At 36.6% G+C, this 144,179-nt stretch overlaps 4 protein-coding genes, 1 long non-coding RNA gene and 1 other non-coding gene across 6 annotated transcripts; 5 read left to right on the top strand and 1 right to left on the bottom strand.

The window, feature by feature from the left end:
* Nucleotides 1-1,015: 1,015 nt before the first annotated feature.
* Nucleotides 1,016-8,897, top strand: LOC108223649 (long chain acyl-CoA synthetase 9, chloroplastic). Its single transcript, XM_017398003.2, has 12 exons — nt 1,016-1,268; nt 2,048-2,536; nt 2,797-2,877; nt 4,381-4,650; nt 4,827-4,958; nt 5,086-5,259; nt 5,372-5,601; nt 6,233-6,350; nt 6,725-6,856; nt 6,931-7,065; nt 7,152-7,358; nt 8,367-8,897. Exons 2-12 carry the CDS (start codon nt 2,090-2,092, stop codon nt 8,529-8,531), a joined length of 2,091 nt encoding a protein of 696 aa, XP_017253492.1. The 5' UTR covers nt 1,016-1,268; nt 2,048-2,089; the 3' UTR covers nt 8,532-8,897.
* Nucleotides 8,898-12,311: 3,414 nt separating this feature from the next.
* Nucleotides 12,312-14,081, top strand: LOC108222290 (uncharacterized). The gene is made up of 2 exons (XR_010292316.1): nt 12,312-12,669; nt 13,549-14,081. It is a non-coding gene; the product is annotated as an uncharacterized LOC108222290 (long non-coding RNA).
* Nucleotides 14,082-32,783: 18,702 nt separating this feature from the next.
* On the top strand, nt 32,784-34,819 carry LOC108203649 (GDSL esterase/lipase At3g26430-like). Its single transcript, XM_064094668.1, has 5 exons — nt 32,784-33,186; nt 33,269-33,490; nt 33,574-33,743; nt 33,830-34,100; nt 34,367-34,819. Exons 1-5 carry the CDS (start codon nt 32,937-32,939, stop codon nt 34,648-34,650), a joined length of 1,197 nt encoding a protein of 398 aa, XP_063950738.1. The 5' UTR covers nt 32,784-32,936; the 3' UTR covers nt 34,651-34,819.
* Nucleotides 34,820-65,719: 30,900 nt separating this feature from the next.
* Nucleotides 65,720-65,826, top strand: LOC135146924 (small nucleolar RNA R71). The gene has a single exon (XR_010284017.1). It is a non-coding gene; the product is annotated as a small nucleolar RNA R71 (small nucleolar RNA).
* Nucleotides 65,827-83,082: 17,256 nt separating this feature from the next.
* LOC108220320 (uncharacterized) lies at nt 83,083-85,441 on the top strand. Its single transcript, XM_017394061.2, has 2 exons — nt 83,083-83,266; nt 83,467-85,441. Exon 2 carries the CDS (start codon nt 83,521-83,523, stop codon nt 85,306-85,308), a length of 1,788 nt encoding a protein of 595 aa, XP_017249550.1. The 5' UTR covers nt 83,083-83,266; nt 83,467-83,520; the 3' UTR covers nt 85,309-85,441.
* Nucleotides 85,442-86,338: 897 nt separating this feature from the next.
* On the bottom strand, nt 86,339-109,181 carry LOC108223778 (DNA mismatch repair protein MLH1). The gene is made up of 16 exons (XM_017398197.2): nt 108,762-109,181; nt 108,087-108,259; nt 107,834-107,906; nt 107,066-107,200; nt 106,711-106,921; nt 106,225-106,373; nt 102,320-102,418; nt 99,087-99,162; nt 98,868-99,000; nt 96,482-96,576; nt 96,290-96,398; nt 94,711-94,876; nt 90,574-90,735; nt 89,317-89,482; nt 88,064-88,227; nt 86,339-86,592 (listed from the first exon to the last, which is right to left on the bottom strand). Exons 1-16 carry the CDS (start codon nt 109,026-109,028, stop codon nt 86,548-86,550), a joined length of 2,223 nt encoding a protein of 740 aa, XP_017253686.1. The 5' UTR covers nt 109,029-109,181; the 3' UTR covers nt 86,339-86,547.
* Between the last annotated feature and the right edge of the window lie 34,998 nt (nt 109,182-144,179).

The raw sequence follows: 144,179 nt of genomic DNA, 5'->3' as shown, positions 1-144,179 counted from the left end.
GTGGAAGGCGTAGCCCTGATGACGAGAGCCCAAAGGACTTAGTAGAATAAAGCACGTGACATCTCCGATGAGGCCACCTTGTAGTTGAGAGGACGAGGCCTAGAGGCTTAGCTGGAGAGTGAGCCACGGGATGGGGACCCCCCAGAGTGGCAACTTTCATCTATAATGACCCCCAAGGATAATGAGGCCATGAGATAGTAAGACCCTAGGCTCACTGTTCTACCTTCATGATGACCTTTAGGGATGATGACCCCTATAGAGTCCTTCTTAAGTCTTCATAAATCTTCTAAGTAGCGGGAGCTCACCAATGTGATGGCATATTAGAATGATGAGCCCAAGGAACTCCGTCTTGAACAATCATTAAGTCCAGAATCCGCGGGCCAATCCTTCCTCCCGGCAGGAGAACCAGATAATCTTTATAAATAGAGGTGGACAGGCCCACCTCGGTGATCCATATCTGACTATGGGCCTGCCGAGGCCTATGCCGATTTTTGGGCATAACACTGCGTAGAAAATATTATTCTCTTTTCGTTCATTTCCTATTCGATTCCGTTTTTCAAAATTGAGCCATACGGCTCCTAAATTTATTGAAGTGAGATAAAATTGTAAAATTTGTGCCTCACATGTTCACAAACAGTTGAATGTATACAGTGAAGCAGTACATATGGACCTCATGCTCTTAATCCACAGCTCGCCGCACGCTCATTTTCTGCGATGACCTCATCTGCTCACATGTTGCTTTTCTTTTTATTTCTGAAAATCTCTGATTGAATTCTAGAATTGGATTGCATAACTGTTAGTATAAAAGAATATACTTATTTGACATATTAAATATTATTATTTATAGAATATGATTGGATACCCAAGTGATGAGTTATTGTCACGCGAAATCCGAGTTCGAATCTGACTGATCCAAAAAATATTAGAACGGATACTAATTTGTAAGGCAAATAAGCTTATCTCGCCAAATAATATTATTATTTATATATATACCCGATTAATTAATAGTCTAATTACCCATGACTGGCTTCAACTATTGAGAATGAGCAGCGATAGTAACAAATACTCAAAAATGTAAGAGAGAAAAGAGCAACAAGTAGAATCCAGAGTTTCAAGTCATACCAATTTCTTTCTCGTACTACAACTCTGTAGCAACAAGTACCCTCGGTTTGTTCGCCGGACTCAGCCACCGATACCATATATATATCTTCATTGATCTCTCAGAAGAGAAGCCCAAATCAGAACAAGGGCTATTGTCAATTTCAAAGGTACCTTCCTCCTCCTCCTCCTCTGTTTTCTCAACTTCCTCTCTTCTTACCTGTGCATTGCCATTGCCATTGTTTTGTTTTAATCATAATCAATATGTCATTTCTTGCTAGTATATTATTCTGTGTTTCTTCTCATTTCTAGTTTCTCTATGCTTCTTTTTCTGTAAGTATTTCCCAATTGAGCTTCCTGTCTTTCTTTCTGCACTAAAGTTTATAACTTGAATTCAAATACCCTGTTGGGCTTTTCTTGGAAAGGGATGGATGGTTAATTAATAAAATGTGATTCTCATCTTTATTCACTCTCATTGACTTTCATGTTAATCTATTCAATTAAGAGGTCTCGCATATTACAAGATTTTTATAATTACTTCTACTTGAACACATGTTGTTGTCATGATTGTATGAAAGATAAAAGCATATGAAGGTTTGGTATGTTTTACAAATTTTAATATATCGATAAATTTCTGCCACACTGAAAGCTTCAAATACAGTGAAGCACAAAATATTATAGAAGCTTTGCTCCTCCTTATTCGTGGAATTTAACTGCTCTTTTGCCTGAATCTGTTGATATGTATCTAGACTGCTGTTTTTCTACCATGTATTGTTCATTACTTGTTTTAATCATTCACCAACTTATGGTTTTTTACAAATTTTCGCGCTACTTTTTGTTTGGTATGTCCATTATTTGAGCATGGGGTTTGTCAGGAATCTCATGAATAAACCAGATCTCAGTTATTTATAAATGTAACCACCCAACTGGGTATTGGTTTTCTTTATAGGACCTGATTTGGTGGTTGGCTTCAGCTTGTATTTCATAAAAGATGGGTCCCTACCTTGTCGGAGTCATTGTTCCCTTTGTATTGACTCTTCTCCTCCGGACTTCAAATAATGGGAAGAAGCGCGGTGTGCCTGCTGATGTTGGTGGTGAACCTGGGTTTGCAGTTAGAAATAAAAAATTTACTTCCCCTATTGTCTCAGCTTGGACAGGCATTTCAACACTTGCTGAGCTTTTTGAGGATTCGTGCAACAAGTACCATGAGAAGAGGTTTCTTGGAACCCGGAGATTGATATCCAGTGAACTAGAATTTTCTGGAGATGGACGCTCATTTGAAAAGCTTCATTTGGGTGACTATGAGTGGTTGACATATGGCAAAGCATTTGAAATTGTCTGCAATTTTGCTTCTGGTTTAGCGAATCTTGGTCATAAAAAAGACGAACGTGTTGCTATATTTGCTGATACACGAGAAGAGTGGTTCCTTGCTCTGCAGGTTAATATCTTTAGTATCTATTTTCTATTTCTCATGAAGTAAAATCATTTTCCCGCAATAAGTGTGAATGCATTGAGCTAGTAATCCCTAGTTATGACTTTTCTCCTGCATCCTTTTCTTTAAGCTCGCATGCATATATGCCTGAATCGGGTCATTAAGACAGTGCACGTCTTTCTTCATCCTAATTTTACATTTCTTGTCATGTTTATATATTAACATCTTTCATAAGTATATGACACAAGGTTGTGGTCTTGTAACAGGCTTGTTTCCGACGCAATGTCACCGTTGTGACAATCTATTCATCTTTGGGGGAGGAAGCTTTATGTCACTCCTTAAATGAGGTATTTTAACTCTTTCTTTCTTATAGTCAATTACAGAAAAGCCTTTGGTTCTTCATGTGTAGGCTTCACATTATTACATGGTTCTAATTGTTTTCTGCTTGCTAAAGGCAGCACCACATATTCCTTTGCACGCACTCTTTACAATTCTCTCTCTGTACAGACTGATGGGACTTAAAAACCAGATTTTAATGCTAACATTTCACTATGTTTGAGTTAAGGGACTGCAAATTCTATGAGTATGTGTGAATATGAAATCACAATTATATTTGGGAGGGGGGGAGGGCGGGCCAGGGGGGGGGGGGCTTTTAAGGTACTACCTTTGTCCTCTTTCCTGTCTCTTTGACTTCTTGAACATATTATAAGGTGCATGAAACATCACTTTTAAATTCCTTAAATTGTTATAGTTGAATAAAATTTTATACCTGTGTTTTTATTTTAAAAAAACAAGAAAATTTAAAACATAAGTTTTGAAGTATCATTTAATGCACCTTAACATCCATGCAAAAAGTGAAAGGGACAACTAAAGAGGGACGGAGGGGGTATATGTTATTAGTTTAACGCAGCTGACCTTTTTTACTTTAAGAAGTAAATATTTTCCCCTTCGAAATTTTAATATGGTTTCTTTGATTCTTAACTATTCTATGATTTGGAACTGATAGCATCTTACACGATTATCTCAATATTTATTGTTGTATCTTGAACAAAAGAAAAAAAAAAGGGATTAGTTTCAAAACTGAAAACATGTATTGCTGAATCTCGAATGTCAAAATTCCATTTTGATGGAATGAATGATAAAATGATCAGTATTGGTATTGGTATGTGGTCCACTACATCCAAAGAACATCAATTATTGTAGTGGGTTTTAAATGAAGGTGTACAGATTCAATTTTATTTATATGGTTGTTTGTAGGATCGAGATGATATGAAGTATAAAGGGTTCTGAATCTGTTGTAAGTGTATAACAAGTGTCATTGAAGAGTTCAGTTACTCAATGCTTCATACATATGGAGATAATTTAGTATATTTGATGTCAAAAAACATTTAATAGTTTAAACATATAAAATATAGATATATGTAACTAAAAGGTTTGGCTAGTCAATATTAGAGTTTTTTGGTGCATGACAACCATACTTGACAATGAAGGTAGTGGAGTCGCTGTTTTAGACTGCAGAAATATCTTGGAAGCAAGCATGTTGAGCTTATGCCATTACAATTTTCTACACCAATAGTTGGTTGTTGAGTAGATATTAAAGTTGAATAGATGTAGATTTACATCTGGTAATAATATGGTTTATCAGGCAAATATTATTTCCAGTTGTTTCTGGTGTCAATATCAACTTCTAAATTACTATATATGCTTGTAGTATGCTAGATGATACAATATGTTCCTGCAACTCCAAACGGAATATAAAAATATATTATTAAAGTTATTGCTCATAAGGTTTTATCTATTTTACCCTTTTGGTCATTACCATGATAAAATATTATTTTTTTCATCTTCAGACAGAAGTTACAACTGTAATTTGTGGAAAGCGAGAGTTAAAGAAGCTGTTAGATATAAGTGGACAACTGGACACCGTAAAGCATGTAATATGTATGGATGATGATATCCCATCCCATTCCTCGTTAATTCAAGCGAGTAGCAGTTGGACAATTTCATCCTTTACGGAGATTGAACAACTTGGCAGAGAGAATCCAGTTGATGCTGATTTACCTGTTTCAGCTGATATTGCTGTTATAATGTATACAAGTGGAAGTACTGGCTTGCCCAAGGTTTGTAAATTAGCTTCTTGGTCCAGATACATTTTAGTTGTTCTGGATTGTTCTTGCAGGATTTCTAATCTAACCAGGGTGATAGCAACAACTTGTCATATATATTTTTACTTCGGAACTTATGTATACTATGTTACATTACTCCGAGGCAATAATGGATTTTCCTCTTCATACAGGGGGTAATGATGACCCATAGCAATATTTTAGCTACAGTTTCTGCTGTCATGACAATTATTCCTCGCCTTGGACACAAGGATGTTTATTTAGCATACCTGCCCCTGGCACACGTTCTTGAACTAGCAGCTGAGGTACATGTTTTATCTCGGGGGTTATGGTTTACGATGTTGGAGCAGTTTGATTGTTTATACTTTATACTTCTCTTGCTAAAGACTTGACTGTGCTGATTAGTCTCTCTTGTTCATGTTTATGTTGTAGAATATAGTTGTCTCCGTAGGAATGTCAATAGGTTATGGGTCCCCTTTGACACTAACTGATACATCTAACAAGATTAAGAGGGGAACAAAGGGGGATGCTTCTATGCTGGGACCAACAATTATGGCTGCTGTACCAGCAATTCTTGATCGAGTGAGGGACGGTGTGCGCAAAAAGGTGCTAATATAACCTCTTCTTAAGCAGACAATATCCTTTAGTTTTTTTATAATTACATAGGCAGGTTTGATACTAGGCAACTCATGAAATTAGAGAACTTCCTAATATGCAGGTTGATGCAACGGGTGGGTTATCAAAACAATTGTTTGATTTGGCATATGCTCGTCGATTATCTGCAATAAATGGCAGCTGGTTTGGGGCATGGGGCTTTGAAAGGCTTTTCTGGAACTTTTTAGTATTTCGAAAGATTCGGGCAATACTGGGTGGTCGTGTTCGTTTTTTGCTGTCTGGGGGTGCACCGCTTTCTGGAAATACTCAAAGATTCATCAACATTTGTATTGGGTAAGTAGTTTAAAGTTCAAACTCTGTGGTACCACTATAACATCAGCACTCCAATTTATGTGTTCTGACTTTTTTCTAAAGCTCCTAATTTTCATTTAACCCTTTCTCTTAATTATACATGCTTTCGTCATGAGCACATAAGGTCTGGTTGCAGTGTATGTCACTAGACATATATAAGAGAACCACAGACATCGATTAAAAGGTTAATAACCAAATAATGAAGTACATGTGTCATCCTCAAGATCTTAGTAAATGTGTCGTATATATGACCTTCCTGTGTAAATGCAACTCCTCTACCCTCTCAGCATCACAGAATCTTTCCCCATGGTATGTTGGATTGAGGGGTATCTAGCCAAGTAATCTTGGCATTTCTTTCTTGCAAATGAATTTTACAACCAGATTAGCTTCCTATTCGATTTGCTAGCCGCCAATACTTCTAATAACTTCTAATGCTTCACCGTCCGGAGCCGCCAATACTTCTAATACCTTCTAATGCTTCACCGTCCGGAGGTCGTTATTTGCTATTCATATTTATCTATTAGTTAAACTGGTTGTCTTGTCTCTGTTTGCAGTGTTGTCAGTGCAGGCTTTTGTTTATCTTTCCATCGTTTTTATATTATTATGTTTTTAGTGCTCAAATAGGTCAAGGTTACGGTCTCACTGAAACTTGTGCTGGAGCGACATTCACGGAGTATGATGATACATCTGTGGGGCGTGTTGGGCCTCCAATACCTTGCTCCATTGTCAAGGTATAACTGAATATAATTTTGCTTGAGATTCTTATTACTAGCAAGTTTCACAGACTGTTGTCTTTTTTTGATAATTAGACCGTTCAAATTTGTTCCCAGTTTTAACTTATAAGTATTGCAGTCAAACTTAATGCACTTTTAATATCTACATGTTAATTTATGCCTATATTATGACTTGGTTTTTTTATTGGTGAAGTCATCAGTGCATAAATGATAAACACTGGTGTTTAAATATAGTATGATTATCACTGGTCATGCATATATATTCATTGTGTAACAGTCATAAAAAACGATGAAAGAAAAGAGGGACTTCATGACTTGCAATTTCCACATATATGGTTTTGTATTATGTTGTGACATATAGTTTGTTTCAGTTGATAGATTGGGCTGAAGGTGGCTATTCGGCAAATGATTCTCCTATGCCTCGTGGGGAAATAGTTATTGGTGGGCCTCATGTGACTCTTGGATATTATAACAATGACGAGAAGACAAAAGAAGTGTACAAGGTAACAATATTTTGACCAACTCTAAATTAATCGAGGAAGATGTTTCCATAATGACCTGTAATTGTTGCCAAAAGGTTGATGAGAGAGGAATGAGGTGGTTCTACACAGGTGACATAGGGAGATTTCATGCTGATGGTTGCCTAGAGATAATTGATCGTAAGAAGGATATAGTAAAACTTCAGCATGGAGAATATGTATCTCTAGGAAAGGTACATTTATAAATTTTTATCTCTTTTACCTTATTTCCATTGTATGTTAACCAGAACTATTTGAATGACTACTAATTCATTTGTAGGTTGAGGCTGTTCTGGTTAGCAGCCCTTACGTTGACATCATAGTGCTTCATGCCGATTCTTTCTACAGTTATTGTGTGGCTTTAGTGGTGGCTTCACAGTCTGCATTGGAGGAATGGGCCCACAATCAAGGTATCAAATATGCAGATTTTTCGGACTTGTGCCAGAAGGAAGAAACTGTGAAGGAAGTGCTTGGTTCACTTGTGAAGGTAATTTCTCTACTTTTTTGCCAATAAATATTGGGGCAATACTCTCTTCCTTAACTAATAATAAAAAGAGAAAATTTCTTGATTTTGTTATGATGATTATGAGCCTCTAGTATGATATTCCCCTCTTCTCTGTTTTGATGTTTCAGATATAGAGCCCATTTGTATATGTAAGGCACATAATATTACATAAATGATAAATATGATCTTAGAGAACCGTCAAACAAAGTTCATTATATAGTACGTGGAAAACACTTATTGACTTTCGTGATGAATTTCGAACTTTGTTGAAAGTTTTCCCCATCTACTTGTGTGCAGAATTCTCTGTTAAGCAACTGATATGATTTATTACCTCTTTTTAAAAGTAGATATGACTTTTCTTGTATAAGAACGGTAGATATCAAAAACTAATCTTACCAAACATCTTGTTCCCATGCCCTTCTTGTTATTTCATTTTCATATTCTCTAATCTCTAACACCCTATGCTATTTTAATATGTCACTATCATCTTAGAACTACTATACTATGCAGGCAAATAATCATCCCAAAAAAGTCCTTTGAATTTATTTGGTTGATCTATCTTGTAACAGTAGAAAAGTCCGTTCGATCGATTTGATGGTAAATTGTTAAAAGCTATAACTGCTTTTGAGTAAAAATCCATTGCTGCTAGTGACAAATATAATTTTAAGGTAAGCCATGCGGACCCCTACAACTTTGTCATGGGGGTATTATAAACATTTAATATTACAAGATTTAAAACATAAGGACCTACTGAATTCTAACTTCACAATTTAGACCCTTGGACATGGGCACTTCTAATTACTTATCCCAACTTGTGAGCACCATTGGTAGCTGGTGTCCAGAATTAGGGCATATACTTATTTTATTTCCCTTACTTGGCTCCATTAGCTGGATCTGCATATTAAACGAAAATAAATGTCCAAATAAATCTTCCATGTTTATTAATTTATAAACTTTGTTTATATACACCTTGAACTCTAATTTTGACAGGTGGGGAAAGCAGCACGTCTGGAAAAATTTGAGTTGCCCGCAAAGATTAAGTTGCTTTCTGAACCCTGGACACCTGAAACTGGTTTAGTAACTGCAGCTCTCAAGATAAAACGAGATGCAATCAGGAAGGCGTTTTCTGTGGACCTTGCTCAGCTATATTCATAGAAATGCAATATAGGCGGTTGACAGATTGTGGAATAATGTTTAGACAACCCAACCTACATCCGAGCTGTTCTTTATTTGTATTCAACTTCCGGTATTTTTTTTCCTTTTCATTGTTTTCTGTATGTGTACCTTTTGTTAGTTAGTTTTTGGTCGCCATTACTTTTTGAGTTTTTGTGGATTCGGGAAAGTGAATTCAGCAGAGTAAGTAGCAGGTCTAAATTGTTGATGTTATGCAATGGTCTAACTTGAAATCTAGTTGAGTTTAGTCTGTTAAGTAGTGAACCTGTTGGGAAAGTCTGCTACTGTAATTCGTGTTTTGGTGAAAAAGTTTGTATTTCGATGCCTATTAAATTGTGATTGCTTGAACCTTGGCTTTAATAGTCCATTTTAATCTTGACTCTTTCTTGTAACTAAAAGGCACTCCGCTTTTACAGTACTTGGTTTTGCTGCTGGTAGTGATAGAAGGTGAATGATAGTAAAATATATGCAGGCAAGTGAATGAAGGATTTGGGTCATTGGGTGTGGATTTGCTCTAGTTTGGACATGAAAATTGGAAAAACTAAATTGACTTAATAGCATTTGTAACAAATTTGAGTGTATGATTTAGATAGATGAAAAATAAGCTGAGCCAATGGGTCTGATGAATAGACAATTGACATGATACAAATCAATTATCATCATGTTGGAGAAAAGTGAAAGGGTACTTAAGAAGAAGTGTTGAAAGTCCTGGAAAAGGGGAAACTGTGGGTGGGGTGAAGGATGTTGTGGGTTGTGGGGAAGAAAAGAGTAGGGAAACGACTGGACTATAATAATAAAGGTGAACTAATGTTGAGAAATGAAAAGAGAGGCACAACCAGAACTTGGTCTTGGGTCCTCCATGCTTTCATCAACATCACTGCAATCTACCAACATGGAAACACACTCTCTTTTCTTTCCATGTGACCCTTTATTTCCTTCTTTTTATCACCTTTTAACCTTTTTCCTTCTCCTTCAATGCATCTATCTACCATAAACATGACCTACTTGAGTTCATGATAAACATGTCAGTTTCGGGTAATTCAAGTGCTTATAAGATTGGATTCGTGTCATAATTTCTTAACCCTTTTCAGATTTCTGTCGGGTTCGGGTTGGGATAAAAAAAATTAGGCACGTCCGGTTTTACTCGAAATTGCCACCCCTTTGCCACATAGAACCTATGCTTATCTAACGAGAAAATTAGTGTGGGATAACACACACAGTTTAGTGTCCGGACTTGTAAAATTTGAAAATCAGAGCCATTGATATGTCGTGTTGTTTTTTTAACATGGATGCGCAAACACAGACAAACAGTGATATACTAGCTTACTTCACAAAAATTAATAATCAAATTCAGATTAAACATAATATTATAATTTTTTTGTAAATTAGAAGTTTTCTTTTATAATTTTCTTTTTACTTATTTCTTTTCGCTGATAATTTTTATTTATATTACATATTCAACTTATATGTGATCTTAAAGTTTATGTCAACATTTCAATCAAAAAATAATTCTTATATAATTTTCCCTCAACTAATCCTTATTTGTATCATATGGTACATGCATGTAATTTACAGCCTAACGATTTTCCAATACTAATCATATACTTGATTCACAAACAATTATCATATTCTTTTATTTGATAAAACTTTTGTAAAATATAATTACATTCCTCATTTCATCTTTTCATTCAAGTTTTTAATGAGAATGACTTTAAATTTATTTTAAAATAATATTTCAAGTTTTGAAATATTTATAAATCTTATCTAGATCGGGTCGAGTTGGACAAATTCAAGTCAAATTACCAAACTGAGTTCGAATAGAACATAAAAAAAAAACCTAGAATTGAATTTGTTTACTCACTGAACCGATTTTTCATGTTAAAGAATAAAGATCCAAATCTTTAATAGATAACAAAATTGAGATCACTTAGAGAGCCTTGTTTGAATTTTATTTACAAAGGTTCCTGTTGATTTTGCGCCCTACTTCCTTCTAAACCACTTGTACCTATTTTCATCTACGTTTTCAATTATATCAACAATGACATTACATATCTGCTCCGCAAATTATTTATTCGGTTTTTTTACTCATGAGCACATGCTAAGCGCGGAATTTTATAAATTTATTTTATTTTTATTAGCTCTCATATCTTATGGACCCTTCATAACCAGTCAACCACCACGCTGTTATAACTTGAACGGTAAGTGTTGTTTTCGTTTAGAGGCAAAATGATGAAGGCTTGAGTTATACAACTGAAACAGTAAAACCATCTGACCAATAAACATATTCAACCAATTATTTATGGGGCTTTTAATATCTTAGACCAAGTGGCAGATCATTTAACAAAAACGAATTTTCTACAATAGACCCTAACTCCCATGAAAATACTAGCTTTTGATTGGTGGATGGATAATAAATGTTGATGCCCCCCGCATTTACACCAATTCCACCAATCAAATGAAGCCATTTTCATGAGAGTTGGTGCTTATTGTGTGCCCTTATTGTGTGCCCACACACAGAGGCGGATCTTAGAAGGGGCAAGAGGGGGCAACTGACCCCCTTAAATTTTTTTTAATTTAATATTATACATATTTTTAGGTTGTAAAATTGAAATTGACCCCCTTAATTTTTTTGTGACCCTTCTTGATTTTCTTTTTAAAAAAATTGACCTCCCTAACTTCATAGTCAGATTCGCCACTGCCCACACATTAGAAAGACAGTAACAAAAAACACTCTTTTTGCAACTTGCAAGCTTGAGGATAAAACGCAAATGAAGCAGAAGTATGTTAGTTGAAAAACAGACCCATTTAAGTAGAACTATGAAATTATTTACTGTCAGTCAAAAGCTTAGCTTGAAAACCTATCTCATACTTTATCGGAAGTGGTAGCCATCAAGTAGTCAATCGACTCAATCCCAATAAATATGTGAAAGACGTTTCTTACACTATAAACAACAGGCCTCCCCACTGTGTCATTCTTACCACTAATAGAAATGTAGGTCACCCTTTATCGGAAACGGTCTACAACTTGACTACATGCACTTTAATCTTTCCCTTGTCAAAGGAACCACTTTATATCACACAGACCCACTGTCGGGGCATGCTAATATACGGCAATGAGCACGTACTGAGCGCGGAAATTTTTGCATATAAATTATTTTGACCGGTGTGGTTGATATATTTGCAGGGGGTCTATCATCATTAAGAAGCAGAGCCAATCAAAATGATCTAAATACAAAAACTTTTGCGCTTAGCATGTGCCCGTGGGCACACCATAGAAAAACCGTACATTAAATTATTGGTTTTTCTAGACACATGTCAAGCGTGGAATTTTATAAATTTTGGTTCTTATATGTTAATAATGATGGACTCCCGTCATATAAAATTATGACACCAATCAAAACTTCTCAAACATATAAAATTTCGCGATTAGCATGTGCTCATGAGCACACACTAGAACCCTTAAATCATACTCTCTCTGTCCCAGTCAATTGTATACGTTTGTTTTTCACGTTGCGACACGCATTTTAATACTCCTATAAAACATTGTTTAATAACTTATTTTTAAAAATTTCTTTTTCTATATAAAGATATAAACGTTGTATTTTTATACAGAAAAAAATCATCGTAAAAATAAGTTGCGGAACTATGTTTTATTAAAATATTAAAGTCCGTGCCACGCCCCCATACCCCAATGTAAACTATTGACCGGGACGGAGGGAGTATATACGTAGACAAACACAAACACATGGTTTGGTGCATGGTTATAATCTCATCTTTCTCTGCCTTGTGTTACTCCGATCTTTAACATTACTAGCAGCTAGTATGAATATTAATTGTGAGTACAGAGATGAAAATGCTTGTTATTTTCATCCCACAGAAGTTGTTACGGGGGTGTGTCATATGTGCCTCAACGAAAAGCTTCTAGTCTTGGCTTCAAAGCAGAGTCATCTCCGTAGCAGGAGTCTTTTCAGAAACTACAGTTTCAGTCATGACCAGAAGCGTCCGGCCGTGGCTACCAGTTTACCAAAATTGTTTGCTATATCTTCGTTGCTCAGCCGGTTCGAATTTCGCCACCGGAAATCTGATCATCTGGACTTTAGTGATGCTTCTAGTCTTGAAGGTTGGTTTGCCTTCATTATCAATTTTCACTTATGTTGTTTCTAATGGGCATGTTTGCCTTGTTAAATGATGGAAACAGGACGTTCGTGATTTTTTTTTTCATATTTGTATAATATTCTTTCGGTATTAAATATGTAATAGGTGTTTAACGTTCTATATATCTAAGAAATATGGACTTATATATAATTTTTTCAAAATATAGTAAAAATTTAAATATCTTTTTCCAAAATTAGTGACTTATAACGTTTAAGCACACAAGTAATGTTTAAAATAACAGAAGTGAAAAAATATCCCAAATATTATTTCTTAATACGGGATAATCTAGTGTTTTCAATTTTAGAAAAAACGTTAGATTGTGTAGAGTTTGGTTTTCTTAATCCAGCAAAACGCTATACGAAGTAGCTTTATGTTTTTCTAATCACAACCAAACGCTATATCGTGTAGCTTTTTGTTCTTTTAACGTCAACAAAATGTTACACGAAATAGCATGCTATATTTTAACCCCAACAAATGTTATATGAAGTATAGTTTTTGATATTATCAAAAACGCTGTACAATATAGCGTTAATAAGTAATAATATTGACTATCATTTTTTCAAATCGTGATATTTGAGACATTAATATTTCAAAATTGTGATAATGGACACCAAAGGGTCCTTGTAAGGTCTTGTTACTGCTATCTTATACAATTGAAAACAGGAAATATACTGTTTAACCAATGATTAAGACCATCATTTGCATGAATTGCAATTGTTTGGTCTTGTGATGATAAGCTTATACAGAAATCGTAAAGTAAATTAGGTAACTGAAAGATTTCTTTGTTTTTTTTTTTTTTTGTCACAAGGTAACTGAAAGATTTCTTAATAAAATTTGTGTGCAGATTCATTCATATCAATCAAGTTCGAAAACAACGGGGTAGGCTCATGGGAGAAGAATCCAAACACAGTTTCAAAAGTGTGTTTAGAGCAGTGCAACTCGCCATCAGATCAGAAGCATAAGTTAGCGAGCAATGAAGGCAAGGAGTACTCAACAGAGAGCACTAGTGTGGTGGAGCATGTAAAGCCAAGAGGGTCGGCGTTGAGGTGGGGGAAGCGGATCGGCCACATTTTCAAGTGGAGGAGGAGGTCCAATAAAGCAAGTGTAGTATGCCATGTGGGTGGGAGGCTGGAGGGAGCCAAGGGGAGGAATAGTGGTTGGATAATAAGTCTGACCAAGACAAGGACCACAGAATGATTATAGAAAAAGACATGCAAATTCACTCTCTTAAACCTGAGATATACTGTATCTGCTACTGCTATACATGTAGCTAGCTAGATAGCTTCCACCATATATACAAACACATGACTATTGTTGAAGATTAAGATGGTATGCAGGCCAGATTTTACTTTATAATCAATAAAAATATATCTGTTATTTGCTGGTTCCTGGTGTCCTAGTTAATTTGTCTGGGTCGGCTCTTAAATATAATATAAACAATAATTTTTTATACTTGTTCTCAGTTTTATAGGTTGCAGCCAGAAGGTGTGCAAGTGCAACACCTCTTTTCATTTATATATTTCAATCAGGAAATTGTAGAAATATGATTGCTTTCAGTTAGACATGAGAAATAAACATAAAATGATCCCGTTGGAAAATATTCTGCAAATTTTCTTGTAGTTGTGTTCCGGAGATCTAGATTATTTTACTGCAGCTCATCACATGAAACTTTTTAGATGATCAAATAAATTGATATACATGTGCTGATGCAAGGTTTTGATGCATGAATTGGGTAATTAATAAAAATGAGATTGTTGCCTGAACAAAGATTTATCGTGGTGGTTGTATGACACAAATTCGTCGGTGTATGGTGTTTGAGTGTGTTTATAAGGGCTAAGATCAAATATATTATACTTGCTTCCTCTCAACTTAAATCCCTCCGATGTGCCTACAGTATTTATAGAAATCAAGTTATACGTAGTTCTTAAAGGCCAAGAAACCCAAGTCGATTAGAATTAGATTTCTTGTGAATGAGCCCATAGTCAAGACGGTGGCCCATGGCTTGGACAAAAGTCTTGTGTTGATGGAGAGCCCATTCCATTAAGACCTAGTCGTGGGACCCAATACCTCGCTCCAAATCCGAGTACGCCAGAGATTCGACATTACCCATACCCATAATTACTACATAATTACTACAAGAAGATGGTCTTTCTATTACCACATATCAACGATCGCGATCGGTAGCTAAAAGGTTATCAAAGACCGCTATCGGTCACTAAAAATGGTTGCACAAATTCTAGTCGCTAATGTGCATTTTACGACAAATTTCGACGACCAACAAATTAACGAAAGCTTCCGGCGAGCGACTCGGTCACTCAGCTAAGTCAGCATCGCTTGCCACCAATCTACGTGTCCGCAACTACACATTATATGTAACACACAAAAAAATAGCCCAAACTCATTAAATGTAATATATTTATTTTTTTGAAATTATTTTAAATTCATATAATATATATTATATATTAAATTTATTTATTTAAACAATCGGTTCGGTTCAGTTTTTCTCGATTCGGTTTTAACCAATAAGCGAAACCGAACCCATAATATCGGTTCGGTTTTTTATTTTTCGGTTTTGGTTTCGGATCGGTTTTTTTTGGGCTCGGTTTTCACTGGTTTTTACCGGTTTCGGTTCGGTTCCGGGTTTGTTTCAGTTTTTTGCTCAGCCATAACTACAACAACGATCGACAGTCATTGCAAAGATTTCTGACCAACATTAGCTACCTGTTAGGTCCAGATACGATTGTAGAAGGGGGGGGGGGGGTTGAAAACAATCGTCACAAAATAATCGCGGCGGAATAATCTGATCGGAGTTTAACTTGTTAATCAGATTTAAATTAATTAATATAACAATTTTTAAGTCGTTATATAATTAATATGGTTCGTTTTAATGTTCACTAAATTTCGTAGAATAAATTCGACAGGATGTATTCTAGTTTAGTGAATAAAACAACCGAGTGATCAAAGCACAGAAAACTGTGGATATAACGAATAGCAAGTTACAAACAACTTGAAAGTTTACAAAGCTTTGAACATTTACAAATGAAGAGGTGAAGGCCTATTTATAGGCAAATCACTTGAACTAGTATGACAAAGTTGGTATGACCATGCTACAAAGAACAGTATGACAATGTGAGCTAATGTCATGCTACAATTGAAATCAGTATGACAATGTGAGCTCATGTCATGCTGCAATTGGAATCGGTATGACAATGTCAGCTAATGTCATACTACAATTTTCGGTATGACAAACCATAGTATGACATATGACTTGGAGGTTAAGTTTGGATCAGTATGACAATGCAAAGTAATGTCATACTACTTAACTTCGGTATGACAATACATAACATTGTCATGCTAAGCCAACTCGGTATGACAAAGTGTAACATTGTCATGCTACACAATTCGGTATGACAATGTGCATGTCATGCCACTGACACGGTATGACAAACCAGGTGCGGTATGACAATCTATATGATTGTCATACCATGCCCAAAATCAGTTTTAAATAGATTTTCTTTAATATAATTAATTCAATAATTATTCACTTAATTATATTAATCATATAAATTCATAAATTAAATTAATTCAAGTGTGAATCAATTTAATAAATAAATTACATAACTTATATAATTAATTTGAGATGTGAATAAATTAAAAGAATAATTATATTGAGCACAGCCTTCAGCAGCAGGTCTTCTGACTTCCTTTAAAAGATCTGATTCTTGTCTTGATTGAACGACCACCTATTGTTGATGCAGAATATTTAATCTGAGTAGCTGACACACAAATGTACTGTCTGGTTCATCTGTATCTAGCTGAATCAAATATTCCTTATCAATTAAACATTTGAGAAGTGGCTTGTTCGTCGAGTCTTTGTCTTCGTAGTTCTTCTTCATAAGTAGAAATAGTTTGGAATCTTCTGAATAAATAAAGTATTAAAACTCTATACCTTCTGGACTTCTGGACGTGCTACAAAATATTATTTGTACACTGAGGCTTGAACATATTAATGAACTTCTTTCAGTGGTGTGCAGCAGCATCCTGAAATTCTTCAGACATATGATTTTGATAAATCACTTGACGTTCTTCGTACGGATTCCTTCAATAGTGCTTGCTAATTTACTTTCTTTCTTATCAGAGTTGAGTTAATACTCTTAAATACAAATAGGCTTAACATATGCCTTTCAATCTCCCCCTATTTGTTTGTTAACATAACATGCAAATTATCGAGAGGATAACTCAACTAACTGATAAGACAAAGGATTAAACATGAATTGTAAATAGCAAAAAGTTTCTGGTATTTCATTAAACATTCACCAGAATTCAAACAAGTACATTAGATTACATAAGGATGTTCTTACTGAACATATATTACAAATTCCTTAACAAATCTAAAGATCAACTTCTCCTTCTTCGATATCTGAACTGTGAAGGACAGGAGTTGACGGTTCTTCTCTGGTTGGCACTTCTGATGTAGTGGACTCACCACGCTTCTTACGTTCCCGTGCCAGAGCCAGTTGATGTAACACTTCCAACTCTACAGGGTCTTCCTGGAAATCCGATGGCTGAGCCTTTGTAACATTCTTCATCCTCCGGAAATATTGAGAAATATTCCTTCGGGTGCAGTAAGCTAGAATCACATCATCAGCATCAGACTTGGCTTTAGAAGCGAAGCCCTTGGTTCGAAGTAGAGTGGATGCTAGAGCCAGTTGCTTAGCAGGATACTTTGATAAAGCCTCTTCATTCAGATAGACAGTGCTTAATAGCTCCTTGTGAACGAACTTTACACAATATGGATTCTTGACAACCTGTGGACTGTTGAAGACAGCACAATCCAACAGCTTATCACGAAGGAGTTCGTTCAGGTTGGAGCATCGCTTTACCTTATTGCGAAGTACCCAGAGCTCAGACACAGAGAATGATTTAAGAAATTCAACAGATAACCTAAATGAACCATTTCTCCGTGTATATACAATCAGCTCCCACTGTTCTAGCAAGTTATTGACTCCAACAGTCAAATAATCAATTTCTAAAGTGAGGGCATGCATAAAGATATCCTCGTCAGGGTTTACCTCTCGAAGATCGTAGATCAGAGATAAAAACTTTCTGTCATTGAAAGGCTCCCTTTGAGGTCCATTGAAAATCCTTTTTGCAATGTCCCAGCTTTTTCCAACTTTCCTTTTGACATCAAGATTCTTCTGCTTGCACGCAGCATCATAGATTTTCTGCTTCTCTATCTTGATTTGCTCTTCAGTTATCAATTTGTCCTCTAGAAGTTTCTGGTAATCACGAAGCTTACGCTTCCTAGCTTCATTCTCAGCTTTAAACTTCCGGACATTTTCTTCGTGTTCAGGATCAACAGGTTCTTCATCTTGGAATAAATAGCTCTCCTCAAATTTACCTTCTTCCTCTGCTTGACGGTAAGTAGCATCGAAGACGTCATCATCATCCATGTCTTGTGGAAAATCATCATAATTATCAGAATTGAAGACATCCTCAGATTGATGTAACGGCTCCTTGCCTTTTGACTTTCCAGAAGTGTCAGGGGCAGATTCAGAAGTATTCCCTTTATTGCTTTGATTTGAACTATTTCCCTTGTCATCTTTGTCTCCATCTCCTCTTCTATTCTCCCCCTTAGTTGAGGGATCCTCTCTGGAGGTATCAGCATCTGACTTTGAGTTCCTGAGGAGTTGATCCAGTTTCCTGTCGATATCATCAAATTTTGACATATACAGTGCATGATTAGATCTCATCTCGACAGTCAACTCATGAATTTCTCCTTTAAGCTCATCCCTGGAAGAACTGGATGGCCTTTCATCAGCTTTCTTCTCTAGGGTCACCAACTGTGCACCCTTTAGTTTCTCATTTTCTGCAATCATTCGGGCTAATTCAGCTTTCAGCTTAGCCATTTGTTCCTCCAACAGAGCTGTGTTAGTGTGTGCACTCACCTCACGTACACTCAAAGCTGTTTCACTAGCCTCACGTGCATGTGTATCGCTCGGTGTTTGCCTTTCTTCACTCATAGTATTCACTCTTCCAGCTGTACATGTGTAAACTACCAATGTCCCTGAGATGGGTTCAAAGGTAGTGGAGGAACAAATTGTCCTCCGAATGCCTGCGAGGGCAGATTTACTTGCACGCTGCCAAGTTCCTCCTGATCATTAAAGAAAGTGCGATCAGTAAAGTTTTCAAACATATTAATTGGATTTTGAAAATCTGTGCAATCAGTAAACATAGCAACCTGTGTATCTGTTTGGTCTTGCACTAGCGTGAGTGCTAGCGCAGTGCTTGACTCTGTACAGGGTACCGTGGCAGGACGGTCAACTTCAATGGCATCATTCTGTTGAGAGAATGAGTCCAGAGACTGTTTCATTGCCTGTTCCAAGTCCAAGCCTTTTTGGGAAGGCAGGGATGAGGCTGCAGTTGTCTCCAGGGCTTCCAACCTTGGCTTCTTTATGGAAGACAGAGCTGCGGGTTGACTCGAAAAACTGCTTGTACTCCTCTTTCTGGCAATCTTACGAATAGGTTGAGTAGTAGTGATGATTGTTGTGTTTGCAGAAGAAGGAGTAGGTTGAGCAATGTCATCAGCTGGGATATGAACCTGTGTGTTGTCAGGTTCATTGCTGGTAATCTGGAAAACAAAATCAAGGTCACAAACATAATCTGACATATCAATATTAAAGTTAGAAGAGAAGTCAGAAAGTACCTGAGCTACCTGTAGGTCCTTTCGAAAGGACTGCAACTCTGGATTTGAGGTAGAGTCAGCAGGTAGTGGTTGTGAGGTTGATTGTGTTTGTGGGAAAAAGTGGGTGTGTTGTTGTTGTGGTAGTGGTTCAGATGAAGACGGTTGGGTTTCGAAGAAGTTGTATTCCTGACGTTCGTCTTCAACTGTGTGTGTTTGATGCAGAGGAGAATGATGTGGTGATTGGTGTGGTGACTGATGTGGAGATTGATGTGGTGATTGGTTGTTGGTGTTCTGGTTGTGGTTGAGGTTGTTGCTGTTGCTGTTCTTGAGCCACTTGAAACTGATGCAGTTGTTGTTGAGCATTGAACTGTTCCAACAAGTATGGAGTTACGACAAGGGGAACATTTTCATGTTTTCTCTTGTTGGTCAGAGATTTCATCAGTTTTGTACAGACACGCGGAGTTGGTGCAATTGGAGAATTGAAGTATGAATTCTTCTCCGCGTCTGTCATCTTGTCATTCAGAAAGAGCATTAAGAACCGAGGGAAAAAACATATCACTTTGGCATTCTGTGCAACTGATCGGCTGCTGAGTGGTCCCAACTTCTTTAAAATCGACTGAAGAAGCAACTTGCCAAAGTTGATTCGTCGATTGTAAACAATACAGAATCCAATGATCTGAAGAAGCGAAGATATGATGTTGTAGTTGCTTCGAGTGGTAGGTGAAAAGACTTTTGCCAGCGTGTCGAAGAACAAGTCCCACTCAGGTTTAAGATTCCCTTTCAGCATCCTCGGTAAATGAATCTCTCCTTGATAGTGAATGGTCTGAAAGAACTGGACAATCTCAGCATCTGTAGGAATCTCAGCAAAGTTGTCGCGTGGAAATCCAAGAATCCTATTTACATCATCCACAGATATAGTGATACTTCGTCCACCACCAATATTTCCCGAGACTCTGAAGCTTTCCAGCAATGTAGTGTTGATGGCAGAGGAGTAAAAGTCTTGGAGTGGTCGAATCTGTAAATCAGCATGAGCGGTGATCGCCGTGCTGACTAAACTTTGACTATTCAGGAATCTCACCCACGGTCGGAATCTCACTAAACTGATATCAGGGTCCAAGTACCCATTGTAGTTTGTCTCCCCGATCACAAATTGGCCAGCCATTTTTATAATTAAGAATTGAATTAAGCGAGAATTTTTCAAATAAAAAGTTAATTCTCAAATATCTCGCAAATTTCAATTAATAATTAATTAACAATTAATCAATTAATTAATAATTCGAATTAAAAGGTTAAACTCGAATTAAAAATTAATTAAATTGAAAATGGTCCAATTAAGTTCCACTAAATCCAACTAAGTCCCAACTAACTTCCAATTATCCAAACGAGCCCTTAACTTTACTAAAAACCCCAAAATTCGAACTCAAGGTTAGGGTTTCAAAATCAGGTGAATTCAAACAAGTGCAAATCGATCTGTACTGGTATTCCACAGCCAAATAATCACAGAACCGGTAACAAAACGCTTAAACTCGGTCAAACTCGTCCTGACACGGTCGACTCGGTTGAACTCGGTGAAAACAAAGCAAAATCGGGCAGAGTAACAGCTTAAATCGTGATTAAATAGTAACCAGCAAGCAAAATCGTGCTTGAAAATGAGTAACCAGCAAGTTTTTATGGAAGAAACTTGAAAACCGAGTGGAGTATGAGTGTGTGTATGCAACAGTGTGTATAGGTGAAGAAGATGAAGTGAAGAAGTGAGTATGACATTGTATAGTTATGTCATACGGGTTTTGAACTTCGGTATGACAATCGATTCAATTGTCATACCGAGGTTTAAACAGGCGGTAGGTGAAAGAGTTTAGTATGACAATGGTTGATAATGTCATACGAGTTTTGAACTTCGGTATGACAATGTAAAGAATTGTCATACCGAGGTTTAAACGAATCTTGTATGACAAACTTCACATTGTCATACGGGAGTCAAAAACCGGTACATAAACTCGGTATGACAATCTATCAGATTGTCATGCCGAGTTAAATAAGATTAACAACACAGAAATATATATAAATATTATGATTTTTGATTTTCTTTTGAAATAAAACCTTTTACACATAAAATCAAAAATCTAATACAAATAATATATAATATATTACACATATGATTTGTAAAATTCAACTTTAATTAAATATAAATATTTATGAATTTAACTTTAATTCATTAAAATGAATTAACTTAAAATCTAATATTTATGCTTAATTAATTTTGAAAAATTCAAAATAGACACAAATAATTATCTAAATGCTTGAGAAATGATACAGGGGAGTATATAGCACTTAGAAAATTACAGAGACATGCATAATTACACAGAAAATTATCAGATAATTTACAAACAATTATATAAAATCTAATAAAATATATATATTACACAGAAAATTCACAAAAATATATAATAATATATAGAACAAATATATAATATATACAAAGAGAATCATGGCATATTTAACATCCCTAACTCACAAACCAACTTAGAGAAAGTGGATTCATCAAGTGGTTTAGTGAAGATGTCTGCAATCTGATCAGCTGTGGGTACGAAATGTAACACCACAGTACCATTCATGACATGTTCTCGAATGAAATGATACCTGATATCTATGTGCTTGGTTCTGGAGTGTTGCACTGGATTGTTTGAAATGGCTATGGCACTGGTGTTGTCACAAAATATAGGAATTTTGTCGACAGAAATACCATAATCATTTAATTGATTCCTGATCCAGAGAATCTGAGCACAGCAACTGCCAGCAGCAATGTACTCAGCTTCAGCAGTAGAAGTGGACACTGAGTGTTGCTTCTTGCTGTACCAGGAAACCAACCGACGTCCTAGAAATTGACAGCTTCCAGACGTACTCTTTCTATCAATCCTGCAACCTGCATAATCAGAATCTGTATAGCCGGTTAAGTCAAAACCAGTATTCTTAGGGTACCAAATACCTAAACCAGGTGTACCCTTAAGATATCTAAAGATTCTTTTGACTGCTATAAGATGTGATTCCTTAGGATCAGCCTGAAACCTAGCACATAAACATGTTGCAAACATGATATCTGGTCTACTTGCAGTAAGATAAAGTAAAGAGCCAATCATACCTCGATAGCTTGTGATATCAACTTTCTTACCAGATTTATCCTGGTCAAGCTTTGTGGCAGTGGCCATGGGTGTCTTTGCCGGAGAAGAGTCTTCTAGATTGTACTTTCTTAGAAGATCTCTGACATACTTTGATTGGCAAATGAATATTCCATCTTCCTTTTGGCTTACTTGAAGACCAAGAAAGTAGGACAGTTCACCCATCATACTCATCTCATAATTACTCTGCATTAACTTAGCAAACTTCTTGCACAAGTTATCGTTAGTAGAACCAAATATAATATCATCAACATATATTTGAACAAATATCATATCATTATCATGCAATTTGTAAAAGAGAGTTTTGTCTATGACACCTCTAGTAAATTTATTTTCAATTAAAAATTCAGAGAGGGTGTCATACCATGTTCTTGGTGACTGCTTAAGCCCATAGACAGCTTTGAATAGGAAGTACACAAAATCAGCAAACTCTGGATTTTCAAAGCCAGGGGGCTGTTCCAGATATACTTCTTCTTCTAGCTTTCCATTCAGAAAAGCACTTTTCACATCCATCTGATAAACTTTGAAGTTGGAATGTGCAGCAAATGCAAGAAATATTCTGATGGCTTCAAGACGAGCAACTGGAGCATAGGTTTCATCATAATCAATTCCTTCTTCCTGAGAATAACCTTTTGCAACCAGTCTGGCTTTGTTTCTTACAACAATGCCATCACCATCTAACTTGTTACGGAAGACCCATCTAGATCCAATTGTAGACTTTCCTTTTGGTCTTGGAACCAGGGCCCAGACTTCTTGTCTCTCAAATTGATTGAGTTCTTCTTGCATGGCAAGAACCCAATCAGTATCAGCAAGTGCTTCATCAACTTTCTTTGGTTCTAATTGTGAAAGAAAACCAGAGAATAGACATTCATTTGTCGTAGCACTTCTAGTCCTTACACCAACATCAGGATCACCAATAATCAGATCAAAGGGATGATCTCTGCTCCAAATCCTTTCCCTTGGAAGTTGTGTCCTTGATGATTCAGCTGTATTATCATTAGGCTGATGTGTATGACTAGTTGATCCATCAGCTCCCCCTGAGTTGTTGCCAGGTTGACTTGATGATCCACCACTAGCATCAGTAGAATCTCCAGCATTAATGCCATTTCCTCCACCATTGCCTGGATCATTATCATTGTTGTCATCACCTGTTGCAACCTCAGGTGGCACATCATCATCTGAATCAGAATCTGGATAGTTATCAAACTTCAGAGATTCAGATGGATCAGCAGATTGTATACTTGGAAGTTTAGTGTCATCAAATGTAACATTGACACTAACTTTCACTGACAGAGTATCAATTACAAAAACTCTATAAGCATTATTAGTATAACCAACAAAAATTGCTTCAGATGCCTTTGGTTCAAACTTGTTCAAGTTCTCTTCTCCATCCTTGAGAACATAACACTTGGCTCCAAAGACATGAAGATGTTTGACATAAGGTTTCTTGTTGTTATACAGATGAAATGGAGTTTTCATATGATCCTTATTGATCAAAGTTCTATTCTGGGTATAGCAGGCAGTAGACACAGCTTCAGCCCAAAAGTACAGTGGAAGCTTCGCTTCAGCAATCATAGTCCTTGCAGCTTCAATCAATGTACGATTCTTTCTTTCGACGACTCCATTCTGCTGAGGAGTCCTTGGTGCTGAATACTGCCTTCTAATTCCCTTTTCAGAGTAAAAGTTGATTAAAGTTTGATTCTTGAATTCTGTGCCATTGTCTGACCTTACAGCTTTGACTGGCACACCTTTATCCAATTCAACTAACTTTATATGATCAATCACTGTCAACGGGGTTTCATCCTTAGAGACCAGGAAGTAAACCCAAGTAAATTTTGAGAAGTCATCCACAATAACCAAGGCATATCTTCCTCCATCAATGGATGCAACATTCACAGGGCCAAACAAATCCATATGCAACAAATGAAGTGGATCTGTAATGGTATTGATGGTTTTGCCTTTGTGAGATGCTCTCTTCGCTTTTCCTTTCTGACAAGCTTCACAGAGATCATCAGTTGAGAATTCCAGGGAAGGCAACCCTCTCACTAGATCTCTCTTGACTAGAGAGTTCATGGTTTTGAAGTTGAGATGTGAGAGCTTCTTATGCCATAACCAACTATCTTCAGCAGATGCTTTGGCGTAGAAACAGTGAACTTCGTTTCCTGGTCCTGAAGATAAATCAGCTACGAATATATTGCCCTTCCTTATGCCACATAGTGAAGGACGCTTATCCTTGATATGTTTAATGATACATATCTCCTTTTCAAAATGAACATAATATCCTTTGTCACAGAACTGACTGACACTCAGGAGATTATGTTGAAGTCCTTCAACTATAGCAATATCTTCTATGATGATCCTTCCAATTTTGTACTTGCCATATCCCACAGTACGACCTTTGCTATTATCAGCAAAACTGACTGTAGGGCCAGCTCCTTCTCTTATGTCTTCCAGCAGCGATTTATTGCCAGTCATGTGCATTGACGCTCCACTGTCAAGCACCCAGGTAACACGAACAATTCCACTAGCACCCTGAAAGCTTCCAGCAGGAGGAGGTGAAGATGATCCAGTATTAGTCATGAAAGCAACATTCCCTAGCTGCTCCTCTTCATCACTATCTGTATCATCCCAGCTTTTGCCTTCTGCCAGATAAGATTTGCTTTTGAAACTTTGACTTCCAGAAGTACCATGATGCTTTCTAACCAGTGCATCATACTTCTGCTTCAGCTCATCATACGAATCTTTTCTTTTTCCTTGAACCTTGGGCTGTTTGCATTCAGTTGCAAAGTGTCCAGGTTCACCACAATTGAAGCATTTGAACTTGCTTCTGTCCACCATCCCAGTCTTGTATCCCCCTTTGCTTGTAGAAGATGAATAGCCTCCCTTCTGAAACTTACTAACAGTAGGTTTGTATTTATAGGAAGGGTTCTTCCGGAATCTCATGTTTCCAAACTTCTTGGCAAACAGGGATAGAGATTGATCTTCTAACAGTTCCAGCTCTTCCATTGTATAGAACTCATCATCACCACTGGAAGAAGCAGTCTGACCCATCTCAGGTACAACAAACTCCTGAGTGGTTTTAGAAGGAACAACAACATCCTTCTTCTTTTCTTCCAGTACAGGTGACTCAACAACTAGAGCTCTCGAATGGTTCTGTGTTTTACCCCAGCCATATCTCTGTTTACTCTGAACTTGCTCTAGTTCATAAGTTTTCAAAACTCCGTAGAGTCTTTCCAGAGAAATCTCATTCAGATCTCTGCTTTCCCTGATGGCAGTGATTCTGTGTTCCAGATGTTCGGGAAGGGTTAAGAGAAACTTCATGTTGACCTCTTTCTTGTCGTAGAATTTCCCATTCAGATTTAAATTATTTATCAAATTATTAAGTCTGATAAATACTTCTGAAATCCCTTCACCGGGATGAGAACCAAACTGTTCATACTGAGCCATCAGTATCTCTTTCTTGTTTTCCCTAACTTCCTCTGAGCCTTCATTGATAATCTCTAACGTATCCCAGATTTGCTTGGCGTTCGTACAATTAACAACAGCATTGTACATTACTGGATCTAGAGATTCCACCAATATTAGTTGAAGAGCATCATCTAAGTTCATCTGTTCACTCTCTTCATCTGTGTACTCAGAAAGTTCTTTCGGAATGACCTGATGAGGTATTAACACACCATCCTCTTCGTGTGCTAATATGACATTCATGGGAGTAGTAACACCTTTGTCCAGAATCCCAATGTATTTTCTGTTCGCGGTGCGGAGGAATAGGAACATGTGCCTTTTCCATAGGCCAAAGTGTTCTTTGCTGAACGGTGGGATTTTAATGCTACTGATCTTTTGCGTACTCATTTTTAAAGATTTAAGATGAATAGTGTTTGGATGAGATTTGGATTACTGAAAGAAAAATATTTTAAATCAAAATTAATTTTTAAAAAAAAATTAATTCGAATTAAAAATATTTGAATGTTACAGAGTGTGTATAGGATCTGATACGGAAAATGGTATCAACTGCTCTGATGCCAATTGTTAGGTCCAGATACGATTGTAGAAGGGGGGGGGGTTGAAAACAATCGTCACAAAATAATCGCGGCGGAATAATCTGATCGGAGTTTAACTTGTTAATCAGATTTAAATTAATTAATATAACAATTTTTAAGTCGTTATATAATTAATATGGTTCGTTTTAATGTTCACTAAATTTCGTAGAATAAATTCGACAGGATGTATTCTAGTTTAGTGAATAAAACAACCGAGTGATCAAAGCACAGAAAACTGTGGATATAACGAATAGCAAGTTACAAACAACTTGAAAGTTTACAAAGCTTTGAACATTTACAAATGAAGAGGTGAAGGCCTATTTATAGGCAAATCACTTGAACTAGTATGACAAAGTTGGTATGACCATGCTACAAAGAACAGTATGACAATGTGAGCTAATGTCATGCTACAATTGAAATCAGTATGACAATGTGAGCTCATGTCATGCTGCAATTGGAATCGGTATGACAATGTCAGCTAATGTCATACTACAATTTTCGGTATGACAAACCATAGTATGACATATGACTTGGAGGTTAAGTTTGGATCAGTATGACAATGCAAAGTAATGTCATACTACTTAACTTCAGTATGACAATACATAACATTGTCATGCTAAGCCAACTCGGTATGACAAAGTGTAACATTGTCATGCTACACAATTCGGTATGACAATGTGCATGTCATGCCACTGACACGGTATGACAAACCAGGTGCGGTATGACAATCTATATGATTGTCATACCGTGCCCAAAATCAGTTTTAAATAGATTTTCTTTAATATAATTAATTCAATAATTATTCACTTAATTATATTAATCATATAAATTCATAAATTAAATTAATTCAAGTGTGAATCAATTTAATAAATAAATTACATAACTTATATAATTAATTTGAGATGTGAATAAATTAAAAGAATAATTATATTGAGCACAGCCTTCAGCAGCAGGTCTTCTGACTTCCTTTAAAAGATCTGATTCTTGTCTTGATTGAACGACCATCTATTGTTGATGCAGAATATTTAATCTGAGTAGCTGACACACAAATGTACTGTCTGGTTCATCTGTATCTAGCTGAATCAAATATTCCTTATCAATTAAACATTTGAGAAGTGGCTTGTTCGTCGAGTCTTTGTCTTCGTAGTTCTTCTTCATAAGTAGAAATAGTTTGGAATCTTCTGAATAAATAAAGTATTAAAACTCTATACCTTCTGGACTTCTGGACGTGCTACAAAATATTATTTGTACACTGAGGCTTGAACATATTAATGAACTTCTTTCAGTGGTGTGCAGCAGCATCCTGAAATTCTTCAGACATATGATTTTAATAAATCACTTGACGTTCTTCGTACGGATTCCTTCAATAGTGCTTGCTAATTTACTTTCTTTCTTATCAGAGTTGAGTTAATACTCTTAAATACAAATAGGCTTAACATATGCCTTTCACTACCGCAAATCATCGGTGAGTTGGTAACTATGTTCAGCATTAGATTTTCGTCGTTGTCGTTTGCAACTAGTATTGGCGATCGATAGCTATTCCGGCACACTGCGACCAATTTTAGCCACTAATTGCTCCGTCGCTAATTTGCAGCCACTATTAGTGGTTGTAAGTTGTTTCCATTTTTCGACATATTTTAGTGACAATTTTATTCCTTTGCGATGGATTGCTAGCTCTGATACTTAATTTTAAAATTTTAATATTTTTTATTTTATAGAAATACCAGCTTTGTACCTATATTTCCCAACACAATACAAACATCTGCTTTTACACACAAGTATATAAACTTTTTGCTCACTTTATATAGTTAAAACGAATATATATAAAATCCACATAATAGTGTAAAAAGTAATACCCGCTAGACAACCATATGATCAAGTATCACCAAATTCAAAAGTAATACATAAAAATATAATTATGATGAACCATATAAAATCCACATAAAAGTGTAAAATATTATATTCACTAGACAAGCATATGATTGAGTATCACCAAAGCCAAAATATACAAACATAAACAAGATGTAACTACCTTAAGATCTGCCGAACTCATCATCTCGATCATCATGACCATCATATTGTGATCCCTGAAATTATTAATAAAATAATAAAGCAAGTTTCAGTATAACACGTACAACAAACTAACTCCTACATCCATGAATATAGGTAGTTTTACTAGACATTATATATATCTCATCATCATGTTGATGCTGCCCCTGCACCTGTGATGCTTCTACTTCTACTGTATGGGCTAACTTCTCAGGATCCATTGTTCTTAATGCGCTCCTATTATAAGAAGATTCTCTTGATCCCTGCATGCTCAATTTCTCTCTCTCTCTCTCTCTTTGAAAATGAGAATGAATCTCAACAGATATGATTCGACGATTCACCGAGATAATTCTTTCATTCAAGAAAACTTATCATTTAACCATCGAACATGCAAGATGACCGGAGAAATTTAGATGATAAAACTTTAATGTCCGAAAAGAAAACCCGTCTTCTTTCAAGCATCCTGAAAATATAAACAAATGAAACAGGGAGAATATAAGTCCATATATATAACTGATTATATATTATTAAAAAAAAGGATAATATATCCAATAAATAAATTATTAAAATCATGTTTATATCATTACGAGTAGTGAAAAAGAAAAATAAATAAAGTCCCAACCAAAGATGGATCTTTGGTGAGACACAAAGGAAAATGATGATATACCAAAAATATAACATAACAATTATTAACAAGCCGACAAAATGGCAGGTAATTGTAGCCAACAAAGTGGCACATAATTGCTTCTTACAAGCCAATAATATGCCATCAATCATGACCACCTATAAATGGTACAAAATTAGCCAGAGGCATAATTAACATACTAACTGATTAAATGAGAATCAAGACATTTTCAAAAAAATTCAAATAATTTCCATTTGTACAAAAGAATCAACTTTAACATGATAAATTAAATTCTAATTAAAGAAACTTGAATTTTTATACAATGTCCTTAGAATCAAAGCATCAATCAATAAATCTATTATAGCAATTTAATAAAAAAGTTAATATAAAAATTTCAAATATAAACAAATGAGTCAATCACTGTAAAAGGAAATAATATTGCATGATAAAATTTGCCGCTATTTCAACAAAATAATTAAAAATTTAATGCAAACGACTAAAAACCGAAAATTAAATATTCTATAAAACTAAAATCATAAATCATGCCAAAAAATTAGTCAAAAATAATACAATTGCAATCACCACCGCAAACCACCACCGCAGACCACCATCTTCTACCCGGAATCTAATATCTCAAAAATACAACATATAAACACTAAATCAAAAAACTATATTTGGTCGAGATTGCAAAGAGTTTATTCTTACGCAAGCAAATATCAAAATGCAAAAGATATATTTTATGAATAATATTAAGATTTGATGAACATATCTACATATCAACGGATCACATAAACAATTAAGATAGTGAATTAGAAAAAGTACACCTTAATTTTGTGGAGTAAATTCACCCAAAATGAGTCGTTTTCGAATATGATCAGTTCTTTAAAGATGTTCTTGCAGGTGCCGATGAGTAGATCGAGATCCTTTGGAGAGAGCCCATGAGTTTAATCGAAAACTATGACCAGAGAATAATGGGACAGTGATGAGTCACTTCCTAGTACACGGCAAGACACTTATAATTGTGTTGTTTGTGTGTATGTGTTTGTAATGTGGGTTGGAGGAAGAGGAGGGGGAGGAAGGGGAGGGAGAGAGGAGAGACTTTTCCTTATTTTACACTCTCTCTCTCTCTAACTCTCACCTTAATTATGTTTTTCCTTTATTTGTCTTTGTTTATCATTTTGATAATTCTTTTTACATTTTATTCTATTAATCCTCTCTAGATCTTTCTTTAGAAAAATCTAAAGCTTTGAAAATATCTATCCAAATATATCTCCTACTTGGCCAAAATATCTTCTCTTTTTATATTATTAGTCATTTACCTCTTTTATACACTTACCAATGTGTTTTAAAGAATTTTTATTTTACGATTATTTTTAGATATTATTTTATATGGTAACAAAGTTATGATTAAAATATTTTTTTATATTGATCCTCTACTTTTTATTATTGCTTTGTCTCTAATTATTATTATTCATATAATCTCGCTTTCACATAAAACAATAAAAATTTTCGTGTACTATTAATATAATTTCTAGAGTGTTACTAAAAATCCGGTCTCTATTATTTAATTATTAATTATAATTTTCTCTCAAACCGCAAATCAAACCGTATATGCGGTTTGGTACGTTGCGGCTTGTGCGGTTTGAATACTTAAGAATAAATATTTTTAGATGAAATTAAGAATAATCACACATCCTCCCCCTTCGGGAGTCGAACCTGTGACCAAGAGGATACAAGTCCCCCTTTAACCAGCTGAATCAGCCCTTGCGGGCAATAACAATTATTTTTTATAATGCATTTATATGATATTTATCATTTTAGAGGTACAACAACTACTAAAATAATACAAACAAAAGTATAAATATAATAATAATAATAATAATAAGTACTAAGAGACATATTATAATAATATAATCATTTCATAAAAATTTGGTATAATAATCATGCGAGTTTATAAATTAATAATTTACTATTATTTGAAGAGATTTAGCATATACCTAACATAATTATAAATAATATGCATACATACGTATATAATATAATTTTGTTTGATGATTATTAATATATTTATATATTTCATAATATTGTGATGCAGTGTTGTTTGAACCGTCCAAGTAATATGTCATAATGCAACCCGCACCGCACCGCGCGGTTTGTGAAAAATTTAAATCGCAACAGCTGCACATCTTATGATGCGGTTTGGTGCGAACGGTTTATATGGGTTAAACTGTTTTTTGATCACTTCTTATAACTCTAATAAGAGGATTAAAATATGTGCAATACGTGTCATGCGGTCCGTTTCAAACATATACAATGTGGTGGGACGAGAGAGTTTTCTTTTTTTAAGTTACTATTCGTTTTAGTTGATTATAAAAAAATCATAATATTTTTATTAAAGTGAAATGTGTAATATTTTAATATAATTAAAATGATTATAATTATAATGCTTATATTAACTACGGTCCACCACCGCTAACAATTTTTTTCCCTGTTTGATGAATATCCCGGTCTTCCCTCCTGAAGCCGAAGTATGCATTTATCTACAGAAGTACAGCGTCACTGATATTGTTGAACTATGCGTTCAAAATTAAAAATAGGAAAAACCCAACAAACGAACCCATGAAATTAAACCATCATGCAGGCTGCGCAGCACTCTTGGACTCAGATGACATCCATAGTCAAGTTCTTACTATAATTTGTCACCTGATTCTAGATTTTAGCCTCATGATATCTACGGTTAGTTATATTAGTTCATATATACTGCGGCACTTAATTTAAACGGCCAATATTATTTTTTGTTCGAAATACTTCTGTGAACAGTTTTAAAGTGGAAAGAGTGTATTATTATTCCCTTCTTCCATTTTATTGGAATCACTTTCCTTTTTAGATATTTCAAAAAAAATTAAACTTCCATTTGTAGTGTTTTTTTTAAGATTTTTTTTTTTTTGTTAAACCGGTGTCCGGGCCAGCTTGCGCGCACCTCGACTAATCCGGTTAGGCTACTTGCGCACTCATATCCCCGAGCATGGTAGCCCACTTACTTCCGGAGTACTCAGGGAATCGAACTTGTGACCTCAAGGGAGCATTTTTTTTTCTAAAGATTATTACAATCACATGTTCATAAACTGCATTCATTTAATATCCACCAATTCTCTTTATATGATTGAAAATGAGTTGAACATTTATTTCTTAAAAGCCGCCCTAATCAAATAAGCTCAGACAAAATGGCAGAAGGAAGTATTGTATAACATTTTTGTTAACTCTTTTTTTCGAGTGATATGAGTCCCAAAATAACTTTTATTCACGTCCCTGAGCGGCCAGTGATCTGAAATAAGTCTAAAACCTTAAAGGACTTTATTTTTCTGCCCCTCCAGATCGATTTCTGTTTTTTTGGGTGTCCCAGCTGACCCTATAACAGATTCCACGCTCTTTGAACCATATTTCTGCATGCATGCATCAGTACGAATCACCTGAATACATGGAGTTGGGCGAGCTTGAGTCTATTTTGTTTTTCCTTGAACAAAGACCTTGTTACAAAATGTGCTCAGCAACGGTTGGCTTCTCCTACGCTTGGAATACTATTTAAACCCTGCACCTATTGCTTGTTTAAATCATACCTACTCAACTCAATCTCATATATTTGATCCTTCAACAACAATGAAGTCTCTCAACATAAACATAGCTGCTTATTTTCTGCCCCTGTTTTGCGCCTTTGCTTTTCTTTCGAGCCCTGTTTTCACAGCAGAGACTTGTGAATATCCGGCTCTATTCAACTTCGGCGACTCAAACTCGGATACGGGTTCAATGTCGGCCGCATTCGCCTCCAAGTTGCCGCCTAATGGAGATGCTTTCTTTGGCAGACCAAGTGGACGAGTGTCCAATGGGCGTCTCGTGATTGATTTCTTAGGTACTCGTCGCGTATTGGCCTTTTCAATTTTTAGCTTAATGTTCTGAAATAAAATTTACACCTGAGAATTGTGTTGTTTCAGCTGAAAGCTTGGGAAAGCCATTTCTCCACTCTTACCTTGATTCAATGGCTGCAAACTTCAGTCACGGCGCAAGTTTTTCAACCTCAGGATCAACAATTACGCCACCAAAATACCTCATACCAGTCTACTTTGTTCCACATGGATGGAGTCCTTTTCCGCTTTATGTCCAGTTCGTACAATTCACACAATTTAAAGACAGATCAGAGATGATCTATAATCAAGGTAATTCAGTTACGCTCCTCTTGAATTTCCCAAATTTCACTTTTGGTGTATTCTATGTGTGATAATCTGTTTTGGTGCATTAGACCCGAATTTCAAGTACACGGTGCCGAAGAAGGAACATTTTTCCAAAGCTCTGTATACTATTGACATCGGCCAAAATGACATTGGCATGGGACTATTTACAAACAACTCCATAGAAGCCGTAAAAGCATCAGTACCCAATATGATGGAAGGACTCAAATCTCATATAAAGGTAATAACAAGATTTCTACGTACTCTCGACCCAAAAATGGACTTTCGAGTGAGACTGACAATATTATGCAATGCTTTGGTATTTAGGGTATATACTCCTTGGGGGCCAGAACATTCTGGATACACAACACCGGACCTATCGGATGCCTGCCTTATATTCTAACAAACTTCCCGGTCTCGGACAAGGATACCGATAGTGCTGGTTGCTCAATCCCTCATAATGAGATCTCAAAGCACTACAATTACAAGTTGAAGGAGGCTGTCTATGAGCTCCGGAGAGAGCTCCCTTCATCTGCAATCACACTTGTGGATATCTACTCTGTTAAATACTCCATATACAAGGAAGCCAAAAGTCTTGGTATGGCCATGCACTTATCATACGCTATTAAATGTAATATAAAATATAGAATTAATCACACTGCGCTATGAACACGATCGGATAGACCAAGTGGCGGGTTTATTCTCTGTTGTCCCCGGACATCCGGGTTTGACTCTGGCTCACCCGAGAAGTATTAGAACAAATGCTAATTTACAAGGCGTATAAGTCAAAATTGTCAAAAATAAATAAATTACACTGCGCTATAAAATCATACTCACTAGATTTTATCCATGGATTTGCTGCAGGCTTCAAGGAACCTCTAAAGGCATGTTGTGGTTACGGAGGAAAATACAATTACGGGGACAACTTTACATGTTTCGGTATCGAGACTAGTAAAACGATAAATGGGAAGAAAATAGCTCTGAAATCATGCGAAAATCCGCGGGAAAGAATAAGCTGGGATGGCATTCATTACTCAGAAGCTGCTGATAAGATTGTATTCGACCGAATTTCGACGGGAGCTTTTTCTGATCCACCCAACACACCACCAAGTATGGCATGCCACCAGCGCTCATCCTCAAAAAACTAATCAATATTTAGCAGAGCTTTTTAAGAATAAATGCACCAGATCAAGATGTTGTCAGGATTTTTACTCCCAGGATAGAGTTATTGCAATAGGAATTTTATATTATCATCTTGTGCAATTGGCGTCATAATTATATATTTTTCAAGGAATAAGATTCTGAATTCAATATCAAGATGTAAACGTCCCATTTTATCTCCTTAAATTTTCCAACTCACTCAAAAACAGGAAAAATATTGAGTATGTTTGGCGGGGCTTAGAGCATCCACGGTACTCGGAAGTCTGGAACCCATTTTTAGGGGCCGTTTGGCTGAGCTTAAAATAAGTGTTTTTTGCTTAAAATAAAAAAGTGGAGTAGAAGTCAGAAGCAAGTTAAGACTTATAAGTGATTAAACTGTTTGGGAAATAAGCAGAAATCCTGAAACAAAAGCTAGGAATCCTAACTTCTTTTAAGTGCTTCTTGACTTTTTACACAAACGGTACAAATAAGTGTTTATATTATAAATGTCCCGCCAAACACCACCTTAATATTTTAGAGATTTTGTGCCAACTAATCAAAAATTGGGTTGAAAATAAAAAGTGTCTGATGGTGAGCCACTTTTGCATTTAATATGTGATTACATATCTTACGATTAATGGGACAAACCTAATCTGTATTTTTTTTTGTTTGAATTTCAAGTTCTATTTATTGAAGTTAATTTTATATCCCACAGGTTTTTTGTTATATAAATTCGCAGCACGAGCCGCTAGTTGGTGGCTAGTTTAAGTAAAACTAGCTGCAAATCATAAAATTCAAAAATTATTATCCACGTTACAATGTTACTATCATCCTAAATGATTGAATACACTATGAGTATCTTTGTGTTAGGCTGTTAGCAAAATTAGAAGACAAGATGTAAAATACGAGTGACCACTGTTTCTTACTACTTTCTTTCTTATGATATGCTGCAGTACACTGCACTTGTAAACTCAATACCCCTACCTGTAATAACCGGACATTTTAAATTTTGTTTTTTATTATAAAAAATGATTTTGTTTTAAAAGGAAGGAATAGAATTTAATATCTTATCCTAGTTTGATGAGTTTTCAAGATTTTATTTAATTATTTTTGCGATATTGGGTTATCGAAATATTATCAGTTGTTCAAGTTCAAATCCGTATATTTGTTCCTAAAAATTTGATAGTTGTTATATGATTATAGTTGTTACGCGACTAAGTGATACTTGTGAAACTATCCATGTTATTAATTTGGCAAATTATGAATATTATATGAATTTTCTGTGAAACTATGTGTTTAATGATTCTCCAGAAGTTCTGTTTGTATGTGCTAGAAATGAGATTTTTGTTTTTTAATATTCTTTAAACAAGTTATATGTTATTTGGATATTTTTCAAAAGATTTATTGAGTACCTTGTGATTTTATAAATAATTTAAGGATTTATCTGGTAATTTTTCAAATTAATTATCAATTATTTTGATTATTAGAAAACTCGTTAACCGTAACGATTTTAGCTTTTCTGATATCCAAAAATTATAATTAAAATTATTTCTAGACTAATTTGATCATTCCAAGGACTTTTCATGTTTTGACCTTTTCGATCCGGAGTACAGATTTATATATAAGATTTTTGTTCGGTTTTACGATCGTTAAAATTTATTTTATTATTTCTATATATGTGAAATTTAGATATTATGATTAACGTAATATTTTTTTTATTAAAGTACGTGAATCTAGGGGGCTCAGAACCTCAATCTTTATTAAAGTGTTCAGTTTTCGTTCATCTATAAACCGCGTACAATTGGATCAATTTTTAGTTATACTTAATGATTAAGTATTGAATTTTATAACTGACATGCAAATAAATTGTCTTTTCTTTATTTTATTTCTATATAATATTGTAATTAGTAAAATTCCGTTATTATCGAGAAAAACGAGCGGTGTTCTTCGTGTTATTTGCAATCAAACTAGGACTTACAATATATTAGTTTCCATAGAGATCTATGCCCCTGAATCCCATAGCTTTATAAAATTTGTCAAAGTTTTTCTGAATCATGGTCTCCAAGCAGTTCATCCCAACAATAAAATTAATATGATCGAACGCGAAGGTATCATAATCGGAGGAGAATAAATTCAAATTTGATTCAAAAACTTTCATTTTGGAAGTAGGTTATAATTTAAAATCACCATATTCGTTCTTTGAAATTCTTTAGATAGAAGTGGAATGGAGGCTGATTGGTGTTCGCACAAAATCACGCAAGTGTACGTGGTCACAAGTAATATAGAATATAATTAAAGTTCGTTCCCACAGAGACTGGTGTATTCAGAAATATGCACTTATTGAAATTACACACCTAGAGGGGGGGTGAATAGGTGTTATGGCTAATATGACCGATTTTTAATGTTACCGAATATTTATACTGTCACAGACAGCTTGCTGTTAATTTCAGAGTAAACAGTCAGCTAGCTAACAATGCAGATGCAATGCAAAACAGATATAATCAGTAAGCTAGCAACACAGAGAATTTTAGCCAGGTTCGACCCCTAACCCTAATGGTCTACGTCCTGGTCCCCTACCAACTGGTAAGAGATTATATTATTAATCAATAATGTTAACAATTACAATGATTCAATAATATAACTCCCTTTAACCCTTGTTCCTGTTATCAGCTTGCTGAAACCCCTGAACCACGAACCAAAAGCTCTCCAAGACCTATACTTCCCAAGTATACTCTTCTAGCTAACTAGTCCCCTTGTTCCCTTGTTTCACAAGCTCGATACACAGCAACAAACCTTTACACTTTGAACAATACAATGTATGAGTGTAATACAACCGAAACTATGAACTCAATATAGATATATAATCGAATATAAGTACTAGAGCTCAAGTAAAGATTTTGCAATGAAAGTGTGTTGTATTTCAGAAGCTTGAAGTGTGTTCTTGTTCTCTACCAAAACGGAAACCACACTCAAGTTTATATACCATCATTCCAAACGGTCATAACTCAACAAACTATCCAACGTTCTTGGCCCAACAACCTCACGTTTAATTTGCTTGAATAATGAACGTTTGAACAATGTATTTTTACTGAGTAAAAGGTGTAAAGACGTTGTAAATATCTCAGTAAAACGTTTATGTATAAAACCATAATTTGAAATCAAATAGGAGTAGTTTTAGATAAGATCAAGTATGAGATAAAACCTCCTATAAGTTAGGAAATCGTTTTTGTTTGAAATTCTGATTTAAAACTGAGCTCTAATATTTATATAAGTCATATATAAATATTAAAGTCCTTACAAATCGATTCCTAATAAATCTCCTTGCTTTTCGACTTTGATCCTTATCCATTTGTTATTCTGTTCACGCTGTAAGCTCGCTGATAAGCCTGAATGATAACCTGTAAGCTTGCTGACAGTTGAACATAATACTGAAACTTATCAAGCTGTTAGCACATGCATATATCATTGATAGCTCGCTAACAAGCACCAGTTTTATGCTATTAGCTTGCTGGCAGTGTGATCATCAAAACCTTGAGAGTATCAATCTCCCCCTTTTTGATGATTACACCATATTTAGGAAAAGTAATAATACTCCCCCTGAATACAGCAATCTAATATCATTAAACCTTAACAAATATACCAATACAGCACATACATCAGATATAACAAATATTTTATGCAAAGCAGAATATATTATGCAATCAGATATCAACCAAATCAAGTACTTGCATAAATAGATAGATAAACTAATAATCTGACCAGGATAAACCACCTGGATACAGATAAGCATCCCAAAACAACCAACTTAAACAAATTTAACTCAGGATAAACCACCTGAGAACCAAATTCAAATCCAACCAAACAACTTAGTACTTAGTCTGAATCAAAACACATAGGGCCATAAAGTTTGCACTTAAACACATAAGCACACCAGGTTTTATTATTAAAGTTCCTAAATTTCTCCCCCTTAATCATCCAAAAGGTGAAAAATTTAAGCCTCGTCATCGTCCACAGTTTTGTCCTTCTCAGAATCCAACTTCTTTGCAAGCGCCACAGCAATGCGATTCTGTTCCAGCAGTAGATTTCCAGCAGCAGCCAACTCAGAATCAGTACCGGCAGCCTCCTTAAGAGCATCCATGGCAGTACGTGGCCTAGGACTATCACTACCATCCTCAGTAGAAGTAAAAGTGAACTTGACATCAGAAGACCCGCAAGACCCAAACATCCTCTTGCGTAACTCATACCCAAAACTTCCAGAACTACACTTCTCTGGAGAGTTTCCAGTCTTACCAGCAAACATAAATTCTTTCCAAAATTGAAACTCAGTAGCAATGTTATCCAGCTGTTCTGACAACTGCTTTTGTCCATCCACTAGCTGCTTGTGATTTTCACGGAGCTCATTCATAAAATCAAGAATATCTTGGGCAGGAATACCAAGATCAACAGAACTACCAGAAATAGGCTGAACTGGAGGTGGAGGTGGAACTTCAACAACAGATAAATTTCCATCTTTCTCAAGCTTCAGATTGGACTGAGTGAGACACTTACCATCGAGAAACTCTTTGGCCTGTACACTCTCAACTCCATCCAGACCAACACCAAACCACTCGAAAATTCGAGTCAACAACAAACCATAGGGCAGTCCAGTGTTCGACTTACCCTCAATAGCCCCAATCATATTTTTCAGTATCAACTCCCCAATGTCAAAAGACTTGCCAGATAATAACATAGAAACAACAATCACATCCTGAGCAGAGAAATTAGACCTAGTTCCCAATCTAGGACACACATTATCAATAGATACCCTAAACAGAGCATGAGCCAAGGGAAGGATTTGAGTAGTAGAGGGAAATGTTTCAGTAGGTCCATCAGCCCCAAACAACACATGAAACTGATCCTTAACACTAAAATCATCCAACTGCTTAAAACCTCTTTTAGTGTAAATTGAAACTGGTGAGGGAGGGGTTTTCAGAATAGCATTCAAAAATAGTGGAGACAGAGTGATTTTAGTGTCAGCAACAAAAGACACATACTGACCAGAAGCATTTTCAGATAGTTGTGAATAAAATTCACGAACAAGCGATGGGTAACAGAGTTTAGGCATATCAACCAAGAAAGATTCAAAGCCTAAATTACTAAACAACTTAACCACACCACAGTTGAAGAAAGCCTTACCAGACAATGGCTTTCCCAAAATAATGATAATGATCTCGGGAGAGGATTTAGGGATTAAATTGTTAACACTAATTTTGGTGAGAAACGACATGATATTTTAGATAAAATATTCTAACAAAATCTAAGATAACTAGTCTCAGCAGATTTCCACTTAAATAGTAACTCTTAAAATTTGAACTCTAAGCTTATCTTAAATTCACATAAATTATCACATAATCACGTAACAACATTCAACATATAAATTCATGTAAATCAGCACATAACGGATAGTTTATTAATTAACCTAAACTGCACATAAACTCTTGAACTGACCCGCATGCAAAAATAATTTAAAATATGGAAAGGACTAAAAGTAAGCTGATAGTACCCGGACCAAGCTTATTAGCTTGCTGACTGCACATCACACATACCCAATTCCCTTCTCAGCACGATATATCGTTCTTCAGGAAGAGGTTTTGTGAAGATGTCAGCTAGCTGATCTGCTGTAGCCACAAAAATCAACTTGACAGCACCTTTTGCAACATTGTCTCTCAGAAAATGATGTCGAACATCAATGTGCTTTGTCCTTGAGTGATTGACTGGATTTTCTGAAATGTTGATTGTACTTGTGTTGTCACAAAAAATAGGAGTTTGCTTGCATTTGATTCCAAAATCCTTCAATTGTTGTCTCATCCATAGCATTTGAGAGCAACAGCTACCAGCTGCTAAATACTCCCCCTCAGCCGTAGATAGAGCAACTGAAGTTTGCTTCTTGCTTAACCAAGAAACTAAGCTTTGACCCAAAAATGCACAAACACCACTTGTACTTTTTCTATCAGTTTGACTACCTGCATAATCTGCATCACTATACCCAACAAGATCAAAAGCATTTGTGATAGGATAGAATAAGCCCAAAGTAATGGTTCCACTTAAATATTTAAATATTCTTTTAACAGCTTGTAAGTGAGAATCCTTTGGTTTTGCTTGAAATCTAGCACAAACACAAACACTATACATAATATCAGGTCTAGAGGCTGTAAGATAAAGTAAACTTCCAATCATACCTCTATACATCCGAATATCAACATCTTTACCATTTTCATCTGCTGTCAGCTTGCTGACAACGCTCATCGGTGTTGATTTCGCCTTAATATTCTCATATCCAAATCTTTTGAGTAAATTCTTGATATACTTGGATTGATGCACATAAATTCCTTCTGGAGTTTGCTTAATTTGGAGCCCCAAGAAATAATTGAGCTCTCCCATCATGCTCATGTCAAACTCACTATGCATGCACTTTGAAAACCACTTACACAAAGAATCATTAGTAGATCCAAATATAATATCATCTACATATATTTGAACAACTAATATATCTTGACCTTTAATAATGGTAAACAAAGTAGGATCAATTTTACCTCTAATAAAACCATTTTTGATCAAAAATTCACTTAACCTTTCATACCATGATCGAGGTGCTTGCCTTAATCCATAAAGTGCCTTCTTGAGCTTGTAGACACGGTTGGGATATTTTTCATCCTCAAATCCTGGTGGTTGTTTGACATAGACTTCTTCCTTTAGATATCCATTTAAGAATGCACTTTTGACGTCCATTTGATGTAGCTTGAACTTCTTGTAGCATGCAAATGACAATAGCATCCTAATAGATTCCAATCTTGCAACCGGAGCATATGTTTGATCAAAATCAATTCCTTCTTGCTGATTGTATCCTTGTGCAACAAGTCTAGCTTTGTTCCGAGTGATTGTACCAAATTCATCAACTTTATTCTTGAACACCCATTTGGTTCCAACAATTGAAGCATCCTCTGGTGGATCTACAAGTTCCCAAACATCACATCTTTCAAATTGGTTGAGTTCTTCTTGCATTGCCATGATCCAATTTTCATCTTGTAAAGCTTCTTGAACATTCTTTGGTTCCTCTTGAGCTATGAAGGCAGCATAAGCACAAATGTTGGCTTGAGCTTTCCTTGTCCTGATTCCAGCTGATTTATCTCCAATGATCAACTGAGGAGGATGATTCTTCACTGTTCTAGTTGACTTTGGTAGATTATGTTGAGCTATGACCTCTTCATTCCTTGTAGTCTGCCTAGGAGGAGTCTGATCAACAACATTTTGGCTTGCTGATGAAGTTTGACCTCTGGATTCATCCAATGTGAGCTTTGACATCTTATCCAAAGTATCTTCAAGAGATGGAGTGGATTCAGTAGCCTTGTTGCCTTCTGAAGTTTTGGCAGTTGACTTGTCAGCTTGCTGATTTCCAGTTTCCTTCACTGTCAGCTTGCTGCTAGTACCTGTACCTGCACATTCTTCCTCATCCCTTGCAAGATCATCAGTAGACTCTTGAAATGTAACATCAATAGACTCTTCAACAGTATGTTTAGCAAGATTATATACTCTATAAGCACGACTTGTTAAAGAATAACCCAAAAATATAGCTTCATAAGATTTAGAGTCGAATTTACCATCCCTATCAATGGTTTTGAGTACGAAGCACTTAGATCCAAAAACCTTGAAGTAGCTGATATTAGGCTTCTTTTTCCTTAGCAATTCATAAGGAGTCTTGTTGAGAATTGGCCTGATAAGCACTCTGTTAAGAACATAGCTTGCTGTGTTGACAGCTTCTGCCCAGAAACTTCTTGGCAGCTTGCTCTCCTGCAGCAATGTCCTAGCTGTTTCTTGTAAGGACCTGTTCTTACGCTCTACAACTCCATTTTGCTGAGGTGTACGAGGTGCTGAGAACTCATGAGAGATTCCTCTTTCTTCACAATAAGTAATGAAGTCTTTTTGGAATTCCCCACCATGATCACTTCGAATACCTACAAGTCTTGTATCTAGTTTGTTCTCAAGCAACTTGATTAGTTTCTCAAATTCACTAAAAGCACAATCTTTAGTACGCAAGAATAATACCCAAGTGAATCTAGAATAATCATCAACAATAACAAAGGCATATTGTTTACCTCCAATACTCTTATAAGCTTCGGGACCAAAGAGATCCAAGTGAAGAAGCTCTAAAGGTTTAGAAGTAGATACCATTTTCTTTGCCTTATGTGGAGTCCTTGTTTGCTTTCCCAATTGACAAGCAGAACATGTCTCCATCTTGACATACTTAAGCTTTGGTAATCCTCGAACAAGCTTCTTTGCTGACAGCTTGCTGAGATGATCCATATGAGCATGTCCAAGCCTTCTATGCCAAATTTCTGGATTATTATCCACAGCTGCTAAACAAACACCTGCCTCCTGTTCTTCAAAGTTCAAAACATATATATTTCCTTCTCGTTTTGCAACTAGAGGAGTTTTGTTAGCACCAACAAGTATAGTACATTCATTTTTACCAAAGTTAACAATATGACCATCATCAAATAACTGACTTATACTAAGCAAGTTATAAGTAAGACCTTTAACATATTGTACCTTGTTAATAGAAATGATACTATTACCTATAGTTCCTTTGCCAAGAATAGGAAGAGTTTTGCTATCACCAATTGTGACACGACCACCCTTCTTCATCTTCAAGCTTAGAAACTGAGATTTGTCTCCACTCATGTGCCTAGTGCATCCACTATCCAATATCCATTGATTTGGCTTTACTTTAGACACGAGACAAACCTACAAAACAAACACAAGCAACTCAACGTTTTGGTACCCATATTTTGTTGGGTCCAACAGTGTTAGTTGATAAGACATATAGAACATTAAGATCAGATTTCTTGATCCACATTTGGACCATTTTAGAACTCTTCTTCCATGTTCTGCTGGTCTTATCAGCATTCTGTCCTGGAGCTGTCTTCTGTCTGTTTCTGTTGTCAGCATACTGCCTGTGAGCTGACTTCCTTTCCCAGCTTGCTGATTGAGAATTCTTCATTGGACAATTATTAGCAAGATGGCCCTTCTTTCCACATTTGTGACAAGTTACCCATGGCATGGCATAATTGTATGGAATGCCATTTTTCCCTTCATATCTCATTGAAGAAGTGGATGTAGAAGCTGCACCAATGCCTCCTTTATCATGAGAACCTTTAGCTTGTTTCATTATGGATTTGAGACTTTCTTCTCCTTGAACAAACTTTCCCATGGCTTTCTGAAGATCTTTGACTTCTTGCTCCAATGATTTGATCTTTTCAGCTTGAATAGAGATTTCGGCTAAGCTTTGGGATTTGCTTAACTCGAATGCCTCCAAGCTTGCATCCTTAGCTTTAAGATCTGCTCTCAGCGAGCTGAGTTCCTTCATGAGTGTATCATTCCTTCTTTGGATTTGCATGTTGTTCCCTTCAAGTTGTGAGATCTGTTCCTTGAGGGTAGCAATGATTCCACTACTAGCTTTGGCACTCTTTTCATTCAAGAAATCACCTATGACTTTCTTCAAATGAACATTTTCTTTCTCGAGCTCATAATTCTCATTCTTTAGATCAATGAGTTCCATTATTGATAAACAACTCTTATCCTGCATGGTTAGTTCACAAGTAGTTGTATCAATAGTATTTAATTCAGAATTAATAGAGTTTACCTCACTATTAGTGTCCGTATCTGAATCAGTTGTATCAATTGAGCCATCGAGACCAACAAGAGCCAAATTCACCATCTCATCACTCGAATCATCAGAAGCTGACTCATCCTCATCATCACTCCAAGTTAGAAGTGCCTTGGATTTCTTTTTATTCTTGTAATCAGCTTGCTGTCTAGGCGGCTTTGACTTGTTTTTCAGCTTGTAGCAATCCCTTTTGAAATGCCCTTTCTTGCCACATTCAAAACATGCATCATCCTTTGGATCTTTCTTTGCACCAAAAGCTTTGCCCTTTTCTCGCTTCATTTTGTTTTTCTTTTCAATCATTCTCTTGATTTTCCTGGACATAAGAGCTAGATCCTCATCTGATTCTGTTTCCTCATCTGTTTCCAGCTTGCTGACAGAGGAGTGCAGTGCAAGATTCTTCATTTTCTCTGTTGGCAGCTTGCTGCTTTCTGAGCTGTTAGCTTCAATCTTAGCTTCAAATTGTTCCAACTCAGCAAATATAGCCAGGTGATCCATAGTATCAATGTTGAGAGCTGACTCCAATGCTGTGACCTTAGCACCATATTCGAATGGAACAGCATTTAGAATATTCATGTTGATTTCCGATTGAGGGATCTTTTTGCCAAGTCTTTCAAGACTGTTGAGAGTGACTTGGAATCTAGCTTGGCTTTCTCGAATGGATTCTCCCTTCTTGATAGCAAAGCTTCCAAATTCTTTCATAAGCTTCCCGAGCTTGACTTTCTTTAATGCCTTTGAGCCTTCGTGATATGTCTCCAATGCATCCCAAATTTCTTTTGCAGATTTGAGAGAAGAGACCTTGTCATATTCAGCTTGATTCAGCCCATTGATTAATGTACTCCTTGCTTTTCCATTGGCAGCAACCTTTGATAGCTCGTCCGCTGTGAGAACATCAACGTCCTTGACTTTGCCATCGCTATCACGATATTCATAAGGACCTCTTTGCACAACTCTTTGCACTAGGGGATCTCTGGATAGATGAGCCTCCATTTGACCTTTCCACCAATTGTAGTTGTCAGAACCCGTGAGGAGGGGAGCTCTAAAATCGGACTTTCCCTGAAAGTTATCAGCCATATCGATCGATACTATTCCTGTTACAGAAGTATTAGTACAAACCTCGCTCTGATACCAATTGAAATTACACACCTAGAGGGGGGGTGAATAGGTGTTATGGCTAATATGACCGATTTTTAATGTTACCGAATATTTATACTGTCACAGACAGCTTGCTGTTAATTTCAGAGTAAACAGTCAGCTAGCTAACAATGCAGATGCAATGCAAAACAGATATAATCAGTAAGCTAGCAACACAGAGAATTTTAGCCAGGTTCGACCCCTAACCCTAATGGTCTACGTCCTGGTCCCCTACCAACTGGTAAGAGATTATATTATTAATCAATAATGTTAACAATTACAATGATTCAATAATATAACTCCCTTTAACCCTTGTTCCTGTTATCAGCTTGCTGAAACCCCTGAACCACGAACCAAAAGCTCTCCAAGACCTATACTTCCCAAGTATACTCTTCTAGCTAACTAGTCCCCTTGTTCCCTTGTTTCACAAGCTCGATACACAGCAACAAACCTTTACACTTTGAACAATACAATGTATGAGTGTAATACAACCGAAACTATGAACTCAATATAGATATATAATCGAATATAAGTACTAGAGCTCAAGTAAAGATTTTGCAATGAAAGTGTGTTGTATTTCAGAAGCTTGAAGTGTGTTCTTGTTCTCTACCAAAACGGAAACCACACTCAAGTTTATATACCATCATTCCAAACGGTCATAACTCAACAAACTATCCAACGTTCTTGGCCCAACAACCTCACGTTTAATTTGCTTGAATAATGAACGTTTGAACAATGTATTTTTACTGAGTAAAAGGTGTAAAGACGTTGTAAATATCTCAGTAAAACGTTTATGTATAAAACCATAATTTGAAATCAAATAGGAGTAGTTTTAGATAAGATCAAGTATGAGATAAAACCTCCTATAAGTTAGGAAATCGTTTTTGTTTGAAATTCTGATTTAAAACTGAGCTCTAATATTTATATAAGTCATATATAAATATTAAAGTCCTTACAAATCGATTCCTAATAAATCTCCTTGCTTTTCGACTTTGATCCTTATCCATTTGTTATTCTGTTCACGCTGTAAGCTCGCTGATAAGCCTGAATGATAACCTGTAAGCTTGCTGACAGTTGAACATAATACTGAAACTTATCAAGCTGTTAGCACATGCATATATCATTGATAGCTCGCTAACAAGCACCAGTTTTATGCTATTAGCTTGCTGGCAGTGTGATCATCAAAACCTTGAGAGTATCACTTATGCACCAATGTATGATTATTATTCAATGCTTAGACAAGTATCAAATTGGGTTTTGGTTTTCTACTTAACTAATTCGATTCGAATTATGAAACTAAGAATTATCAACTAAGAGAATAATGATTTACTAATGAGAAATAAACATGGGATTTTAGCTTCATTAGCAACTTCATTCAGAGTTCTACCTTTATTCGATTGTAATGGTTGATAACTAATCAGATAACACGAGACTGTTACACGCTAACTGTCGTTATACGTGCACCATACTGCTACACATCCACAATTAAGATAGAAGGTAAACAGACACCAATTATGCTTAGACCCTATATGTCTATAGAATTTGAAAACATAACGGTTGAGGAACAAGTTATCTATCAAGATTACATAGGGCGATGCAAGATGGGTAAAATCACATCACAAGTCATGTTATCGAACACGAAACCTATGCTCGCATGGCAAGTTCTAAATCAATATATTCACTGTCGCTTCAATAAAGATTAAAAAGAAATCTTAGATGTTAGCTACGCATCCAAGACGAATAAGCACAACCAATACGAGGAAATCAAACCATCACATATGAACAAGACAAATTAACTACTGAAATTCATCGATAAATCCGCTAAAATCCCATGACAATGATTAGTTCATAATCGAACTTCTCATCATCATGGGTTCGAATGTAAACATGGTACCGAATAGGAAAAACAAAGTCAAAAGAGTTAAACAAGTGTTTCGAAACAAATCCGAATGAGCATCCAAAAGTATCGCCTAATTGGAAGAAGACAAAAGAAAACTATAAATCTAGATCTTCTCCGTAGCTGTCACGTGCTCCTTAGAATGTTTCTAGGTTTTTTTCTTAAGTCCCCCAAGTCATCCTTTAAGTTTCCTAGCAAACGGGCCTTTTAACGGATCAAAAACGGGCAAAACGGGCCAAAATTCCCGCTCAGGTCGTGGGGCGGCCGCGCCAGAGTTGGGGCGGCCGCGCCAAAGTGGCAGCCCTGACGTCCAACCTTTACGCGTCCGTATCTTTCTCCTCGAGCATCTGATTGCTTCACCGTTTTTTTTCAATTAAAGCTATGATTCTCCTCTTCGATCTCCTTCCAAGAAACCTACACAACACAACACTAAAACATATCAAAAGCATCAAAAGCTTGAGGCCATTCCCTCAATTTAAGTCAAAACGAAGGCTTCCAAGTGGATATAAAATCCACTTATCACACCCCCAAACTTAAACCGATGCTTGTCCTCAAGCATAGACACACACACAAATACTACTAATGCAATGCATGAATGCAACTAAATGCCTACATCTAATCGAATCATGAAGTGTAATCCGTGTTAACATAGCATCCTCAGAATATGCAACATTCTCAGCATTCATCTCTCTCACATATTAGCCATGTCCTCTTCCACTACAAGTGTGAAGTGCATCGTGTGTGCTAGCATGCTCTCTAGTGAAACAAAACAAAGACTATCAAACTTCAATAGAGTCCTCACTATGAGCCGTTAATCAGAATCAGGTTTAACCACTTCTTTACTACAGATTCAACTACAATTTAGGGTCACTAACGAATTCCTATGCCTCTCTTATTTTTTTTCTATTTTTTTTCTTGCTAAGTCTAAGGTTGGGACGCTTCTCAGTGTAAGTAAGTCACGACCGCCATTCGACTTCGCTTATTCTATTTTTTTTTCTTTTTTTTAACCAAGTAATTCTCCAGTAATCAAAGGTTGTGAAAGGTCACCAAGAATTTGCTTATTCTAATACATTTGCACTTAATACCAGCACAAGTACATGGATCATCCCTTTCACATGACATTGCATTCTACCCATTGATCTCAAAGGAGTACTTGATAATTTTTATTCTTTTTTTTTAGAAAGGCATATTCATCCCTTAACTCCCCCAAACTTAAGATTTACAAACTCTAAGTTCAAAAAGGAAATACTCCAAACTCTACGCCCGACTCAACGCGAGGACTCAAGAAATAAGTTAGTCTAAGTCTTATCTCTAGAGCATAAGTGTAATTACAATTTTCACACAAGCAATTTCCAAATAACAAGGCATCACATATAATCAAGGCTACTAGCCAAGAAATTATGCACATAAACTCATCATAGGACATCAACTTGGGAACAACTTCAAGATTCATGCAAATGCAACTATATGAAACTACTAACACATACTAACACAAGCATATAAAAAACAAAACTAACTAATATGTGACAATATGAAATAATATGCTAAACTATATGCAACATGCAACCTATATGAACACACACATCACTACTAGTCCTTAGATTACCACCCCCAAACTTAAAATATTCAATGTCCTCATTGAAGGTGATAAAAAGGATCGAATGTACCTAGAAGGAGCCAGAACCATCACTCTCCTCACCCTCATCAAGTGAAGAGTCAGCTGCAGGATAAACCATATCAGCACCGAACACAGGCCACTCCACGTCTACGCCCGTAGCACGAAACCCCTCTCTTTAGTAATTAACTTACCCATAAGCCGAATAAACTCTTCTTGCGCTTCCGGGGTTGTGAACTTGTTAACCGGAGAATCCGTTGATTGGGCTTGCAAGCTACTACTCCCGGATCTTCTAGCTCTTTTGGGTGTAGGTGGGTGTGTGTATAGTTGTATGTATATGTATGTATAGTTGGGGTTGGAGAAGATGAAGTGGGTTTGTGTTTGGGGGATTTTTTTTTTTGGGGGGGCTTACTTAGGGTTAGAAAAGTTGTATAAACTGCTGGGAATTAAAGGGAAGGGGCTGAAATATGTGAAAAACGAGCAAGAAAGAAACAAAACAAAATTTTTTTTTTTTTTATAAAAGCTGCTGGCCATCTCGCGCGGGCGCCCCGTCCCGGCGCGGCCGCCCCGCTCGCGCGGGCGCGCCAGCCGTGGCGCGGGGGCCGCGGAGTGGCAGCGTGCTCCTGGCTTCCTCGCGCGGGCGCCCCATCCCGGCGCGGCCGCCCCGCTCGCGCGGGCGCCCCAGCCGTGGCGCGGGGGCCCCGGAGTGGCAGCGGGTTTTTCTGATTTTTTTTTTAAACTAAGAAGTAAAACATGAAAATGCTTAAAAAGCATGGGTTGCCTCCCACGAAGCGCTTGTTTAACGTCCTTAGCTTGACGTGAACCCCAAGAATTAGACAATAGTGAGGATGGTGCTTACCGACTCGCGATTCACCGGTCCTCCGAAATATGGCTTCACTCTTTGTCCATTCACTTTAAATGATTCCTTCGGTGTTGTTTCATAAATTTCTATGGCACCATGTGGAAACACCTTCTTTACTGTGAAAGGACCCGACCATCTAGATTTCAACTTCCCAGGAAATAGTCTGAGACGAGAATTAAAAAGCAACACTTGTTGGCCAATGAAGAACTCCTTTTGCACCAACTTCCTATCATGCCATCTCTTGACTTTTTCCTTGTAAAGCTTGTTGTTCTCTCCTTTCTTAGGCACACATTGAACAGGGCTCACCCAAGAACTATCCGAGATTGGATAAATAATGCCGGCATCAAGCCACTTAAGAATCTCCTTCTTCACCACTTCTTTCATTATTGGATTGAGTCTTCTTTGATGCTCAACAGTGGGTTTACTACCCTCCTCGATCAGAATTTTATGTTGACAATAAGAAGGGCTGATTCCCTTGATATCTGCAATAGTCCATCCAATGGCTGATTTGAACTCCCTAAGAATTCTCAAAAGCTTTTCTTCCTCAATACCTGAAAGGTTAGATGCAATAATTACAGGTAATGTAGAAGATTCACCAAGAAAAGCATACCTTAGGTGTTCGGGAAGTTGCTTAAGTTCAAGTTTAGGAGCTTCAACAATCGAGGGTTTCAGTCATTCATGAGAATCTTTCAATTCTGATAACCCAAGAGATTCAATTGGAGGTTCCATCCTTCTTCTCCAAGGAGAAGCATTCAAGTATTGAAGGTGTTCTTCTTCCTCCTCCCCACCGAATTCTGAGTCACCCGATAGAACCCTTTCCAAGATATCAGTTTTCAGCCTGTTATCAATTTCCGAATGAGCTGCAGCTTCGAGCAAATCCACTTTAAAGCATTCCTCCTCATCTGATGGAAGTTTTATGGCATTGAACACGTTGAAAGTGACCATCTGATCTTGAACTCTCATTGTGAGTTCACCCTTCTGAACATCAATCAAAGTCCGCCCTGTCGCAAGGAATGGTCTCCCCAAGATGATAGGAATCTTCTTATCTTCTTCAAAGTCGAGAATGACAAAATCCGCCGGGAAGATTAGCTTATCTACCTTTACCAACACATTTTCAACTATCCCCCTTGGGTATGTAATCGAACGATCAGCCAGTTGCAAAGACATATTAGTAGGTTTCAGCTCCGGAAGACCAAGTTGCAAGAAAATAGACAAGGGCATCAGATTGATGCTAGCTCCCAAATCACATAAACACTTGTCGAATGACAATTGCCCAATAGTACACGGGATTGTGAAGCTTCCCGGATCTTTCAGCTTCGGGGGCAATTTCTGTTGCAACACAGCACTACACTCCTCGGTCAAAGCCACAGTTTCCAATTCCTCAAGTTTGAGTTTTCGAGATAGAATACCTTTCATGAATTTAGCATAACTCGGCATTTGTTCCAGAGCCTCCGCAAAAGGTATGTTGATTTGTAATTTCTTGAAGACCTCTAGAAATTTTGCGAATTGTTTGTCGAGCTTTTGCTTTTGGAGTCTCTTCGGAAAAGGTGGAGGTGGATATACTTGCTTGACCCCAGTATCAGTTTTCGGGCTAGACTTTTCGGCTGAATCCTTGCTTACTTCCTCGTTGATTTTATTCTTGTCAGCTTCAACAACAGTTTTTCCACTATCAGACTCAGATGAGAGCACGGGTGTTTCAACCTGTTGATCACTCTCTTCCTTGTTTCGCTCTGTTGCTGATTCTTTATCCTTCGTAACCTTTCCGGACCTCAAGGTGACAGCGTGTACCTGTTCCTTCACTTCCTTCTTGCCCGGATTGGCCTCAGTATCACTAGGAAGAGTTCCTGGTGGTCTATTAATCAACGCATTAGCAATTTGCCCGATCTGATTCTCCAAAGTCTTGATTAACACCGATTGGCTTTTAAGCATAAGTCTTAATTCTTCCAATTCTGATCTTTCGTTGGAAGACTGTCCAGCCACCCCATGATTTTGTTGCTGGAATCCAGGGTGTTGGAATTGTTGCCTCGGTGCAAATTGTTGTTAAAAACCAGAAGGGTTGAAAGGTCCAGCTCCTTGCTGCTGAAACTGTTGCTGCGGTTGTTGCATGAAATTTTGATTGTTGCTCCAGCTGAAATTCGGATGATTCCGGTTATTGGGATGATAAGTGGCTGGTGCTGGCTGCTGGGACCTCTGGAAGGTGCTCACAAACTGAGCAGATTCACTAGATATAGCACACTGATCAGAAGAATGTGCACCCGCACAAAGCTCGCAAACATTAGGTGGTGGTTGAACTCCCAAGTTAGCTAAGGAATCTATCTTCATAGTAAGAGCCTTAATTTGAGCAGTCAAGGCTGTAGTAGCATCAACATCTAGAACACCTGCTGCCTTGACCTGATGAAGACGCTGAGTAGGATTCTGATATTCATTCGCGGCCATCATCTCAATCAACTCATAAGATTCATCATAGCTCTTAGCCCATAGAGCTCCACCTGATGCTGTGTTAGGTCCTATAAACTTACTATATTAGTTTATATAATGAACACAATCAATCACACAGAATAACAATATAAGAGATTGAAAGCAGTAAACTCTTATTCACAAAGCTTAATCGGTTACAAAAACTCTCTCAGTGATTTATATATTATCACTAAGAGCTGCTAGGGTTCTGTAAAATATACTCGATAACTCAACTCGTATAGAGTAACCCTAATCTGTGTCTATATATACACAGTTACAAAATCAATCTCTGATTTGATATCCTATAAATCAGCTATGTATTCTATCAATCAAAGATTGCTACTGTTTTCTGTTTGGTTTCCATAGTCAGCAAATCACTCCTCCGCTTCTATCCTTCCTTGAAGTATATCCGCTTCTGAGCTCTTTCCACGTGTAAGCTCTGACGAGTCTTGACTATGTAAACTCTGATCAGACTTTATTAAACTCTGGTCAGACTTTATTAAACTCTGATCAGCTTCCAGCTTAAACTCTGATCACTCCTGTTCTAAAACAAACTTTAAGAACATTAGTAATCATCAATTATATCTAACAATCTCCCCAACTTGTGCATAAATATGTTATGTGCAAGTTAACAGATAATTGATGATGTCAAAACAAATAAGTCAAATGCAACAGAGTTTAGCTATATAACCATAACAGAAAACTTTTTAAACTTACAGATACTTTACTCCTTAGCTTCATAGACACCATGAGCTGTCTTTAAATATTCCTTGAGGAGTTCTCTTTCAGCTTCTGCAAGTGCTGTGATCATCTGTCTCTTGATCTCTCTTAGTTCTGGATCTGAAACTCCAGTTTGATAGATTGCAGCTCTAAGATCATAGATCTTGTTTCTTCTCATGTCTTTATCCAGCCTGATGTAGTAAGCTTTATCAGACTCTTCATTGAATGTAAGAGCACTGATTCTAGCTACTGTTTCTATTTTTGCTGAATTCTTCTTCATCTCAACTAGCTGACCTTGATCATTGAAGTACTTAGGAATAAAAGGTCCATCATTCTTGTTTCCTGTTATACCCATCTTTCTCTTGATTTGATCCTTGATCAGATTTGAGATGTGCTGACATGATTTGTTCTTCACTTGAAATATGTACTGAACATATCTCAATTCTTCCCAGTGTTTAGCATAAAGATCAGCTTCAATAACTCTAAACACTGTTCCATCAGACATAAAGTATATGAGAACATTATCACCTCTGTCATTCTTCACCAGTTGAACTGAATCAAGCTTGTCCATTCTTTCTTGCAAAGCTCCAGTCTTTGGTGCACAGAGGGATGAGGGATCATTAGGCATTGATGCTATGCTCTGCTCAAATACTTCATATTTTGATCCTAACCCTCCTTTATTTCTTCATGCTTTTTGATGAGAGATTGGTTGAATTGAACCCTTGTCAAATTTTATCTCAGTCATCAAACTAGGCTTTACAAATCCTGATAAAGGAGTGATAGTTGGTTTAAACATAACTTGAGCCTTGTCAGAGGTTGTATCTTTCTTTGCTTCCTCATTAACTTGAGCTGTGTCAGAGGTTAATTTTTCTTCTTGTGATTCTGCAATATGAGCTTTGTCAGAGATTGCAGCTTCTGATTTCTTTCCTTTTACAACTTGATCTCTGTCAGAGGTTGTAGGCTTTTTCTGAATCCAGCCTTTCTCAAGGCGATCATCTACTATGCTTTTGCCTTTGCTTGTATATTCATTTTCAGAGTATACCTTTTTGATTGGTAAACTCTGATCAGCAATAGTAGTTTCCTTGATCATTATTCCTTTTTCCTTTGGTCTGGCAATTGATTTTGCAGGTTTCTGAATTTGTCCTGAGTTTATAGCTTCAACATATTCTTTCTTCAGTTCAGCTTCCTTTGCAGCAATCAACTCCAAATCCAATTTAGCTTCTGGATTTTCTTGTTCAAATATCAGTCTAGCATATTCTTCATCAGTCATTGGTTTATCTGATCCAACCACTGGTCTTTGCTTTGATCCAGATGTGACATTGTGTGTTGGAGCTGGAGCAGACTTTGAGCTTTGCTTAGACTGTTTTGCACTGTCAGAGTTTGAAACTCTTCCACCAGTTGCAGCTTAAAATCTCTTGTTCTTTGTGAAGTCATCCACATCATCATCATCATCATTTTTCTTTCTTTTCAGAGTTTGAGAAGTAGACTTGCATTTGACTTTTGCTACTCTCTCCCCCTTTTTGACATCATCCTCATCAGGAATCAGTACTGAGGTTATCAGAGAAAGTGAAGATTGGATGGCTTCAAGCTGTTTAGACATTGTCTCTTGAGTGGACTCAATGTTTGACATCCTCAGTTCTAGAGATTGATTTGCAGACACCAGCTTCTTCATGTCTTCCTTCAGAGGTAGTAAATGCCTTTTCTTGTCCATATTCTGAGTTTCAAACAAGTTAGCTACCTCTGTTCTAAGACCATCTACTGACTTAGATGTCTGAGCATGAGCAGTATGAAATGTCTTCAGATACAGAACTGTGGCTTTGAGGCTTGACATGACATCAGAGTTTGTAATTTTATTCTCTGCCAAGGATAGAAATTCTTCAGCCTTTACTGGCTCCAGAGAATGCTGGTGACTCAGCCAGAGTTTATCCCATACTTCATTAGGTGGATCAACCTGAAGATCCCTGGGAAGAGGCTCAGAGTTTCTCTTCAGAGTCTGCAGTCTGGCATTGTATTGACTGGTAGACTCCCACTTCTGTTGTTGAAGAGACATGGGGACTTCATCCTCATTTTCATCATCTTCATTTTCATCATCCTCATCATCATCAGATGCAGGATCAACATCATCTTCAACAGGATCTGGAACAACATTCTCTTGATCTGCAGATTTTGATTTGCTGGGCTCTTCATCAGCCTTAGCAAGTGACTGCAATGCTTACAATACTACCTTGTCAGAGTCTGCAATTACAGCATCTGACTTGTAATTTTCTGGAGCTGTATCATGAATTATGGCACCCTCAGGAAATTTCAATGGAGATTGAGGAATTGGAGTGGAGGGTCCATGATCAGAGATTGGAATGTGAGGATCAGACAATGTTGTCCCAGCTTCAGTTGTAACTGGTTCCTTGCAGATTATTTCCTCATCTACTTCAGATGAAGTAGAAGATGCTGTAGCAGTAGAGAGTGGAACAACTTGAAGAGGATGCACCATCAGAGCTTGAGAAGAATCAGGAAGTGTAGTAGATGGTGCTTGCTCTTCCTCAATAGTGAAATCAGTGATCTCAGTAACGAGTACCTTTGCCTTCTTAGGCTTGTTTGCCCTTGCTTTAAATCTAACTTTTCTTGACTGAGGGCTAGCCTGAGGAGGTTCAGAGTTTGTTGCATGAGAGGGTTCCAGATCATCATAGTCATAAGCTGCAACAAGTCTCCTTCTTTTCTGCTTTGGTGGAGAAGCAGCTTCAGCGTTTAAAGTCTTAGAGACTGTATCAGAGTTTACAGTAGGAACTGTATCAGAGTTTGTTGGCACATCAGACTTTGTCTTCAGAACTTGTGTAGCAACAGAGGTTCTGGTCTTCACAGTGGAAGGGGCTGCATCAGACTCTGTAGCCCTTGTTGACTTGGATGCAGAAGATCTGCTTGCTGTGGGAGGTCTGGAAGGTTGAGGTTGTTGTTGGGGTTGTTGTTGTTGGACTGGGGGCAAATCCATCCTAGCTCTAACTGGAGCTGGAATTAGGAGAGGCCTCTGGATTGGATACTTCTCATCTTTTGAGATGAGGTCCTTGAACACCCTTTTATGAAGCCTAAAGGGCTTGATCTCATCATCAACAGCAAAATCCACCTCACCAACAGTGGCATTAAACAGTAATTGACAAAATCTTGAGAACTATATGATTTGTCTATTTTCATGCATTCTTTCACCAATATTTCTAAGAACTAATCTACCAAAATCAAAATTAGTAGAGTAGATCAGAGAATACCCAATTTGTAGCATATCCATGGGTATAGCATCCCAGTTGGTGCTTTTCTTCTGGAAAGCCCTCGTGATACAGTCAAAGAAGAAGCTCCATTCCCTTCTTAGTCCTGGACGCTTTAATTGTCCCAATTTATCAAGCGATTCACTATAGCCCAGAGCATTCATCATGCCCCTGAGATTGGTATCTCCATTTGTGATGTAAGCTGCATTCTCTGGCATGTTGAATTCTTGACGAACTGTGGCTGGAGTAACAGCATACTCCTCCCCTTCATATTCGAACACAATAGATGGTGATCCATCTGCACCACCATTATCATATTGCCCTGTCCTCCAAAAAGTGATGATTTGGCTTCCAGAGAGTCTGGAAGGAGCGGTAAGAGCAGTAGCCAGGGCACTCCGTGTCAGGAATTGCTGGATTGGATGATAATCCCTTGGAGCATCTGCTGTGTTAAGAATGGCAGCGTGGTTGTTGGGAACAAATTCCACACCTGCATGAGTAAACGCTGAAGTCGCCATTAGAACAGAGTTTGTAAAGGAAGAAAGGTGTTTGAGAAAGTGTGTAAGATAAGATTTGAGTTGCAGAGAGAAAAGCTTAAGAGTTTGTTGAGAGAGTGTGTGTAAAGATGAAGTGTATAAGTGAATAACAAGCAATAAAATCTGATTTGATAAACTCTTCAGATTTTGTTTAGCTGTACACGCTTGGACTTTTGTTCAGCTGTACACCTGTCAGATTTTAACTGGTAGATGAGTGTTAGTGGCATGGAGAAAAAAAAAATAGTAATCATGAGCGCAGTAAAACTTGTGCAGTTATAAATGCTGATTACACGTTCTCCTATTAAAAAGTTTTACATGTAAGCCCACTAACAATACAGCCGTTTGGAACACTCTCTTCACATTCTCTGAATATTTAAACTCCTGAGATGTACAAGATTTAAAAAAAATCAAGATCAAATCCCTCGAATTTTAAACTCTGAGATTTAAAACAAAGAAAATAAATTTCTAAGTACCTCAGAATAAGACATAATGTTTAGAAAATTCATCAAAATCAGATTTTGTCATAAAATCCATAGCTCAATAATGTGCTTGTGAAATAATGTGTGTGATTTAACATATTAAATCAGAGACTAAAGAATTTCATAATTTCCTAAGAATAAGGAAGACAAATATAATCTGTTCAAACTCTCAAGACATAGAGAAGTGACATACTCTGATGAAGAATTATGCAATTAAATACCCCATATATATATATATATATATATATATATATATATATATATATATATATATATATATATATAGGCAAGTGCTCAAATGAGAACCCTAACTAATATGAGATATGAGATCTAATCTCAGCCACACATTTTTATCTCTAAATTAAATCACATCCACATAATTTATATTATAAAGTTTTCTTTTATCCACCCATCTTACTCACCACCTATCCACTGACTTCTCTCACCATTTCAAAACTCCACCCTCTCCTCCTGTTGCCGCGATCGTTGTCCATGACTAAACCGCTCACTCCATCGCTGATGTTGTGGGCATGGCCATACACACACAGCAATCGATCCTATCCCCTCGTTCTTTTCAGCAGTCGTTGATGTCGCGGTGGCGTTGTCAACGCCGGCGACATCGTAACCCTAGTGCACAACCTTGATATACAAAACTCATCCTCCTTTCGTCTCCTCCATATCTCCTCGTCACTCTCGACTTGCCCCCGCTCTTCCTCGTTCTCACCGATGAGAGTCCATCGACGGAGCTTTCTGACGGCTCTCCGACCTCCATCCAGTGATTACAATCATCCTTCGTTAATTCCCGACACCTCAAGCATTATCGTGTAGCAGGTTATTCATTTTTGTTCATGGTGATTTTATTTTGTAATCAGTGATTTTTCAGATTGAGGGAGTTGTAGATGGTGGTGGTGGTCTGTAGATGGTGGTTGTGGTGATTAATGATGGTGTTTTTGGTGATTATTGTTATTATGTTGGTGACCGGAGTTCATTTCTAGTGATTTTATTTTGTAATAGGTGATTTTTCAGATTTAGGGGATTTGGAGATGATGATGGTGGTGATGTGGTGGTAATTAGTGATTCTTATTATGATTTACAATAAAATATGGTGATTATTTTTATGATTTTGGTGACCGAAATTGATGAATGGAACTGGTGGGGATGAATAATGGCTGGGTGTGGTGATTTTCGTATTCTGGTGGTGATTTTATTTTTTCCAGGAGCGATTTCTCATTTTCCAGTTGGTGATTTTGGGTTTGACGGTGGTGATTTTATCTTTGTCGATGGTGATTTTCCGGCGGTGACCGGAGGTGGTGGTGGCCGAAGATGGTGGTCGGTGGTGGTTGGAGGTGGCAGTGGTGGAACTGGAGTGAAGATGGTGATAAAATATTTAAAAATTTAAAATTAATGTATGGTAGGAAATTGATATAAGATATAAAATGAGTGATTAGGATTAGATCTCATATCTCACAATAATATTGGTTCTCCCTGGAGCATTACTCTCTCTCTCTCTCTCTCTATATATATATATATATATTTTTTTATATATAAGGACGCTTCTCAGGGCAAATGAGGCACGACCTTTAAATATAATATTGCATCAGTATTTCTCCAGTAATCAGAGATTGTGACTGGTCACCATAGATTATAAAATCTTAGCAATTACTTAATACCAGCAAATGTTTGGGTCTTCCCAGTCACTGTCATATAGACATCTAAGATCTCAAAGGAGTACCATGCTTATCATCTGGGGTGTATTGGCTTAGATATAAAGTCATCAGAGTTTATAACCACCGTGCATCTCTAATTTAATGAGAGAAAATTCAAATTAATCAGTCTCACTTATAATTAAGATATGTGAAGTAAAAGAGTCTCAATGATATTAACATGCTTCTTGTGTAATACAGTTGCACAAAATTGAGATCAAGATTGAAGAACTTAACTGAGATTCATGATTACTAATTCAGATCATGCTTCATAGTATCTTCACAGGTTATTTGTCTCAAAGAAATAAAATGATATCATTTATCAAGATTCAGAGTTTACAAACATCAGAGAATATCGTCAGAGAATGACAATCAGAGTATAACAAACAGAGTATATCATCAGAGAATGTCATCAGAGTTTAACAATCAGAGTATATAATGGCAAATTTGTGAGCAATACATATGGTAATTTGACAATTTAAACTTGAAAGATCTGACCATTATGTTTACTCAGTTCCTGATATCATTCCTAGATCATTCACCAGCCTAGTAAAGGTTGCTTCACATAGTGGTTTGGTGAATATGTCTGCTAGCTGTTGTTCAGTGGGAACAAAGTGAAGTTCAATGGTTCCTTCCAGCACATGCTCCCTTATAAAATGATATCTTATACTGATGTGCTTTGTCAGAGAATGTTGAACTGGGTTTCCTGTCATAGCAATAGCACTTTGGTTATCACAATAAATAGGAATTTTAGAAAAGGATAACCCATAGTCCAACAATTGATTCTTCATCCAAAGAATTTGAGCACAGCAGCTGCCTGCAGCTATATACTCTGACTCTGCTGTTGATGTTGATATTGACTTTTGCTTCTTGCTGTACCAAGAAACAAGTCTTCCACCCAGAAATTGACAACTCCCACTTGTGCTTTTCCTGTCAATTTTGCAACCTGCAAAATCTGCATCAGAGTATCCAATTAGACTAAAATCTGATTCTCTAGGATACCATAATCCCAATGATGTGGTTCCCTTGAGATATCTGAATATCCTCTTTACTGCAATCAGATGAGGCTCTCTTGGATCTGCCTGAAATCTTGCACATAGACATGTGGCATACATTATGTCTGGTCTACTTGCAGTCAGATAAAGCAAAGATCCAATCATTCCTCTATAGTTTGTGATATCCACTGATGCACCAGTATCTTTGTCTAGCTTGGTTGCTGTTGCCATAGGAGTAGTTGCAGCTGAACTGTCTTGCATACCAAATTTCTTCAAGAGATTTCTGGTATACTTGGCTTGATTGATAAAAATCCCATCTTCAGTCTGTTTAACTTGTAAACCCAGAAAATAACTGAGTTCCCCCATCATGCTCATTTGGTACCTAGACTGCATGAGCTTGGCAAATCTTTGACAGAGTTTAGCATTAGTGGAACCAAAAATGATATCATCAACATAGATTTGAACTAAAAGCAGATCATTACCATGATTCAAATAAAACAAGGTTTTGTCTATGGTACCTCTAGTGAATCCACTTTCAATAAGAAATTGAGCTAGAGTTTCATACCATGCCCTTGGAGCCTGCTTTAGTCCATAGAGAGCTTTGTCCAATCTGTAGACATAGTCTGGATGCTTTGGATCCACAAATCCTGGAGGTTGTTCAACATATACCTCTTCATCCAGTTTCCCATTAAGAAAAGCACTCTTGACATCCATCTGGAATACCTTGAATTTTTTGTGCGCAGCATAGGCCAGAAAGATTCTAATTGCCTCCAATCTTGCAACTGGAGCAAATGTCTCATCATAATCAATACCTTCCTGTTGTGAATACCCTTTTGCCACAAGTCTTGCTTTATTCCTTGTAATGACACCTTCACTATCAGTTTTGTTTCTGAAAACCCATTTTGTACCAACTATGGATCTATCTTTAGGTCTTGGTACTAGGATCCAGACTTTATTTCTCTCAAACTCATTTAGCTCTTCTTGCATTGCTTGAATCCAGTCAGCATCTTGAAGAGCTTCCTCCACCTTTTTAGGTTCTGTTTGTGACAGAAAGCAATGATGTAAACACTCATTTGCTGTAGCTGTCCTTGTTTGCACACCTGCTTCTGGATTTCCAATTATCAAATCAGGTGTATGAGATTTTGTCCACCTCCTAGCATGTGGAAGTTGGCTACTTTCATCATTGGATCCTCCCCCCTGATCCATGCTCTCTTGATTCTGTTGATCTTTCTCTGTAGCTCCCCCTGAATTTGTGCTATCAGAGTTTGAATCAGTATTCTCTGATGAGTTGGAGTCAGCATTCTCTGATGAGTTTGAGTCTTGGGTAGAGTCTGAAACATTCTGATGCTCCCCCTCAACATATGCTTCATCATCATGAACTTGTAAATTTTCACCAGAGTTTGCTGTATTTTGCTCACAGTCAGAGTTTGACTGTTCATCAGAGTTTGTCGAATCAGAGAATATTTCTTCATTTTCAAAATGCAGTTCTTCATGATCATCCATATCTGCTAAACCCATAATTCTCTTGTCATCAAATGACACATGTATGGATTCCATGATCACCTTGGTTCTTAGATTATAGACTCTGAAGGCCTTTGTTGTCAGAGGATAACCTACAAAAATGCCTTCATCAGCTTTTAAATCAAACTTGGTAAGCTGTTCTGGATGAGTCTTCAATACAAAGCATTTGCACCCAAATACATGAAAGTACTTCAGATTTGGCTTCTTTTTATTCACCATCTCATATGGGGTCTTGCCATGCTAATTAATCAGTGTTGCATTTTGAGTGAAACAAGCTGTTTGAACAGCTTCTGCCCAGAAATAAGTAGGTAATTTAGCCTCATCAAGCATAGTTCTGGCAGCTTCTATTAGAGTCCTGTTTTTCCTTTCAACTACACCATTTTGCTGTGGTGTTCCAGGTGCAGAAAATTGTTGCACTACACCTCTTTCTTTGCAGAACTCTTCCATTGTTGAATTTCTGAACTCAGTTCCATTATCACTTCTAATGATCTTTACTTTGTCTTCAGATCCATGGTCCAGTTGCTTCACATGATCCATCAGATGCAAAGCTGTTTCATCTTTAGAGTGATGAAAATATACCCAAGTGTATCTAGTATACTCATCAACAATGACAAGAGCATATTTCTTCCTTGCAATGGATGGTACATTAACTGGTCTAAATAGATCAACATGTAGAAGATGATATGGCTTCTTTATTGAGAATTCAGTCTTACTCTTGAAGGATGTCTTTCTCTACTTGGCCTTTTGACATGAATCACATAGACCATCTGAAGTGAGTAGTGATTCAGGGAGTCCTCTCACAAGCTTTTTCTTTATAAGCTCATTTATGGAGTTGAAATTGAGATGTGAGAGCTTCTTGTGCCACTTCCAACTTTCTTCTGCAGAGATTCTTGTAGATAAGCAAATTGCTTTTCCTTCAGAGTTTGTAGGCAAGTTGATTTCATAAATGTTTCCATGTCTGTGAGCAATCACTGCCACCTTGCCTGTTGACTTGCTTACTATCTCACTGTGTTCTTCATAGAAATCAACATGATATCCTCTGTCACAGATCTGACTGACAGAGAGTAAATTGTGTTTTAGCCCTTGAACAAGAGCTACATTTGAGATGATGACATTTCCAAGATTGATGTTGCCATATCCCAGAGTCCTTCCTATGTTGCCATCTCCATAAGAAACACTTGGGCCAGCTTTCTCCACAAACTCTGACAGCAGGGCCTTATTTCCAGTCATGTGTCCTGAACATCCACTGTCCAAGACTAGGATATTCTTCCTGTTGCCCTGCAATCACAAAGACCACTAATTGTTAGTTTTAAGGACCCAGACTTGCTTGGATCCCTTGGCCTTATTAAGTTTGTTAGCTTTTGCAGCGGAATTATTATTATCAGAGTTTGAGCTAACAGACTTTGGAACAGAGTTTGTACTAGAAACAGATTTTGTACTTGCAGAGTTTTTATTAACCTTTTTCAAAGAAGGTTTCAATTGATAATAATCATAATACAAACTATGATATTCTTTGCAAGTATAAATAGAATGCCATAAACTACCACAATGAAAACATGGATCTTGTGGTTTATATCTAATACTACTTTTTCTAACTCCAGACTTTGTAGGTAAGGAGTTAATGTCCTTGTTCTTCCTGCAAAAATTAGCAAGATGATTAGTATTTCCACAGTTATGGCATGTCTTCCTAGGTGCATTTGGAATAGGCATGTAGTTATTACTCTTGTCTATTCCAACCTTCCCATTTCTATTTTTCCTAGGCTCCTTGTCTTTGTTATCAGACTTTACCTCTTTAAGCTTATGCTTAAGCTGTTTCTGAGTCATCAGTCCTATGTTAACCTGTTTGGGCTTATCAGATTTTAAATTGTTGTTAATCTTTGATTCTGGTCTACTCTGTTTAGACTTAGAGGATTCAGCAACAAATTTAACAGGTTTAACCTTAGGTTTTTCAGTTTTAACAAACTCTGTTTTTGATGACTCAGCTTCTGAGTTATCAGTGTAACCTAGTCCCTTCTTCCAGTTTCCACTACCTAAGATATCCTGAGTAGTTTTGCCTGAATTAGTCCATGTCTTAATAATATCCCTTTCCTTAGCAAGTTCTGATTGAAGAGATGCATACCTCTTTAATAGTTCATCTTTGACAATGACAGCATCATCTCTCTCTTTCTGAACTTCTAACATCTGAACTAATTCTTTTTCTAGATAATCATTCCTTTTCTTTACACTTAGAGTTTCAGATTTTAATCTTTCATTCTCTAAAGTCTGATCTCTAAAGCTGATATGCAAAGTTTTAAGGAACAATCTTAACTCAGTTATATCTTCAGTATCAAAGGCAAGAGTAGAATGAGGTACCTTAGCAGTAGATTCAGAGTTGTTGTCAGTGTTTGCCATCAGAGCATAATTGACTTCTTCCTCTGAATCAGATGTATCTGTCCAGTTTCCTTTCTTGGTGATAAAGGCTTTTTCCTTTTCTTTCTTGGCTTTCTTGCATTCAGATGCAAAGTGACCCTTTTCACCACAGTTGAAACAGGTATACTTGTCAGCTTTTCCAGCTTTTCCTTCCTTGCCCTCATTCTTCCTGAAGTTCTTCTTATCATTAACTCTGTCAGAGTTTCTGTCTTTCCTTGAGAAACTTTTGCCTTTGTTGAACTTTTTGTAAGCCAACTTCTTGAAGCTTTTCACCATCAATGCTGCTAACTGCATCATCTCATCATCACTGTCTTCAGAGTCTGAGGGAACATCAGAGTTTGAGTCATCAGAGTTTGATGACTCAATGTCAGACTTTGTGACATGAGCTTTTCCTTTGCTCTTAGCAGCTTCCTCTTGAACTTTTAGAGCAACAGACTTTGATTTGCCTCCATGACGTTTGCTCCTCTGCTCCATCTCAAGTTCATGAGTCTTCAGTCTTCCAAAAACATCATCAAGAGACATTTCTCCAAGATCAAGATTGTCTCTTATTGTAGTGACTTTCAAATCCCATTTTTCAGGAAGAGCCAGAAGGAATTTGAGGTTTGAGTCTTCAAGATCATATTCCTTGTTCACCAGAGATAAGTCATTCAACAGTTTGACAAATCTGTCATACAGATCTGTCAAGGACTCACCAGATTTTGAGTCAAAGTGCTCATACTCCTGTGTAAGGATGGTTTTTCTGTTCTTCTTGATGGCTTGAGTTCCCTGACATCTGGTTTCCAGAGCATCCCAGATTTGTTTAGCAGTTTTGCACCCAATCACCCTATTAGACATTGCATTATCAAGGGCACTGTGCAGAAGGTGTTTCACCTTTGAGTCTTTACCAATTGACAAGATGTCCTCAGGGGTATAATCTTTCCTGTCTTTTGGAACCATCTTCTGAGGTTCATCTCCAAGCCCAACAGAGAGCTTGGTGGGCATATGTGGTCCATCATAGATCCTGTCAAGGTATTCTGGATCGACAGAGTCTAGAAATATAATCATTCTCTCTTTCCAGACTGGATATTCAGATGCCTTAAGGACTGGAACTCTAAAAGACGAAGCTTGTGATTTTTCAGACATGATTGTGATTAAGATCTCACTGTAGTTATCTTAACAGACCTGGCTCTGATACCACTTGTTAGGTCCTATAAACTTACTATATTAGTTTATATAATGAACACAATCAATCACACAGAATAACAATATAAGAGATTGAAAGCAGTAAACTCTTATTCACAAAGCATAATCGGTTACAAAAACTCTCTCAGTGATTTATATATTATCACTAAGAGCTGCTAGGGTTCTGTAAAATATACTCGATAACTCAACTCGTATAGAGTAACCCTAATCTGTGTCTATGTATACACAGTTACAAAATCAATCTCTGATTTGATATCCTATAAATCAGCTATGTATTCTATCAATCAAAGATTGCTACTGTTTTCTGTTTGGTTTCCATAGTCAGCAAATCACTCCTCCGCTTCTATCCTTCCTTGAAGTATATCCGCTTCTGAGCTCTTTCCACGTGTAAGCTCTGACGAGTCTTGACTATGTAAACTCTGATCAGACTTTATTAAACTCTGGTCAGACTTTATTAAACTCTGATCAGCTTCCAACTTAAACTATGATCACTCCTGTTCTAAAACAAACTTTAAGAACATTAGTAATCATCAATTATATCTAACATGCTGCATCGAGCATTGGCCTCGATTGAGGACCCAAGCCATTATAAAAGCAATTAATCACCATCCAATCAGGCATCCCATGATGTGGGCATTTTCGAAGCATCTCCTTGTAGCGTTCCCAAGCTTCACATAAAGTTTCACCAGACAGCTGAGAGAATTGAGTGATAGCATTCCTGATTGCAGTTGTTTTGGCCATAGGGAAGAACTTAGTAAGAAATTTCTGAGCCAGATCCTCCCATGTCGTAATAGATCCTGCAGGAAGATAATGCAACCATCCTTTAGCTTTATCCCTCAGAGAGAATGGGAACAACCTCAATTTGATGGCATCGTCAGTAACACCATTAAACTTGAAACTGTCGCAGATCTCAATGAAATCCCGAATATGCATATTAGGATCCTCTGTCGGAGAACCCCCAAACTGCACTGAGTTCTATACCATCTGAATAGTGCTCGGTCTGATCTCGAAAGTGGTGGCCTGAATTGCTGGCTTGATAATGCTTGACTAAATGTCATTGATTTTAGGCTCAGAAAAAGCCTTAAGAGCCTTAGTATCATTTCCCCCTGGTGGTGCTGGTGGTTGGTCGCCCATTGTATTGTTCACTATCGTTTCTTCCTTAACCAATGCTTCCTTATGAGCCTGAGAACGTGTTCGCATACACGTCACTCAAGTACCTGAAACACACACAATGAACTAAAGTGAGAAAAGAATCCAAGTCACTGAACTTTAACGACCACTAATGACAAGCACATAAACTAAAGTAACACCGAGTCCCCGGCAGCGGCGCCAAAAACTTGTTCGTACAAAATCACGCAAGTGTACGTGGTCACAAGTAATATAGAATATAATTCAAGTTCGTTCCCACAGAGACTGGTGTATTCAGAAATATGCACTTATGCACCAATGTATGATTATTATTCAATGCTTAGACAAGTATCAAATTGGGTTTTGGTTTTCTACTTAACTAATTCGATTCGAATTATGAAACTAAGAATTATCAACTAAGAGAATAACGATTTACTAATGAAAATAAACATGGGATTCTAGCTTCATTAGCAACTTCATTCAGAGTTCTACCTTTATTCGATTGTAATGGTTGATAACTAATCAGATAACACGAGACTGATACACGCTAACTGTCGTTATACGTGCACCATACTGCTACACATCCACAATTAAGATAGAAGGTAAACAGACACCAATTATGCTTAGACCCTATATGTCTTTAGAATTTGAAAACATAACGGTTGAGGAACAAGTTATCTATCAAGATTACATAGGGCGATGCAAGATGGGTAAAATCACATCACAAGTCATGTTATCGAACACGAAACCTATGCTCGCATGGCAAGTTCTAAATCAATATATTCACTGTCGCTTCAATAAAGATTAAAAAGCAATCTTAGATGTTAGCTACGCATCCAAGACGAATAAGCACAACCAATACGAGGAAATCAAACCATCACATATGAACAAGACAAATTAACTACTGAAATTCATCGATAAATCCGCTAAAATCCCATGACAATGATTAGTTCATAATCGAACTTCTCATCATCATGGGTTCGAATGTAAACATGGTACTGAATAGGAAAAACAAAGTCAAAAGAGTAAAACAAGAGTTTCGAAACAAATCCGAATGAGCATCCAAAAGTATCGCCTAATTGGAAGAAGACAAAAGAAAACTATGAATCTAGATCTTCTCCGTAGCCGTCACGTGCTCCTTAGAATGTTTCTAGGTTTTTTTCTTAAGTCCCCCAAGTCATCCTTTAAGTTTCCCAGCAAACGGGCCTTTTAACGGATCAAAAACGGGCAAAACGGGCCAAAATTCCCGCTCAGGTCGTGGGGCGGCCGCGCCAGAGTTGGGGCGGCCGCGCCAACGGGGCGGCCGCGCCAAAGTTGGGGCGGCCGCGCCAAAGTGGCAGCCCTGACGTCCAACCTTTACGCGTCCGTATCTTTCTCCTCGAGCATCCGATTGCTTCACCGTTTTTTTTCAATTAAAGCTATGATTCTCCTCTTCGATCTCCTTCCAAGAAACCTACACAACACAACACTAAAACATATCAAAAGCATCAAAAGCTTGAGGCCATTCCCTCAATTTAAGTCAAAACGAAGGCTTCCAAGTGGATATAAAATCCACTTATCAATTGGGTGTTCACACTGTCTGATTTTTTCTTGATGATATAATATCATTCACAATTATGAAACTATCAAATGCCTAATGTCTATTTCTCTAAGGCTATCTCAATGTTTTATGGACATGCTAAAGTCTCTCTTTTTGATACTCCTTCTGTCCCATTCATTCTCATACACTTCCTTTTTGGGACATCCCACTCAATTACATACAAATTTTCTTAATCTCCCTTCCACTGCTCATACGTATAATTCTCTTTGGGACGAAGGGAGTATCATATTTGGTTGTCGATTGCATCTTGAAGAAATATTAGGTTGATCATTATCAAAATCCGTTGATGTCAAGCCTCCTTGTTTTGCATTACTTGAGTTGTGGTTGATTCCCTTTCTGACAGCTATAGAAATTGAATGAGTCATAATATTTTATATGGGATTTGGAGGTTGGAGTGCAACATTAGATTTACTAACAAGAATTAAAGTCGTGACAACAATTAATTCCATTGAAATTAACTTTTCCATACGGTTTATTATAATGAAAAAGGGATTATATGATATATAATTACTTATTTAGATAATTATATCTTAGAGTCTTATTCAATTACAAACCCCCGTTATTCAGTAAACTAAAAACCAGCTAGAATATCGCTAATTTCTATAGCAAGTATCATTGTTATACAACAAACCCACCTCCATCTCCACCTTCAAACCCACCTCCGCCAACCCCACCACTGCCTCTGCTTCCATCTCTTCCGCCTCCGCCGCTACCCTCGTCATCTCCACTCCACCTTCATGCCCTCGTTCCCCAACGACCATCACCTCCATGTCCACCTTCACTATCTCTACAAATCCTTCCCCACCTCCACTGCCCCCTCCACCCCCGTCACCGCTAGGGATGGGCATTCACCCCGCCCCGTTCACCCCCGAGCCGATCCCCGCTCCGTTCGGGTCGAGGATTTGGGGAAATTTTCGGGGGCGAGGCGGGGATCGGGAAAAATTTTATAAAAAATTCGAGGATCGGGGCAGGGTCGGGGATTCGTGTCTCCCCGCCCCGATCCCCGACCCCGATTATATATATATAAAGATAATAATATATTTATATATGGTTATATATATTATACTAAATAAATTATTAAAAATAGATACCTTTTATAATATTATGATAATTAAAAAATAAACTTTATTTTTATTGATTAATTATAATTATATTGTAATATAATATATTTTAGAATTGTCAATTATTTATATTATAAATCAATTTGAATATGATTTAATGTTGAAAATATGAGATAATATCATTTTATTAGTATATTAGGAGTTAGTAGTTTGTTTTTTTAATTAAAAAGTATATTATATCATATAAAGTTATCATTATTTCGTTAAAAAATAAATTTCCCCGAATCCCCGCGGGGATCCCCGTTCCCCGTTCGGGGCGGGGATCGGGGAGGAAAATAATCCCCGTTCGGGGTTCGGGGAAAAAGATTGAGTTCGGGGATCGGGGGCGGGGATAGCACTCCCCGACCCCGAAGTACCCTCGTGCCCATCCCTAGTCACCGCCACCGCCGCCACCGCCGCCGCCATTTTCAAAACCCCGCATAATAATGAATTGCAGCAACTACTTGGATTTAACTTACTGAAATTTTACGGGTGGTATCATGTTAATTTATTCCAATGCCTGTTAATTCACTCCACTACCACTCCAGTGGACGTTGATTCGTGTTATGTACACTAATGATAACTCAATCACTAGCCATTTAATCTATTAAAGATGTACTTGCAGCGCTGTTATACAGAGAATCATTATATTTTATCACACAAATCACTAATTTCTAAAGCAAATATCACTGAATGGTATTGGTCTTTAGTTTTTATTTCCGGGTTGTTTGTATTTGATCACTAGCCATTATATATTGCACATAATTTAATCCTATATTAAGCTCTTTATCTCACTATTTGTCCCAAAAATTTATAGATGTCATCTCTTTAATGCAGACACTTTTTAATTTATTTGTCATCCTCCAAAATTTATAAGTTGGACAAATCACAATTGATTAAGAGGAAGAAAAGAATATATGGACAAAATATTCGAATAAAGTTGGATGAACAAAGAAAAGTCCATTACAAACACCTCTCTAAACACTCTGTAAAAACTCTAAAATTCTCTCTTTTCTTGGAGTAGCCGCCTTCATTATTTGAGGAGCTTCCATCAATTTTTTCCGATGGATAGCCCCAAACTCTTGTATTTGTTTTATTTGATATGTTTTCTTCAATAATCTTCCTCGTCGGGGAAGGCTTTCTATCCTTTCGATTAGGTTTGCTTTGTTTTTTTATCAAAATCATTGGTGCTTTTGGTTTACTTTTTTATTTGATTCAAGCGGAGCTTATCAGATTCAAAAGTTAATCGCATATCTTGTGGCTTCGATTATCGGATCTAATTTCTTACTTTGATTTGTTTTCAGTTTGTTTTTATTTCGGTTTTTGGATTGGATTTTCAGGTTGCTTTCTCTCCTTGGTGAGAGGTTTGATTTTCGCTTCTTGATCGTAAGCGGTGATTTTGATTTGATGATAAAATTTCGTATGGAATCGCAGTTCTGGTCGATAGCTCAAACGATAGCTGCATAGGGGCATGATGAAGAGGGTACCAGTATTTCAACGAGAATGCATGAAGTGGGTACTTGTATTTGTATATACATTATCTTCAAAATATTTTTTTTTACCTGTCTCTTCATCAGAACAGGCGATTACAATTTACTGTTTGTTCGACTCGATCATTGGTGTAGATGTCGTATGGCTTTTTATTGTTAGATTAACACCTTTGTTTTTCAAAAAAAAAAAGTCCAGTACAAATATACCGCAAAATCCAAGTCAAATTTCAAGTCAAGAAACAACTCATGAGCCTAAGCGACGATACGAGAAATATGAGTCACTAGCCAATCTCATCATTTTCAATGATAAGGCAAACACAAAATGAAGTTCCTATTAAGTTTAAAAAAAATTAGATCTATTACAACAAATGAACAACAATAAGAACTTAATCCCTCATTTCATACGTAAAATAGACGTGAACTTGTCTTAGTCTTAGATCTAAATTTCAATAAGTTAGTCAATATTAGAAGACTAAGATCTACTAAAAGATTATTATTTGATAATAATAAAAAATTTACATAGCTCCTTGAGAATAGTCTCGAGTACAGTTATTAAACTCTTAAAAAGACTACACTGTCAAGATAAACAGTGATAAAGTAGGATTCTATAACAAAGGTGGAACGGTCATCATTGACAAAATAACAGATATCAGAAGAGATTCGACAACTAATGATGATTTACTAAGAAAAATAACTATTCTATATACATGAGAGAAGTTTAAGTTTGAACTTTATTATATGATAAAATATAAAGAAGATCTATGTCAAAGGAGATCCTTTCTGATGCACTTGCAACAATATTTATTTAAACATTGATAATTTTCAAACTGAGCTAGCTGATAAAAATGAGCATGAATATATATCATCAATAAGCATTGCATAAACAAGTTTGAGTCGACATATAAACAAAACACATGGAGCAGTCTGACAAATTTAGAGAAAGCTCCTCGGCTCAAATGAAAGAGCCTTTCATTGCTCAGCTTCTTAGCCCCGTTTGATGGCACGAAAAAGAAATCTGATGAAGCATGATTTCCGTGTATAACAACTAATTAAAGGTACAGAATGGGTAAAAAAGTATAGTTACGACCACCCCTCAGAAAGGCGCGCCCGTGGAAGGTCGCAGGACGTAAGAAGGATGAGAAACAGGACGACACCCAATTCGTAAGAGAAAGTAGTATCAAGAGCCTATTCGGAGGCCCATATATTGGAGGAGGTAGTCGAAAAGCAATGGAGAGATATGCGAAGGAGGCGAAGGACTACCCCCTAACTAATGTGAATCATTTGTCGGCCAGGCCCCCGAGAGTGTTAAAGGGAGAGACTATGGACATCACTTTTACGGAAGACAATGCTAGGTGGGTACACCACCCCCTCAACGATGCCCTGGTAGTTGCCATCCGCATCGCCACCTTAAACGTTCACCGGGTATTCTTGAATAATGGGAGTTCGGTTAACATCCTCTACTATGACACCTACAAGAAGATGGGACTACCGGATAAGGACATGACGGTAGAGAACATTTACCTATACGGGTTTGGGGGAGAAGCAATCAAAGCCAAAGGAACCATCCGCCTACCTGTCACCCTAGGAGAGTTTCCCCGAGTAGCCACTCAAATAGCCGAATTTGTGATTATTGATCACCCGTCAGCGCATAATGCACTCATAGGGCGCCCCCTCCTAAAAGACATGAGGATGGTCACCTCCATCTACCATCTTACCCTAAAATTTCCTACCCCCGGAGGAGGTTGTTGTGTGAAGGGATCCTAGTATGAGTCTCACGATTGCTATAGTTGGTCAGTCAAAGGTTTCTGGGATAGATGGGGAGGATCACCCAGGGTGGAGCAGACAGTCAATGCCCGTTACCTCGTGCAGTACCCGGAGAGTGAGTCAGAGGACGCGCCCTATGTGTGACGGTCGAGGAATCCGGGGGCCTGGATTCTGACGTCACCACACAAAAACCCTTTTTAAAAACACTTTGAAAACCTGTATTTTTTTTAAAAAGATAATGAAATCAAAGAATTTAAAACTTGAAAGCCATTATAAAAGATTTAAAAGAGAACATTTTCACCCCCTAAAATCAACAGGATCGCATCCAGGTTATAGTATTGAAATTAGAATCAACCACTATAAATAAACACTATCTTACCACATCAGATCATCTTCGATATGAAGGATCACTGTCAATCTATTCCAGCTATGATTTACATCTGAATCTCAGTAGCACAACTCTAGCTAGCACCAACCTTATCAATCTTCCTGCCCACTTCTCGACCCATGGATCCTTAACACCTCTGACTCCTCGTCTAGCCTTAGCCTTACTCGCAATCATAGTTTAGCCATTCATCTTTAATCCTTTCTGAAATGGTTAAAAGAGAATAGCAAGAGTGAGCAACAATGCTCAGCAAGTAATAATAACAATGAAATTCTGAAAAATATAAAAGGGGTTCACAAGCTCAAATACTTCATCAACAGATTCAATATGAGATCACAAGATCAGGGTATTGTATAGAAGGATTCACAATACCTTGCAGCAATGGAAATTGAGGAATTCAATTCTTCCAAAAGAATTATTGAATTGGACTATCACATTTTAATTAAAACTAAGGTTCGGATGCTGATCAGTCATACCTAACCCCGAGCAGGCCCTACCATGCTCTATCATTGGATCCAAGGCACTCATTGGCCTAACATGACCACTCATCTGGTCTGACCACTCATTTGGTCCACATATTTTTATAAAAACAACAATCCAATTCTATAATTCAATTCAACAGGTCAGTAAATCAATAGAACAGTATCACAATCAATATCAATAACCGAATAATTTCAAATCAACTTTCAATTCATCTTTTCATAAGCCACGATCCATCCTTTCATAAATCATAGTTCAGGAAATCCTTAACTATTCAGTATCCTTCATTATCGGCTAAGCAACTGAATTTAGCCTGCTAAACCAGCATGACAATGGCGGGTTGAATAATCAAGAAGATCACAATTCATTCAAAACTCTAACTATCACTAAGCAACACATGCTTCAATGACAATATGAACCTCGAATTAATTTGTAAAACGGAAATTCTCTAGAAACTTGAAGAGTTGAAAGAATGGGTCAGAATACTCACACTTTCAAACATAGAAAATAAAGGTATGAATACTTGAATCATATACCAAAGGAATGGATCAGAATATTTGCAATATATCCAAGAGAAGAGTTTAGGATACTTGCCTTAAATCTGATTCCCAACTCAAAGTTCAATCTCATATTTCCACTCTCACAGTCTATGCATATCATAGTCTCTAGACCATCTCTGGCTATACTCTATTTGCCACATCGCTTCGCTTCCTCGATTTGTGCCTTATTCGCTTTGCAATACCACTTGACTTTCTGAACGTCTTCGATCATACACCTCTCATCCAAATCCTTTACGAGAATAAAATAATACTATAATCACTAAACAATCTACCGCATAGGCATATCACGTATATCGATACCCACTTATATATCCATTTAACCCTATCAGACATCACTTAACACATAATCATTCTTTGACTCTATCATATAGTCAAGTCATATCCCACATAACATATCACAAATCAATTATCATATAAATCTTATCGAAATTCCGACATCGTCTCGTCTATTTATTAGACTATCCACCTGTTATCTTATCTCAACCAACAACCAATCACCCAATTCTAAATCGTATAAATCCATATATTCTTATCCAATATCAACGAGGACACAACACCATGTCATTCAAATCATTTATCACACGTATATAATACAATAACAAACACATATTTCACGTAATCATCAATTCATAGCACATAGATCACATTTTAATTTAATATTTTATTCCAATTTACAAGATTTTATATTAAATCCCGGGTTATTGTGTTATTGATAAATTAATGATTATATTTTCAAAATTGAGTTTCATGTATTGTTTTTAAAAAGATAGTAAAAAGCAAAGAATTTAAAACTTGAAAGCTTTAATAAAAGATTTAAATGAGAGCATTTTAACCCCCTAATACACATGATCGCATTCAGGTTACAATATTGAAATTAGAATCCACCACCAATTATTATACAACATCTCTTACCAAATTAGATCATAAAATCATATAACATTCCATAAATCAATATGAAAATATCCAAATAAACTATATTTTCTCCTCAGCATATAGAAATTCAAATCTCTCAAATACGAATACATATGAGTAGTCAACCCAATAAATCAGATAACACAAAATTCATAAAATTTCATATATAAATCACATAATATTCATAATTAATCAATAGTTAATTAACAAACGAATTCTCCAATACCACTTAATCACATAACACATATATTCACATAATAATCATCTAGAATTTTCAAAAACAATACATGAAACTCAATTTTGAAAATATATAATCATTTATCAATTACACAATAACCCAGGATTTAATATAAAATCTTGTAAACTGGAATAAAATATTAAATCTTATTCCTTTCTTTTTAAGAAAACCACTTATAATACTAATAAAAATATTTTTAAAAATCCGGGTCATTACACTATGTCCCGTCGTTAGAGGGGCGCGCTTCTCCGAATGATGAACCATCCCTTGATGAAGAGTCGATGTTGGCGGTATGTGAAGAGCAAATTGTTGAGGCAGAAGACGCGCCTCCGAAGAAAGTCCGAAAGTTGGACGAAGGAAAGGTTGTCATGGAGTTGGACGAGTCCTCACCTGCTAAAGAAGTCCCTAAGAACACGCCCTCCGATCACAAGGTATCTCCGCATCAGTTTAATTTTCATCTAGACCCTAGACTACCCATGCATGTGTTGAATACGGGGCCAGCTGAGGACACAGTCAAGGTGCAAGCTACACTGGGGAGTGATGATAAGGTCCTTAAAATATGGTCCAGACTAAGCCTAGAGGTGGGAGACAAGCTAGTGGAATTCTTGAAAGCGAATCTTGATGTGTTTTCCTGGAGTCATGAAGATATGATAGGGATCGATCTAGCAGTCATGTGCCACCACCTTAACATCGACCCCTCGAAAAAAGGTGCTAGACAGAAGCGCAGACCAATAAGTGGAGAAAGAGCCGAGGCCCTACAAGAGGAGGTAGCCCGCCTCATGAAAGCAGGACTAGTGAAGGAGTCGTTCTACCCGACATAGTTAGCAAACCCTGTACTCGTAAAAAAACCCAACGGGAAGTGGCTTACATGCATAGACTTCACTGATCTTAACATGGCGTGCCCCAAAGACAGTTTCCCGCTCCCTCGGATTGATCAGTTGGTAGACTCAACAGCAGGACACACCCTCCTCAGTTTTATGGACGCCTACCCAGGGTACAACCAGATTCCGATGTATGAGCCTGACCAGGAACACACCTCTTTCATCACTAACAAAGGCTTGTATTGCTACATTGGTATGCCGTTCGGACTCATCAATGCCGGGGCGATGTACCAGAGGTTGGTGAATATGATGTTCAAGGATCAAATTGGGAAGACGATGGAGGTGTATGTAGATGACATGCTAGTCAAGTCTAAGAAGGCCGTCGACCACGTAACCCACCTGTCCGAGATGTTTGAGATTTTGAGGAAGTACAGGATGAAGCTCAACCCTCATAAGTGTGTGTTCGGGGTAGAGTCGAAAAAGTTTCTTGGTTTCATGGTAAATCATAGAGGTATAGAGGCCAACCCAGCGAAAATTAAGGCCTTGTTAGATATGAAGTCCCCAGCCACTATCAAGAAAGTACAAAGCCTAACGGGGAGGATAGCCGCCCTAAACAGATTCGTGTCCAAGTCTTCAGAAAAGTGCAAGGAATTTTTCAAGGCCATCAAGGGTGCGTCTAAAGACTTTGAATGGACGGTGGAGTGCGAGGACGCTTATGTGAAAATCAAGAAACATTTGGGCGAGCCCTCTGTCTGGGCCAAACCTCAGGAAGGTGAGACACTTATCCTTTACTTAGCTGTTTCGGATTATTCTACCAGCGCTGTATTGGTGAAGGAGGATGACGAGGGGCAGTCCTCAATTTATTATGTGAGCAAGAGATTGCTGGACGCAGAGACCCGTATACGAGTATGGAAAAGCTAGTATATGCCTTGGTGCACGCATCCCGGAAGCTACGACCTTACTTTCAAGCACACAAGGTGGAAGTCAGGACCGCGTATCCCCTTCGACAAGTCATGCACAAGCCAGAGGTGACAGGTAGGATGATGAAGCGGGCAATCGAGTTAGGGCAATTTGACCTAGATTACAAACCACGAACCGCCATCAAAGGGCAAGCCTTAGCAGATTTTATCTTGGAGTTCCCTGAAGACGGAGAGAAGTCCGGGCTCTTGATCAAGTATGACCCTGACCTGCCATTACAGCAGGCGCATCTTAAGGAAGAGATACCGGAGCTCTAGTGGATACTACATACTGATGGGGCTGTCAACAATAAAGGGGCGGGCGCCGAAATAGTGCTGGTAAGTCCAAAAGGACATAGACTCTCAATGGCATTTCACTTTACCTTCCAGCTCTCTAACAACGACGCAGAGTATGAGGCCTTGATTCGGGGGTTAAGGCTAGCCCTTGAGATGAAAGTAAGGAAACTCGTCGTGAAGGTCGACTCTATGTTGGTGGTCGAGCACATCAAAGGTGGGTTAAATCTCAAAGTGCTCACTGAAGTGAAAGCCTAGTATCAAATTAGTCATCAAACTTAACAGGGTATCATTTGAATTACTAAAGTCAAAATAAATATCAAATATATATCTCAAATATGTGCTCGAGAACTAAAAATTATATCTACGGAGTTATATACATTTTCCTTGAATGCTACTACAACCAAATAAAAATTTATGAATTCTAGTGATTTGGATAATACAATGAGATTTTTTAAAATTTATCTACTATTTCATTTATATTTTGTAGTTATTTTTTAATTTTAAATGAAAATAATTAGTAGATCACATTTTAAAAAATATCACTATATTACCTAAATTACTAGAATTCATAACTTTTAATTTGGTTGTGGTAGCATTCAAGAAAAATGTATAGAACTCCATAGATATAATTTTTAGTTCTCGAGCACATATATGAGGTATCTGTTTGATATTTACTTTGACTTTAGTGATTCAAATGATACCTCGTTAAGTTTGATGACTGATTCGATACCAGCCCTTCACTTCAGTGAGCATTTTGGGATTTAACCCAAAAATTATTTTTGAATGCATCTCAATATCTTATATATGATATTTATTATATAACCCACTTCAGTTAAATGTTCTAACTTCTAACACCCCCGCTCAGCGTCTGACAAGATCTCCCTAGCATCTTCACTAACCTAATTTCTGGTGGGTTTTGAGTCTTTTAAGTTTCAACAGCATCTTCGGTTTCGAGTCTTCAAACGACATCTCCACCTAACGCTCGTTCTCTTCAGTCTTCACCCAACATCTTCCTCATCATCATCTTCGATTTCTTTGCTTAATTAAGTTAGGCCATCAATTCAAGCAAACTTCTCAACAGGTCTTTCGGTGATTGATGGGTCGGTATTAATTTGTTTTCTTTCTCCATTATTTTAATGATTTTTATTAACTATTATAGAATTTCAGTTTTTTTTCGGTATTCGGTTTTAACCGAAATAAAAAATCCGGTGTGGTAAAATAACCGAATTAAATTCGGTTCACTATTCGGTTATGGTTTTTGAGCTTATTCGGTATTTCGGTTATTTCGGTATTCGGTAATTCGATTCGGTTTTTACCGAATAATCAGCCCTAGATGTAGCTGCATACTCCCTCGTGAAAGGACGCCTCCACAGCCTCTTCCTTCTCATCTGTAAGTTTTTTATTGTCAGCAGCCAATAAGGAGTTCTTCGCTTTAAGATCGGCAACTTCCTTTTCAAGGTTGGAGAGGCGCACCGTCTCTTTCCCGAGGTTTTCTTCTGCAGTCTTCTTAGCATTTTCAGTCGCCTGATGAGCTTTTTCCTATTTTTTGGAGTCCTTCTTCAGTTGGCTATTCTCTTTCTCGAGAGTAGAGAGGCGCGTCTCTTGGGCAGCCTTGGCGTCGTCACGATCCATGTTATGGACCAACATCTCGCAGCTGGCCTTGAGGATCCAGACGTCCTTCTCAGATTCTAACTTGGCGCGCCATTGTTTCAGTTCCTCATCAGAAATAACCGTATCGCCAATATCGCCAAGAACCCTCGAGGCCATGCTAGTAGGCTGGGAGGGATTATGTTTCTTGCTCGCACGAAGTTTCTTGGATTGACGAGTTTCCTCGACAACAGTGTCAGGCTTGATGAGTTGTTTTTGAGGGGCAAGGAAGGACGCGCCCTTTTTTGACGAACCGGGTTTAAGGGACACGTCCTCCCCTAGGTTTGGTTTTTTCCTTGAAAAGAATGACGGAACTTCGGCCATATCTGCATAAGAAAAGGAAAAACAAGTCAGTCCTGACATATAATCGATATGAATGGCAAAATGTGTAACGTCAGTATATGTATAACATGTATGAGTAATCATGAGAAGAGATGCATGAGTGGGCAATTATAAAGGGACATATGAAGATGGAAGGCGCCCCCCCGGTCGAAGGCGTGTCCTGTGTTACCTGCGTCTGATAGAATGTCAAGAGTGTGCTCCCTAGACCTTTTCTTGAAAAATTTATATTTTCTGTCGATGAGTGGTTTACCGTCCCTAAAGGTTTTGAATTCTACTTTGGTACCAATCTTAGGGGAGAGGAATCCAGCCTCGATTAAGGCTGGGGTAGTGACCAGCTTGGTCATGTTTTTTCTTTCATGAGGCATGTCGTGTTCCACTAAGGAGGACAAGAAGTAAGTTAATAAAGAGAGGGCTGATATGGAATATAGGAAAGGGCGCGCCCTGTTGGAATATATGCATACTAACCTGGAGAAATGTTGAACTGTGTTCTCACCCGTTTGGTGTTGTAAACATAAAAAAGGTTCCTCTTCAACTTCTTTATATGAGAGACGCGTCCCTCGCTAAAACCTTTGTTATTGTGTTGGTGCCTCACCACCAAAAAGAAATAGCCGGGAGAGCTTTTGGTAAGCCTGAAAAAGTAGCTCAGTTCTTCCATGGTAGGCTCGTCATACCCCTCTGCTTTGTAAAGGATAAACAACCCTGCTGCTAGCTTCTAGGAGTTGGGAGACAATTAGATGGGTGCAAGGTCGAACCACTTGCAAATTTTCTCGAAATATCCATGGAGAGGCGCGCCCACTCCCAAAATGAAGTGGCGAGGAGTCAGAATCATGCGAGGAATCCTATGATTCCCAATGTCAAAATGATGGGGTCTCATCTCTTCGAGAGGCACCACAACTGTTCCCTCATGTTCATAATAGTCCATAACCCATTCCAACTCCTCCCAGGAGATGGTGGATGATTGATCCACGCAGCTTAGCTTCCCTTTATTTTTCTTAATCTCCTCAGCCATTTTGAAGGAAATATCCACGTCTTCGTATTCAGACCAATCTACATCCTTTTCCCATTCTTCTATGGGTGGGTGCGATTAAGGCTTCGGAGAAGTTTCGGGGGAAGGGAGAATTATGGAAGTTCGCCCACCGGGCGCGCCCTGAGGGGAACCTCCTTTTGAATCATCCACATGGTCCTCATTTGAGGACGCACCCTTTCTTCCCTTGTCTGAGGCCTCGTAGTCAGAATCCTCGTCGCTACGGGGGGAGGGGGTACTATGCTTTGATGAGGAAGAGAATATCTGATACATCTTGCCTTTGCCCTTTCGAGAAGGGACGGACGCGCCCTCAGGTTCCTCAAGCCAATCCTCAAACGAGGAATCATAGTCTTCGGGGCGGCCGTGGGGAGTATGGGTGATGGTGGCATCCTCGTTTGGAAAGGTATGGTTGGCATCTGGTGGAGAAGAAGAGTGTGAAGAATCCATATCACCTTTGGTTAGATCGTCGAGAATCTTTCTCCTTAACTCTTCTAGGACGGTCTGTGGAGGTCGTGGGGGAGAGGTTAAAAATACTCAAGAGGCGAAACTGAGATTCCGCGGCAAAGAAAGTCCTTGAATGGATGGAAAGGGGAAGATGCACCCTCGTCCGCCAGCTCAAAAGCAAAGAAAAGAAGGAAGTGAGGGCGCGCCCCTACGATATGGTTGATGAAGAGTGAACAGGTGGGGATATTAGCTTACAATATTAATTCCGCGTCTAAAGTATCGGGTAAGGGTACCACCCTATCGAGGCACATATACATACAGGTTTTTAGATCAGAACCTAGGGTTTCGTCGATCGAAATCTATACATATACACATATACATACATGATTGCTAATGAAGAACACGATGCAGTTGAAAAGTTACACAATCAGATCTCTCAAAATACAAGGCGGAATTCGACAAAAAAGGTAAGAAAATGCACCTTTTTACAACGAGATTCGTTTCGCCGGAGTCAATCTGTTAATGGAGGACTAGTACCCGAAGTGTCTGACCGGAGGAAATGTTGCGCCGTTATGGAGATCGAAAGATTGGAAATGAATAAATATGAAGAAGATGGGGGTTTGAGGATATTTATAGTGGGGGCAGATTGATGACAGCTGTCCCCCCTTTTTTAAATATAATTCTTATTTTTAATCTTGTGGTAATTGAATCGTCATGTCTTCTGGAGAAAGGTGTTAGAAGGATGGAGGACGCGCCTCTTCATTTGGGGATGATATGGCGAAGTGGAATTAGAAGGAGGAGAATTGACTTGATGATCATGAAGGCGGGTCTCGCTGTAAGCGCCATGTATCCGAAGGCTTCTGAGAAGAGGCGTTTCAAAAGGAGTTCATGGAGATTCCCTTGCCATTTTCAATTACAAATGAATCTAGGGAGTACTTGTTATGACCGATTTTGGTCAATGTGATGGGGAGGAGGGCGCATCTTCTTCGAATGATAAGAGAGACCTGGGTACGAGGCAAGGGCCCGCCCTAATAGGGGGCGTGCCCTCATGGGGCGCGCGTCCTTAGGGTCGACTAAGTTATGCTAGAGTGAATAAATGTTATGTAAGGAAAAGCGAGTCTACGTGACGACCCTTCCGAGAAAAACAAAGACTAGTTACCAGGCTCATCTGGTAGTTGTCAGGCTCATCTGGAAAGATCCTGGGCTCATCCGGGCATGATCTCCAACCCTCAATCCTGTTATCTGTCGAGTTAACCCTCGTGCGGGGGCTTGAGGTGATCATGATCCTTGAAGACCCTCCGGGGTGGCATGAAGGCCGATCATATGTCTGGATCCTGTATTCTGGTGAGTTACCCTCATTGGGGGATTGAGACTATCGTGTAATTTGGCTCCTTAATTGTATTGCCTCTTAGTGAGAACCTTCACTAGAGGGTAAGGGTGCGTCCTTATACCTCAAGGAATGGTCACGGCTCTGCTAGACGACTCCTCCATGCTACGAAGAGTAGCGGTTAGTGTTATCTCTCGTAGTGAAGATAATGCCGTATCCGTGATGTACTTGGACTGGGAGTCAGGTAGTTGGCCTCAAGGCTAATTCTAACTGGAGTAGGATTCTGAAGGCGTTGGACGTCTAAGAGATAAGTCGCCGGCTTAAGGTTGGTCTTATCCCCAAGAGGCCTAGTCCTGATCAAACTAGGAGTCCTGGTTCAATAGAATTACGTATGGTTTGATCCCCTAAATAAAGGGGTACGTAGGCACATCAAAGGGAGATATCGAGAGTTGTGACAACGAGAGCAGAAATATATTCCCTTGATCTCAGCCACCCTCAAACACCTAAAACCACCACCCTACGGCGGATTTCTGTCATATAATCACCACGTTACACCTAATTCCAGCAACGAACCTTACGTTTGTTGATTCACCAAATTCCCCTATCAACAGTATGTTATCAATATTTTTGATTGTTAAAAACAAATGATGTATAACTTTCCTACAGATTTCTTATAAACCTATAGTGGTTCGACAAATATAGTCATCCATAGAAGGTTGATTATAATTATAGATAAGGGCTGGCTGTGGTTGGAGTGTGGTTTTTTGAAGACGTTGGCTATAATTTTTATTTATGGTATGCCAAGTAAGCTTTGAGCTAAGGGTTTCTTATGGTTGGAGATGCTCTAATAACACTTATAATACATATGAGATTACTAAGTAGACTCATATGACAGGAATAATAAATTATTTGATAAATTTAAAGACAACTTTTCTGGATCATGATTTATGACTTAAAAGTTATTTTTTAGAGATTTTTTTCTTTGAAAAAAAAATCATTTTTCAGCTTTTACGGATAATTGTCATAGATTTAGTATCTCATTCGTCAATACATTAACTTTTAATTCATCTCAAAATATACAAATATCAAAATATCACCAGAAAATTCTGAAACGACACTTATATTAATGACACATATTTTTTTAATGACACTTTCAAATATAGTCCAAAATAAATTTCAAAATAGTGTTATAATATATTACCGATATCATTAATTTTTTAAAAATTTTTAATTTCTTGTAAATTTGAATCAGCTTTTATTAAAATTACATAAATATCCAAAAAGTAATAAACTAAACGTAAGGAACATCAGAAAACGCAAGATATCGGTCACGAATTTATATTATTATATTACAATTTCCGGTCTTGATGATTTTGAAATATATAAAAACCCTAAAATAATTATATCAATTTTGTGATTAAAAATATTGTGGACAAAATCGTAATTACATGGGTAAAGAAAATAAATAGTTCGTATTGGTCGAATGTGAGAGAGAGACATGTCGTTTGCTCACACTCAGATTTAGGGGAAGATTTTGTTGAATTAGGGTTCCAAAAATTCAGCAATTCGATACATTTCCAATAAAAGATTTAAATTGCATACTGGGACTTTCTCAATTTCTCAATTCAATCGTGCTCTCATCTCACCTGAGGTAACTCTATGTATATGTATGTGTATTTTTATGCATTTTTCTTGAAAATGTTCCAGTGCTTGATTATGTAAAAACCCAACTCGGGGTTACTCATTTAGTGATGTAAAACATTTAAAGGTTTAATCTTGGCTCGCCTTTTATTAACTTTTTTTGTTTTTGAATATTGTTTGTAATTGTTTTTTGATGATTGGTATTTTTAGGTGAATATTATGAATGTGCTGATTGAGTGAGGTGGCTGGGTGGTTATAAATTTTATGGCTGAACAATGTTTATCTTTAGTCGCACCAGAGACTTCACTTACTTTGGTAGACAATAGTTTGGTTATAGGTCGAGAATTCCCGGATGTTGAAACTTGTAGACGAACTCTGAAGGATATTGCTATTGCTTTGCATTTTGATCTAAGGATTGTAAAGTCGGATCGTAGTCGCTTTATTGCTAAATGTTCTAAAGAAGGTTGTCCTTGGCGTGTCCATGTGGCAAAGTGTCCGGGTGTTCCAACATTTTCGATTAGAACCCTTATTGGTGAACATACGTGTGAGGGAGTTCAAAATCTTCACCACCAGCAGGCGTCTGTAGGTTGGGTTGCCAGGTCTGTGGAAGAGAGAATTAGGAACAATCCGCAGTATAAACCAAAGGAGATTCTTCAAGATATACAAGATCAGCATGGGGTTGCGGTGTCGTATATGCAAGCTTGGCGTGGAAAGGAGCGTAGCATGGCTGCACTTCACGGGACGTTTGAAGAAGGGTATGGACTTCTTGCTGGGTATTGTGAACAGTTACGGAAGACAAATCCTGGGAGCATAGCTACAGTATATACCACCGGAGATAATTGCTTCCAGCGCCTTTTTATTTCTTACCAAGCATCAATTTACGGGTTTTTAAATGCTTGTAGACCACTTTTGGAAATTGATAGAGCACATCTGAAAGGAAAGTATCTGGGTGCGTTGCTCTGCGCTGCTGCTATTGATGCAGATGATGCACTATTTCCCTTGGCAATTGCTATTGTGGATGTTGAGAGTGATGAGAATTGGATGTGGTTTATGTCAGAACTGCGAAAGCTTCTTGTTGAAAACACAGATAGCATGCCTAGGTTGACCATTTTATCAGAAAGGCAAAGGGGGATGGTGGAGGCAGTAGAGACTCATTTTCCAAGTGCATTTCATGGGTTTTGTCTACGGTATGTTAGTGAGAATTTTCGTGATACATTTAAAAATCCGAAGCTTGTGAATATATTTTGGAATGCAGTGTATTCACTTACACCTATAGAGTTCGAAAACAAGATAAATGAGATGGTGGATATCTTGCAAGATGTCATACCATGGTTTCGACAATTTCCGCCACAATTGTGGGCTGTAGCTTATTTTGAAGGGGTGCGGTATGGGCACTTTACTCTAGGGATCACAGAGTTGTTATATAATTGGGCTCTTGAAGGTCATGAGCTTCCTATTGTACAGATGATGGAGCACATCCGCCATCAGTTGACGTCATGGTTCAGTGAGCGGCGTGCCATGAGCATGAGGTGGAATTCCGTTCTTGTACCATCTGCCGAGAAACGAATTCAAGAGGCAATCGCAGATGCTCCTTGTTATCAAGTACTTCGTGCAAATGAAGTGGAGTTCGAGATAGTATCAACTGAGCGGACAAACATAGTGGATATTCAAACGCGAGTCTGTTCGTGTCACCGCTGGCAAATCTATGGTCTTCCGTGTGCACATGCCGCTGCCGCACTTATTTCTTGTGGACAGAATGCCCAACTATTTGCTGATCATTGTTTTACAGTTCACAGTTACCGTGAAACTTACTCGCAAACAATATATCCGATTCCGGATAAATGTCAGTGGAAAGAACCTGGTGATGGCACAGAAGGTGGCGGAGTCCCACTCGATAATGCGATACGAGCTCCCAAAATACGTAGACCTCCAGGAAGGCCAAAAAAGAAGGTTCTTCGTGTAGAGAGTTTAAAACGCCCAAAGAGGGTTGTTCAATGCGGCCGATGTCGAATGTTAGGTCATTCTCAAAAGAAATGCACAATGCCAGTCTGATCTTTGGATGGCGTTTTTTTTTTTTTTTGCTTTTCCTTTTTGTTGTTATCTTGCAGTTGACATACTATTATGTTCTTTTGTGCAAAGCTGAAGTTTTAACATCCAATATACTATTGAAATATCGTAGTATCAACCTAGGCATCTTTATCATCCTGGAAGGTTTCTGACCAAGATTTGTGCTTGTGATTATATTAGAGTTGTGTGAAAAATTGTTTTCCAAAGAGCCACATTGAAGAATGCCAAAAACAAAAAAGAAGTTTTCAGAATCTTCTTCGTTGACTATACTATGAGCAATGTCTTTACAAATTGATCAGGCCTCAAACAGATCGGGTTTAGGATGAGTACCAACCCTGTTCAGCTATGCTACGCCGTATAAAATATTTATCCATATCCTACTCATTATATTAACACATTAAATTATTTATTACTTCTTTATTCATATAAGTATTAGAAACTTTTTGATATAACAAATACATTTCTTTTAATAAATGAAATCCTTACCATTTGCGTGTATTCATATGTGAATAGGATAGGATGCGGTTCAGTCTGAACCGGCGAAACGAACGAGCTTGAACCGTTCAGATACGGGACGGAGTATAATTATATAAAATTTCATCTACATGCATATTCATGTAGGATATGATACGGTTCGGCATGCAAAACATTGATGATGAAGCACTAATCCACCGTACTGATTGGTCCAGAAAAATCTACAACAAACTCAAATCGAAAGTATTTGATCGTTAAAGTTGAAGGTTCAGGCTAATGGTAATGTAATTCTTCTCGTCAACTATAAATTTAAAATGCCCTTCATATAACTAATATCTTGTACTATGTTCTATATATTATTTCTCCATTTAACTTGCATTCTAAACAAGTATTCAAAATAGTAATAATTCCACAAAATTTGGTATTTATTCATAAAGGGTTTGTAAATTTTGAAAGAAATATATTTGTTTCTTCCCCTGAACCTTAGCTGGTGGAAATTTTATTTTGTTAGCTGAAAACTACTTTCTCTTGGTTACTGAGATGAATTACAAGAAGCTAGTGACAATTGCAAGCCGCAGATAAAAATTGTTATCACAGAGGTGCTCAGCTTTTAAGTTCTAGTGTAACCAAGAGATATGCCAGTACACTAGCAGCTACTCCATAGCATTGCTACTCTGTTCTTGGTAATTTTTGAACTATGTAGTATTTGCTACTATGTACATTGTAAATCATAATCTAAAGTTGGTGATGTCAGCATCGCTCGAATATCTTGAATAGTTTCTCCAACGAAGCCACCTACAGAATTATAAAATCAAAGAAGATCTTCAAATCAAATATTTATAACAAATGATAAAGGCACATTTCTGTAGAGAGCCAGAACAATTAAAACCAGTCAAAAGTCCACGGGAATGTAGAAGCAAATGAAAACACTACCATTTTAGTCACACCAGTAAAGTATCTATATGCCTCCCTGCTTTTTCGATGAATTTTGTATTCAAAGGCCTCCATACTAGAGTTTATTGACTTGCAAAGTCAACTTGAGAAATTCCAGATATTAAATCCAGTACTATTTATTGACAAAATACTAGCAAGTAGTAACTTTAGCATGCTCTAATGGATAACAATAATTATTTTTTCCACCACTAAATAATATAAGTGATAGGATTTTTTGATCTGCCAAAGTGACACATGATTTCATATTTTGCCTAATCTAGGAATAACAATTTTCCTCTAAACCGTAAAATATATGTGCTAGGGAACATCAGGAGGAAGATCCCCAGAACTAATTTGCTACGCTATGTTCAAATTTCACAAGTCACTTCGGTAAATGATCTAATTGCCAACACCTTTCCAAGTTCTCAAAATCGGCACCAGAATTAAGTGCAAAGATGGTTATCATCTCTGGCTATCATACTAATTTACTAGTTAAGAAACATTCAGCCTTTTAAGTACGTTCACATGGACTAATGAACCCTTGATGTAAAAAATCGTACCTCCCTGCCCTTTACATATACCCTTCACACAACTTGGCCCTATATGTTAGTACTTGTATACAATCAAGCCCTTTTGTAAAAAAATTGTATCATTGCCACATCTACGAATTCTGGTTAAATTTGTAATTGTTGTATTTGAAACAGATGAGAAACTGATTGATTCAGATTGACAATTGTGTAAAACGACTGTAAAACATATAACCTGAAATATTCTAACTTTCTGGCCAAATCCAACCAGAATTTATGGATGGTGTGGGTAAAACTGGAAGAAACTGAAAAAGCAGCAAATTTGGGAGAGAATTCTTTTTCTGAGGGTTTGTGTCCATTTGGACAAACCTAAAGGATTAATGTGTTAATAACCCTCATCTGTTTTGTTTTACAGATATAATCATTATATAAAGCATAACTTAGGTGTAAATACTTATCATGTTAAATGCTGCATGAAGACAAATACTAGTCACTCTGTACAGCTGTACTAAATTTTTTTGTTCTTTTTTTGTCAGGCACTTAAATATTAACTTGTACTTTTAACAACAATTTAAGCTTCCCATTTGTATCCTATTTTACTCCGTTTTTCTCAAGTTTCCTTCAATCTTACTGGCTTTATGTCACGTAGGCAGTATATAGAAGTCTTAAACATCAAGCCTGTAGTAAAGCATAGCATATTGAACCATGCGACACCCAAGAGCTACTAATTATATATAAATAAACTTATTACACCATATTTGGAACATATCTCAATGGTATAAGGAAATGAAATACTGATTGATTACCTGGACAAATGTCCCATTTCTGGCCATTGAACATGGGGGATTAAAGAAAAGTCTCATGGAAGGGAATAAGATGTGTTGTATTGTCCATTCGCGCTGCGCCCAAGCATTCTCAGCCTCTGAAAGCAGTTCATGCTCAATATCATCCTTTATCTCACCACTATCACCTGTATGTTAGAACCCTTGCTTACATATATTGTACAGAAAAAATAGATACAAATTGAATATTTTTCTTGGGTTAAATTATGATGCTAAATTATTTTTTAACCAGCTTTTTACACAAACACCATTTATATGCTTGCATGGGGGGTTAGTTGAAAACATTTCATATTTGTGACTTGTGAGTACAGGCTTAGCATTCTTCCACTGAGCATAAATAACATGTAGTACTAGATAATTTTACTGGGAGAACAGGGTTTTGAAATCTATACTATATTATTAACGCCTAAACATTAAAACTTTAGTAGTAGACCAGTAACTGGGCCGGGCCTAGTCACGATCTTTGGACCACGCATTATATTTTATATACCTATTCTAATTAAAATACAAAAAAAAAAAAAAAATCCTAGTATAATTTAAACACCTATAACTAATCTAATTAACATATAAGGGTTGACCTATTCGAAAACACACAAACATAATTATTTTTAAAACATCTTATAATTGAAAGGCATATCACTATCCTAATTCAAAATATCTCAACACTTACCAGCCTAATTATTATATGAATCTATTCTAGTAAAAACATATATAATTATTTGTAAAATTCAATTTTAATAAAATTACATAAAACTATTCGAATTTAAACATAACTAAATCAACAATACATATAACTATAATATCCGTGCTTGCAAGGCTTATATGTTTGTATACATTACAGGTGATGCATAACATCAAAATTATTTCTAATAGCTTACTGGATGCTGACCCTAAGTAAATACTTGCAATGGCCAGATTACTCATGTTGAAAATTCAATTCAATAAGCTACTTACATTTTCTTTTAATATTGATGATACACATGTAAATCTAAACAGTTGACACCTCATCTATTCATTTTGTGTAGATGCTTATACAGTAAAGAAAGATGCAAGTTTATGCATCAGATCGGCATGGTGTGTGCATATCAACATGTCCTCACTCCTGAATGCAATGACTATATATGCTAAGATTCACTACTAGTGCCTCGAAGCTTTATACAAATAACTAAAAAAGGCAATACTTATATATTTTAGGAACTCATGAAAAATAGTGACACCTAAAGTTGTTGCATCTCGTTCTTCAGATTTGCAAGATGGTTTCCTCTTGTAGAATTGTAAACCTTCACCGGCTGGGTTGGGCAAAAGAGGAGGATGCATGGCATAGAAGTTTCCTATAGCAGCTGCAACTGATTGAATGCAGGTTTTCTCATCATCCCAATCAACCTATCAAAGATCGAACCGTTCAGTTCTTTCATAATATATTTACTGGAGGGAGAACAGACACTTCTAGAAATTGTCAAAGAAAAGGTGAATTTATCCCAAGTGAAGATGGTAAATGTATCACCAAAAGGTAGAAAGGCATGATACAAAACCAGAACTACATTTCATACAAACAATAAAATAGAAAAACAATATGCAGACATGAAAGCAAACGCGGCGAAATTTATTTAGCAAAAAAACAACAAAGAAGAAAGTAAAATACTTGAAATTAAAAGATGGTGAATCTTAATGAGTAGCAAGGTTCGTTTCCCCTCCAGTTCAAATTATGCCTGCCTCCCTGTTTACATAAAAAACTAATGCCTTGAAGAATATGTAATATATCACCCCCCCCCCCCCCCCCCCCCCCCCCAAAAAAAAAAAAAAGAAAGGAAGAAATATGGACTTTTTCCATACAAAAACTGATAAGTTATGCACACTACTCAGCTATGAATACCCTGCATAACAAAAGGGAAAAGAAGCACGGTACACGGTAGCAGGACATTGAATAATGAATAGATGCACTTCTCTTTTACCTCTTACGCGAACTGGAGAAGAGATTCAAAGGCTGGAATAACATTACAAAGAAGTGAAGAAAACTCAGATATTAAATTCCTAAATCACACTACGATTACTCCATGATAATTACCTAAAAAATGACAATAACCAAACTTGCCTGGGAATACACCTGACAGCAGTAATACTTCAAGATATCATCAAATCACAATCTATCTCATAGATTTCATTCATCACTCTTACATAGAATTACAAGGAGTTCAAGTAATTATAGTAATAGAAAAAAAGAAATTAATATAACAAAGAAAGAAAAATGGATCAGAATTTGAGAATAGTTCAGGTAGCAGGAAGAAAAAGAAACTATAACTCCTACAAAGAGCAGTTGCTATTTGCTAATATATCAATGAACCATATCAGTGAACTACGCAAAATAGAAAGAAGATTGAGAATATTATACACACCGATACAGACAGTGGAAAGGCTCATGTAAATACGAAATGGAATTAGAGGAGGTAGAAGGATTAATAATAAAAAAAACTTACATCGTTGCCCAAACATAATACAAATTCTGGGAGACGGTCCATTTCAGGTGTGTACTGATCAAGTATAACAGGGAGTCTCCCCAAATTACCCTCTTCATCAACATGAATAGAGAAAAAATCATCTAGCATATCTGACTTCCGTCTCAGCAAATCTGTGTTCATCTATACGAAATAGCAGTGACAATGAGATGATTAAGGTTTATGTCCTAAAATGTACATAATATAAATATTTAACTACCAAGGGATAGTTGGGAACTGTTCAACAAATTTAAAAACCGCTGTCACGACAGTTAGAATGCAAGGAAATAACTGGCATAACACCAACATGAAGCCTGCACATATAAACATATATGTGACCAACACTAATCTTATAATTTTCAAACAGAACACAATAAATCCTAAATCTTCTCAGTTATATAAGACGGAAAAAATGGCCCATATATGTGTTTAATTATATAGATAAAAGGTGGCTAACTAAAAGATATTTAAGCCAAATATCAAGCGATCACTCAGCAATGAACATTAGAGCCTCTGTTAGTAAAATTTGTGAAAAATGTTGTGCACTCCTCTTTTTCATTGGGTGTTGTCTGAGTGTAGTGAGGAATGTGATGCAAGGGACTTTGATACACAGGCCAGATGGTACAAAATTACTTCTCAATGAGAATCTTCTTCCATAAAGAGAAGATACTTGTTCATTTAGTATCGGCCCATCCACTTTATTTCTTCTTTGTACTAGAGTTCCGTGTAAAATTCTCTTATTTGAAGATGATGGAGTCTCCCTGTTTTTTGGTTCTGGTCTTAAGTCTCTAAACAGAACCAGCATAACATATTGCCAACAAATTTACAGAGCGTCCACATTAACCGCTCGGGCATCGACCCAGATCCAAGAAGTGCCCATTCAAGGTTTATTTGTAACACGTATTATATAAAAAATTATCTTCCCCTTTCTTTTGTTGTGGGTAGTGCCTCATCTATCGAGTGAGTATACCTATAAGAAAAAGGTAGTTGGCATAGTTTTCTGATTTTGACAAACTAATAAATTGAAATGAGATTAGGGTGTGGCTGCAGTAGGAACTATTTCTTCATTTTCTCCACTTGAAGAAGATGTTTGCCCATTATTTCACACAGAAAAAGATTCTCAAAAGCTATCTTTTTTCTTGACTAACAGAACCGGGCTTGAGAAAGGGCTAGTGGAGGGCTGGATGATTCCAGCTTGCAGCATCTCTTTAATTAACTTTTCAATTTCAGCTTTCTGGACCTGGGGATAACGGTAAGGCCGAACATTTACCGGATTAGTCCCTGTTTCCAGGACAATGGCATGGTCCTGATGCCTCTTAGGCGGCAAGCCTGCTGGCATCTCAAATACACTTTCATATCGTTGAATGACTTGGTCCAGGAAGGGTGGAACTGTGTTAGGGAGTGCAACATCTTTACTTGCACAGGCGAGTGGTGATTGCAGCAAATTCAGCTCGACTAAGAACCCACTTCCTTCCTTACGCAAATGCTTGAGCATGGCTTTCAAGATAATGCCACTACGCCCCAATGCTATAACCCCGCGTAGTGATACAATATCGTTGCCTAGCTGGAACTTCATTGTCTGAGTTTCCCAGTTCGTTGTCATCGTTCCCAATTTCTCCATCCATTGGATGCCTAATATCACATCCGAATTTCCCAGCTCTAATGGTAAAAAAATTTCCACAATCACAATGCCTTGCAATTCTAGAACTACTGATTTGCAAATGCCAGTCCTAATTACCGAGGCCCCTGTACCTAATGACACCCCAAATTTCGAGGATGGTGTAACTGGAATGTGTAGACGGTGCACTGCTTCGTTCGATATAAAATTATGGGTAGCCCCTGGGTCTACCCTCACCACAACCTCTTGTCCCCCAATCACACCCCGTATTTTTAACGTACTAGGGCTGGTCAAACCCATTACCGAATTCAAAGAAATTTCAGGAGATGGAGGAGTATGGCTTACCTCTGAAACGACGTGCGAGTTAGGACTAACTGAATTCAGTTCAGCATCATCTTCTTCCCCCCCCCCCACAAGTCAACAATACACTGAGCTCACGACGCTTGCAGCGATGGCCTAAAGACCACTTGTCATCGCATCTATAGCAAAGACCCTTCTCTCGTTTGCTCTGCAACTCTGCTTCACTTAATCTGCGCACCTCGCCTATCCCCTTTTGATTTGCCACCCCTGTATGACTCTTAGGGGATGACACAGATGATTGGGAAAATGTGGATGTCCGAGGAGACATGGACCCGATAGAGTACTAGGAAACACCCCCTCTCTGCGAAACAACATTACTATTCGCTGGTTTGTACTCATGTTTTCTCGTGGCTCCCACACAGAGCTTGTCCCCCACCATCAACGCCAAATCCATAGCGCTATCCAGACTGTGTGGACCTAGTAGTCGCACTTCCACTCGCACTTCTTCTTTTAACCCATTTAAGAATTGCCCCTTAGCAATCTCTTCCGGCACACGATCCAATGGTGCCAATAACTCAATGAATTTCTTCCTATACTCTTGCACAGTCCCCAACTGTTTGTGGGCTAGCCATTGTTCATGTAGGGTGCCAAGTGCAGTTGAACGATACTGTCGGCGGACCATCGTCTTCATTTCCTCCCAATTTTGAATAGGTCTCCAGCGCCATTGAAACCATAATAGCGCATCACCTTCCAAAGCAACAACAGCGGCCTCTAATTTATCCTCCTCGGTCAATCGATAAAAATTAAAGTACCGCTCTGCCCTAATAATCCAACCATCTGGATTACCCCCATCAAAACAGGGCATATCCAATTTTTTGAAACGCCAATTGGGGTTTCCCCCTTGCCCTTGTGACCCATAACTAGAAACCCCCGGACCACCACCCGATCCACGACTAGTGAGGTTTCCATCCCCTTGTGGGAACCCAGTACTGCAATTCGAGATCTCGCCCCTGTGCGAATCTCGTGCAGTGAACAGTGTTTGCTTACCCATTGCCTTAGCCTGGTCCTTCAACCCTTGAAGAGCCCCCCTAATCTCCGATTGGAACTTAACTTGCTCATCTTTGAGAGCATAAATCATATGCTCCTGTTGTTCCCTAGATCTGTTCAAACGACCTTCCAACCTGCTCGTCTTCTCCTCCAATTGCAGTTCATGTTGCTTAAATGACTCTTCGAAACTGCTCACAAACGATTAGGGAGAGAGATCTCCATCGCGGCGACGGCACCCTTAATCGCCGCCGATACCTCCTCAATGACCGTGCTGCGGATCGAAGCCTACACCGTGGCAAGTTGTTCGTCGGAGAGGCCAGATCTCGAAGTCGAAGGCTGAGGTCCCATGGTCTACTGCTCTGATACCACTTTGTAATGAACTAGCTTGAATTAACTTGTGTAAATAGCTCTCAGTACTTATGTATTGCAAAATTAAAGAGTTCAATTACAACGCCAAAAAGAAATACTCAGATCTACTCTCCAGGACTACCCCAATTCGATGAGAGGCTGCCTCCTTAAGATAACAGAACACACACAATATATCGATACCCTAATTCTTTTCTCCCCTCCCTTTATATATTTTCCTTCTTTTCCTTATTAATTCAGCACCTGGTCATTTCCTGTTTTACCCTCCCTCTTAAAAGTCAGCAATGCAGGTGGTTCATTTGAGTTCCTTGCACCTCAGTCATACTTGCTAAAGAAAATTTGACACGGTTATTAAGAAAGACCTTAATGCAACTGTGTAATAGCCCTTCAGGCATAGTGGCGTGATGTAAATCTAAGTGTGTAAGGATGAGATTAACATGATGAATGAGTATCTTCTTGAAACCCATATTTTTTTAATTTAATTTGACTTTTATAATCAGTGCTTCAAATATAAATCACTTTAAAAATGTGTTACAGTGATAGAACCACATATACTCATTCAGGCAATAAATTGGAGGGGATTCTAAAAAGTAAAACAAAAAACTACTTGAAGGCAAGTGTTGCATATAAACACGACACTCAGGGAAATTATGTTGCAAACGAAGTAAAACAGAGATGGTATTATGTGGTATGATGTAAGAAGATATTAAGATCATATGTTAACTGAGAGTTGGTGTGTCTATAAATATATTTAATAAAAGAGAGAAAAAAACTTTAAAATACATTACTTCAGCAATTTTATTCTTCAAATCATCATTTCCATCACCATCAGCATCTATGTCGTCCTCCTTTAGTGCTAGTAAAATCAATTCCAGCAGAGGAGCTGGTTCACTTAGTTGTATGGCATTACAATGTGCAAAACGACGCAAGACTTGTTGATACATGAGCTCTTTGCTGTAAAACAAATGCAAAGAGTAATGATTAGCCCAAGGTTATGCAACACAGGAAACACAATTGATAATTTACATGAATACTTTAATAAAACAATAATTCATTTACCAATTTACATCAAATAGTGGCACACACCAAACACTAACTCATTATCAAAAAATTTAGGAAGATATCACCTTTAGCAATTTGAAAGAGATGAGGGAGGGAGGGAGGGAATACAAAAAACTTTTGATGAACCCAAGGTTATGCAATATAGTAATCAAAATTTATGTATATACATAGTTAATGATCCAATAATCATATTACATAAAAGAGCAGCACACAATAACTAGTTACTCACTCATTACCAATACATTTAGGAACTATGGCTTTGTGTGTGTGTGTGTGTGTGTGAGAGAGAGAGAGACCAATAATCCATTAACCAATTTGCATCAGATAGTGGCACACACCACACACTAACTCCTTATCAATTAATTTAGGAAGATATCACTTTTAGCAATTTGAAAGAGACGAGGGAGGGAGGGAGGGAATACAAAAAAACTTTTGATAAACCCAAGGTTATGCAATACAGGAATCAAATTTTATGTATATACATAATTAATGATCCAATAATCATATTACATAAAAGAGCAGCACACAACATATCGTTACTCAACACCAGTACATTTAGGAACTATGACTTTGTGTGTGGGTGGGTGGGTGTGGGTGTGGGTGAGAGAGAGAGAGAGATATCTAATTCTTTAACCTGGGAAAAAAAAATTACATCTTATCTAGCAAAGTAATTACGGCTCTTTTGAAAAAATGTCAGTATCACAGCCAGCTGCTGCGTCCTTATGGCACCCACAATGTTTCCATATTACCATTATACATATATATTAATCATTAATATTATATATACCACTTCGACTAACGCAGATAGGTTCCATTATTATAAAAGGAGTAACAGATATCATTACAATTAGATAAATTTCCTCGTTTACACTTTCACTTCCCAATATAGCAACCATCAAATATTCAACAAAAGTATTAATCAGACATAAAGGGTATAGGAATAGTGGGATGTACGATGACCTAACCCCAAACCCTAGGAGTAAACTGGCTATTTCTGTAAATACCACTAGCCTAAGTAGAAAATCCTAGAAATTGTTTCCAAAATATTATTATAATATATGAAAATTTATGAATATTTAACAATTTCTATTTATTTCAAACTCTAAAATGCATCAAAATGAAGAAGACAAGTACATGGGAGTATAAGACCCTGACCAGCCAAAGGGCATGCAATAAAAAGAGCCACTCTAATATGGCAACTCCATGTATAGAAGCATATGTGAAACTCCTCACACAGCAACTATTTAACATAATTGAAACAAAGTTAATTTGAATTATTATGCATGGACATGTGGGTCATTTTACCTCAAGTTCACAACATTAGCAAGATATAGGTGAGTCTTATGCTGAACCAAAGCAAATATATCATCTGCCATTCCAATAAATGTGCAGTGCTTTACGACGTCCAACAGACCTACATCAACAAAATCAGCACATACAATTCTATAAGATATTCACAAGGAAAGGTGATCACTTGGTTTCGTATTCCAAACATACCAGAATCGCAGGAACGGTTGATATCATCAAGGAGCTCTTGGACGCTAGTAAGATCAGCGGTTTCCCTTGGATTTCTTCTTCGCCTGACCAAAGACCTGTCACTAAAAAGTATTACCAATTTTCGTTTGCAAAAATAAAGTGTAAGCTCACAAATTTCATGACTAGCCAGATTTATTTGGGGTATCAATATCTTCAAATGAAACAGCGTATTATTTTAAATAGAAAATATAGAACCAGAAATATTGCCACCAAGTCCATGTATAAATTGCATCTATCAACAAGAAAAACATATGAAGTATGTGGACCAGATGAGCTGATCCAAAATGACATAGATTGTAATGGATATGTGGAATAAACGGGGCATATGTAGACACCAATGAACAATCCCGAAGCATTACACATAAATAGGCATGAGCAGAAACTAAAGCAAGGAAGGCATTTTATGCCAAAATAATATTCTTTAAGTAAGTATGTAAAACTTTGTCCATTTTGCACTCTAAACGCCACGCGAAACAGCAAAACAAGAACCTTTTAAGCTCATCTAAACATTGGAGCACCTTCTAAAATTGCACCACGAAGCAATTTATAAATACTGGGCTGACAATAGAAGGGAACAAAAAAGCAAAAGCATTGGCTTATAGAGCACCCGTTCTCCGTGTCAAGTATGCAAAGCAAAAGTCAAGTAAAAATTCTTGTGTAAGCACCCAGTTATTCACACGATTCTACTCTTCAACATACTAGACAAGCAATCTCTACTCCTCTCCTCTGTATCCAACTACATCATCTTCCAGCGAAAATTTCCGTGAATATTGACCGACACAAACTGTGTTTAACTTTAGACAATCCCTGTCCTATGTGTACAAAGAAAAGCTCAAGGTCCAATGTGTCTATCTGAGGATCAACCGAAATCGAAAAAGGGTTTTATATCAAAGTGGCCACCCATTGGAACCGAAAAACTCACCTGGACCATCCATCACCACAGTCTCATTTAAACTACTATAAACAACATATATATCACACACTAATACTAAATGATTCGAGTCATAAACCCTAGTATATAAAACATAAAAAATCTGTTAGTTTTTGCACAAAAAGCTATATTAGATAATTAGAGTCATAAACCCGAATATATCTGTTGTTCATGTCACGTATATATCAGAAGGGTTGGACATGTTAGCAAATGCCATTACCAGCAAAGTAGTTAGACATTGACCATAGAGACTTTGGGCACATCAGCATCTCCGTTGGTTTTTCTATAGAAACTAACGGTGTGATATATATATATATAGGGTCTTACTCCAGTACAAACTCCTTACTGTACAAACGTACAAACCAGTGATTATGACAATAATATTTAGTGATTAGCATATTTTAATTTAACAAATACATACATACATCCATCACCACCGCCACCACAATCACCTCCAATCACCACCACCATGACCACCCCACCCACCACCACCACGACTGCCCAGCGCCACTCTCTCTCTCTCCACCATCCACCACCAACCACCACTGCCTCTCTCTCTCTCTCTCACCACCACCCACCACCTACCACCACCAACCACCACCACCACTGCTAGCGGCTCTCTCTCTCTGGTTGTTCCCTCATCGATTAGTGCTATACACACACAAACACACACATTCACCACTGCTTTTCTCATCTCCCTCAATCGTGTTTCTAGCACTGCCCTTGCGCCGGCGTCGCGGCTGCCGCCGGCCGCGCTGCACCACCACTCGGCTATGCCGCTCCGTAAGTGCTCCCCTCCCCTTATCTCCCCATCAGACCCTCCTGGTAGATTTAGTGATTATGTTCAATCATTTAGTGATTGTGTTCAAGTCATTTAGTGATTGTTTGTACGTTTGTACACTAAGGAGTTTGTATTTGAGCACTTGCCTATATATATATATATATATATATATATATATATATATATATATATATATATATATATATATATGTTGTTTATAGTGGTCGAAATGAGACATGATGAGATGGGTGGTCTCGATGAGATTTTTGGTTCCAACAGGTGGCCACTTTGATACATAACCCAATTGAAATATTATTTAGCCTGTTGTTATTTATCTCAGTATATTATTCTTTTTATGGAGGCTGCACTTATTTGTTATCTCCATTTAATCAAGTCTACTTAACTTTTCACTCCTACAGTCCTACTTAAACTTATAACATTGTATATTTTTTCCTGACCTACTATCTTTGTGCACGCATACAGAACTCAGTTACAGCAAACCCAAGTTATAAAGGTTGAATTCAGTATGGCATATCCAAAATGACATAAAAAGAACTAAAATAAACCCATATATGCAAGTGCAGCCGTTTCAGCTACAAGTCATGTGACGAAACAGATGTCAAAGAAGGATCTACCTTACAGAGGCTAAAGCACTATTCCTTTCAACATGGACAGGGGATTTGATATGCATGTAGGCATGCAGCCTTCCAGCAGGATCCTGTGAATCTGTCCGCACAATCTTATGTGGAACTTTTGGCATTTTGAAGCCTGTTAATTTAAGAAATGAAAGAAACTATCTCATTATCCCCATAATATTCAACTGTGAGACAACTGAGAAAAAGCTCACTTCATACCTGAGGCTGAAGTTGAGGGAGCACTAGGTGAAGCTTGGCTTGCTGTCATAGGACTGGATGGCATTGGGTCTACTGTCTATCACAAGCATAAAGAAGGTATAAAAAAATGCAATTTTGTAAATAGAGAAGCACCAACCCAGCTAAAGAAAAAATGCAGCCACAAGTAGTGTGGATCACAGAGAGGGAAAAAATGAAGTCTTGCTGATCAAACATCTATACACAGCATCATGCACGGCTCAAAGAGAAATGCACAAAACACAGATGTACGTATGCAGGCAAAAAGATGGGAGGAGAAGGAAGACCAAAGGTATAACAACTACTTAAATTACTTATCTATACAACAATATTAAGCAGAACTAGAGATCTTTGGTAGTCGATCATGCAAACTCTGGGCCGATAACCCAATGAGTTAATAAATGGGCTTTGTTAAATTAGTTTTATAAAATTGAGTTAAAAGTGTAATTCAGTTAAAACAACGAGAATTCAATAATGGGATATTAGATTGTATATGAAAAGAGAATTATTAATGGTCTTCTACTAGAGAGTATTAACTACTTTTTAATAATACTTTAGATGATAAAAAAGAAGTTTCCACTATTGTTAATACCTAACTAGAGATCTTTGGTAGTGGGTCGGTAAACTCAACTCTGAACTGATAATTATTGGTTAAAAAAATGGTTTTAGTCTCAACTTGTAAATGGCTTATAAATAACAATATACTAGATTACTGCCTATCTCTAGATAGGGCGTAGCTGTGGAAGCTATGCTCTCTTGGCCTCTTCCTCAAAATCTCAAGGTCTTCAGAGGGTTCTTGGGGCTAAGTGGCTACTATAGGATATTTGTTAAAAGCTTTGAACAGACCTTGTCTACCACTCCAGTCTGAGGTTGCCTGTTTACACTATGGAATTCACTCTGGAATCTGATGCCCGCAATACCAAGACAGGCAGATCAAAAGATTAGCAATCTTCTGAAACAGAAATCATGAGATATAACTGGCCATTCTTTATAGGCAAAAAAAGAAGAAGATAATACTGTTGCAGATGCTCTTTTCATGATGCATGACACTACTGTTGACCGAAGTCAGCACCACGAGGACATGGTTGCCACTTAAGGGGGAAGGATTGTCGGGAGAAGTACTTGTACAATCCATAAGTCTATTAGTATTAGTATTATGTAGAACAGTACTGTAAAAATATCGGTAATGGAGCTTTTGTAAGGGTAGTAGTGTCATTTCAGCTTATTAGTATTGTTACTTGGGCCCTATTTGGTATTGCAATTGCACACAGCAACATCAGTTTTTTTCTGAAAAGCAGGTAAAAAACTATTTTGTAAATTTAAAAGCATCTTTTATGAACAGTGTTTTTTGACTGGAAAGTTGGCAGGTCCCCCATGCTTTTGGAAAAAGCTGCTTTTCAGCTTATGCGGTAAGTGTCACAGGGTTCACTCTTAAACCTCGTTGAAAACGCTTTTTTTTATATTATACCTCGAAACATGCAAATATCAAAAATATTACCAAACATCAACATCACTATATTTACCAACACTTTTTCTAATGTGGCATTTTTTTCAGCACTCTTAAACAGATCTTAGAGTTTGTCTTTCTATACTTGTCGAGTCTGTACACTTGGAGGTTATCAGAGGTTATGTTGATAAATTAAAGCATTTTTTCCCGGCACTCTTAACAAGACCTGAGAGTCTATCCATTAATGCTTGTCGAGTCTGTACATTTGGAGGCTATCAGGTTATGTTGATTAATGAAAACATTTTCTTCAGCACTCTTAAACAGACCTTAGAGTCTGTCTATTAATACTTGTCGAGTCTGTACATTTGGAGATTATCAGAGGTTATGTTGATAATGAAAAGGAATCTCTCCCCCCACCCCACCCGGCCCTCCCTCTCTCTCCCTGAGAAACTTTTACTTTCTCTCTATAGGGTTTATATGTCTATCTCTCTGATCTAAGCTTTTCTCTCTTGTTTCACTGCAATCTCTCTCTAAATCTCATATATTCTCTCTATTTCTTTACTGAATTTATTTGTTTCTCTAGCTAATTTGTTAGTTTTATCTTATTTTCACCATAAAACTACAAAAAAATAAGCAAAACTATCTCATTCTTGACAATTAGATTTCACGGTTTTAATCTATTTACTTGAAGATCTAATGGTCATTATTCTTATTAACCCGTGTTTAATAAGCAACCAAATATACCTTATATCGGTTATAATAGTTCTTTAGAAATAGTTTAAATATTAAATATGGAATATTCTTAAAATTTCTTAGTATAAAGATAACAGTTCTCATTTATTCATTTAAAAATCTAACAGTCATGATTTTTTTTTTAATCCCTTCTAACCAACCAACCAACCAAATATACCATATTCTGGTAATAATAGCATGACATAGATATGTACTTAAAATTATTGGGTGAAATATATAATTGAGTTCTATAAGGATCCTGTATAATACATGAAAAAATGGGTTTCAAACACGAGATACTAGAATTAAATATAGAAATATATTCTAGATAGTATATTACTGCATTATCACTTAAAAATAATTTTTAATATAGAATTTTCTATATCTATTACTAAAAAAAAAGGGTCATTCTGTCAGGGAGCAGCTGACAGAGAAGAGTTTGGTCCAATCTGAATTCCCCACCCATTTTCTGCTAGGTCCAGGAATGGTACCAGGAGCTATCCCCCGTCCCAGCCAGGGCCCAGACTATGCAAAAGATTCAAGGTCGGGGGTCTGGTTCATACCGCCCCCACCCCTCCACAATTGTAACTATAACTAACAGAACATGTACGTCATTAAAGTAGTAATGATGGTCTGTGTTTGATGACTGGCACTAGAGTTGCAACTTCTTTTATTTTAATAAATTCTTGCACACAGATTTGTGCACTAATGTGATAAGCACTACATATGGGGGACCAAGAAGATATGCATAATCACTCTATGGTACTAAAATGTGTTACAATTAGATCAGGATCATAAATGACTAAATGAGAAAGACCAACTATTGTACATGTGAAAGACCAACCTAAACTATCAACATATCCTGTTCTGTACATACCATAATCCCAAGAAAAAGAAAATTTATGCCTTTTTTAGGGTCCTCGTTTACTGATAAATGCAATTAAAGAACTACAGACATAAAAAAATAATGCACCTTTTGAAAAATTACCAGCAATTAAGTACTTATATGGTGATAGACACAACCAATGTTTAAGTATACCTGTTCTTGGAATGTCCTTCCCTCATTGGAGTTTCTCAATTTTGATTCCACCACTGCTTGTATCTTTTCAATAATAACTTCTTGGTTCAAAAGGCTCACCTGCATTATTTGCATATTAGCTGTCAAGAAAACAGAAGAGGAAGTCTTATACATTGGCGATTGAAGAATGTTAAGAATATAACTGCTTGGTAGTAGTATGGTACAGATAGTACTAGCAGTAGCAGTATAAGTAGTGGAGTAGTATTAAGAGGCCATATTAGTCTTTTAATATTCAATGCAGTAATATACTAGTATAAATAGTAAGACTAGTTCGCAATTTTGGTCAAAAAATTTATCAACAAAGGGAATTCATTTCTACCTATACTCTCTCTTTATATTTATGTTTCACTATATCTCTCTAACTAATTCCTGTGCTCTGTGTGTTCATTTCTCTCTGAATTCTCTATCTCTGTGGTCTATATCTCTCCCTATATCTCTGTATCTCTGTGATTTCTGCAAAATTCGCTATATCACTGCATATAAACCTATAAAACCAAAAATAGTTTTAATTTCTGCATTTCAAAACACTAGTTCTTGACAAATCGGTATCAGAGCTGCAAATTGTGATCAATCACTGCTTCGTTTGTGTTGTGCCATTTAAGGCAAGCTGAGCGAGCCAAGGATCTCAGTAATTTGTAGTTGTTTACATAGCTGTTGAATTTTATTGTTGAAAATTTAGATTACAGCACAGTGTTGTTTTCTGTTTAGGTGAAGTTCTATGCACTTGTATTCTGTTTTGGCTTGTATACTGGTGGTGTGTAAGGAGTGATTGCGCCTTGGAGATTGTGTCGTGTTGCTTAGAGTAAGCTGTAGTATAGCTGTGGTGTAGAAGGTGAATTGGAGTAAGCTGCAGTAATAACTGTGTAGCAAAGTAAAATTGTTGTGTACACACCAGTGTTTGGTTGGGCTGAATGAAATTTGGAAAGAAGAATAAAATTTGAGCTGTATTACAGATATCGTTCAAATATTTCATTCCTTCCCCCATTCAATTTCTTATACCCTATAATAGAGGACCCAAAACCAAAAAAAAAAAAAAAAGGAATGCTCCATTCTCTTCCATCCCCAATTTCTTCCCATATCTCACCATAACAATTTTTCACTCTGTCCTTTTTTTTTCAAAACTTCCCTCCTACCTCTAATGCTTTCTTTTATCTAAACTCATTCCAATTCGATTCCGTTCCATCCTCCACAACCAAATACAACATAGGTGTTTGATCAATTGTCAGATAAGGATGAGTCAGTACTAGAACACAGGGAGTTCTGAGACTTCTCATCAAGGAACTCTGAACATGATCCAACAGAATCTCGACGGCCACATGCTAGGCACTGAAGAAAAATGGGAGCGTGCAGGAGCAAATCAAGATGTTGGTGATAGGTTTGAATAAGAGGAATGATTTGGAACGAGGAAGAGGACAATTACATGGAGAATGTCAATCCTCTAACTAATGGAAGAGGTGTGTTTAAAGATCCTCTACACGATGCTTGTAGGCAAAGGAACCACACTCAGTCGAGGAGTGAAGATCAAAGTAGGATGATAGGGGGACCAAGAGAGACTTATCAGGAATCTCAGAGTCTAAGGCATTTAAAACAAACATTTCCAGTGTACAAGGATGGAAGTGACTCTGTGGAGTTGTTAAGAGATTGTGAAGATTACTTCAATATATATCAAGTGTGAGACAGGAAGAGGTCTGAGGTCTGCTATAGCAGCAATGCACCTTACTGGTACTCATAGGCCTTCCTATAAGTCTTTCAGGATTAGTAGGGATGGAGCTAGCTGGCAGCAATTCTCATAATCCTCCATAGCAAGATTTGGTGAACTAAATACAGACTTGGTGTTTGAAAAATTTAAGAAGCTGCAGCAGACCAAGTCAGTTGAAGAATATTTTGATAAGTTCGAGAAGTATAGAGGTCAACTGCATAAAAAGATTCCCAGCCTGACAAATGATTTTTTTTTAGAGATTATAGGAGGTTTGCAGAATGAAATTAAGGAAATGTGAAGGTTGTTGGATCCTAACCACTTAGCTCACGCCCTCAAGTTAGCAAGGTACTATGAGCATACTTTAAACAATCAACCAAAAAGGTTAGGCTCAGTCTAGGGTTCACAGGCAGCTTCCTGAAGTCGATGAACAAGGTAGCTTTGATTCATTGTGATATCTGGGGACCTCGTGTAAACACTATGTCAGGAAAAAGATGGTTTATATCTTTCATAAAAGATCATACAAGATTGACGTGGGTATTTCTTAGGACAGATAAATCATAAGAGGGTGATATTTTTAAGCACTTCCATTCTATGATTCAAACCCAATTTCAGAGCAGAATACAAATTCTTAAGACCGATAATGCCACAAAAATTTAATTCTATTCTTAAACCCTATTTAATCCATCAAGGCATTATACAAATGAGTTGACACTCCCCAACAAAACGGGATTGCTTAACGCAAAAATTGACATCTTCTTGAAATTGCTCGATCACTCACGTTCGGGACTAATATACCAAAATTATTTTGGGGTGATGCTGTTCTTACAACTACCTATTTCATCAATCGAATGCCTTCCAAAGTCCTAAACTTTCGGAATCCAGTTCAAACTCTTCTGCAGTCCTTTCCTCATACAAGGTTTTGTACATCTCCATTCGAAAAAGCGTAAGCTGGATTATAGATCTATCAAATGCATCTTTATTGGTTACTCATATCACCAAAAGGGTTATAAGTGTTTTTGTCCTGTTACTTAGAAAACTTATAGCTCAATAGATGTTATTTTCTTTGAAAAGCATGCTTATTAGTCTGAGGTTTAGGAGGGGAATGGGAGTGAATCTCATGTTCCAGATACCATTACTCATACTAATATTGTTCCAAGTACTGAAACTACACCTTTTGTTCAATCTCCACAGGTGACTACAACTGTATACAAGTTGTATACAGAGAATTGATATGGTATTAAAACCATATCATGGGATCTTTACTTGCTGAAATCAGGGGATCCTGATTTATACTCGCTAGAATTAAGCAACTGTATAGCTATAGTATTAGGTTAACTCACTTTTGTATAAATAGACCTTCATTTGTTCTAATAAGATATCTTATACTCAAATTCTCACATTGATTAAAATCAAATTTCCTAATTTTACTCTCACCCCATGAGGCATAGAGTTATTGAAGGAGGGAGGAATGTTAAGAACATTATTGCTAAGTAGTAGTACGGTACAGATAGTACTAGCATTAGCAGTATAAGTAGTAAGAAGGCATATTAGTCTTTTAACTATTCAATTTAGTGATATACTATTATAAATAGCACGACCAATTTGTAATTCTGTGAGGATGGACAATTCATCAGAGCATGAAATTCATTTCCACTACTTTCTCTCCCTAGATTTCTCTTTTACTTTTCTCTCTCTATAACTCTGAATTCTCTATCTCTGTGGTCTCTATCTCGCCCTAAATCTCTGTTCCTCTCCGATTTCTGCCTTTATTTTGATATATCTCTGCATATAAAACTAAAAACACCAAGAATACTCTAATTTCTGCTTTTTAAACCCCTATTCTTGACAAATACACAATCAGACACGGTCAGTCAGCAGAATCACTCTAACAAGTTCGTAGAAAATCAGAGACAAATTAAGTTCTATGCATAGCTCAGTCAAATATCCCACAAAATAGCACAAAAAATGTTACAGTAAAGTTGAGTACCACAGTCTAAATAATCTCATTATCACATGTAAGCTATTGCTGCTTCCCGAACTCGAAAAGATAAATTTCGAGCACCTTTTAGAAGTTATAACTCTGACCCCTCAATATAATCCCAAAAGATGACAGACCAAATATATAACTAGTGATATATAACTGTTACCAAAAAAATTCAGAAGTTACCTCTCTCTTTGTTGGATGAACGTTCACATCAACATGCTCTGAAGGCAACACAAGTGACATATATATGAAAGGTTTCGATGCTTTAGGCAAAGTTGCAGAATAAACAATTTCAACAGCCCTCTTCAGAGCAGCACACTCAACTAATCTATCTGAAATGAAAGAATGGCAAGAAAGTAATAGGCAATAACCATTTGTAACCAATCTAAATGTCATAAACAGATAGCGGCAGGTAATAATATTTTAGAAGTACATAATAAACCTCTTAGATACCTTTAGTCTCAGTTAAAAGTCAAAACGATAACTAATATTTCAGAGAGGTGTAATAAACAGGATGAGGTCCTAAAATTTTATTTGGAAAAACTCTTTGCTCTTAGCCTTTGGCACAACAGCCCATAATTACATCACTAAATGGAGCTATATTTTATTATACAAACAAGGTGAAAATGCTAATTAATCAGAATACCAATATTTAAACACCTTGCATACCATTGATGAAAAGTACCATAGTTATCTTCTTTGCGATGTAATTCGAATCTGAAATTAGACCATGCATTTCAAAAACGGAACTAGATGCATCATCATCAGAAGCTTCTACTGCCATTAGATTCTGCGCAACTGACACCCCATAAACAGATCTAATCGCATCAATCTTTGAGGATGAAGCTACTGAGTGAACATCTGCTCTAGGTGCGCCATGCTGAGCATAACAAGATTAATGCATGGTAAAACTACATCATATAAATAGACCAAGAGAACATATAAACTGAAGGAACAATTATATTATGATTTAAGAGGATATTGATATGCAATCAGAAATATGGGAACAGTTGAAAGAACAAACCTTTCTGCATGAAAAGCTCACATTTATGTGATGAATGGCAAACCGACTTAGCAGATCTACAATTTTAGGATAATCATCACCAGAATTCTGAAGTGTTTTCTTTCGAGCAGTCATGTTGTAAAACAAATTCTCAATCTGATGCAAACATAAGCATGAAAACATACCGGTAAAGTCACACAAAGTTCTAAATAGTCTAACAATATCTTTTTGAAGTTATGAAAAAGGAAAATAGTGACTGGATTATAAATTTAAAAAGAATAAATTGTCCAGTAAACTGAGAGCTCATGACACACCAAGTGATTTGGAAAGGCTTAGGGAGTACATAGGAGGCATGTGATTCATGGTTAATGGGAATCGGAACCTCAAACCCATGTGTTGGTATTTGGATTAGCAATTTTGTGACATGGAATGGCAATCCCAATCCCACTTACAGGGTTAATCATTCCTTACACTCCCCTTGGGATACCCATTCTCATACCCCTTATTCATACCCCTCATTCCCATACCCTTCATTCCCATTCCCGATTCCCATCCCCACTCACGATCCAAAACACCCCCATTATTTGTAAATAAAGTTTTTAAAATTTATAAACACGCATGCCAAATTTTCAAAAAAAAAAAAAAAACATTCTACCCATTCTCGACAGGCTTCTTTATAACCTCTTACATAGATATCAAAGAACTTCAAAAATTGGTTAACTATCATAAATACAGATCCCTAAAATACACAAGCCAGGCAATTAAGAAAATGCCAAAGATAATCCACACCATTATCTGAGTCCCCTTTACTGCAGCACAAGCTTTGGGTTCGTACTCCATCATGCCATCTCTATAAGATGCCCTTCAATCAGTAAAATTGTAAGACATCAGATTCCAGTACGAATTCACCTTTTTTATGGAACAATATCTAATTATCTATCACACAGAGGCACCAACTTTCAATATAGCATCACATGTAACAATTTCACAAATTCCGGTTATAAGAGTTACGAAAATATACATTAACATAAACTGCACATACCTGTAGCCATGCAATTGACCAGGGGTAATGGTGGTGACTGTCACATGACTTACATAGGTCATGCTAGCCAAAGCCTCTCCTCTGAAACCCATAGACTTAATTGAATGTAAATCTTCAAATGTAGAAAGCTTCGACGTCGTGTGCCTCTCGCACAGAATCGGCAAGTCCTCATACTATAACAGAAGCAATCACAATTACACTCACCAAATTGTGCACTAACAACATCCAAAAATAGTCATATAGTTCACACCTTTTTCACACACTAAATACACACACAAATGTATGTGCATAAACATACACTGGCTATATACAGAATCAGAGAGATAAAACAAACAGAACTTCTAAAAATGCACAAACAATTTATCACCGTGAGAATTCTATCTAGTTATCGAAATTATTAATTTATCAAGGTTAAAGTCTTTTTGAGGTTATTAATTCATTGAGCACTAATTTGTTGATTTATCTGAGCAGTAATTGAACGAATGAATGAACTTGAAGTCCTATTTACTCGAGGTTACTAATCTATTCATCCGAATACTGATTTGAAGTAGGCAATTACGTAATTTGTCGAGGTTATTAATTTACCAAGTAGTGACATATGGAAGTATCGAAGTTAATAATTTATCGAGGTTATTAATCTATCGAGAAAGAATAAAATAGGAGTGGTACACATACTCGAATACCGTGACCGTCATCGGAGACTTGAATAAGTTTAAGACCGCCGTCCTTAACGACGATGTTTATGGAAGTAGAACCAGCATCCAGACTGTTCTCCACGAGCTCTTTGATGGCGGAAACAGGGCGCTGAATGACTTCGCCGGCGGCGATTCGATTGACGACCGACTCATCTAAGCGGTGGATCTTCGGCGGTTCTTTCACAATTACCGATGCATTTTCTTCTTCGTCTATTTCCATTAGGGTTGATGTCGTTTCAAGCGCCATTGTTTGAGATGCTTGGCGCCAAAATACGTCTGCACTGTGCTTAACTGTGCGATTATATATTTGTGTTTTCAAACTTTAGTGGGATCGGGTCAAGTTCCACCCGATTCGGTTGAGCTAACTTTACTAATGTCCAGCCGTCCAGCAGCTTCGCCACGAGGCTTGAGTTCGACAAAATGGACCGATAACAATAATTAATAGTTAATAGTACTAGTAAAACTAGGGATGGCAAAATAATCCGATCCGACAGATATCCGATCCGAAACCCGAAATTTTGGATTTACCGAACCCGATTTTTTGGATTTGGATTTGGATATGGATTTAATTTTCAAACCCGAAAATTTTTGGATTTGGATTTGGATATGAGGTATACCGATCCGAAACCCGATCCGAAATCCAAAACCGATCCAAACCCGATCCAAACCCGAACCCCGAAAAAAACCCGAACATATAATATTATATATATATAATATTATATATATATATATAATATTATATATGTATACAACTAATTTTATATATTACATATTATATTAGATATATATATTATTATATAATCTTTAAAACATATATTTATTTTTAATCTAAAAATTGACTAATAATTATATTCAATAAAATTAAATTATAGCATGATTCAAAAGGATAATGTGGTGAATAAAATATTTTTCAATGATAAATATTATTAATTAGGTTGATTAATAAAATATTAATTATATATATATATATATAAACCAAACTAATATTATGATATAATGATTGAAGTTGGAATATTAAAATTCATATCCTCCTAGTGCTCCATATCATTTGTGTTATTTTGAGTGCTTGCAATATTTATAATTATAAATATTTTCAGATTTCGGGTTCGGGTTTCGGATATCCAATCCAAAAAAAATCGGGTTTCGGGTATACCCGAATCCAATCTGAAATCCATTGGATCGGGTTCGGGTATTCATTTTCGGGTATTTTTCGGGTTCGGGTCGGGTTCGGGTATGGATAAAAATTTCGGGTTTGGATATGGATTTTGCCATACCCGACCCGATCCGACCCGATTGCCATCCCTAAGTAAAACCATCCGTCAAAAAGGAATATAAAAAAAATAGGGATCTTTTTAAAAATACCCATCTGTAAAATTATTTTTTTAAAAATACTACCATCGTTTTCATTGTTTTTAAAAATACCTTTTCATAAATTTTTTTTTTCAAAAATACGATTTGCAACTTTTGCAACCTTGGGCGGCGCAGCCGTAAAAGTTGCAAATGAGGTTGCAAAAGTTGCAAATGAGTTTGCAAAAGTTGCAAATGAGGTTGCAAAAGTTGCAAATAAAAATGGAAAGTTGAAACTGTTGCAACTGCAATTGCAACTAGTTCAACTGAAAACTGTAAATTGCAAATGAGGTTGCAAAAGTTGCAAATGAGGTTGCAACTGCAGTTGCAAAAGTTGCAACTGCAGTTGCAACTTCATTTGCAACCTCAGTTGCAACTAAATGCAACTGAAAACTGTAAATTGCAAATGAGGTTGCAAATGAGGTTGCAACTGCAGTTGCAACTTTTGCAACTTCATTTGCAACCTCAGTTGCAACTAAATGCAATTGAAAACTGTAAGTAACAACAGATGTATGGTGTGCCCCTGGCGGGGCCATTAGATTACAATAGAATCAACTGAATGCAACCATATGCAACTGAATACAACCATATGCAACCATATATGCAATTACAAATCCTGATTTCAAGTTCCAGTTTTCAAATGTTCGAAAATGACATTTGAAAACTGGAAATTGAAATCAGGATTTCAGCTGCATATGAAGTTGCAAAAGAGGTTGCAACACGGCTGGCGCCGCCTGTAGTTGCAAATGAGGTTGCAAAAGTTGCAAACAGTATTTTTGAAAAAAAAATTTTATGAAAAGGTATTTTTAAAAATAATTCTGGAAGGTAGTATTTTTGAAAACAATAAAAGAAAAGGTAGGTAGTTTTGTAGATTTCCCAAAAAAATATCAAAAGGTGTTGTAATATCTTTGATATTTAGTAATACTAGCTTATAACCCGTGCAATGCACGGACGGTTATAATATTTGTTATTTTATTATATGTAGTTTAAATTTAACTATTTTTATTATAGAAATAAAATTATGATAAAATAATGTGGTTAAATAAATTTTTATTTAACAGCTGAATAAATTCCTAATAGTTAAGTCCGTCAAATGACTAATTAAAAATTAGGTCGAACACATATTTTGCTGAGAATGTTAAATATATTTGTTTACATGTTATAATTTAAGGAAATCTATAAATCCGTATATAAATTAACTAATCAACCTTATAATATTTTGTTAGTAATAATAAATAATATAGTATAGAACATATTATAAGTTAAAGATACGCGTAAACCCAAATATCGATCCATCATACTGACCTCATTTTTAATGTTTTGATTTGATAGACAATAAAAAAAAAATATTATAACATATTATAAATTAATGAGGTCCATGGGTTGAATACCAACTGTCGCACCAAACTCGACTGATCGACTAACCAACTAACCAATTGAACTTCTTATTTTTCGGCTTTTGGCTTTAACAGTATAATAACATATAGTACAATATAGATTTATAATATCACTTTTAAAGTGAGACCGTTAGAATATTTAAAATAATATTATTTAATTTTGGTTGAAAAATATCACCGGTTATTTATTAATAATTATATATAATATTATGTTTTTATACATATGTCGTCCGTGTTAATGGTAGAAAATCGATTTTTTAGTTAGGAAATCTGAAAAAGATAATGTGTTTTAGTTAAAAAGGTAATTACTATGTTGCTCGATGTTATTTTAAAAAATTGAGTTTTTTTAGTTAGAAAATTTTAAGAAGATAATATATTTTATTTTGAAAGAATAATTGGTTTTATATATAGGCCCGTATTTCGGCCCAAGTGAATAACTAGTTATATGCATAGGCCCATATTTTGGCCCAAGTATCGACCGACCAAACTTTTAATGTTTCGGCTTTAATAGTATAGTATAGATAATGAACCTTTAGAGGAAGTAAATATAACAGATAGCTGAGAGGAAAGAAAGAAAGCAAGCTGCTTGGTGTAGTTTTTCATTTACGGGATGAGGCTATTTATAGCCAATACAAGAGCATTCAATGCATTATCAAAAATTCTACTCCTACAAAACTTAGCCCCACTATTTATCTTTTGACTGCATGTAGCTTGACAATCAATTATAACACTCCCATTTGATTGTCATAATAGCGTGAATCATAGATTGCCTAGTTAAAACCTTGTCAAAGAAAAATCCAGTGGGATAAAAACTTTAACGAAGGAAAAAGAGTACAATCTCTCCTTGGATGAAAACATCAATCACTGAAGTTTTGCTGCAGCATATCCTTGAGTCGACGCATTCCAATGTTACGTCGCAATTTTGCAAATGTTGAATTCGGTAACGATTTTGTGAAGAAGTCTACAAGGTTGTCACATGATTGAATTTGTTGTAAATCAATTTTACCATTCTTTTGAAGTTCATGAGTATAGAAGAATTTCAGTGAAATAATGTGCTTTGTCCTGTCTCCTTTGATATAGCCCTCTTTGAGTTGATCAATACATGCAGTATTATCCTCAAACATAACAGTTCACGTGATATCCAGTAATCCACACGATTCTTGAATATTCTTGATAATAGATCGCAAGCAAACACATTCTCTACTGGCTTCGTGTATTGCAATTACTTCTGAATGATTTTTCGAGGTTGCCACTGTAGTTTGCTTCGTGGATTTCCAGGAAATGGTTGTACCGCAATATGTGAATACATATCCAGTTTGTGATTTACCAAAATGTGGATCTGACAGATATCCAGCGTCTGCATATCCAGTCAATTGAGATGTCGAGTTTTCCGAAAAGAATAACCCAAAATCAATTGTTCCACGAAGATAACGAAATAATTGCTTGATCCCATTCCAATGTCTGGCCATCGGAGCAGAGCTAAATCTAGCCAATAGATTCACAGCAAAGGCAATATCTGGCCTTGTATTATTCGCAAGATACATAAGTGCACCAATTGCTCCCAAATATGGGATTTCTGGACCAAGAACCTCTTTATCATCTTCTCGTGGTCGAAATGGATCTTTATCTGGTTCTAAAGATCTAACAACCATTGGAGTAGTCAACGGATGAGATTTATCCATGTAAAATCTGCTCAAAACCTTTTCTGTATATGTTGATTGGTGGAGGAAAATTCCCGATGACAAGTGCTCGATTTGTATACCAAGACAATACTCTGTCTTCTCAAGATCTTTCATTTCAAACTCTGTCTTTAGATATATGCCTGCTTCATCAACCTCTGTAGCTGAACCTATAAGGTTTAAATCATCCACAGATACAGCAATAATCACAAAACCAGATTGCGATTTTTTGATAAAAACACATGGACAAATTTGATTACTAATATACCCATTCTTTTGTAAATAACGACTAAGTCTATTATACCACATACGACCAAATTGTTTCAATCCATACAATGATTGTTGAAGTTTAATGGAGTATATATGACGAGGTTTCTTGAACTCGTCTATTTTTAATCCTTCTAGGATTTTCATAGAATTATCACTATCAAGTGATCCATATAGGTATGCAGTAACAACGTCCATAAGACGTGTTTCCAATTTTTCTTTAGATGCCATACCTAATATAAAACGAAAAGTTATTTCATCCATTACAGGCGAGTATGTCTCATGATAATCAATGCCAGGCCTTTGAGAAAACCCTTGTGCTACAAGTCGGGATTTATATTTCACAATTTCATTCTTTTCATTTCGTTTTCTTATGAATACCCATTTATTCCCAACAGGGTTCACACCGATAGGTTTTTGGACAATAGGTCCAAATACTTCTCTTTTACGCAATGAATTTAATTCTATTTGAATTGCGTCTTTCCATTTTAGCCAGTCTTTTCTTCGACGGCATTCATCCACACTTTGTGGTTCAGGATCAGAATTTATGTCGACATCTAATGCCGCGGAATACACAAATACATCATCGATTATGGCTTTACATCGATCCCATAATTTCATATCATGCACATAATTTATTGAAATTTCATGATTGTTTAATCCTAAATCTTCAGGGATGGAAATCTCTTCAGGAAAGAATACCACTTCATGGGTATTTGCTTCTTCTGGAGCATGTGCCATTTCAGGGGCAATTTTCTTTGTTTTTCTTTTTCTTGGTGCAACATCTTTTGCACCGACTGGTCTACCGCGCTTAAGGTGTGTCTTTGAATCTGTAACCAATTCATTTGTATTTGATTTTTGAATATGTATATCTATTCTAGCTGGAGTGTTTACTGCAGGTATATGAGATTTTATTACATTTTTAGAATCGTTAAATGCGTTAGGCATTTGGTTTGCGATATTTAGCATATGGATAATTCTTTTAACTTCAAGTTCGCATTGACCGGTACGTGGATCTAAAAAATGCAATCCTGATGCATTCCATGTTATGTCAGGATTAATCTTATTCACATGTTTATCTCCCCCTAAGGGAGGAAACAAAGACTCGTCAAAATGACAATCTGCATATCGTGCAGTAAATAAGTCTCTAGTTAGTGGTTCAAGATATCTAATTATTGATGTTGAATCAAAACCAATGTAGATATCTATTCTTCTTTGAGCTCCCATCTTCGATCTCTGTGGTGGAGCAATGGGTACATATACATTACTTCTGAAGATTTTGAAGTGAGAAATATTAGGGATTTGACCCAGTACTAGCTGTAGTGGAGAATGTTGATATAGGCAGTTGGTCAAATCCTAATAACATTAGCAGCATGAAGTATTGCATGACCCCAGATAGATGTAGGGAATTTTGCTTTCAATAACAACGATCTTGCAATAAGTTGAAGTCGTTTGATAAAGGACTCAGCTAACCCATTTTGTGTATGTACATGAGGAACTGGGTGTTCAACTAAAATTCCTACAGACATGCAACAGTCGACAAAAGTTGCAGATGTGAATTCGCCGGAATTGTCTAAACGAATGACTTAATACAATGATCAGGGAATTGAGCTCGCAATTTGATTTTTAGGGCAAGCATCATTACGAGTTGAGAGAAGACAAACATGAGACCATCTAGTTGAAGCATCGATTAGTACCATGAAGTACCTAAATGGACCAGATGATGGGTGGATAGGTCCACATATGTCGCTCTAGATCCTTTCTAGAAAACTTGGACTTTCGAGCTTAACCTTAGTAGGAGATGGTCGGGTAATAAGTTTTCCAAAAAAACATGCTGAACATGGAAGGTCATTTTTACATGGAACTTTAAGATCTCTAATAGGATGTCCAGTATAATTTTCTATAATACGACGCATCATAGAGACTCCAGGATGACCTAATCTTTTATGCCAAAGGGTAAATGATTTTGGATCTATGAGTTTGGAAGCAATGACATTGTGTGACTCAATAGTTCTAATTTTCATCATATATAATCCTGAGGAAAGTGAGTGAAACTTTCCTAAGATTTTCTTGTTGCTAGAATTAGGAGAAGTAATAAGGAGATATTCTTTACCATCCTCAGAAGTGGTTTCAATATGAAAATCCGTTAAAGCTGATATCTTTAAAACTAAGAAGATTTCTAGTGGAATTACTAGAAAATAATGCATTTGGAATATGTAGGTGTGTACCATTAGGTAAGACGGAACTAGATTTTCCAAAACCTTCGATTATATTAGATACTCCATAAATCGTTCCAACTTGAGCTTCGGATTTGGTTATATGGGTAAAGTATTGTCGATTCTGTGGAATCGTATGAGTTGTACCACAATCAGCAATGCATATATCTTCAAAATCCATTCTGTATATAATTAAGAAACATAATTTATTTGATAAAAAAATAACACATTACATAGTTCAAATAAAGCACACAGTACACACTAGTAACTATAGTAATTAGGACCATTAATGCTCATTCTTCCGGTTGATAATAATTATATGAAATTGTTAACGCTTATTCCTCTGGTTGCTATTATGAAGGAATCATCTAAGTTGTTGGCGAAATTGGTTTCCACCATTTTTCCTTTCGATCTTTTAGATGACTGATATAAGTCAACAAGATGTTGTGGGATATAACAACTACGTGAACAATACCCTTCCATTCCACACTTGTGACATAAATTATCAGTTTTCCCTCCTCGTGGTGCCTTTCTTTTGCTCTGTGTTTCAGGTTGCCACTTTTGGTGACCAGAGCTATTATAAGGACGAAAATGCCCACGATCACGGCCTCGTCCACGGTAGCGACTATGGCCTCATCCACTTCTATGCCCTTTTCCACGTACATTCTGCTGGAATGTCGTGATATTTACTTCTGGAAAAGGGGCAGATCCCGTTGGACGGGATTGATTCTTAATCACCAATTCATGATTCTGCTCGGCAACAAGGAGGGTTGAAAGGAGATCCCCAAACTTGGTAAACTTGCGCTCCCTGTACATCTCGGCTAAGTTAATATTATTGGGATGAAAAGTGGATAATGTTTTATCGATCTTTCTTTTCTCAGTAACAACCTCACCACACATAATGAGCCTAGAACTTATTTTGAATAGGGTAGAGCTATATGCCCGAACACTCTTAAAATCTTGAACCCTTAGATTACCCCAATCATTTTCAGCTACAAGTAGATAAACTAGTTTCTGATGATCAAACCTATCCTTTAGACTTTCCCATAAAATAATGGGATCCTCGACTTCTAGATACTCATATTTTAAATCTTCATGCATGTGGTGTCGGAGGAAAATTATAGAGGTAAAATTTTCTTCAATCGTGGATGTGTTTTCTGCCTTTATTGTGTTGCTTAATTTCTTTGAACCCAAATGCAACTTTACATCTTGTACCCACGATAAATAATTCTCCCCAGAAATGTCCAATGCAACGAACGACAAGTTTGTAATATTTGTCATTATAATCTGAATTTAACACGAAACTTACTAACTTAAATTATCAATATAAATATTACATAAAATCCTACTGAATCGGGTGCGTTAACAAGTAAGCAATAATAAATGTGTACATCACTATTATCATTGATAGTATGAACAGATCTATATATAAAATGACAAATGGATTTTCACCCGCCATACGGACGTTTGCGTATACAGGTTATCTCCGACCAATAATATATTTAAGTGGAAAATCCTGCATAAGTTAGTTAGGGCACAAAACTTATTATCCGATAGACAGGCAATTTATAAATTAAAGTTCCCACTATATTTCGGTATTACCCAAAACTAAATGGTACCATAAATAGGCGGTGCTCCGGCCATATGTAGTTAAAATATTAGTAGATGGTGTAACCACGTCTCTACTCTAGTTATATATATATATAAATTATTAGTAGAGGGTATAACCTCGTCTACTCCGGTCACATATATTTAATTATTTGTAGATAATATAACCACGTCTACTTATATATATATATATATATATATATATATATATATATATATATATATATATATATATATATAGGCCAATGATCAAATAGAAACCTTTTTTAAAATAAAAACTAGAATCCAATCTTGTCCATCTATTTAAGATAAGGTAGTTTCAATCACAGCCGTTAAAACAATAAAATTAAAAAAATATAAAAAAGCAAAGATTATGTTTTATTAGTTACCATAATTGCTTTTGGTTTCTCTCTCCTCCCTCCATGATTTCAGCAGCTCTACGGAGGACTTTCTCTCTCTAAAACATCACTTACGCCATGCTCTGTGTTTATACTCGATTTCTCTCTGAATAGACTCGATTTCTCTTTATTCCTCTGTATCTTTCTCTCGATTTCTCTTCGCCGTAATCCGTGTTTAGTTCAACGCTGTGCTTTCTTCGAACAATTTAGATTAAAGGTTAATTCAGCTCGAGGAAGTGTTGTTGAAGCTCGAGGACGCTATGTTGAAGATGATAATATCCGATTTAACGAAGATTAGTCATAATCAAGGTAAAAATTTAGATTTTCCTAGGTTCGTTTTTGTTGTTGATCTAATTTGATGATTATATCAGATTACAACTATGTTATGCTCATATTATTTTTGTAGATTAGGTATTTTTGTTGTTAATTGTATAATGTTGATGATTTGTGTGATTTATGTTATTTTTTTTATATTTATTGTTTTTATAGTTGTATATTGTTGTATTGGTGCTGTATTTAGTAGTTCATAAATCATAAGTTTGTTATGATTCAATTTATGATTTAATGTATGATTGATTTTATGCAGAAATGAGTAGAGTTTTTGTTTTTGTTAGAGTTTAGATCCACGCCTTGTGCGATACTTGTAAAGATCTGGAGGAGCTGCGATGATGTTAATAGTACATCTTGAAACAAGGAGAAAACTTGTGGATATGTTTGGAGTTTAGCAGTAGCTGACAGACTAATAATATTAGCTGTTGGGTGATGATGTTGTTTGTTTAGGCTAATTGTAAGTGTCATCAAAGCCATTTACCAATATAAACTCAGTTTATATTAGTGATACTTTCAATATATATTAGTGATGTCTACAGTATATTATAGTAGCATATGTTAGTTATTATGGTTTTTAATCTGTTTTATGTTTGTTCAGGTATAATATGATTTTACACCTTTCACTGGTGTTGAAAAACATATATGATAGATGTGTTACATTTGTTGCTTGTTTGTTATCGAAAGAAAATGTTGCTCACTATAACTAGGCTTTTAAACATTTTGTCAAGGCCATGGGACGCAATCCAGTTGTCTTTATAACTGATCAGTGCCCTGCAATGAAGGTATCTGTGCCAGCTTCATTTTGAGGTGAGAATGATTTGGTTGCTAGCAAGCATCGCCTTTGTATGTGGCATATCATGCAGAAATTCCAGATGCTGTTGATTTTACTAAAAAGGTTCATATGGCAGCTATGGTAGGTGAACAGCCGGTTGGAGAGGTCACCATTCTTGCACCAAATGTTTCCAGGAACAAGGGAAATTATTTCAAGCGGCTTGTCAGTGATAGACATAAATCAATGGCAAAAACAAATAAAAGAGTTCGAAGATGTAAAGAATGCTCGACAACCACTCATGACTCGAGAACTTGTCCAAAGAAAAAGAAGGGAGGAGAAACTGTAGTTTCGAATATCTTGTATATATGATTTTAATTTTCATTTTCAAAAGACCATGTGTAGTTGTCTTTATAAAATATTTAGTACATTTCAATTTTATATTTTCTGAGGTGTATATCAAAGCATATTAGAACTGATACATTGTGAGTGACTGCTATTTGTGTTTTTATATTGAATATGTAAACAAGATTTTTTAAATTTAGCACAAAAATTGAGTTGATTTTTAGTGATATAGCTAGTATAACTTAGTGGTGTTAGAAGTGTAATTTAGTAGTATACATTGCAGCTTTTAGTGATATGTGTGGTTTTAGTGGTATTCTACTTTACTGTGTTATGAAAACAATGAAAAATGATAAAAGTTAAATGAATCAATTATAAAACATAAGTAACCAAGCCAAATATTAATATTGCATTTGGAATATCATCATTTTTTAATTGCTCAAAATACTTGTCCAAAATAAGCATATCCATACTAAAATAATGCAGTAAATCACTTTCTAGTGTATCATAACAATGATGCCATCTAATATACTTTGTAGGCTATTAAATCACTTTCTAGTGTAATACAATCCATACTCTATGTAGCATAGTAAAGTAGTTCATGACAAATAGTTCATTGCTCATTTGGTTGATTATTTTTTGATGGTCCTTCTTGAGAATTGGCTCTTAATACTTCAAGGAATGAATTTATGAGGTTCATTGCAAATCTCACTAACTTTCCAGATTTCTTTTTGTCACGTTTCAAAAACTTCTCTGCAGCTTTTCCAGATAGGACGATGTTGATTATATTGTGATTTTCTGCTGTATTGTACAAAGCTGTAGCTTCTGCGATGATAGGTTCTCTGAATTCGTTTAGTTGTGAAGAGAGAATTGTTGTGTTGTATTTGAACCTGAGCCTACTAATTTGTTTATCCTGTGTTGCCTGCATAATATGTTAAATTAGTCGGATAGAAAATATAAGTATACATAATAGATGGGGAAGTATTATAATATAGTAATAACAAGAATGTATCTAAATGCTTAATATGTATCGGTGAGATGGTAATATAAGTATGCATGATATGATTAGTGAAACTAGTCTCACCCCTTCTCCTACTAACTCACTATTCCAATTTTTGGTATCTCCTTTAAAAGTTTTCATACGGCGCATGAGAAAAATACCACAATCAGTAGAATATTTAGTAGTTTGCCATGGTATACTCAAATAACTAGGCTTCAATCTCCGCACTCTCTTTGCCAAACCTGGATTTCCTTTGTCACTTATATAATGGCAAAAGTGAGAATGCTGTAAAAAAAAATGCAATTTATTAGTATAGTGGAATGAAAATAGTGCTTGATTAATTATATTTAAAATGAATGACAGAATTACATATTACCAAGACATCCGGTACCCTGCCATAGTACAAAAATTTTAAAATGGCAAAATTTTTATATTTCTTCCAAGAGTAGATTTGGTTTTGTTATTTGGGCGTAGATAGACTTTTACAAGTGGACTTTTCTCTGGTATGCTATTGGTAGTCATGTTTTCTTCAGCATTGAACTATGTAACCTGCAAAATCATAAAACTAGCAAATCCATGTAAAATATACTATTTAACAAGAAGTATAGTCACAATTCTATACCATAGCAGTTGTATTTATAAAACTTTAATAGGTGATATAGCTAATATACTTTAGTGATACACCTTGTGTATTCTAGTGATAGGGGAAACATATTTTAGTGATATTGAAGAACAGGACTACTATCTTGACTACTTCTAGAGATATATTAATATAGTACATTCATATTAAGAAACATATTAAGTTTTATCTCAACAATCACTAATTAAGAAACATATTAAATTAAACAAAATCACTAATTAGCTATATATCTTGGAAAAGATGTTGTTATTATCAACTAATAGTTTGATGCATAAATTACACTATTCATGTGAAATTTTTCCTAGTGCCTCCTTTTTGGGAAGCTACTCTGTTTTCACTCTCATTACAACGTTTTGTACGGACAATTCACTAGCAACATTACTAGTTATTTTATATAGTACATGAAGGTTGCAGATTATCCTATTTCTAGCTTTGACTTGTTTAGGTATGAACAGTTCACTCATTCGATTAGTTCACTACTTCACTCATTTAAACCAAGAGAAATCACCTATCATATCAACTAGAGAGTATCTATAGAGCACATCTATTCATCTGTAGGCGTATCAACATTTGGCTCATACACCTTAAATTGCATCTCAAATTCAACTATGCTATCAACATTTATATCATACACTAGATATTTATCGTCAATATGCATATTAAACAATATCACTAACTAAACAGCAATATGACTACTCTCAACATACATCCAGAACATCTCAAAAACTTAAAAATAACCAAACTATATTCATAGAACTATTGATATCAACAATCAAACAAATCATCAACATTTTATTCCACAAAATCAACAGATGAACACAACTAAAAACTATAAATCAAAAATCATTAAAAAAAATAATGATAAAACCCTTATTTAACATACCTCCTCTAGTTCTAGCCAGATTTAAGTAATTTTGACAGTGAATAAAGGTAATTAATAGCTGCTACGGAAGAACATTAGTAGTTCAATGTCAATTTTCACAATATTATATATACAATCAAACCCTTGAAATTCAAAAAAACGAACATACACTACAAAAACGAGATGATTAACATAATTCACTAACTAGAAATACTACTAAACTACATTACAGTACCTATTAAACGAATTTCCGAGTGATTTAGCTCTATGCTTGAAGCTGCGCTTACGAGATGCGATTTTCGCCTCTAACTTCTTCCGAAAAGCTGTAAAATTGTTGATTAGTGCCGTAATGTTAGTTAAAATCTGAAGAAACCGTCATTGAAGACGCACCTGGAGCTCGGCAAAGTGGTGGAGAGGAACAGTAAAATGGTGGGGAGAGACGTTGTTGTCTTCGTGTGTATCGTGTGTATATTTTTAATTTTTGAAAACCCGTGTTATTGTTGTATTATTCTGGGCTGGGCTTCTAAACTACTGTACTGGATGGGCTGGGCTCTTAGTTTCTAGTTTTTATTTTAATTTGGTTTCTATTAGAGTACTACTCTCTCTCTATATATATATATGTATATATTTAAATAAAATTATACCTTCTCAGTTTCGGCAGAGCTTCGTGCTGATAATGTGTTGTAATATCTTTGATATTCAGTAATATAATGAACCTTTACAGGAAGTAAATATAACATATAGCTGAGAGGAAGTAAATCACTTTCCAGTGTAATACAATCCATACTCTATGTAGCATAGTAAAGTAGTTCATGACAAATAGTTCATTGCTCATTTGGTTGATTATTTTTCGATGGTCCTTCTTGAGAATTGGCTCTTAATACTTCAAGGAATGAATTTATGAGGTTCACTGCAAATCTCACTAACTTTCCAGATTTCTTTTTGTCACGTTTCAAAAACTTCTCTGCAGCTTTTCCAGATAGGACGATGTTGATTATATTGTGATTTTCTGCTGTATTGTACAAAGCTGTAGCTTCTGCGATGATAGGTTCTCTGAATTCGTTTAGTTGTGAAGAGAGAATTGTTGTGTTGTATTTGAACCTGAGCCTACTAATTTGTTTATCCTGTGTTGCCTGCATAATATGTTAAATTAGTCGGATAGAAAATATAAGTATACATAATAGATGGGGAAGTATTATAATATAGTAATAACAAGAATGTATCTAAATGCTTAATATGTATCGGTGAGATGGTAATATAAGTATGCATGATATGATTAGTGAAACTAGTCTCACCCCTTCTCCTACTAACTCACTATTCCAATTTTTGGTATCTCCTTTAAAAGTTTTCATACGGCGCATGAGAAAAATACCACAATCAGTAGAATATTTAGTAGTTTGCCATGGTATACTCAAATAACTAGGCTTCAATCTCCGCACTCTCTTTGCCAAACCTGGATTTCCTTTGTCACTTATATAATGGCAAAAGTGAGAATGCTGTAAAAAAAAATGCAATTTATTAGTATAGTGGAATGAAAATAGTGCTTGATTAATTATATTTAAAATGAATGACAGAATTACATATTACCAAGACATCCGGTACCCTGCCATAGTACAAAAATTTCAAAATGGCAAAATTTTTATATTTCTTCCAAGAGTAGATTTGGTTTTGTTATTTGGGCGTAGATAGACTTTTACAAGTGGACTTTTCTCTGGTATGCTATTGGTAGTCATGTTTTCTTCAGCATTGAACTATGTAACCTGCAAAATCATAAAACTAGCAAATCCATGTAAAATATACTCCCTCCGTCCCATCCATTTCTTTACACTTTCTTTTTTGGGGTGTCCCATCCAATTCTTTACATTTCAAAACTTACCAAAAATAGTCAATGGGTCCCACCACTTCTCCACTTTTCTTTTCTTTTCACACTACTTTTACTCCACCATCTTCTTTTTATACATTAAAAATCAATGGGTCCCACCACTTTACCCACTTTTCTTCATCTTTTCCACTACTTTATACATATTCCTTAACCTCCGTGCCCAACCCATTTGATAAGAAATGGGTGGGACGGAGGGAGTACTATTTAACAAGAAGTATAGTCACAATTCTATACCATAGCAGTTGTATTTATAAAACTTTAATAGGTGATATAGCTAATATACTTTAGTGATACACCTTGTGTATTCTAGTGATAGGGGAAACATATTTTAGTGATATTGAAGAACAGGACTACTATCTTGACTACTTCTAGAGATATATTAATATAGTACATTCATATTAAGAAACATATTAAGTTTTATCTCAACAATCACTAATTAAGAAACATATTAAATTAAACAAAATCACTAATTAGCTATATATCTTGGAAAAGATGTTGTTATTATCAACTAATAGTTTGATGCATAAATTACACTATTCATGTGAAATTTTTCCTAGTGCCTCCTTTTTGGGAAGCTACTCTGTTTTCACTCTCATTACAACGTTTTGTACGGACAATTCACTAGCAACATTACTAGTTATTTTATATAGTACATGAAGGTTGCAGATTATCCTATTTCTAGCTTTGACTTGTTTAGGTATGAACAGTTCACTCATTCGATTAGTTCACTACTTCACTCATTTAAACCAAGAGAAATCACCTATCATATCAACTAGAGAGTATCTATAGAGCACATCTATTCATCTGTAGGCGTATCAACATTTGGCTCATACACCTTAAATTGCATCTCAAATTCAACTATGCTATCAACATTTATATCATACACTAGATATTTATCGTCAATATGCATATTAAACAATATCACTAACTAAACAGCAATATGACTACTCTCAACATTCATCCAGAACATCTCAAAAACTTAAAAATAACCAAACTATATTCATAGAACTATTGATATCAACAATCAAACAAATCATCAACATTTTATTCCACAAAATCAACAGATGAACACAACTAAAAACTATAAATCAAAAATCATTAAAAAAAATAATGATAAAACCCTTATTTAACATACCTCCTCTAGTTCTAGCCAGATTTAAGTAATTTTGACAGTGAATAAAGGTAATTAATAGCTGCTACGGAAGAACATTAGTAGTTCAATGTCAATTTTCACAATATTATATATACAATCAAACCCTTGAAATTCAAAAAAACGAACATACACTACAAAAACGAGATGATTAACATAATTCACTAACTAGAAATACTACTAAACTACATTACAGTACCTATTAAACGAATTTCCGAGTGATTTAGCTCTATGCTTGAAGCTGCGCTTACGAGATGCGATTTTCGCCTCTAACTTCTTCCGAAAAGCTGTAAAATTGTTGATTAGTGCCGTAATGTTAGTTAAAATCTGAAGAAACCGTCATTAAAGACGTACCTGGAGCTCGGCAAAGTGGTGGAGAGGAACAGTAAAATGGTGGGGAGAGACGTTGTTGGCTTCGTGTGTATCGTGTGTATATTTTTAATTTTTGAAAACCCGTGTTATTGTTGTATTATTCTGGGCTGGGCTTCTAAACTACTGTACTGGATGGGCTGGGCTCTTAGTTTCTAGTTTTTATTTTAATTTGGTTTCTATTAGAGTACTACTATATATATATATATATATATATATATATATATATATATATATATGTATGTATATATTTAAATAAAATTATACCTTCTCAGTTTCGGCAGAGCTTCGTGCTGATAATGTGTTGTAATATCTTTGATATTCAGTAATATAATGAACCTTTACAGGAAGTAAATATAACATATAGCTGAGAGGAAAGAAAGAAAGCAAGCTGCTTGGTGTAGTTTTTCATTTACGGGATGAGGCTATTTATAGCTAATACAAGAGCAAGAGCATTCAATGCATTATTTTAAAATTCAACTCCTACAAAACTTAGCCCCACTATTTATCTTTTGACTGCATGTAGCTTGACAATCAATTATAACAAAAGCATGTTTGTTGGGGCTTAAGACCCGAATTTTAATTTGGAAAAAGATTAAAAATGTCTGCGTAATAAATTAGAAGTTGCTTTAAAATAAGAAATAAGCCAAAAATTGATTTAAAGTTAGTAGTTAGTTTGAGATTTTTTATATGTATACATAAATTGAATTATTCTTGATGGTACATGTAAGTAGTGACTTCATCCAAGTATACATAAATTGAATTATTTTATATGTTTACATGTTTTTAAGTTTGCTTTCAGATTTTTTTTTTTTTGGAATAATTGATTTCGGATATGTGGATGTTTATAGTTTTTGGAGTTAGTATGAACTTATATGGATATGCTTTAGTCTCTTATGGATTTAAACACATTATTTGGATATTTTTGGATCTGAGTGAATTGTATTGAATACGTACTTTTGGATTTGAGTAAATTACTTTGGATTTTTTGGACTTCACTATTTGGACCCTTTTGAAATTGGATGAAATATTTTGGATCACTATTCTTGGCTCTTTTGGAATCTGAATATTTGTGAGATACTTGTTTTTACTAATGAAAATCATGTTGTTGTTTTTTCCACCATATTATATTTTCAGTGATCATTATATATAATTTTGATGAATACCTTCGGTGGTGGATTACTATAGATTTTATGTCACTCTTTAATATGTGTAGAACTCATGTGATGATTCTCACTTGAGTTTTCTTTCTCGTACACTACATTATTTTAATTTGACAAATAGGATATATGATCAACTTATTTGTGTACATGTGATCAATTTATTCAAAATGAATCCACAAAAAGAAAAATCATAATTTATTAATCCAAAAACTGCACATGATTAATAGATAGTAAGTTGCTCTAATCTTCAAAAGGTCATGAGTCATATGTGTTCTATTCTAAAAAATGAATTTTTCTCAAGTCATTTATCTATTTCATATGAGTTTAAATTGGTAGTAAGCCTAATTAATGACTTAGCTAATTTGAGAGAGATAAAAGTTCCATATCATTCTTATCTATGTACATTATGTATGACCTCACCACTAGTGTTTGTCTATGTATCTCAGATTAATATATGCTACACATATCTTTGCTTGTCCATATTTAATCTTTCTACTTCAAGGACGCCCCAAATTTTGAGATAATCAAAACTTTATATATTATGATTTGAAAGAGATGGCTTATGGGCACACACTATGTCTTGCTCACATATTAAAGTATATCACATATGCATACTTCAAATAAGTGATATTATGTGATCTTCATGTGAAATTCTTGATAATTGATAGAATGTTAATATCACTACTTGCCTTAAATTTATAGTTGATTTAAAGTTAGTGTTGATAAAAGTGATTATTTTTCTCACTTGAGCTAAATGATGTTGGTATTATCTACAACACATATTTGACGTTGTTTTTAATAGATTGAGTATATAATTGCAACCAGAAGTTGCATGAAATAACAACCAGAAGTTGTCTCTATATAATAAAATTAGTTTATTTTTTATCACGCATTTTTGATATGTTTGATTTCTGAAGATGAAGGATGTCAACATAGTATATATATATATATAATATGTTTAAACACTTGATTACATCCCAGAAAAATGATATATTAGTATAATATTCAATTTATGAGTTTATCCTAAATGATATAATATCCATGAAGGATGGTTCTATATAAAGAATAGTATAATATTTGGATATAATAGATTTTAATTGAATAAATATTATATTGTGTCCCGCAGACACAGTATTATGAAATTGGGTTGTTAAAATCATGACTTGATATCATGACTAATTGTGCTTTACTAAATTTGAATTATTGATAAAAGAATTATGTGTTGCCCACAAATGATATCATACCATAATGTGACAATATAAGAAATTCAAAGGATATGAACCATGCCTGTACCAATGGTCATGACATTACAAATACTTTAAGTCATATTCTTATTATGTGTAAGTAATATTTCTCTCGATTGTTATAAAGATGACAAGTATCAATACTTCATATCTAAAATGAGTCATCCAAAGGGGAGGATTATATAGGATGTCTCATTATAGTTCTTCTGAATATAAGACTTGGGAAGAGAAAGTATAAGGCTCCCGAAGAGCATGAATAAGGCTCTCGAAGAGCATGTATATTTTTATCTACTCTCTCAAATACATTTTACTCTAGAAGAGCATGTATAGTATTGATGCAATTATACTCTCCCAAGAAGATTGAAGAATGAAATTTATATAATTTATTGCATTGAGATATCAAGGGCCTTCAAATATCATTTAGTGCACTAAAAGTAACGTGGAGAAAGATTTTCCACTAGTTTATAATAAGCATAATTGAAATTGATTTTGAAGTAAACCAGAAGTTTACTTATAAGTTTACAGTTTGGCCTAACTAGCTAAGCCATCTCAATTTAATAAAGGTGGAATAGTAATTGATATTTTATATGGACTTTTGTTGAAGAACCTGTAGATTCTTCTTCTCAGTGGTACATATGTTTTTTTTTGTCACAAGATACTTTCACGTATGATGAATTGTATCAGAACACAATAGCCGCTCCCAGGAGTTCCTTTCGTTCAAGATTGTTTACCATCTAACCCTCGGACATGCAGAGATGACCGGGGACGCTTAGACAATAAAGCTTTAATATTCGATAAGAAAACACTCATAAAAGGTCCCGCTATCGTTCTTTCTTCCACCTCGCGTGCCCTGAAAAATACAATACAAATAAAAACCATAATAAGTTCATACAGACAATAGAATAATAAAACTATATATATAAAACGAAAGACGAAAAGAGTCAACAAACTCATTAAAAGATATGAATATAATATAATTTTTTAAAGAACAAGGAAAGTAATATAAAACTAATATAAAATAAATCATTAAAAAAATCTACACCAAAGAGATAGTGAGATCTCTTTGGTTAGATACATAATAAAAATTTAATCCGAACCAAATAACTGACTATTAATTTAAAAATAGTAAAATATAAATAGTAAAATATAATTGAAAATTGAAAAAAGATCTAGAATATGTCTACTCAAAAATAAAACGATATACTGTCAAGCAAAAGTATCACGATTTTAGCTAATTATCATTATTAACACTATATAAATTTGGTATATACCAATAAACAAATCAACCCTTAATGGCGCAATAATACCTCATTAAGGCACAATAAAGCCATCATATATGGCCCTCATGAATTATGAAATTCATGTACAATAATCAGTAATTATCAAATTAAACACAACAATTATCTTATCAAATTATCTTCTAATTGAAACACAAAAATTCAAATTAAAACATGGAGAGAAAATTCAAATTTCAAAGATAATAAAATTTAAAGAAAGTCAACTTGTCATTCAAAAAATAACTAATATTAAGGTCTACAATTACTACTATTAATAACAAACAATATCCAAAATTACAAGACTAAAGCAAAACTCATGCAATAACATTAGTTAATCTGAATGATCTACATGCACTAATTAATACACCGCTATACCACCTCCATCACCAACATCCAAGAACTGCAAACATTCATCATGGATACTAGAGAAACTAAGTACCGAAGAAGAGGATACAAAACAAATAAAATCTAACTAAACAATATACAAAAATGACGAAATATGATACGAAACAACTCATAACATGATAGATTGAAGCACACACTTATACCTAATCGTGAGGAAAAATAAATATGAACCACACAACAATGATATATATTGTAAATCAAAAATAATCACATAATCATAATCATGAAATTTTATGTTTTGGAAAGATAACACCTGTTAGTACGTTGCAAGGATATTGTCTCATCAGATTGACTTATGTGAATGATCACCTCGCATCTCCGATCGATTTGATGTAGCGTCAACACGATGATAACCGAGACCTAACTGATTCGATTTTTCACTCGTCGGGCGTGAAGTGTTAGAAAGTGATGATTTTGTCCTTCATATCTGTTTGCCGGGCGGGGCTCTTTGTTGTTTAGTAAGTAACACAAATTGAAAATCGTGTGAATTATCGTGTGTGAGAGAGACAGAGGGGAAGAGAGGGAGGGGGGAGAGAATACAGGGATATAGTTGTAACTTGGAATTATCAGCTAGTGGTACATATGTTATTTTCTTATAAGACAAACTTGATCACCAGCATAAATATAGTTGTGACTTTTCATCTTTGAGAATGAATAGATGAAGTATGATATGAGTTATAAATCTCCCTTTATTGAACAGTTAGATATTTTGTGAAAAATATAATTATATTCCGAGTTTTTATCAACTCGCAGCCTGAAGTATGCGAGATTCATTATTTATAATATGTGCTTATATAATGCTGGTAAATCTCACAATGAGTATTATTTTGTCCATAAAAATTGTTGAGTATTTTGTATTAATTATATATTGATTCGCATCATATAATTTTTTTTTCATATTTCCTCCCCGTCATAAACAAATTATTTGGTCATCATAGAATTTCCACCACGATAGTAAGATCGATTTTACCATTGAATATATATTACATATGAGTGCATTGGAATCATCAATATGTATTTGTTATGACTTGATTTAATGAGTTTGTTTTCCCAAAATCAGGGGGAGAAAATAAATAACCGGTGAACATAGATATATAAGAATGAATTATCATTGCCTCATCTCGATCCTCAAAATATGAATATGAACCAGAAGTTCATAAGATAATTCATTTTAATGACCTGAAAATAGTGACTACGTCGTAAACACCGGCTACATATGCTCCTATGATATAAATGTCGCAGAAGGACAACCTCATGATACTACTATGTCTAAAGAACGCCTGAAGCGTGATAGGCAAGTTGGTTCCATATATCTTATAAAAAAAGGGAGCAATAATTGATGATGGCTAGATTGAGAAATCGATAATTTTTTAAGGATCTCCAGAAGAGATTATAGACATGACATTGAAGAATCTCCAAAAGAGATTATAGACATGACAAATTAGAGAAAATAAAAGTAATGAAAAATATTGAGATCTCGATATATTATGCCTTGACCAGAATGAAGTGGAACCATAAATCGAATCGACAATTAAAGAAAACACGAATATATATATTACTGACATCATGTCAAAAGAGTACAAGAGTGAAGAAAATACAACTTGACGAAATCTCTCGAACTTGGACTGAATCCCTTCAATCTTTGCTCAAGTTATCTCACAAAGCTTTCTTTTCCTCTATCTCTCAATACACACTATTCGATATATCTCCCCAATAATCCAAAACCCTAATAATAATAATAAGGTTTTAATGGTTTTCTCGAAAAACAAATCCGATTTCCTAAAACAAGTTGGATTCTGAGACAAAATTCGTGGGCTGACTTTCAGGCCTGATTCTGGACTGATCCTTTTGTCTTTAGATAGCTGGACCACTTTAAACTTGTAGACAATTAAGATATCTTCGCGTGGGCTGTTGAATCGTCTAATTCTGACGTCCGGAACTCAAGTTATGGCCCAAACAAGATTTGCTGCGCAGGTAGCCCATAAAGTCCGAATTTCCATCAAATACAAGCCCAACTAAGCTAGTTTCATCCAACTTAGGAATATTTATTTTCCTGCCACTAAACACTTAAAATCAATTAGTAATTACCCGATTATTTACAAAATACCACAATTATGGGAATAAAATCATATAAAAGCATATATAAATATATGCTCTATCAAATATCCCCACACTTAGTGTTTTGCACGTCCTCGGGCAAATAAAATAAATTAAACTAACACCTAATAGATATATACCACTTCCGTAGGTGATCACGATTGCATTTGGCATATGCAACAAGCCCTTTAAACCCCTAGGCAGCCCTAGTGGACGAGTAAGGTCTCGTGAGGGCCTATAGCGACTGTACCCACAAAATCCATCTTTTTTTCCTGCCAAGTCTTAAGAATGCAACTAATATGAATGTATTAGGTCCTGAAACGATTGTAGAAGGGGGGGGGGGGGTTGAATACAATCGTCACTAAAAATCACGGCGGAATAATCTGATTTGAATTAAACTTGTTAATCAGATTTTAATTAATTAATATAACAATGTTTTAAGTCGTTATATAATTAATATGGTTCGTTTTAATGTCCACTAAAGTTCGTAGAATAAATTCGACAGGATGTATTCTAGTTTAGTGATTAAAACAACCGAGTGATCAAAGCACAGAAAACTGTGGATATAACGAATAACAAGTTACTAACAACTTGAAAGTTTACAATGCAATGAACAACTTGGAAATGAAGAAGTGAAGCCATATTTATAGGCAAATCACTTGGATCTAGGTATGACAAAGAAAGGAATGACTTTCTAGCTTAGGAATGACATTACAATGGAAGATATGACATTATTACACAAAGCCATGCCCTAAAACAAAGAAGGAATGACATAAATAAGTAATGTCATACTGCCAGGGGCGGTATGACATTTTTCCTTGGCCTTCAAGGTTCATTTGGCATGACTTAATCAAATAAAGTCATTCTGATGAGCCATATATGACATTTTAAGTCATATATATACAAGTCATACACACAACAGAACAATGTCTGAAAACGGGACACGGTATGACATTCTATGTCATGCCAGTGTATGTCTGTATCAGGCACACGGTATGACTTTGTTTAGAAAAGTCATACCGACTGAATTATGACATGTAAGACGCAACAGTATGACTTATAAAGTCATTGCTAGAAATGCCGCATGGATGGACACGGTATGACATTATTTGATAATGTCATACCGAGTCTTTTAATGCATAAAACAGTTTTAATAATTAAATAAATATTAGATAATTACCCACTTAATTATATTAATTATATAAATTCATAAATTAAATTAATTCGAAGGTGAATCAATTTAATAAATAAATTATACAACTAATTTAATTATTTTGATTAGTGAGATAATTAAATAAATACTTATAAAATTGTATATCTTCATCCGCAGAGACTTCAGGCTTGATTAAACTTTGTAGATCTTTGTCTTGATCGAACGACCATTTGTAGTTGATGCAGAACACTTAATTTGAGTAGCTGACACACAAATGTACTGTCTGGTTCATCTGTATCTAGCTGAATTAAATATTCTTTATAAAAATAAACATTTGAAATGAGGCTTGTTCGACGAGTCTATGTCTTCGTAGATCTTCTTCATAAGTAACAGTAGTATGGAATCTTCTGAATAAATAAAGTATTAAAACTTTATACCTTCTGGACTTCTAGACGTGCTACAAAAGATTATTTGTACACTGAGGCTTGAACATATTAATGAACTTCTTCCAGTGGTGTGCAGCAGCATCCTGAAATTCTTCAGACACATAATTTCAATAAATCACTTACGTTCTTCGTACGGATTCCTTCAACAGTACTTGCTATTTACCTTGCTTTCTTATCAGAGTTGAGTTGGTACCTCTTTAATTACAAATAGGCTAAACATATGCCTTTCAATCTCCCCCTATTTGTTTGTTAACATAACATGCAAATTATCGAGAGGATAACTCAACTAACTGATAAGACAAAGGATTAAACATGAATTGTAAATAGCAAAAAGTTTCTGGTATTTCATTAAACATTCACCAGAATTCAAAAGATTACATTAGATTACAAAAGGATGTTCTTACTGAACATATATTACAAATCCCTAATGAATCTAAAGATCAACTTCTCCTTCTTCGATATCAGAAGTGTGAAGGATAGGAGTTGACGGTTCTTCCCTGGTTGGCACTTCAGATGTAGTGGATTCACCACGCTTCTTTCGTTCCTTTGCCAGAGCCAGTTGATGTAGCACTTCCAAATCCACAGGGTCTTCGCGGAAGTCTGATGGCTGAGATTTTGTAACATGTTTCATCTTACGAAAGTACTGACCAACATTCTTTCGAGTGCAGTAAGCAAGAATCACATCATCAGCATCAGACTTAGCTTTAGAAGCGAAGCCCTTGGTTCTTAACAAAGTGGAGGTAAGAGCAAGTTGCTTAGCGAGATACTTTGACAAGGCTTGATCATTGAGATAGACAGTGCTGAAGATCTCCTTGTGAACGAACTTTACACAGTAAGGATTCCTGACAACCTGAGGACTGTTGAATACAACTTGTTCTAGCAGTTTGTCACGAAGGAGTTCATTCAGGTTGGAGCTTCGCCTAACCTTGTTTCGAAGCACCCAGAGCTCAGATACAGAGAATGATTTCAGAGATTCGACAGATAGTCTGAAAGAACCATTCCTCTGTGTATAGACAATTAGCTCCCATTCCTCTAGCAATCCCTTCGCTGCCACAGTTACATAAGACAATTCTAAAGCAAGAGCATGCATAAAGACATCCTCGTCAGGGTTTACCTCTCTAAGATCATAGATCAGAGATAAGAACTTTTTGTCGTCGAAAGGCTCCCTTTGAGGTCCATTAAAGATTCTTCTTGCAATGTCCCAGCTTTTTCCTTCTTTCCTCCTTATATCAAGATTCTTCTGCTTGATTGCATCATCATAGATTTTCTGTTTCTCGATCTTGATTTGTTCTTCTGTGATCAACTTGTCCTCGAGAAGTTTCTGATAATCACGAAGCTTACGCTTCCTTGCTTCATTCTCAGCTTTGAACTTCCAGACATTTTCCTCATGCTCTAGGTCAACAGGTTCTTCATCCTGAAACAAGTAACTCTCATCAAATTTACCTTCTTCTTCTGCTTGACGATAGGTAGCATCGAAGACGTCATCATCATCCATATCCTGTGGATAGTCATCATAACTATCAGAATTGAATACATTGTCGGACTGATGTAACGGTTCTTTGCCTTTAGACTTATGAGTTTCTTTGTCAGGGGCAGATCCAGAAGTGGTATTTTCCTTGTTGCTTTGATTTGAGCTATTGCCTCTATCATCCCTGTCACCTTTGTCTTCTCTATTCTCCCCCTTAGTTGAGGGTTCCTCTCCGGAGGGTTGATCATCAGACTTGTTGGAGTTTCTGAGGAGTTGATCTAACTTGCTGTTGATGGTCTCAAATTTGGACATGTAAAGCTCATGATTAGACCTCATTTCAACAGCTAACTCATGTATTTCTTCTTTAAGCTCATCCATGTAAGAACTGGATGGCCTCTCCTCAGCTTTCTGTTCCAGGGTCACCAACTGTGCACCCTTCAGCCTTTCATTCTCAGCAATCATACGTTCAAGCTCAGCTCTTAGCTTTGCCATTTGTTCCTCAAATTGAGCAGTGTTAGTGTGTGCACTCACCTCACGTACACTCAGAGCTGTTTCACTAGCCTCTCGTGCATGTGTATCGCTCGGTGTTTGCCTTTCTTCACTCATAGGATTCACTCTTCCTGCTGTACCTGTATATACTACCAATGTCCCCTGAGATGGGTTCAAAGGTAGTGGAGGAACAAATCGTCCTCCGGACGCCTGTGAGGGCAAATTAACTTGCACGCTGCCAAGTTCCGCCTGATCAGAAAAGAAAGGGTGATCAGAAAAGTTTTCATACATTAAACATTTATTTTGAAAATCTGTGCACTCAGTAATAATAGGAACCTGTGTATCAGTTTGGGCTGGCACTAGCGTGAGTGCTAGCGCAGTGCTTGACTCTGTACAAATTACCGCGGCCGGACGGTCAATTTCAATGGCCTCATCCTGTAGAGAGAATGGGTCCAGAGACTGTTTATCTGCCATTTCAAAATCTGAGCCTTGTTGGGAAGGCAAAGATGAGGCTACAGTTGTCTCCAAGGCTTCCACCCTTTGCTTCTTTGAGGGAGACAGAGCTGTGGGTTGACTCATTAAACTACTCGAACTCCGTTTCCTTGCAACTTTACGAACAGGTTGCATTGAAGTGTTGGTTGATGTGTTTGGAGAAACGAGAGTTTGTTGAATTGAATCATCAGCTAGGTTATGAACCTGTGTGTTATCAGGTTCATTGCTGGTAGGCTGGAAAACAAAATCAAGGTCACAAACAAGATCACAACCATAATCTGACGTATCAACATTAAAACTGGATGATAAGTTAGAAAGTACCTGAGCTACCTGTAGGTCCTGACGGAAGGACTGCAGCTCCTGGTTGATAGGAGAGTCAGAGGGAAGGGGTTGTGAGGTAGATTGTGTTTGTGGTATGATTTGGGATTGTGTTTGGTATGGGAGAGGTTCAGATGAATATGGTTGATGCTCGAAGAGATCATAATCCAAAGTTTGATCTTCAAATGAAGGGATAGATTGTTCTTGTTGATGGATAGGGGAGTGATATGATGATTGGTTGGATGAATGGTGTGAAGACTGTGCTTCTTGTGATTGTTGTGGTGAATGCTGCTGTTGTTGTTGTTGTAGAAGTTGTTGTTGATGGTGTTGTGCAGGTTGTTGAATCTGCAGGGGTTGAGGTTCTTGAGGTTGCTGTTGCTTTTGCTGTTGCTGTTGAGGTTGAGGTGGAGGAGCCACTTGAAGTTGATACGGCTGCAGTGGAGTGTTGAACATTTGTAGCATGTGAGGAGTGGTGATTAGTGGAACAGCTGCAAATTTGTTCTTATTGTCCAACTGAGTCATCAACTTGGAACAGGCACGAGGAACTGGTGCCACAGGAGAATTGGAGTAGTGTTCCTTCTCAGCGTCAGTCAACTTATCATTCAGAAACAACATAATAAACCTTGGATAAAAGCAAGAGACTTTGGCATTCTGCTCAACAGATCTGTTTCTCAGTGGTCCCAACTTGGTAAGAATAAATTGGAGTATAAGCTTACCAAAGTTGATCGGACGATTAAAAGCAATGCAGAATCCAATCTTCTGAAGCAAGGAAGTTATAACGTTGAAGTTCTTGCGAGTGGTAGGAGCAAACACTCTAGCCAAAGTGTCGAAGAAAAGGTCCCACTCGGGCTTCAGATTGCTTTTCAACATCCTAGGCAGGTTTATTTCACCCTGATATAATATAGTCTGAAAGAATTGGGTGATCTCAGCTTCAGTAGGGAGTTCAGCAAAATTCTCCCTCGGGAATCCCAGTATCCTATTCACATCGTCAGAATTGATATGAATGGTACGTCCTCCATGTATATCTCCAGAAACCCGATAATTATCCAACAAAGTAGTATTCAGGGCTGTCGAGTATGTTAGGCCGAATAAACTCACTATATATGTGATAATATAGTGAACACAATCCAAAAGAAACACAAATATAAGAGAATAATTCAACTAAACTCTTATTCACAAATCACAGTAGCTTACAAATAATCTCTTAGTGATTTATAACTTATCACTAAGAGCTGCTAGGTTACACGAATGATATTCAATTGATAACTCATCTAGAGTAAACCCTAAGCTGTGTTTATATACACAGTTACATGATATCTACTGATTGATTTATAATTATCTGCTTCCTAAAATAATCTAATCAGCAGCTATCCTTCTGCTGTCCTGATTTGCACAATCTCTCTTGATATTTATCTTCCTTATTTAGTCAGATATGCTCCTGAAAATCAGCCGCCTGCAAACTCTGATCATCGCTTAAACTCTGATCCAGCTGGCAGTCGCTAAACTCTGATTTCCAGCTAAACTCTGATATTTGCTTCTGCACACTAAACAAGTTAAATACCTGTGACATCATCAAATATGTAACAATCTCCCCCAACTTGTACATTAGACAGAATGAACAAGTTCTATATATTTACTGATGATGTCAAAAACAATCAAGGACAAATGCAAGAAATAATTAATCTGCATAAATGAATCATAACTTACAGATTGAGCAGAACTAATTACAACTTACAGTACATATCAGGACTTAGTCAGCCAATCAGTCTATACCCATAGCTCTCCTTAACAAACTGAGTAATCAGATTTTCTTCAATTTTCTTCAGAGTCTGTACCATTTGAGCTTTGACAGTCTTGAGTTCTTCATCTTCATCTCCTGTCTGGTATATGGCTGATCTCAAAGCATTTGCTTTGCTCCTCTTCATTGCTTCTCCCAATTGAATCACTCTGGGTCTGTCTGCTTCATTATTATAACCCAAGACTCTGATATTTGCAATAGTCTCCATCACAGAGCTATTCTTTTCCATGTCAATTTCAGAACCATCATCTTGAGCTATTTTTGGAATGTATTCTTCATCAGGCTGTACTCCATAGAATCTTCTCTTTTCCCTGATTGTTCTTTTCATCAAGTCTGACCACCTCTGAGTAGCTTTATTCTTGATCTCCAGCATATAGTGAAAATGCTCCAGCTCCCTCAAAGATTTTAGTAACAAATCAGCTTCTGAGATTCTATAAACTCTGCCAGACTCCAGAAATATAGCAATCTTTTCTTTGTCTTCTGTCCCATCATGAGTGTCCATTAAGATTTGAACTGACTCAACCTTATCAAGATCCTCCTGTGTTACAGCTTCTCCTACTTTTTCAGTCAGAGGATAAGGATCCCTGAAAGTAGTTGCTGAACCTGTTTGAATCTTTTCTTTTCTATGACCAAGCCCAGTCCAGTCATAAGCTTCTTTTCCTCTGGTTCCATGAGATCTGATTCTGGTGAGCAGTGGACTTTCTTTGTACAGATTTGTACCAAGACTTCCAAATAGACTTTTCTTCTTCTGGGATTTAGCTTTGTCAACTTGAGCTCTGTCAGTGGTTGACTTGATCCATGTAGCTTTAACTTCAATAGGCTTCACATTTTCTTCATCTTTGCTTTTAGCTTGAGCAATGTCAGAGGCTAAATTCTGATCAGTTTCTTCAGGAATTTTTACAAGTGTTTGTTGAACTTCTGATTCAGCCTTTCTTGTAGATGGAACACCATCTATGACCTTTTTCCCTTTTCTGCTTGAATCAGAGTCAGATTTTTGATAAACTCTGGGTCTATCTATATCAGCATAATTTATCTCACTGATCACAATTCCTTTCCTTCTTGAAGAAGTTGACTTCTCAGTGATCAGCTTCTTGCCATCAGAGCTTATTTTCTTCTGATCAGTTGCAGTCTCATTTGGCTTTGATTCTCTGTTCTTCTTGATCTCAGCAGCCAGCCTCTCTTCTTCTTTTCTAATGTCTTCAAGTGATAACCCTGGATTTTCCTCTTCGAATAGATTCTTTGCAACTGCTTCATCAAAAGCTAGTTGTGTAGGGGCTTTGTAGAAGAAGGTCTTTTCCTCTCCTTGAGACTTCACTGTGTGCCTTAACAGCTTAGATTCAGGATCACCAAGCTCAACCAATTTCTCAGAGAGAGCTTTGGTTTTACAGTCAGCTGGTATCAGAGGTTGTTGGGATTTTGTTTTCTGTGGTTGCTGAGTACTGCTTCCAGCCTTATCATTCCTTTTTTCTTTAGATTGACTCTGAGAATGCAAGATTATCTCAGAGTTTAAATTTCCAGACTCCTTCTTTTCTTTATCCTCTTCCTCATCATCTGGTTTTCTCTGTTGCTGATCAACCTTGCATTTGTCTTTCAGTACTTTCTCCCCCTTTTTGGCATCATCAGGGATGAGAAATTTAACCAGTTGAGCAACAGAGGAGCTCAACTCAGCCAGAGTTTGCTGCATTGATTGTTGAGTGAATTCTATAGAGGATAGTCTGGCTTCCACAGAGGAAGTTGGAGCTCTTTGCATCCTCTTAGAGTAACTGAGAGTGCAAACTCTGTTCTCTGTAGTTGTGGAAGGAGGAATTTCACAGACAGGAGCTGTTGATGCAGAATGAACAGGTGACGGATCTCTGACCGGAGAGACTTCTCTGACTGAAATGTTTACTCTGTTCTCTGCAGAGACTTCAGCTGCAAGAATAGCTGGGGCAATATGATGACCAGAGGTAACCTCTGTAGTATCTGTATCATCATCATCAACTGCAATACTGAGTGTCTGGGAGCACAGTGGAGCTGTAGCTTCCTCAGAATTTGCAGCAGATAATATCTCCTGATCAGGAGCTGCAACCAATTCTTCAACAGGAATTATAATTTCTTGAGCAATGTCTGGAGTAGTGACAATTGCCTCAGATTCTTCAGAAATGTTGACAGAGATAGGAACGGCAGCTTCTGTGAAATGTGGCAAAGGATCCTCTGACTGAGGAATAGATTCTGACATTGGGGTATCAGCTTTAGGTGAAGTAGTCAGAGGTACTGCAGATAAGGGCTCTACCATCAGAGGATCAGATACTGTTACCATCTCAAGAGGATTTACTATGGATTCTAGAGGAGGGTCCACAGTAAGATCAGTGATAGTGGAGGTGGGCTTAATCTTCTTTCTGGGCCTTGAGATGAGTGGTACTGGTTCTGACTCAGAGTCTGAGTCAGAGTCTGATAGTTTCTGCATAAATCTTCTCTTCCTAGGTGGAGGAGATGACTGTTTGGATGGAGATGACTGTTTAGATGACCTCAGTACTCTTGTAGGTGAAGATGTTACAACTGGCCCTTTTTGGGAAGGACCAGAGGCTTGCTTTGGTTTAGATTTTACAACTGGCCCCTTTTGGGAAGGACCAGAGGTTGGTATTTCTTGTGGCTGTTGAGAGGAGGATGGTAAATTCTCATCAGAGAAGAGTGAGCCATATTTATCCGGCATTGCCAGCTTCAACTTATCCTGCACAGTTACAGGTATGGCAAAAATGGGCAGTTGGGGTTTCTTACTGTCCTTTTTAATTAAATCAGAGAAAGCTCTTTTTGTAATTTTGAAGGGTGGTTCAGTGTCAGTATCAGGAATAGGTACCAGAGGATAACAATATGAGAAAATAAGCTGACAAAATCTAGCAAAGTAGATAGTATTTTCATCCTCTAATCTCCTATCACCAATAAATCTCAAGATATAAGGAGCAATATCAAAGTTGAGATTATGAATCAGAGCATACCCAATTTGCTGACTGAAGAGTGGGATTGCATCATAGTTGCTGCATTTATTTCCAAAAGCCCTGGTGATACAGTCGTAGTAGAAACTCCATTCTTTGCAGAGACAAGGGCGCTTGAGTTCCCCCATCTTGTCAGTGTTACCAGAGTATCCAAAGAATTGCATCATATCCTTCAGAGTTTGGGTGCTGACAGAGCTATGATATTTGGAATGCTCTGGAAGGTGAAGAGCCTTTCTTACTGTTTCAGGAGTGATAATATACTCCTGACCATCATATATGCATGTCAAAGATGGTGATCCATGTTCACCACCATCATTGTATCTTGCTGAGCGCCAGAGTGAGAGAACTTGTGCTGGAAAAATCACCTCTGGTTGTGTAAGTGCATACATGAGCTCACTATGAGCCAGATAGTCCTGAATGAGATGGAACTCGCTTGGAGCTTCAGCGTTTGACAGGATTGCAGCATAGTTGTTGGTGACGAACTTGGCACCATTATATTCAAAAGCTTTGGTCGACATTTTCTGAAAAATCAAGAGAATAGTGAGGTGTAGATAAGGTGTTTGATGAAATGCGCACAAGAGTTTTTTGAAACGATTATCAGAGAGAGAGAGAGAGTGATTAATTGTGTGAAATAATGAAAAATTTCAATTTCTGACAATATATATGTATGTACGCATGCGGGTGAGATATAAGCGCTGTAGTGGGGCACGTGGCAAGCGCTTAACGGTAAAAAAAATGGTAGTGGAGCAGTAATAATGAGTGCGTGTGAATCTGAACAAATGTGCACCATTTACCAATAAAACACAAATAATTACCGTGTTTTTCTCCACTCAGGAATACCAATGGATTTTCTACCGTTTGATAATTAAAAACTAATATTATCTGACCAAAATAATTATTTTAACTCGGACTTTGATCAGAGGCTGACCATTGACCAGAGTTTAAATAAATGACTTATTAAGTGACAAATGAACGAAAGATTATTGAATCTTGTAATGGAGAGAGATAAATATTCAAGGTCTAAACAACACTTGCTCCTCAGAGTTTGCAAATATTTATTGAACTCTAGTCAAAAATTACTCGAAGCCAAAAAAATTGTTAATCACAGAAGTGGAGTGAGGTGTGTGTTAACATGAATATTCTAATGTCACAGAGATTGTCAAATTTCTTAACTAATATTAGAAAGACTCAGATTATTAGAAAATTGTTTAGTCATCTCATAAGCCGAGTTTCTCAAGTTATGGATCAGAGTAAACTTATTTCTTCTCTTTGGAATCACAAATGTCTTTTGAAAGGGAACTCCTCATGGTAAGTGAGTCATAACCTTTATTTGACTTTTTGTTTTCTCAGAGTATTTCTCCAGTAATCAGAGAATGTGAAAAGTCACCAAAAAATTGTTTCAATTTTTGATGCATTTGCTTAATACCAGCAGTGCACTTGGTTCTTTCCTTTCACAAATTTTCTAAGATCTCAAAGGAGTACCTGAGATTATTTCTTTTGTTTTTTTTTTTTTTGATTTTCTTTACTGAGAAGAAATTTCTTGAGGACCCATAACTGAGTTGTCTTAACTCTTAGCTTAGAAGAGGAATAAATCAGATTCTTTTCTGAGTACATGTCTAATATTTAAGAAGTAAGACAATCTAGGTGACAGAATTAACTCATGTGTTATGTGTTAAAGATTTCCACAGCTGTAATATCACAAAATTCAGACTTTAGAGAGGCTTATGACTAAATTCAGTTAAGTGCAACATATTCTTCACAGGACTCTCTTTCATCATGAAAAATTCAAGTCATCAGAGTTTGTCGGGTCAGAGTTTAAATATCAGAGTTTATCAAATCAGAGTATAATCATCAGAGTCTGAATGGAGAATAACAGATGCAGTTGCAGATAAGATTTATAACAACAAATACTGACAGATAAAGTGTTTGTGCAATGTGTCAGAGTTTAGAGAGGACCAGAGATCATCCCTAATTCGTTTACAAGCCTTGTAAAAGTTGCTTCAGCCAATGGTTTGGTGAATATATCTGCCAACTGCTGATCTGTTGGAACAAAGTGTAGCTCCACTGTTCCTTCCATCACATGTTCTCTGATAAAATGATACCTTATGCTGATGTGCTTGGTCATAGAATGCTGTACTGGATTTCCTGTCATGGCAATAGCACTTTGGTTATCACAATAAATAGGAATTTGAGTCAGAGTTAACCCATAGTCCAGTAGCTGATTCTTCATCCATAAAATCTGAGCACAGCAGCTTCCTGCAGCAATATACTCTGCTTCTGCAGTGGATGTGGAGATAGATTTTTGTTTCTTACTAAACCAAGAAACTAATCTTCCTCCTAGAAATTGACAGCTCCCACTTGTACTTTTTCTGTCTATTTTGCATCCTGCAAAATCTGCATCAGAGTAACCAATCAGTGTAAAGTCTGATTCTCTGGGATACCAGAGTCCCATCTCAATTGTTCCTTTGAGATATTTGAAAATCCTTTTGACTGCTACAAGGTGTGGTTCTCTTGGATCTGCTTGAAATCTTGCACAGAGACAGGTTGCAAACATGATATCAGGTCTACTAGCAGTCAGATATAGGAGTGAGCCTATCATACCTCTGTAGTTAGTAATTTCTACTGGTGAACCAGTATCTTTATCTAACTTAGTGGCAGTTGCCATTGGAGTGGTAGCAGCTGAGCTATCCTGCATGCCAAATTTCTTTAGCAGGTTCTTGGTATATTTAGACTGATTAATGAAAATTCCTTCATCAGTCTGTTTAACTTGAAGTCCCAAAAAATAGCTCATTTCCCCCATCATGCTCATCTGATATCTAGACTGCATAAGCTTTGAGAATCTCTCACAGAGTTTAGGATTAGTAGACCCAAAAATAATATCATCTACATAGACTTGAACTAATAGCAGATCATTACCATGGTTGAGATAAAAAAGAGTTTTATCAATTGTACCTCTGTTGAAACCACTGTCCAAAAGAAATTGAGCCAGAGTTTCATACCATGCTCTAGGTGCTTGCTTTAGTCCATACAGTGCTTTATCCAATCTGTAGACATGATCTGGAAATTTTGTGTCCACAAATCCTGGAGGTTGTTCAACATACACTTCTTCCTCCAGCTCCCCATTGAGAAAAGCACTCTTTACATCCATCTGAAACACTTTGAATTTCTTGTGTGCTGCATAAGCCAAGAAAATTCTGATTGCTTCCAATCTGGCAACTGGAGCAAAGGTCTCATCATAGTCAATTCCTTCTTGTTGAGAGTATCCTTTAGCTACCAGTCTGGCTTTATTTCTTGTAATTACACCATCACTGTCTGTTTTGTTCCTGAAAACCCATTTAGTACCAACTATTGATCTGTTCTTTGGTCTAGGTACAAGTGTCCAGACTTTATTTCTCTCAAATTCATTTAACTCCTCCTGCATTGCTGTTACCCAGTCTGCATCCTTTAAGGCTTCTTCCACTTTCTTTGGTTCTGTTTGAGATAAAAATGAATGAAATAGACACTCATTTGCTGTTGCAGTTCTGGTTTGTACTCCAGCATCTGGATCCCCAATAATCAGATCTGGTGTATGAGACTTAGTCCATTTTCTTTCATGTGGCAGTTGATTCCTGGAACTGGATCCTCCCCCATGATCCATGCCAGTATCATTTTGATTCTCTGATGCCTCTCCCCCATTATTCATGCTATCTTCATGAGCATTCTGAGTTTCTGATGCTCCCCCTGAAGATGTGTTCTCCTGATTCTCTGATGTAGAGTGATCAGAGTTTGAGGAGTCAGAATCAGAGTTTGTGTTTTCTGTCGAGTCTGCAACATTTTCATT

The sequence above is a fragment of the Daucus carota genome, chromosome 5 (assembly GCF_001625215.2).
Source record: "Daucus carota subsp. sativus chromosome 5, DH1 v3.0, whole genome shotgun sequence".
Classification (NCBI taxonomy): Eukaryota; Viridiplantae; Streptophyta; class Magnoliopsida; order Apiales; family Apiaceae; genus Daucus; species Daucus carota.
Note: the sequence above shows the minus strand (reverse complement) of the source record. Positions and strands in the feature narration are given on the sequence as shown.

Bases quoted from the DNA above. Each gene is read 5' to 3' on its own strand.
- LOC108203649 (XM_064094668.1), top strand. From the start codon at position 32,937: ATGAAGTCTCTCAACATAAACATAGCTGCTTATTTTCTGCCCCTGTTT. The intron at 33,491-33,573 runs GTAATTCAGTTA...TTGGTGCATTAG, and splicing joins AGAGATGATCTATAATCAAG to ACCCGAATTTCAAGTACACG. The intron at 34,101-34,366 runs GTATGGCCATGC...GATTTGCTGCAG, and splicing joins CAAGGAAGCCAAAAGTCTTG to GCTTCAAGGAACCTCTAAAG.
- LOC108220320 (XM_017394061.2), top strand. From the start codon at position 83,521: ATGGCTGAACAATGTTTATCTTTAGTCGCACCAGAGACTTCACTTACT.
- LOC108223778 (XM_017398197.2), bottom strand. From the start codon at position 109,028: ATGGCGCTTGAAACGACATCAACCCTAATGGAAATAGACGAAGAAGAA. The intron at 107,201-107,833 runs GTGTGGATTATC...TGTTTGCATCAG, and splicing joins TAAAGGGGACTCAGATAATG to ATTGAGAATTTGTTTTACAA. The intron at 106,374-106,710 runs GTATGCAAGGTG...CTTTCATTTCAG, and splicing joins TATGGTACTTTTCATCAATG to ATAGATTAGTTGAGTGTGCT.
- LOC108223649 (XM_017398003.2), top strand. From the start codon at position 2,090: ATGGGTCCCTACCTTGTCGGAGTCATTGTTCCCTTTGTATTGACTCTT. The intron at 5,260-5,371 runs GTGCTAATATAA...CCTAATATGCAG, and splicing joins GGGACGGTGTGCGCAAAAAG to GTTGATGCAACGGGTGGGTT. The intron at 7,066-7,151 runs GTACATTTATAA...ATTCATTTGTAG, and splicing joins AATATGTATCTCTAGGAAAG to GTTGAGGCTGTTCTGGTTAG.